The sequence below is a fragment of the Dendropsophus ebraccatus genome, chromosome 4 (genome assembly GCF_027789765.1).
Source record: "Dendropsophus ebraccatus isolate aDenEbr1 chromosome 4, aDenEbr1.pat, whole genome shotgun sequence".
In the NCBI taxonomy this organism is placed as follows: domain Eukaryota; kingdom Metazoa; phylum Chordata; class Amphibia; order Anura; family Hylidae; genus Dendropsophus; species Dendropsophus ebraccatus.
In genome coordinates this window covers 106,613,689-106,757,867 of record NC_091457.1, presented here as the reverse complement: position 1 = coordinate 106,757,867, position 144,179 = coordinate 106,613,689, and the positions used below count along the sequence as shown (strand labels likewise).

The following is a 144,179-nucleotide window of genomic DNA, read 5'->3' as shown; positions in this document are numbered from 1 at the left end:
CTCCCGGAAAACTGAGCTCCAATACCTAAACAGATGTTATTCACTTTACCTTGTTGGCTTTGCCATCTTAAACCACAGCACATCTGTTCACCGCACAAAGCGGCATCCTCAAGCTATATTCCTAACTATATTCCCATGATGTTTCCTGATTTACATTCTGACTGTTATCCTGGTGACAACCTCTGGCTATGTTCCCTATATGCTTAGTGCTACAGTTACCAATATGTGACTATTCTGAGCAAAAGGATAAAAGGATCCTCCTGCAAAAAAGTCCAAACCTATTTGTTAGAGGTTAGGTGTAAAATTGGGGGCCACTAGATTATGCACCCCCGTCTAGCCATTGGCAAATACAATACAACATTCTAGGATTTCCATATCTAATAACAACAATTATATTATGAAACTGATATATAGCAAGAATATAAACATAACAAAAATTTAAAGTGTATGTTAATAGTCTGCAACTGGGTCCTCATTGTGACTCGTTATAAACATCAGCCATACACATTATAGCTTTGTGCCAAACATTATCTCAAAGTGACAAAGCCTTTGGCCACAAGCTGTAACCTATATACCATAGGGTATCTGTTACCTAGTAGGCATTGTACTATCTGAAGGTGCACGTACAGAGGGCTGGCTCCATGTTTTTGTGGGCCCTCGGGTGACAGAGCCTCAGCAAGCCCCTCATCCATCGACTATGCACCTATCATCCACACACTATGCACAATAACTTGAGGCACCTCTAATATACACAAACACACATTATTGGCACAGACACTGACTGACTGACACTGACTGACTGACACTGGCAGACTACTGTAACCCTGACTGACTGACACACTCAGACACTGACACACAACACTTACAGCTCAGTCTTCTCCCTCTCCCTCTCTGTGGGGCTGCTCTACATGCTGTAAAATTGAGGACCTTTGGGTCATGTGATCAGGTCCTTCACCCTTCTCTCTCTCTCTCTTTTTTCTAAGTTCAATCCCATGTAATTATCAGAAACTTCCAAATCCTTCTTCAAGTGGTAATGTCCCAGGAGCCACAGAAGAAGTGGCATCATCTGCTGAGGGAAGTCAATCTATGATGTATATGGCATATTAATGATTTTGTACTCTATATTGTTACTAAATTATGTGTGTAAATCAGAATGTGACCCATGGTTCAATTCTTAATTAATGATCCACTCCCTTTTAATTACTCCGCTGAGGTCTCACAGTGAAGATTGTTTTTGCTGAAATATAATGATCCAGACAAAAGGATAGAATGCAAAATGCAAAAAAGATAATAAGGTCCAACTGGGTTTTATTTTCCTTGTTTATACATACACTATGTGGTGTGAGGTATAACATATACCATGGTGGATATCTTCCTTATACTGCTATTAATGAATCCTTCATGGATTGGAATACCATTTGGACAATTATTAAGGCATATAGAGAGAACAGTTGGGACATCCTTCATTAGCCAAAGCAAAGCAATTCTTCATTTTGTCACCAGGATGTGCTAACTTACTAAGATGTTGCCTTGGTGAAAATTTTCTGTGGGTTCCAAGAGTATACCCCATTATCAGTGAGCTTGTTGTGGCCCTGGGCGCTGGTGTTAAACCAGCCGGGGGACTCTGGTGTTTTGAGACAACTTGTCATGGTGGCCAGAAGTGGTAATACCCACCCCCGGAGACACACGGGCACTGGACCTTTGGTAGAACTAGTGTGAGGTACAGGGTGTGGCAACAGAGATGACAGAGTCCCACTTAAACAATGCTTAAGTGCAATAAATATAAGTAATGACAACAGTAGCTTGAGGTGAAGTTGAGTAGAAAAATCTTTAGCAATAGATAGGGGCCAGATAGGAGCACTTGCCAAACTAGTCTTGTACTCTGCTGGGATGTGTGTGACTTGAAAACTCCTCATACTCACGTTTGGATAAATCTTTCTTATCTGACCACCTTCTGCCTCTGTGTCGGTGACTGCCCTGTAAAGTAGTATGAGTGCCAGGTCTCTGTCTCTGGGTGAAGCTATCTAGTAGAAGCTTTCCTACGTAGTCAAGGATAGTCAGTAGAGAGTGGCTTACTTGTATCTGTGCTCTACTGTGAGTGAGTCCCACCACTTTTCTCCCTCTAGGGGTGACTGTCCTGAAGTGAAGATCCACAGCACCTAGGAAAGGGGTTACTCCTGTAACTCCGGTTAACCCAGGGTTAGGTATAGCAGTGCATGACTGCTTGTCTCTAGCTAAACCACTACCTTGACTGGCCTAGAGCTAGGCTTCCACAAACTAATTATCCAGGAAGTGGTGTGCGAGAGAGAGTGTGAAAAAGAATAAACCTTCCTTTCTAAACTGCAGCTGTGCAAGGGGGAGTGAGACATCTAGTGGCTGGAATAGAGCACAGCAGTTAACTGCACTAACTGTGACACCTGGGAGAACTAGTTTTACATGGGTGTGTAAACATAGAAGAACCACCCGTAGTGGGACACTACAAGCTGATTCATTAGCCCTTTACAAAGCTATAGAGATGCATAATAGAATTTTAGCTGCCAGCAGTCACCACAAAGGGGAACACAAAGCATACAAACTTTTCATGGGATTCACAAACAAATTCTTTTTTTCTGTCCGATCCTAAGCTACCCAGAATGGCAGCACTTTACATGAGACAAAACCATTTGACACTAGGAAATGGGGAGTTAAAGCAAATCTGTACCTACTGCAACCAACATGGCAGCCGGAGATAAGATCACCTTGCACAAGAGCACTTTTATTAGTTCATCATGGAAATTTAAAGTGAATCTGTACTGGACATCAGCCACCCCAAACTGCTGGTACCTTTTTTTAGTCTTCCCCATGCCATGTCTGGTCCTGGAGTCAGCCTTCCTCCTGGGGCCTGTATTATGGTTAGGGTAGTGCTGCAGGCATATGGCACAGATGCTCTAGGCCACAAATCATTGACTCCCTGCCTCGCCAGAATGAAACGTTTGTTTTTTTTTTAACCATAATACATGCCCCAGAAAAGAGGCAAACCCGGTGTAGCAGGCAAGATTAACCCCCGTCCAGATTATACCCGGGTATAGTTTGGCCTAGGCCAGAGTATACCCTGGGGTATAAAATAGCCTAGGCCAAACTATACCCCTCCAGGCCAGACTATACCCTGGGTTATAAAATGGCTTAGGCCAGAGTATACCCCAGGGGATATATTTTCGTCAAAATTGGTCAGCTCTTCTAGAACACCGTTCACACTAGGCAGGAGCACGTTGCTATGGCTGAAATTGCAAACACACAAAAACACAGAAAAATGCAACAGCTCACCGCAACAGCAAGATACAGACCCACCATAGACATGAAAATAGTTAAAAGCAGCCCCCCCCCCCCCAACTGCCAAAAAAAACTCCCACAAAAATAATGAGTCTCTTGGTTACTATTTGCAAACAGTGTAAACTGCCCCACCATGTTACGGTGGCCTCATGCTCGGGACAGTCCTACGCTGTACTATGGCCTCTCCATGGCATGAAATACGCCTATGCTCTGGGCATGCAAGATCCGTCTAATACCAGCAAGAGTAATTACACCACCTGGGTGAGACAGGTGGAGTGCACGACCAAGTAGAGGCAGCCACTCTTCCAACTGGAACACAGAAAAAAAAAAGACAAAATTGGTCAGCTCTCCTAGAACACTGTTCACACTGGGCAGGAGCACGTTGCCATGTCTGAAATTGCAAACACACAAAAACACAGAAAAATGCAACAGCTCACTGCAACAGCAAGATACAGACCCACCACAGACATGAAAATAGTTAAAAGCAGCCCCCCCAACTGCCAAAAAAACTCCCACAAAAATAATGAGTCTCTTGGTTACTATTTGCAAACAGTGTAAACTGCCTCACCACGGTAAGGTGGACTCATATCGAGGCAGACCCTACACTGTACTATGGCCTCTCCATGTGTTTTTGTGTGTTTGCAATTTCAGCCATAGCAACGTGCTCCTGCCTAGTGTGAACGGTGTTCTAGGAGAGTTGACCAATTTTGACTTTTTTTTCTGTGTTCCAGTTGGGGGAATGGCTGCCTCTACTTGGTCGTGCACACCACCTGTCCCTGTCCCTGCAGGTATTAGACGGATCTTGCATGCCCAGAGCATAGGCATATTACACGCCATGGAGAGGCCATAGTCCGGCGAAAATAATTTTTTTATATGTTATTACTGATGGAAAGTTATACAATTTTCTAATGTACATTAATTATGGGAAATGCTCCTATACTGCTATTTCCCTTAATTTAGTGTACCAGGAAGTGTTAGAATTCTCTCAGAAGCAGTGACGTCACGACGAAAGGTGTAATTCCTATGGAGTGTCCAGCAGGGGGCGCACTATATATAGAAGTCAATGGTACTCATTGACTTCTATATATAGTGCGCCCCTGCTGGACACTCCATTGGAATTACAATGGATGTGTATGTAATGTAATATACAGTGTTTTTGATTGAATACATTTATGAAATACTTTGGGGAGCAACGTATATTTGTTAACAATGGTTTGAATTTTTTACAGGCCATCCGATACAATATAAGTTATACATGTTATATATCATAGTAATCGTAACGACTTGAGGAACATGCATTACAAGTCAGTTTTACCATAGGACGGACGGCGTAAATGCAAAACTCCCCGAAATCAAAATAAATTCGGGTTTTTTTCAATTTGACAGCTCAAATGATTTTTTTCCGGTTTCGCAGCATATGTTATGGAAAAATAATGCCTGTCATTGCAAAGTACAATTGGTTTCGCAAAAAATAAGCGCTCATATACGTCTCTAGGTGAAAAAATGCAAGCGCTATGGACTTTTAAACTTAAAATGGAATAAGCAAAAGCGCAAAAACTAAAATAGGCTTTGACCTTAAGGGGTTAATAGAACAACCTGTGTCCTTCCTGTGGAAACTGATGTAAAATAGCGCAAAATCCTTAATAAATCCTGCACAGATATTTATGAAGTGCACAAAAGTGTATTCAGAGGTCAGAGAGGTCAGTGCTGACTGTCAGAGGAGATAGCCAGTGATGTATTTGTAAATTAACTCTTCGTTGTCCTGTTTTGGTGTTTAATTTCCCTCTCTCCATAGGAGAACAATGAAGACACGGGGAGAGCTTCAAACTGCTTTTTCATGATAAAAATTCATTTTTCGGCTAATAAACCCAATTAAAACGTTTCTTACAATCGCCTGGACTATTGATTTCTGCAAAAAAAAATTCATGACAGTGACTCTTTAAGTATTTCTTGTGTCTATCACTCACTGCTGCTGATTTCATGGGGGTATAAAATGGCTTAAGGGAGTATAAATTGGCCTAAGCCAAAATATACCCTGGGGTATAATCTAGCCTAGGCCAAAATATACCCGGGGTATAAACTAGCTTAGGCCATTTTTGAAGTGGATGGTGTCTGGTACAAAATGACTTTAAATTTCCATGATAAACTAAGAAAGGCACTCTTGTGCAAGGCAATCTTATCTGCCATGTTATGTTTGTCCGTTAATGATAGTTGGCACCAGTGCTCACTGCAGCCATTAGCGCTTGCTATTAACCTTTAATTGTGGATTCCACCTGGACTTGCCACTGCTTAAAGCAAACAAACCACTAGTACATAGTTTTTTTGTTTTTTACATGAATAGATCAGTGCCAGAGCAGGGATATCTGTGCCACATTGCTTTTTCTTGAACCATTACCCAGTTCCAGTGCACGGTGGCAGTTTATTATCGAGCATCGGCTGGGCATAAAGCACTGGAGACAGGCCCGCCGCCCCCCTGGGTGACTATCTCCCCTCCCCTCTGTGAGGCAGCTCCACATGTCACGCGGGAAGGGGGGGCAGACCGTCACACTGGGGTCTGGCCAGTGCGCCTCCAGTGCTTCATGCCTAGCCGGTGCTCGGTAATACACCGGCACCGTGTACAGGAACCAGGCGACAGTTCAAAAAAGAAACCTGGTGGTCCTCTCCTCTACTGGAATGAAAGAGGAGATGTTATCTTTATACCGTGGGTCCAGCATTGTGAAAACCCAGTATTTTTTGCTCCCCATTATGTAGACAACGTGTTTGTTACTCGCAAAGCAGTCCAACATAAATTCAGCCATGTGTGCCAGGCTGTGAATTGGCATCACTTTGCTGCCCCCACCAGAAGGATCGCTCAATATTTCCTCCTCCTCTTCCTCCTCTGCCTCCTTTTCGCCCCATCCTCGCTGGACCAATGGGAAGCACACAACTGCACTGCTAACCTCGCTGACAGTGTGGCCAACAGCCTCCTCCTCCTCCTCCTCTTCTTCCTCCAGGAATCGACACTGAGAAGCTGACAGGAGTGTACTGTGACTGTTTAGTTTCGTCACGTCTCCTCCTATCCCGGCCTCTCCCTGGCGTTCTCCCTGATGGCAATGAAGAATTCTTTAACAACACAAGGGGTGGGGTGGTTACACTCACTATGGCATTGTCGCAGCTGACCCTCTTGATGGAGTCTTCGAATATCCAGGCGCCGCACTTTCACCAGTAGCTCTGGCAGGTAAGGGTAGGTCTTTAAAAAGCGCTGCACCACCAAATTAAACCACCAAATTAAATATTTAAAGTTTATCATACTAATTATATCACCTTTTTTTTCTTCAACAGAAATACCCACCGACTTTGATATGGAGGCAGCATGCTGGCGCATGCTTAGAGGCCTGCAACTTGAGCTTGCAGAAATGCAGGCAATGCTGGCAAGGCGACGCCAAAGGCAGAGTTTTTTTTTCTTTCTTTTCTTAAAAATTCTTATTTTGTTGTTCATAAAAATGTTATTATAGTGCTTGAAAAAGCACTATATTGTAATCCGTATTCTTCTGCCATTCTTCAGCGATTAATACAGCCCGAACCGCTTTGCACACAGACTTCGTTCAAACTGTGTTTCAAATCCCTCGGCAGTGACAGGTTTGCTATCTTTTTTTTTGTTTCGATTTCGGATTTGTCGTTTTTAAGAAATTTATGTTTGAAGACCCCTAATTTCCTATAGAAAATAATGGCCCATTGGAAATAATGGCCACACTGTAAACGCTAACAGCCAATCACAGCACATATGCAAATAGCTAAAATATAGCAGCCAATAGAAATTCTAAGGTCTTGTCAGTCAATGCCTCACAACATCCACACAGTCATATGTCCATTATTGGCCAATAGAAGATGTAGAAGATGGAAGGTCCTTAACGATTTTGTCTCACTGACATGAGTAAGATTGTCATTGTAACCAAGCAATGATCTTTACCATTATAAGTAGCAGAGTTCAGTCAGTAAAGTAGCAGAGCTGAGGGGATGATACCCAAGTCGCTCTTAAAGGGGCATTACATATGTCGCTCTTAAAGGGACAGTAACCAAGTCGATCATAAAGGGGCATTACATAAGTCGCTCTTAAAGGGACGGTACCCAAGCTGCTCTTAAAGGGGAACTCCGGATAAGGAAAACTTGTTTTCTATTAAAAGTACATTAAAAGTTTTATAGATATGTCTATATAATGTATTACCATATCTGTATGGTTCTGCCACACTGGTAGCTGTTTGAAATTCAGGAAGTGAAGAAAAATGGCCTCTGTGCCAATCCACATTGTCTCCTGCTCCTTCTGCTATCCCCCCTTAGGAGACAAATATTCCATGCCTCTGTCTCACATTGTGTGTGTCTGCATCATCAGGCTGATGATGCAGACAGGGGGCAGAGCGTGATGTCACAGGAGGCTTAGCTGGCTGAGTGATTCACCATCTCTGACCCCCCAGAAGCAGGTGTTGCACTGATTTTGCTGATTGTGCAGAAGTGTGCAATGAAATTAGGGCTGTGTTTACACATGTTGGAGTGTCATTGCAGTACTGCAGCGAATTCACAAAAATGATGCAGTAACACAAGTAAATGATGCTAAACGGCAGGGAGGATCAGAGTCAGCACTGCCAATCCCACCTGGAGAAAAAACAAGGCATAAACAGTATATCCCATGTAAGATAAAATGGGATAAAGTCCCTATTGTGGGGCTCAACTTCAAAGATAAAAGATGCTTGATCATAATATGTGCGTAGAAATGAAAAGAAAAAAAAAATCTAAAAGTTCTTTACTTTATTCCAATATCAGCATTACAGGTAGAGAATACAGTGTGTTGTGTGGGTGGGTGGGACAACAATGAAATGATAAAGTACTGCAAATAATTCAGTAACACAATGAAACTGCAATGTGTGAACACAGCCTACATGTTCTGCAACAGATATGGGTAGGGTGGGAGACTGTGATGAACAGCTGAGGGAAAGCATTGCATTATGGAACCTATAGTACTGCGTACAACTGCTCAACCAGGAAGTGCAGAAACACAAAATAGAACCCCAACCCCCCCCCCCCCCCAAAAAAAAAAATATGTATATTTTTGGTAGTTTATAAAACTGGAATAAATAGGTAAGTAATGCTTTATGCTTCTGCAGAAGTTTCATTTTTTTTAACCTCTACCTGGAGTTCCCCTTTAATGAGACGGTACCCCAAGTTGCTCTTAAAGGGACGGTATCCAAACCGATCTTAAAGGGATGGTACCCAAGTCTCTCTTAAAGGGACGGTACTCAAGCAGCTCCTAAAGGGACGGTACCCAAGTCTCTGTAAAAGGAACGGCACCCAAGTCACTCCTGAAGGGACGGTACCCAAGCCGCTCCTAAAGGGACGGTACCCAAGCCGCTCTTAAAGGGACGGTACCCAAGTCGCTCTTAAAGGGTCAGTATTTAAGCTGGTCTTAAAGGGACAGTATATAGATCACTCAAGACGTCACCAAAGTCGCTCCTTAAGAGACTCTACCAAAGTTGCTCTTAAAGGGACTGTACTAAAGTTGCTCTTAAAGGCACTGTTCCAAAGTTGCTCTTAAAGGAAGGGTATCAAGGGTTAACGTTTCTCTCAAAGGGAGGTCACTGTTAAAGGGGCACTCTTTTCAAGTACTATGTATTTCCCTGGAAATGCAAATCTAGTTTGTGTATGCAGTGTTTGTCTTTATTTTTTGCATTCCTATTTATCATCCACCTTGCTGCATGTTTTTCTCTATGGGACTCCCCAGTATATTACACACCCCAGTATTAGGCTCCCAGCATATTACTCACCCTGGCGTATGTCTAAATGGATCTGTCTCAGCCGCTCTGGGCTTTTGTATTTCAGGTCCGACCATTTTCTTGTGAGAACGTAATCCAATCTGTCCATGATTTAGACCAGGTATTTGGCTTCAGCAAAACCGAATTGGGGGGGTGGGAATCTTTGGGCCAGGTTTTCTTTTCAGCTCTGCAAATACGTGGGGGCCTGGCATTCCTCGTGCATATTGCGTCATATGGACGCACAAGCGCGTAATATATACGCACCACCTAATACGTACGCAAGTACCGCTACACTTCTACTTTACATTCATGCTTCCCCTGCTGTCCCATATGCATTCCACAATTGTTGACATTATTTTCTGAGGTGTCATTGAGCACTTAGCAACCTCCTAGTGGTGGAATATTGATTTCCAGGATTTTTCTCCCATAGACTATAATGGGATTCGATATTTGTTCGAATATCGGGAGCTATTCGAATTATCGAATATTTCACTATTCGCTCATCTCTACATGGAACGATGATTGTTACTTATGATCGTTCTTGCTGTCGTCACTACTGCATTCGTCGCTAATGCAAACAACTAAACCACGTCTTATTACCTGTGAACGATTTGCAAACGATCAAAGACAAAAATTTTGTCAAACGACCAGTCTGCTATTACACTAAATGATTACTGTTCAAATCCGAACAATCTAACGATTTTTCGAACGTAAATAATCCCATGTAATGGGGCCATAACTGTATTTTTATCTCTTTATGCCAACCAATCTCTGAGCTGGATCTCTCACACCACCTTACCAATCACTGGCCAGCATTAAAGCCTTCCAGTAATTTTCTGCCCAATTAGGGAGTAGTTTATTCCCTGAGGGAGATTGGGTCAGTGAATTCCAGTCAGGATTTCTCTGAGGGAGGACCACACCAGAGAGAGCTCCTGCTGAAGTTTTCTTTCTGGGTCTGGCTAAAGCCAGGTCCCCTGTGCTGGACTATGCGAAAAGGAGAAAAGGATTCTTGCATTTTATATTTTCTGCCACAGCTTCAGATCACCCATGTCTGGCCAAAAGTACACAGAAGAGGCTGAAGCGAACCGGACTAAAGGGACAACCCTACCAACGCTGGGCAGCTACTCTCTCTCTCCTGATAACTAAGACAGGATTTCAAGTCAGTGACTAGGTAAATTCTGAAAGCTGAAATACTCCACTGCGACTGCTAGCTTTCCTTAGGGGTCCCCCCGACCATGGCTGCTTCTGCCATGAGGCGGAATGAGTATTTTGCCTCAGGTGGCAGATTCTGCGGTCCTGGAGAGGGCGGTATAATCTTCCCCACCACTGGCTGTGCGTTAACAAGATAGGTTACACTTGATAGTTCCCTTGATAAAGCACTTGATAAGACACTTGAGTTGGAGTTGAGGTTGTCTCTGACTTGTCCTCTCCTGAAAGGGGTTTAACACGGCATAGTGTTGTCTAGCGTTACTGAGAAGAAAACTGTGTCCTGTCTTGCATCCTACCCATATGGGATTCTGACTAAGACTGAACCGAGTAGGGAACCTGGCAGAGGGCCAGGGCCCAGAGAAGACCACTGTAGAGAGCTGTCTAGCTTGCGTCCTTCCTCTACAATGTCCAACACGAAAGACCTAAGCACCTCCTCTACCAATGTGACTTCCTTCTCTCATCGTGTCTAAAGTGCGCTGTGAGTGGGTGAAGAGTGCAAATAGAAGAAGTAAAGAGAGAGATGATAGGAGAGAAGAAGAACACATCCCCATAGGTTTACAGATCCATGTGACATTCAAACAAACAATAACCCTTTATATACTTCAGCCGTGCGGCATCTGAATACACACATCTGCAACAGCGACATCTAGTGGCGAAACTTTATCAATAACTTCATCGCCACCCTACACAGTAAGTACAGGCTTTTTTTAAGGGTGTAACCAATAGCAACACCTGTGGTGGGACACCACACTTACACTTCTGTTCTATGTCACTCTGTGCCCATAGACAGCGAAAGGTGGAAGTTCATACCTATGGTCGTAGGTACATTTTCTCAAAGCCCCCACAGCTGAGTACATTAGGGTCTAGGTAGGCCCTACAATAATCCTGTAGTAGCGCTCAGTCCACTCCTCTCTTCCTAAAGGCCAGTCTAAGCTAAGCTATAGTACTCAAGGACTTTTCAAGTAAATAGACTATTACTCTTTCAGTGAGACCCTGTGATTTAAAGTAGTATTTCTCCAGCAAGAAGCTGTATTCAAGTCTAAAGGGCTCAAGGGATTGAATTTTATGTATTGCACATCTATTGAAAAGAGAGAACTGTTGACTTTGTTTTGCGTTTAAGGATCTGTGGTGTCCCACCATGGGTGAGGCTACTTTGAGCCTGGTAGCTCAAAAGTAAAGTGGTAATAAAGTCATGTAAATTTTGCCAATAGATGTCAGTAGTATGTATATTCATGTATAGATGTTACACAGCTGTAGTAATGTAAGGATTATTGTTTTATCTGTGATCTGCACACCAATGAGAGTTACTCTTCCCTTGTACCTATCTCTATCCTCTTTTCTTCTTGCACTTTCTTCTCCACCACTCAAAGGAGCTGTTGCATACACCCTGTAGGAAGTTGTCACATGGGGAGAGGAAGTGTAGACCCACACCTAGTTCTCTTTTGTTTCTCAGTGGAGCAAGGCACACAGATAAGGCATCCCTGCTGAATTAGCCAGGCACCTGGCTCTGCCAGGTTCCCCATCTGGGACAGACTAGCTGTAGTGTACAGACACACATGGAGAACACAGAGACGTCAACATCTCTATAAGTGCAGGACAGTATCCTAAAGCAGAGAAACTGATCCGGATAGAGCAAAGCAGCCAAGAGCCTACATACTCTATCTCGAACCGGGACACCTTCAGACACTTCGCTCAACTCAGGTAACTAGGACTGGGGCTTGTGTCACCCTGATATGATGGGTAACTTGAAACTGCAGGGCAAAAGGTGGTATAGCGACAAAGGTTGAAACACGGGCACAAGTATTCTTCTTCTTTCAAGTATTCTCAAGTATTTATTCTTCTAAAGTTCCGGCAGAGTACATTACTAAATTGGGTCGGGACTCTCACGACCTACACCACTCCACTACTCTGAACTCTCTCTACTCTTCTCTGCAACCAAGTCAGCACTGCTACGTTACTCTACTCTACCTCAACAGATCTCAGTACAGATCTAGTGAAGTCAAGTCTGTATCAGTCAAGTATTATTCACCTGTATCACAGAAGATTTCTAAGTAAAAAGGAAGTTTATTTATTCTATTGGGACTCAGTGATCATTGCACCAGCACCTACACACAAGCTACACCATCCTTGGGTCAGTTCCCTCTTCTGTGGGTGGCAGTACTGACAGTCCGGGTGGGTCATAACTCCACTCCGGACCACAGTGATAAGTGATAAGGGACCCCTTACAACCCGGGTGGTCACCGACCATCAATATAGCCAGCCACACATTGAAAGCAGATATACCACCGCACCTGTTTGCTGAGTTAGCACTGGCATCACAACAACCTACCACCTGGCTGAACTATACTCCACCGACCAACCACCACAGTATTGTGAGAGTCACACAGTACCATCTAGCAAGTGACCAGTTGCAGCTGCCACAAGCGGCCCACCACAGATGTACAGTAAATTGTTTCCTGTTGAACCAAGACTTTTTTCACACTACACCTATACTAAAAAGTATGTGTTGATATATCCAGGGGTGGGCACATGCCACTGCTCGCCACCGTGATAAGTGCTTCAGGGGTACACTACCATCTAGCCCAGCTTAATAACACCACATGGCAACTCCTGGTCACCACATAAAAGTGCTTAAAACTATGATCAGCTAGTAACCTAGTCCAAGTGTCAAGCTTTTTAAGGCTTTTGGTTGCACAATAGATGAGGTGTCAAAGGGTTTAGGTAAGGGCCCTGAGAGTCAATAAGAGTCAATAGGATTTAGTTGCTTGCTTTCATTCTGCACATTGTTTGGTGATGTTGATTATTGTTCTATTTTAATTAAAAATACAAGGTCACTCAAGTCTTTGGTTTACGTAACTCTCTCTGAACCATTCACTGCACCTTTTTTGATAAAACTTCACAGCAGTTAATGATTTTATCAGCCTGACATTGACAAGACAAAAGACTCACAAAAATATAGTTTAGCTTGAAGGACTAAGCACATTGTGCAGCTGGCGTCAGACCTTCACCCTAAAAGCCACTGACACTTTACAGCCTTAAGCCCCTAACAGTCACGTTAAACTGGAAAATGACTCTGGAAATGCATCTTAAAGAAGCACTCCAGGTTTTTTTGCCCATATCATGCATATGTTCCATCACTAAACCTACACTGCCATCTGTTTAATTCCAGAGCAGGTACATTCATGCAATTCATTACTTTAATTACTGAGTCATGTGACCAACAGCCTGACTGACAGAAAGGTACTGAGTTTAAAGAGGTACTCAAAGACTTAAAAACTTTTAATATTGTGCTGCCCACATACAAAACATATTACACATCTTATTTTTACAGTTCCGTGTTCCCTGGGTGTCCTCCTGCAGCATCTGCAGGTCCCCCGCTTCCCCTGCCAGTGACAGCCCACCAAGCAAATGACTGACTGAGACAGAACAGCGCTGCGACGGGACAGCACTGGCTGAGCGAGCTGTTACTGCCGTGATGGTGGGACCTGTTCAGAATCTACACCTGTTCCGGAGCAGGTGTAGATTTCTGGCAGCTTTATGCCTGTTTCCATGCCTATTCCTTGCTTTGTCATGCCTGCCCATCAGATGAGTAGGGCTTACACAAGTGCCACAGAAAAGGCTAAAATCTATCTTTTCTGTGGCATATGCCACGTCTGCTTTATAATGATCACCGCGGCTCAAGATGACTGGGCAGATATCTGGGCAGAGTGGGTAGTTAGGTTGGTGTTGCATCAGCTCAGCCAGTGATAGTGGTTGTCGTAATGCCAGTGCTAGTCCAGCACACAGGTATGATGTTGGTACCTGTTTTTGTAGTATGGCTGGCTGCATTCCTCAAATGGTCGGTAACCTGCCGGGTTGTTATGGGTCCCTTGGGCTCTTGTCACGGCAGTCCTGAGTGGCAACTAACCCACCCAGACTGTCGGTACCGCCATCCACAGAAGGGGGAAACATGACCCAAGGTGTGCGGTGATGTGTGTGTTTAGGTGCCGGTGCTGACAAAGTCCCGTTAGTATAAAAATAAAACAGCTTTACTGTATGGCTTCTCAGTATAACAGTACACGTTTTCACAACATAAATAAATCTTAACACACCTGAGTGCTTGACCTTAGTGCTTGGAGGGGGTGCTATGGGAGAAGTAAGAGAGGTAGCTGCAGTAGTGCTTGAAGAGTAGAAGGTAGAGGAGAGAAGTTTGCCAAAGGAGCCCCAACCTAGCGTAGCTGTGTACTTTGCCAGAACCTAGAGATATCTTCAATAGTGAAGTGGTACTTGTACTCGTTACTGGCATCGTAGAACCCGTCCCAGTAGGGTGGTTAACTGGGTGTAGCTAGGTGTCCGAGGTGTCCCAGGTACCTGCACTGGGCGAAAGGATACATAGGCCTTCTGTACTGGTTGCTTTGTCCTATCGAGGCTAGTTCCTCTCTTGTTCAGGATACTACCCTTTTCTTTTTAGACGTGTTCCTGGCATAGGTCAGGTGTTCCTTGGTTTCTATTCTCCCTTGGGTGTGCTTAGCACTGCATAGTAATTATAGTAGTAGTGGTAAAAGAACTGTTGGTCTCTAACTGCATCTGCTCACTTCAGTGACTAGATTCAACTGAACTGACTCACTTCCACACAGAGCTAACTAATTCCTCCTACAAGGGGTGTGGGTAGAGAGCAGGGATAGGTTGAGGGAGAGGAAGCACCTCCTATTGGTCAGAAATAAACACATGGTATAAAACAGTATTAACCCATGACCTTCCTCAGCTGGTCATATAAGAACATACAAATATATAAAACACTGACACCTAATGGTGAAACCTTAGAATACCTCATTCACAACTTAACCTGAAGTGCAAAGAATACTAATAGTGGGACACCATATTGGCAATACTTAATCTAGAACAGGGGTGTCAAACTTAGGCCCTCCCCAGCTTTAGAAATACAATTCCCATCATGCCTGGACAGTCAAAGCTAAAGCTTGGGCTGTCCAGGCATGATGGCAATTGTAGTTTTGTAACAGCTGGAGGGCCTAAGTTTGACACGTCTGATCTAGAACATAGTGGTTTTGCATAATACCAGCAGAGGCTGCACTCATAAACCTGGGGCTGATAGGACTAACTTCTACATAAAAGAACAACAGAAATTTGTGGTTGCCAAGACTTATAATGGGAGAATTACTTAATACATATCAGTCTAACTAAATAAGCTAGTTCTTCACTGTACAGTGTATATGTAGCCTATTGTTACAGCCACAGCAGCGTCCCGTGCTTCCGGCTGCTACACCGATTTCCCCTGCTCTCCGCTCAGAGGTGGCACCAGAGCCCATGTGCAGGGGTCTGGTGCCACTGTCCTTTCAGCCCCTCCAGATGCCTAACCCCGCCATGCTCCAGTATCTTCCTGCTCTGCCCGGCGTGCATGCCGGCTCTCTGTGATTTAAAGGGACAGTGTGTCCCTGATTGGTTGTGCACCTAATCTTCTCCCTATTAAAGCTGCACCTGTCCTGACATTCCCTGTTGGAGCCTCTGCATGCTAACCTTAGTGTGTGGTCCCAGCTCTCCGTTGTTCCTGCCAGTGGTTCCTAATCCTGCTTTCTTACTGCTGTCTGCGGTTCTAACCGTGAGTCCTGCTGTCTGCAGTTCCAGCCATGAGTCCTGCTGTGTTCCTGTCAATCCTCGTGTCTCCAGCTGCACTTCACCCGCCACCGTTAGTAACCCTTACACAAAGAAGGAAAGGCAAGACACAAAATAGAGTGCACTCCACAAAATTGTAATCCAATCACAAAAACATAATTTTATTGTACCAAAAAGAACAACTGAAAAACATGATTAAAAACACTTAAAAAAATTCCCATAAGGGAAAGAATATCTAAGGTTAACCCAAAGAAAAATAACTGGGTTTATAACTTACCGTTAGTTATTCTAGCCAGGGATAGCGACCAGGGGGTCACCTGCCACAGCAAGTCAATCCTGCCTTGTGGCCCCTAAGACTCCGCTCCCTGGTGCGGCTTGCTCCCTGGTTCGAATCCACGACTCCAATCTTTACTCCGATAGGGGTAGGGAACTACAACTCCCATCATGCCGGGGCAGCCAAAGCTTTAGCTTAATGCTCATTATTATGAAAGATTCTAGTTCTCCCTTTTCTAAATCCCATATAGGATTCAGGGGGAACAAAGAAATGCTTAAAGAACCATCCGCAGCTTCTTCCCATTTGTTACAGAGAAGCAGTGAAGTGATGAATCATTTTTTGAGGATTCATTTCAGATAAATAATTGGTCTGTTACTTTGTTTCGCAGCAAGTTGCATAAAATGTTAATGGTCTGTTAAGAGCAACATTTGTTTTACTTGATGGTGTTTTAGGAACTCTGTCACACCATGAATTACTGGTGCTCAGCCTCATAATTGGATTATTAAAATATTGTACCCAGGCCATTATTAATCACACTCTGTACATTTTGTATTAAATTGCCTGATATTAGACATGGCCATTATAGATGGTTCATCATCATCCTCCAGGTAAATGCTGTGCAGACGGCTATAAAAATCGCATTCTGGGAACAGCTGTAATTTAGGTTTCACCAGCAGATAAAGTTTTTCATTTCAATTTATATTCAGAAAATCTCTACAAAGAGCAATTCTCACCTAAGAGATTTTTTTTTTTTTTTTTACTTATAACTGATAACCTATGCGGCCACCATTAAATAAACACTTATCTATTGAAATCCTGAATGGGAAATCCAACTTATTTAGTCATACATTCCCTACTTCTATGCCAAGTTAAATTTGTTTTCTAGATAACAAAATTTTTAAAGTGCTGCAGGGGACGCTCTGAAAAAAGAAATAACATACTTACCAACCTCGCCCCCACTATGCCTTACAGTCCCCTGCTGAATGCTCTGGCTGCTACTTACCAAATGGACTCGCCTCGACAGTGAGGGCACTGGTTGTTACTGCCGAGATTAGCCCTACCCAGAAGTAGCAGCCAGTGTTCAGTGGTGGATCATAAGACAGGGCAGGGGGTGCCTCAAGATTTTAATAAACCTTGCTATGAGTTTCTCCATATTAAATCTCTGATATGTAATTTTATGGTTTTGTTTGGATAACCGGGGCCCATTTATACCTATTTTTATGGTATTGTGACCTTGGGGCCCAGGAGTTGGACAGTGGTTGACTTGATCTTTAAACCTTGTTCTGCCAGAAAGGTTCAGCACGGCTAAGGACCCTGTTACACCAAACGATTATAGGCGTATTTGGTGTGGTGTAATAGGTCATGTTAAAAGGCACCGATCAGCCGACATATACAATGTCAGCTGATTTTTGTCTTTAGAGTGACTCTGTACCCACAATCTGCCCACCCCAAACACTTGGACCTTCAGATAGCTGCTTTTAATCCAATATCTGTCCTGGGGTCCGTTCGGCAGGTGATGCAGTTATTGTCCTAAAACACAACTTTTAAACTTGAAGCCCTGCGTCCCTCGTCCCCACCCTCTTCATCATTAGGAATGTCACTAGAACATTTTCTCCTGTCTGAACATTGCACCGGTACCTTAACAATCCAGCCCATGTTCAGTATTCACACAGGTGGGGAATAGGAGGCAATCTGCCTGGAGCATTCCTAATAATGATGAGAAGGGCGGGGAGGAGGGACAGAGAGGGTGTGCCAGCCTAGTGCATGCACAATATAGGACACGGCCGTTGGGCTCAGGGCTGACAGTTTAAAAGTTGTTTTTTAGGACAATAACTGCATCACCTGCCGAACTGACCCCAGGTCGGATCTTAGATTAAAAGCAGCTATCTGAAGGTACAAGCGGTTTGGGGGAGTCAGATTGTTGGTACAGAGTCACTTTAAAGATGACGTTTCAAAACTATCATGATAGTGACGGTCTGCTGCCTGTCGCTTCGCGTAACAGGATTGGTGGCAGAAGACTGCTGTTCTCTTGAATTGGCCCCTCCTGCAGCTTCCCACAGCCCCTCTTCCCCCTGCTCCTTCCACTTGATGTCTGTGCAGTCAGCAAGCGGGGAACAAGGAAGAAGTGAGCACTGAACTGACAAGTCAGTGTTCACTTCCTCCTCAATAATAGGCCATGTAATACGGCCCTAAGATCTCAATTATACGGCCACATGTTTAAATATCTAAACAGCTGAACAGACAAAAGAGAGAGTGTGAAAGGTATAACAGGGTGGAGGAAGTAGGAGCTGACTTTCTTGGCATCTTCTTCTCTACAGATTTGTCTCTTATGTAATTCATCTTTTTATTATTCATTCAGTTAAACAGAAAAGAGGATGTGAGAGAGGAGACAAAAGTAGATCACTTCTGTCAGCTTCCAGTCAGTCGAGGATATTAACCCTCTCTCTTCCATGCATGACATAAAGTTCTAATTTATGATGCAAGTTATTCAGCCTACACCTATGTAGAAAACTACCAAGTATCTGTGTGAAAGATAACAAGCCAATCAATGGAGATCCATCTGTTGAGGCCCCAACCAATCCTCATAACTGAGGAAAACTGTCCCCCAAATGAATGCAGCTTGGGGTATTTGTATGGCCAGCACGTTAATACGTTGCCAAGTGCTGAGGTGTTGGCTGTGCAAGTGCACTCTATTTCTCCTTGGGACAATATACCTCTGTTCTTGACATCACTGAGGGTCCCAGAAGTCAGACACCCAAACCCCAACCCCCCCCCACACACACACACACACACACACGCACACATACATTTATCAGCTAGTTACTGGATAGGGGAAAACCTTTGATGTGATGAATACCTCTTTAATCACCAGTGCCTTAGACCCTTCTAAAGGGTTAATATGGAAACAGCCTGTTGAGAAATCACATGAGCTCAAATTTTATATCCTGACTTCAAGTTCAGTTAAGGATAAACTATCAAGAACCCACACTCAGCACTTTTTGGACCCCAACCAGGGTCACTTGGCACTGTCCATAATTCATTAATTAAAGATGGTCCATGATGAGACGTGGGACCATTCATTGGGCTTCAGAAAAAGCCAGAAACAAGATTGGCTTTGGTGCCACTGGACTACTCCAACATCTTCAACAGCCCCCATCCCCTAATGCTCCTGCTACACCATATAATTCCCCCAGGGAAAATGCTCTGTCTCTCTGAATTATTCAGGGTATGGATAGTATAAGAGCTTCTTATTCCTCCCAAGTAACAAATGTAAAAACAATGCTTTAAATATTCATGTGCAACACATTGTGGTGAAGCCCTTGGCAGGATATGAACACCCTAGGAGGATGCATTAGTAAAAGTGCGAGGGAGAGGCAGGTTTGCTTAACATTCTTTGGACAGAGACAGTACAATCATTCCAGGTGCCAAAACAGAACAGAACTCATCTATGGGATCAGGCTAAGGGAAAATAAACCACTTACATCAGGGCCTTGTGATGTACAGGTGATGAGGACTTGATGTTGGTTTTGGGAAAGCTGAGTAACAACCAATATAGTCGCCTTTACAGATTTCCTACAAGGCATTAACCAACCCTGAACTGTAAATCTACCTAGTCATATAATGATATACTCACTGCTCCTCCTGACTGCATAAATAGATGGACGTGATCTTGTTTCATCTTGACAAAGGTTGGCTTTGTATAAAGTAGTGTTCCTTAAACACTGATTGTACATTCGCTTTAAGTAGTGCATATCAATAGAACAGCGCCAGCGCGGGGAAGTCGGTGCCCAGTAATAGACCCGTACCGTGCGCAGGAACCGGACCGCGGTTCAAAAAAAGGACCGTGGCACCGGCTTCCCAGTGACAGTGCAGTTCTATTAATATGCAACAATTAAAGCGAATGTACCTTAGGGTACATCCGCTTTAAGGATACAAAAAAATTACATTTGTCATTTGCAACTCAAGGGAGGAAAAGTAAACACTAACAATTTAGCAAAAATCACACATGTTGCTCGAGCATTGACCTGCTTAAATGGAAAAAAAAGCAGAATAAGGCAATAAGGTCCATCTAGTGTACTTTTTTTTTTATATATTTCAGATGTAACATACCCCAGAGATTACAACCTTTACACTTCCAGTAGTCATTGATACACTTCCCTATCTCATTACATAGATTACTCACCCTGAATAGAAAATCTTTTTCTTTATTTTTCTTTATTTTGTACATGAGAGGCAGAAAAAAAACCTAAAATTTTAGGCCTAATAAAAAGAACATTTCTCTGTCCTAATTAAAGACTCTCTAATAGAATCCAGTGGAGTTTTCATCAAAGACACTTTTAAGAACATTTTGTGATTCCCTGGCTTTTATAGAACAATCATCTCTTAGCAGTTTATTCTCCCGATACTTCAGATGTTTCTCCCGATTCTCCTTTTAAAAAGGCTAAGACTTTAATAATGCGACTCTGAGATGATTATATAAATAGATAAATCCTCTTCTGTAGTCTGTAATATTTTATCCAGCAGTAATGATGGCGTTTTTTTCTAGATTTTCTGTGGTTATAACATTCATTATGGGATTGTCTGGTTATGGGATTAGTAACAGCTAAGAAAAAATTATAACATTTATTCGACAAAGGGAACAACCTCCTTTTCACCTGGCAAATACTCAAGTTTAAAGCTGATCACAGAGAGGTGCAGTCAATGGGATGCTCAATAGTCAGCTGTTCTTGTCTGATGAACTGGCTTTAGAGTACCCATTATGTATTATCAAGTGGCTGGAGGAGGGCAGTCAGCATTTAGTGTTGTCCAGGGGTCAGTGGTCTAGTCTTTGGTGGTTACAAGAGTTTCATCAGTTATTGGAAAAGTGTTGGTTCATAGTACAGTCATAATCATAAAGATGGTTAATTGTACAGTCATAATCTAATATTTATAGGTCCATTCAGGTAAAACATGTTTGCTTCTTTTGGATTGAAGAAATATTTTTAGTGTCCGGTCCAAGTATGTAGTAGCACATTTAGCCACTGCTTCCTTGCGTTCACTTTTTGGCCCATTGATATAATTAAGAAATATTAAAGAAGCAGTTCACAAGAAGCAGTTCACAATTTTTTACTGCCCTCCCCCCGCTATGCGCTGGCGCGTATACTCACCGCAGGTGATCAGTGTCATTTAAATCCGGTGCACGCTCATGCCAGCGCCTAGCGGGGGGCCAATAAAAAAATTTTGTGAGCTGCTTCTTTAAGCTCCCAGTTGCTTCCCAATTATTAAGGGCTGCTCTACAGCTGGAAACGCATCATCGTCGCTGGTCGTCCTGATGTCTGTGTGTCAATATTACTAGGGATGCTAGAAACTACATTTGTAGGCTCCCAATTGCTGCTGGTACAATGGTTGAGATGATCACTAGTCGGCAGCTGTCCTGATGAATTATGAATGTCTCTGGCATATTTTAGTTCAGGTACAAAGTCATTGGTTCAGCTATCATTATTAGGTAACTTGTGATGTATTGAGCATTCATTGTTCACGTTCAGAAACTTGATGACTAGTGGGCTAGTAAAATATGGTTTTCTGGTGGTCCAGGCTGTCGTGATGCCCTTATCTTATTGCTATAAGGACTTAATTATGCTTTCTTTGGTCTAATAAATCACTGTTATAACAATATAATATACATCTTCATTGCAAATCAGTTTGCACAAGGGTTCTTAGTGTGGCAATACTCTCTCTTTCTCCCTCTTTGGCATCAACAATGCAAAAAAGTGTCTCAATTATGTAAGACAAAAGTAAAACCAATTCATGCAAATCAAGACAAAATTTAAGTCATTTCTCAAGTTGCCTATAGTAACTGAGATCCATTGAGACTGCGGTTATAAAAAATGCATGTAGTGGGACATCCACACATGTCAGTCTATGGAGCTTTGTAATGCAGCTTTTATCTCGAAACACAAATTGCAACAAATTATTCCGGTGTGATGAGTCTCCGTGCCATGCTGTCACATCAGGCCCCGGACAATGCTCGGTCAACATCCGTGAATTTTTCATTTAACCTCTTTTATATATGACGGAAATCTGCCAGAGCTGAGTGTCCGCCTGGTGAGTTATTGTCTTCTGTGGAACAGCAGCTGGAATGACTGGAACAAAAACTCAGCATGTTAAATCCTCACGTACATGTTACTTAGTTAATGATGTTCAGAAATACCTTAACCTGTCATTTAGCTTTAAAATAATGACTCCCTCCTTACAATAATTAGCTAAACACTTCATTAAAAATTAAAATGACATGTGCCTGCTGTGACAGGGAGGGAGGCGCCAGCAAAAGAGGTTCTGCTTAACCCCAAAGTGCCAGGTACTAAGGTAATATTCTCATGAATGTTAGGGGGTCTGCTCTAATTGACAAGCCACTGACTAAAACACCCAGCCAATGCTTCATTCAACTCTGGTTGACAAAATCTAAGGCTACCCTTAAAGGGCTTGCCACTTTATAGTAAAATAATTCAGTGCACAGTATTAGTAAGTGTACTCACTGTATATGCTGACAGCAGCTCCCTGTGTACCTCATATAGCTAAACTTCTCAAACTTCTCCCTCCAGGCTGTGCTGCCCTGCTCTGTGGTGAGTCTGTCCATAAGATGGCCGAAATGGAGGAGCATGTGACCATGCCATACCCCCCAGTGTCCACCACTGAGCCTATATATGCCCATGGAGGACACATGGAGGGCACTGGAGGCTTCTCCATGTCAGCCATCTTATTGACAGAATCACCACAGAGCAGTACAGTACAGCCTGGAGAAGGGGAGTCTGATTTTAGCTTTATGGAGTACACAGGAAACTGCTGTCAGTAACTAAGGTGAATACACTTACTTATTCTACACACAAGACAATTTTACTATAAAGTGGCCAAGCCCTATAAGACTTAAACCTAGCCATTCACAAAATTAGACTGACTTTGCAGAGTGCTCAGATTAAGTAAATGCATGGGTAAGGAGGCTATACACTCCCACAGGGTCCCCAGGAGGATATAGCATAGTTGTCTAGTTGGGTCAATACCAGGAGATTAAAGCCATGATTATAACAGCAGACAGAAGCAGAAACAGTCCAGACGGCAGAGGGTCATTAATATACAGAATGAGTAGCTAGAACTATAATGTGGAAGATGTATAGAAATAACAGTCATCTATCCAGGGCAAATGTCTGTTTTTAAAAGTCCACCCAGCACTAGAACTGGATAAAGAGCCAGAGCCCTGATTGGTTCAGGGTCCAGACACACTGGCCGACCAACCCTCCTTACAGTGAGTCTCATGGCCATGGAACCCTACACTGCATAATCCTGACACTATGCTGGAAAAAACTGCGAGAACTAGATTTGTGGGAGACAGGACTGTTAAGTGCAATGTCATGTGTGTGAATAATATCCCACTAGGCACCTTAAGTTATAATTCACTTGTATATATTACCATTTTACTTTAAGAGAAACAGATCGCTGATCTCAAGGAGACCAGCCAAACGATAACATTGCCAGCTGCTGGTTAATGCGCTCAGTGCAGTGAAATTCTAGGTGTATTGCTCACTGGGAAACATAAATATGCAAAAGAAGAGCCCGTGGAGACTCATTAAGAGTCTCGAAACACAGGACTAGCCAGATATACCTCTGGGATATCTGGCTCCAGCCAGAATCCTGCTCCACAATGATGAGGGGCAACACCTCGAAACAGCTGTCTGTGGATGGATATCTGGTTTTTCCCTTGTAATTGCATTGACTTAATATGGTGGTTTTGGTGGTTTCCTGACAGGAGCCACCCCTTGGCTGGGTCCTTCCCGGAGGGATATCTGGCTAGTCCTGTATTTCAAGACTCTTAAATGAGGCTTCACATGCTCTTGTTTGGCCATTTTACTTGTCACACTGCTAAATTTTACTAAAACAGCATAAACTGAGATATAGTGGAAGTGCAAGGGTTATGTCAGTGTAAAAATTAAGGGTAACAAACTAGTGACAGAGAAGCTGAACAGAATAGTGTATCACTTACAAAGTTCTGTGCAGCTGATCCAAAGATATCCTTCGGAATAACATGGACAATAAGTAGTCCTCTCCATTATGTGCATGAGCCCAAAAGTCCTCATTATTCATGAGAAGCAGAAAACTCCGCCCACCAGCTGCTGATTGGCAGTTATCTATCTTTGCTGTGTATAGGCAGTCAACTGTCAATCAGTAGTTGGAGGGCAGAGGGAGGGGTGTGGCAAGAATCCTATTCTCCTGCATATTAGGAGAACAGCTGAACAGGATTATGTAAGTAATACACCAATCTGTTCAGCATTTCAGTCACTAGTTTATGCTGCCTTAAATCTAAGCATAAATCTAGTGACAGATTGCCTTTAAACAAGTCATTTTCTGATGACACATTCCCTTTAAATTGCCAACTCAGCACCACATTAAAGTGTTTCTCCCAGACTGTCAATCAAATCTGAATCTTTTGCTTTATTATAGTCCATGAAGCAAAAGAATTTTCACTACTGCACTCTCTCTCCATCTGGTCTCAGCAGTGAGACCCTCTGCGATCAATAACTTTTGACATGTCTGATGACACTTCAAAAGTTATTAAAAATGTCAATAGCGCTTTGATGTTTCTTTGGAACTAAGAAACCTAGGCTCCTAACAGCAACCCCATAGCACTATCTCCTCCTCCACCAAAGTTTACTGCTGGCACAATGCAACCAAGCAGGTAATGTTCTTTTGACATTCACCAAACTCAGACATGTTCATCAGACTGCAAGATAGAGGAGCATCTTTGTCACTTCAGTGGAGGTATGCTTTACACCACTTCATTTGATGTAAGATGATGTTAGGCAGTGGCGTAGCTACAGTGAAGGCAGGGAAGGCGACTGCTATGGGGCCCCTGCAGAAAGGGGGCCTGAGGAAGCCTGCCCTGCCTTCATGGTAGGTACCCCGCTCCCCCAGGGTCCAGAGAGGAAGAGGGACCCCCACTGCACTGTTCAGCCCCCTCACTGTAGTGCCGGGTGAGTGGGCTGAACAGAGGCGCAGGACCTGCCAGACGGCACAGGAGAGGGATTAAGGACCTTTGGGTCACATGACCCAAAGGTCCTCAATACCTATGTGAAGATCAGCCCGGACTACAGAAGGAGGAGGGGGGAAGCCTGGGAGCTGTAAGTGCTGTGTATGTGTGTCAGTGAGTGTATATATGTATCTGTGGGTATATGTATATGTCAGTGTGTGTGTATATATGTATCTGTGTATATATTTATATGTCAGTATGTGTATGTATCTGTGGCTATATGTGTGTGTGTCAGCAATGTCTGTAGCACTGGTGTATATACAGTATGTGTGTGTGTATGTCAGCAATGTCTGTAGCACTGGTGTATATGTGTGTGTTTGTGTATGTCAGCAATGTCTGTAGCACTGGTGTATATGTGTGTGTTTGTGTATGTCAGCAATGTCTGTAGCACTGGTGTATATGTGTGTGTTTGCTCCCAAAGATGTTCTGCAGCAGCTTCTATTAATGCTGGGCTCTAATAAAAGAACCCACCACTAATATCTGCTGCATTTTCTTTTAGTTCTGGTTGAGTATTTCTTATTACACTGAGATGATTTTCCTGTGTACAGTATACTCATGGTGTATACATCAGCACTAGTGTAATCACATTACAGCGTATATATGTGTGTATGTCAGTGGTGTATCTGTATATATGTTATTGGTGCCTCTGTGTGTGTATATGTGCGTCAATGTCTGTGTTTGGCGGGGGGGGGGGGGGGACATACAGGATTTATGGGGCCCCATACAGTTTTTTGCTATGGGGCCCCATGAATCCTAGCTACCCCCTGATGTTAGGCTTGCATGCAGCTGCTCGGCAGTGGAAACTGTGGTTTGAAACTGTGCAGTTATTGAGTCAGCATAGCATTAGTAATTGTGCGCCTCAGCATTCAGCAGCCCAGCCCTTGATCATGGAATATCTAAGAGGGAAGAAGTTTCATTAACACTTGTACCTTATTGAGCTGAATGGAGTCCACTCCAACATGCTCCATCCTTCTGGCCTCCACCCTTAGGCTTTATTCCCACGTTCTGTGTTCCTCACTGAACACGGATGAGGAATGCCTGTAATGGAGTCTCCCCCGCCCGGGCAGCATCTGTGATAAGATGCTGGGAGCGGGGGAACTGTACAGATATGCGCCGTGCTGTAATGACAGCACCGTGCGCCGCTGATTCATTACAGTGCAGCACATATGAGTACACTTCCCCCACCCTCAGCATCTTATCACAGATGCTGTCCAGGCAGGGGACACTCTGTTACAGGCATTCCTCGTCCATGTTCCGTGAGAAACACGGAAAGTGGGAATACAGCCTTAGAGTTGGGATCATGGGTCCTCCTTCTCTTCAATGGGCTGGGTTAGTGATTGTAAGGGTTAGTGGACAGGGTGCCCACAAAGTGACAGAGGGGACGTGTGCCTCCAGTAAGTGTACACTGTGTGTCTCTCTGGCTGGTCCCAGCAGTCAGAAATCTCTGAAGGTAGGGGGGAGGAGGGGAAGACAGAGAAAAGCTCACACAGTTTTTTGTGTCTTCAGCAAAAAACACCAGCTCAGAACTGGGAGAAGGAGTATGGAAGGAATTGTTAGTCTCACCATGGACAGCAACATATGAAAAGTTATGTTAGACCGCAATACCCATTTAAAATCTATTTCAGTATAGTGTATCTTGTGCTAAAACATAGCATTCTGGCCTATTTTTGTTGCCGGCAGAGAATGGTATTGTCTATCAAAATGTGCATCCTATGATATTGATTGGTAATGTCTGCTCTGTAAAGTAAAGTCCATAGACAGTCAACATGACTAATCAATTCTTAAGACAGTGCTTGTAATAGACTATAGTTCTCTACTGTTATAGTCCCCAAAATCAGCTTTCCAGGACTGAATTTCAACAGACAATATATAATAGCTTGAAGCATTAGACATGCTTGGATCTTTCATCTCCATTTATATAATCATGGAGAACCCCCCTTAAGCACAGAGCCACAATGTCATGGAAAATTGACTGAAATTACAAGATTGGATAGATTAGTCTCATTGTCCTGTTACTACTATAACATTCCATTAATTTCACATCTAATGGTGCTGCAAGTGACAAAAATTGCAATGTTAGAAATGACTTGTTAGTCCCGCGCTGGGTGTCAGTGGCAGGGCTATGAAATGTGTAGGGTGTATCACTATACTGACTGTGGATATCAGACTTATATGATTAGTGCAGCTCTCTTAGTTATATATTGATCTTGATCAGTCAGCATGTCCAATTATTGGAATTGTATTACATATCTTCCATCTTTCCTTCTGTATATTTCAGATTTGCTCTGAAAATTCGCTGGTGGAAATGTGCAGCTATCGTTAGAAACCTTTATAAACTGGGATTACCTTCTCTTGCTTGTTCCATGTAAGTGTTAATTCCTCTTTACTGGATAAATCCCATATAAGCCAGAAATACAGTTTTAATATAGTCTAAAGAAGCTAAACGAGATATTAGGTTACTGCACAGAGGTAGGAGGGGGAATTACACTGCGGCTTCCTCCGGCTGGCTCTACTTTATATGAATAAAATCAGCCAGGAACACTACTTAATATTTTACCTATGTAAAATGCTCTGTTTTAAAGATTTATTTTTGTCCCCTTACTGTTTATTTCTCCGAATTCACTCCGAATTGTAATCATAAAGTAAGATGATATCAGTATAAATGTAAAATGTTGTATCTAAAACAATAGTGATGGATGCACTTTCATGTTTCTTTTATTGTTCTTTTATTGTTATTTAAAGATAAAAAGCAAATAGGGTCCTTCGTACCTTGGTCCCTCATAACCAGCCAGGTAAACAATTAAACAGCAGCAGCCTATGATATCAGGATGGCAAGGTCCATTCATTTTGACCCTTTCCAGCCTAATAATACTAGTCTGCTAATTTTTTGACACTCCAGAACTGATGTGACCTGGCTCCTTCCAGTACAGTTTCCACTACTAAGCCTGTAAAGTGAGAAAAAAAAATACACCAGTGAAAAATGTTAGCATTTTATATATAATAAAAACAAAATGCCGGTCATCAATATAATCTACTGAAGTCAATGTAGTCCTCAGAATACCAGTACCTAAAACACAAAAAAAGAGAAAAAAAAAGGTTAGTAAATGGAAAGCAGCTGTGGATAATGCAGTATACTGTAGACAGCACCTGGACCCACAAGTTAAGATACTCCTGCAGATCACAAGGGAATACTCTTAGGGCCCTAATCCACGGGACGGTTATCATTCAGATTATCGTTAAATCGTTGGAATCTAAACAATAATCGTTCGTTTGAATAGCAGTTACCGATTAACGACCGAACGAGAAATCGTTGATCATTTAATAAGACCTGGACCTATTTTTATTGTTGCTCGTTGGCAAATCGTTTGCACTGAATAAGATGTGGTTCAGTCCTTTGCAGTAGTGACGAATGCAATAGCGATGACAAGACGACCGCAAGAACGATCATCTTTTCATGTTAATGGGGAATGATTTCAGGTCTTACGCAATAGCGGTCGATTGGATCGTTTATCGTAAACGATTATGCGAACGATAATCGCCCCGTGGAATAGGGCCCTAACTGTGGCAGATAGCATAGCATGGAAGAACACTTACAAAGTGCTTAAAGGTTGTGTTCTCACACCAAATTTATATCAAACTCAATGTGGGAACACAGCCTGACACTCTTCCTTTCCTTCTGTCTGTATGGCCTGACATCTTCTTCTGCACTGAAGCCTCAAGTGATCACATGATAGTCACTAGAGGCTGCAGCACAGCTGAAGATACTTCCAAGAGTGGCAAGAGGTAAGTGCCATGTCCCCAACTAAGAAGCAGAACACCCGTCATTTTAATAGCACCTCTAGAGTAAGCAGCAATCTGCATAGATCACTGCTTACTGTCTAGCCTCCAGGCAGTTAAGTAGCGATGCTGTGCTACCCAACTCAACGCCTACCTTAGTGGGTTTGGTGCAGTGTGCTCACCACAGCAAATAAAGTAAGCAGTAAACTATAAAGTTTGGATCTGTTCAAATTCACGAGCACCGACACTTCACAAAGTGCTGAAAGATTGTTTAGAGTCTAAGGGGGGCATTTATTAAGTCCGGCGTTTTTACGCCGGACTTAAAAATGCCCCCGCAGCTACGGCGCTACAGAGATTTATGTAGAGGCGGACTGCCTCTACATAAATCCCGTGCGCACAGCCGAAAACCTACGCCAGCTGAGGACTGGAGTAGGTTTTCGGCGTATATTTGGGCAGAACGGATGGTAAATCGCGCGGACTCTGAGTCCGCGCCCACCGTTCCACCCACTACACGCCCCCTTTCCGCCCCCCTGGCGTACTCGGCGGAAAGTGCCGATTTGCGAATATTTTATTCGCAAATCGGCCATTTGCGTATAAAAAAATACGCAAATCGGCACTTTCCGCCGAAAATCATCCGTTCGCAGGATGATACATGTGGCCCTTAGACTTTTAGGTGTTGATACTGGGCATAGAAGAGGTACCATTTATGAATGATAAAGCACATCTAGGTCCTGTTTACAGCTGAAAAGTAGTGCAGAAGTGCAATAGAGATGTGCAGCCCTGCCACCACCACCCAAATACCATAATTTAGTCTCCAAATAATGGGAACCCTGAAAAAAAATTATATTTTTTTCACATATTGTCCTCTTTGCTGATATTTTTCCGTTTTCTGAAGGACTGGGCTTCTGCTGTTTACGTCACATTTCTGGGAACTTTGCGCAAGTCACATACTCATAGCAGTAAAGTGACAATTTTTATAAATGCCTCATTATGTAGCATCTCTGCACCATTTTGTCCAGTTTGGTACTCATTTGGTAAATATTCCACTATTTTCTTGGTAAGAAAACTGCCTCTTTCTACAATTGTGTCTCATCTAGGAGCTTTGTCCTTTTAACAGAGAAATCATGAATCAGTAATGGACACTGCAGAAACTTTCTAAGGCCAAAGAAATAATTACAGAGCACATTCAACAAACATCTGATTAACCTGACGCCTAGCGCCAGCATCCAGAGCTTCAGGAAAACCCTCACTAGATAATCTGTGGACACATAATAATTACATGTCAATGTGCAGAGGGCTGAGTGATTACAGAGCAGGGGACATGCATGGTCAACAAGGAAGTTTGGGGAGAGCAGACAGAGGACAAAGGGTCAGACTTGTATAAATGGTATCAATTAAAGGGGCTGCATAAGAGTATTAATATATGACATAAGATGTCAAACGTGGCTACAGGGCAGCTGATACATAGTTAATTAGAAAATTCTTCAGACCCTTTCACACTTTATTTTGTGTCCTGCTAAACTAAGAACAAAAATCAAGTTTTCCATCATTATGCTCTCAATACTTTCCTAAATTATTGAAAATAAAGACTAAAAGATTGCATTGACATACATATTTAGTACTTACCTGAAGCATCTTTGGCAGTGATTATAGCCTCTTCTTGGGTATGATGCCACCAGGTTTGCACACCTGGGTTTGGGGATTATCTGCCATTCTTCTCTGCAGATCCTCTTAAGCTCTTTTAGGCTGGGTTCACACTATGTATATTTGAGGCTGTATTTGGTCCTCATGTCAGGTCCTCATAGCAACCAAAACCAGGAGTGGATTGAAAACACAGAAAGGATCTGTTCACACAATGTTGAAATTGAGTGGATGGCCGCCATATAACAGTAAATAACGGCCATTATTTCAATACCACAGCCGTTGTTTTAAAATAACAGCAAATATTTGCCATTAAATGATGGCCATCCACTCAATTACAACATTATGTGAACAGAGCCTTTCTGTGTTTTCAATCCACTCCTGGTTTTGGTTGCTATACAGCCTCACAAATACAGCCTCAAATATACATAGTGTGAACCCAGCCTTAAATTGTATGGGGACTGTCAGTGGAGACCATTTTCAGGTCTCTCAAGAGATGTTCAATTGAGTTCAAGTTGGGGCTCTGGGTTGGCTATTCAAGGGTATTCATATAGTTCTCCATATGCTCTTCCTCTGTTGTCTTGGCTGTGTGCTTAAAGAAGCAGTTCAGTTTAGTTTTTTTTTTCGGCCCCCCGGGTAGCCGCTGTCATGTATACTTACAGAAGATGATCAGTGTCCCGTTCCCATCGGTCAGTTCCCGTTCTGTGGTGCCATTCAAATCGGGCGCGCTCACGTCCGCCGGCAATGTGACTCCTCTTCTCTCCCTTGTAATTTGAACGCCGGAAGTCACGCGCTTCCATAGAGAATGCATGGAAGCGAGTGACTTCCGCCGTATAATCACTGGTCAGAGAAGAGGACTCGCAGCAGCTGGCGGACGTGAGCGCGCCCTATTTGAACGGCACCGCGGGACGGGAACTGACCGACTGGAACGGGACACCGATCATCTTCTGTAGGTATACATGACAGCGGCTACACGGGGGGCCGAAAAAAAAAAAAACTGAACTGCTTCTTTAAGATCATTGTCCTGTTGGTACTGTAGGTGAACCTTTGGCCTAGCTTGAGGTCCAGAGTAATCTGCGTATTTTTGTATTTTGCTTATTCAGCATTCTGTCAACCCTCACCTGTCTCCCTGTCCCAACCACTTAGAAATACCCCCACAGAATGATGCTGCCACCACCATGTTTCACTGTAGGGGTGGTGTTTGGCAGGTGATAAGCTTAAAAATGACACTTAGAAATGAGGCCAAACAAATTCACTCTGAAGCTATGTTCCCACACAGTATTTTTGCTCAGTATTTCGGTTGGTATTTTGCAACCAAAACTAGGAGTGGATTGTAAACACAGGAAGGCTATGTTCACACACTGTTGAAATTGAGTGCATGTTCGCCTTTTAATGGCAAATAATTGCTGTTATTTTAAAATAGCAGCAATTATTTGTCATTAAATGGCAGCCTGTATCATTGGGAATGAACAATCACCTAAGCTACTATGTGGGCACAGAGTGACACACAATGAGGGATTACAGACCCACTTAGTGGGTAGAGCTAGCTGTCAGGGTGCCCCTTTAGGAATCATAGCAGCACGCAGTAGTGACTTGGCCTTTGCACTGTGCTTAATTACTGACTTATTCAGTACCTCAATTACTTGTGTGTTCCATTCAGAGGTAGAAGAAGATGACAGCCCACAATGGATATGATTTACTTCCGGAGTTTCCCACCCCCTTACACCGGACATGGCTAGGGTATCAGGGTATGGACGAAAGATAATAGCTCCGCACATGGACCCTGGCCACCTGGTCAGGCCTGGGAATAAACCTTCAGCAGGCTCTCTGAAGTAGCATTGCTTCTCATACACAGACTACACATTCTCACTAACCCGACTCAAGTCAACTCAGTCCCAACCCCACAATATAACTTAGGCCTTCATGAGGAGATGTGATCGGCCAAGAGACACAATAACCTTCTGTGATAGGGCAGTGGGCCCTGAGGTAGCAGGCTAAGGGATTGGCTAAACAGAAATCAGGAGACAGTGGTTTGAAATACACATAATCAATAGAGCAATCAGTTAACCCTTAAATACATTTGACCTTACAAAGAATACAGGGAACTCTGGTGGGGAAGGAACCATTCTACAGGCTTCAGCCCCAGAGTCTATAACACACAGTACTGGCCTATACATGCTGCCTCAACAGCAGAAGACACCGGTTCTGGGACACAGCACCCACATGACCAGACAGCAGATTGCAAAGAAGTGAGACACCTAGTGGCCAAGATTGTAAGGGGGGGGGGGAAGAAGTCATTTTTAATGAAGTGATTTACAAATATGTTAGGAATCACATAAGCTATCATATAGATGAGAAGTGTTTAAAACCACAGTGACCATTAAAGCCTTAGGGTATAAACCCACACACCGTATATGCAGCGTATTTACTGCTGCGATACGCAGCAAACTCGCAGCAAACTCGCAGCAAAATCGCAGCAGATTAGATCTAAATAACTGAACACAGCATCAAATCTGTACCAACAAATCTGCTGCGTATTTGTTGCATATCTGCTGCATATACAGTGTGTGGGTTTATACCCTTAAAGTGACTCTGTACCCACAATCTGACTCCCCCAAACCACTTGTACTTTCGGATAGCTGCTTTTAATCCAAGATGTGTCCTGGAGTCCGTTCGGCAGGTGATGCAGTTATTGCCCTAAAAAACAACTTTCAAACTTGCAGCCTCGTGCCCTACGGGAGTATCTGTGCCCTAACTTTGCACCACCCCTCCGTCCCTCCTACCCACCCTCTTCATCATTAGGAATGCCACTGGAACATTTTCTCCATGCTGAACATTTGCACAGGTGCCTTAATGATCCAGCCCATGTTTAGTATTCACACAGCTGACGAATCTGCCTGGAGCATTCCTAATGATGAACAGGGTAGGGAGGAGAGACGGAGGGGTGGTGCAAAGTTAGGGCACAGATACTCCCGTTTGGCACGGGCTGCAAGTTTGAAAGTTGTTTTTTAGGACAATAACTGCATCACCTGCCGAACGAACCCCAGGACAGATCTTGGATTAAAAGCAGCTATCCGAAGGTACAAGTGGTTTGGGGGGGTCAGATTGTGGGTACAGATTCGCTTTAACTGGTCTAATTTGGGGCCTTGGAACGCTCTTCCCACAATTGAATGATCTAGGGCATCATTAGTGGTGTGCTGGAGGCTGCACGTACTTCTGCTTACTATGTTACCCATCTAGTTTCAGGTATAGTACCCAACCAGGTCCTTTGTCTTCCTTTGCAGTATGTTTTATTTCTTGCATCTTAAATGCTGGAGATTCTGCTCTATTGCAGTCATTATTCAATGAGAACAAATCATGACCCGTACTTAACCCTGATGAAGAAATGGCGCAGCTCATTACAGATACTTCCCTTCCAATCTCAGCTGCTCTTTCTTATGTTAATGGACCATCAATTTTAATTGTTTCCTGATTTTAATTGTTTCCTGGGCCAGCAACTTCTGTGGTTATCTATATGGGAAAATGTGTAAATAATGTATCTGTGCCATCTTACCTGCCCATACACCTTTAATAGCTGTCGGCTGAACTTATTTTTGGCCAACGGCAATCTGTCCCAATCCCTCTATACACAAATCCCTCTGTTCTACATGAAGGCCCAATAGTACCAAGTGGGGATTAGCAGAGACAAACACAGTCACCCAAAAGGGTTGCACTTCTCCATACTTGCTGGCTTGGCGGGGCAGAACACTGATTGGCTGACCGCCGGGAGATGCTGGAAGGCCCCGAAGCAAGCATGAGCGTGAAGAAGGTAATGTATGCGAGAAATCCGCTGCGGATATGTTGTGTGTGAAGGCACCCTTAAGGAGGATGTTTGCCCTTAGTTTATGACCTAAAGCTCAGGTGCAGTTAGGTTATGATGAAGCACCTAAGCGATTCTACATCTGAATGTCTCAAAACAAATGAAATTTAAGGGTTTGGTGTAGCCAAGTCAAAGTCTCAACCTGGGTCCTATTGAGATGCTGGTGCATGGCTGCTCAGCTGACAGGGAGGCCTCGCTCACTGCCTCCAGCCGCCCGCTCAGCCCGATCTCTGGGCGGCCGCTCGCAAAGAACACTGTATCTGCGTCCTCTTCTGGACACAGATACAGATAGAATGGCGGTACTGGCACTGCTTGTACCAGCCCTGCCATTCCTTCTTATAGACTGCAGAAACCTTTGTCAGAAGACTGAATGTGAGGGTGGCGTGACATTCCACTTCCCAATCCCTCTTGTGACCTCAAGCAGTATTCTGCTTGTGGTCACAAGAGGCAATCCGGCCTCCATCTGCTGCTCCTCTTCCTGGGGGTGTCCCTGCCAGCGCACACATCAGGAAGCTCAATGTGCGTCAGCCGGGACCTCCGGCACAGGGAGCACGTTAGAGACGCTCCCTATACCGGAAGTACCGGCCCCAGTGCACACTGAGCTTCCTGATGTGTGCGCCACCCTGGAATCCCTGGGACACCCCCAAGGAGCGGAGCAGCAGCCGAGGGAGAGGAGGAGAAGAGAGCAGCAACGGGGGAACGATTTGTTAGGTGAGTTACTGAATTATGTATTTTTTTCAGTATTTTGTCAAACTTTATTTGGTAGGTGTGCCCCGAGGTGTGCTATACAAAGGGGCCCGCTGAGGCTCTCTCGTCCAAGGGCCCACAAAAACGTGGAGCCGGCCCTGTTACCGCCATACTGTTACTGTATACTAAGACCAATATTGCCAATAATATGAGTATACAAGGGGCAAATATTACCCCCACACCACACCCACTACCACCATATTGTTACTGACCAAATCCAGTATACTAAGACCAATAAAACACAGTACCGGATAACACGTAACAAACATTACCACCGCATACTGACTAACACCACCACTGATACTGACTAACACCACCGCTGCTACTGAATAAGATCCACTGTACACAGATCACTATCACCTCATCCAGTCATATAGAGGCTGACGCAGCTCCACACAGGTTGTATACACCATATAAATTACAGTGCAGTTATATCAGGTGACTCACAGGGGACATCTTCTCTGATCAGAGTTCTTCCCTTTTCATTTTCTCCTTCTCCATCTGCCCTGGGCCGTTATGAGAACTTCTCCGAGCCACGAATCCACAGAATCTGCCAGATAGACATATTAGGCTCCTCACTCTAGCACCATCCTCATCTCTTTACACACTGCACATCTGTATTGGCCCCTTTACACCCTCATTTAGTGGGTAGCCCTGACACTATGTGATCCCCCTTATAGTATATATAGATGGCCCCCACTGCATGTTGCCCCCCTTATAGATGGCCCCTCTCCCCCCCTTAAAGATGGCCCCCACTGCATATTGCCCCCCTTATAGATGGCCCCCTCTCCCCCTTCCCCTTATAGATGACCCCTCTCTCCCCCCCCTTGAAGATGGCACCCTCTTCTCCCCCCTTATAGATACCCCCCCTCTCTCCCCTTATAGATGCCCCCCTCTCCCCCATTATAGATGACCCCCTCTCTCCCCCCCCATTATAGATGCCCACCTCTCCCCCCTCTTAAAAGTGGCCCCCTCTCCCCCCTCCCCTTATAGAGGGCCCCCTCCCCTTATAGAGGGCCCCCTCTCCCCATTATAGATGCCCCCTCTCCCCCCCTTGAAGATGGCACCCTCTTCTCCCCCCTTATAGATTCCCCCCTTGCCCCCCCTTATAGATGCCCCCTCTCCCCCATTATAGATGGCCCCCTCTTCTCCCCCCTTATAGATGCCCCCCTCATTAAAGATGGTCCCCTCTTCTCCCCCCCCCCCCCCCTTCCTCTTTGCTAAGCAGAATAAAAAAAAACAAACACACAAACTCACCTAACAACCCGCTCCCCCAGCGATCCTCTCCTTCTCCCTGTACGCCGGGGCTGGGACTTCCGGGACAGGAAGCGTCTCTGACATACGCCTCCTGTGCCGGAAGTCAGGGCCCCAAGCGGCACAGGGAGCTCACTGATGCACGGCGCTGCTGGGGATAGGACGGGACACCCCCAGCAGCCACGCATCAGCCGGGGGCCCGGATGAGCCTGCTCTTGTGACAGCAAGCAAAACAATGCTTGTGGTCACAAGAGAATTTAAGGGGGAGCAATGCAGTGGCAAGGGGGGGGGGCCCTCGCGGGCCCCCCCTCGAGGCGGGCCGGGTCGCAGCAGCGCCCGCTGCGACCCTGGTGGCTACGCCACTGGGGGGCATGCATAAAGGGGATATTAGGGGGACCATCTTTAATGGGGATATTAGGGGGGCATTCTATAAGAGTGGTATTAGGGGGGAATAAGAGGGATAACAGGGGGGGCATCTATAAAGAGGATAACACAGGGGGGGAATATAAGGGGGGCCAAAACAAGGGGCATCTACAAAGGGGACAACACAGGGAGCGGGCATCTATACATGGGACAACATAAGGGGGCATTTATAAGGGGGACAATACAGGAGCCATCTATAAGGGGAACAACACAGGGGCTATCTGTAAGGGGACAACACATGGACCATCTATAAGGGGGACAACATAAAGGGACATCTATAAGGGGGAATACACAGGGGGCCATCTATAAGGGGGACAATACAGGGGGGCGTCTATAAGGGGGACAATACAGCACGGCATCTATAAGGGGGACAATACAGGACGGCATCTATAAGGGGATAATACAGGAGCCATCTATAAGAGGGAATACACAGAGGGGGCATCTATAAGAGGGAATACACAGAGGGACCATCTATAAGGAGGCTACATAGAGGGGGGCATATACTATAAGGGGGTCACATAGAGTCAGCCTACCCACTAAATAAGGGCATAAACGAGCCAATACAGATGTGCAGTTTGAGATGAGGATGGTGCCAGAATGAGGAGCCTAATATGTCTGTCTGGCGGATTCTGTGGATTCGTGGCTCGAAGAAGTTCTCATAATGGCTTAGGGCAGATGGAGAAGAAGATGAAAAGGGAAGAACTCTGATCAGAGAAGACATCTCCTGTGAGTCATTTGATATAATTGCACTGTTATGTATATGGTGTATAGAGCCTATGGTACTGATGTTCCTGTGTCAAGTTTTTGATTTGCCCACCTTTGCCTGACCATTGCTCAGCTCTCTTGCCATTCCGCTCAGCTGTGGCTTAGGCTTAGAGGGAACATTGGCTGTGAAAAGACTTTATACTGGTAGTACATGCTCGAATATACTCCAATGTTACCAAATTAAAACAATTCTGCAAATAAGATTAGGCCAAAATTCCTCAAATGCAATGTATTTAATCACAGTGATACAACCAGTTAGTAAGGTTTTGGGTGGGGGGTTGAAGGGGGAATCCTCTCCATTGCTACCCCATGACTGTGATGATTATTATGAGTTACTACTAAGTCCCTTGTGTATTCCTTGGAAGGGAGAAGATTCTTTCCTGAGCTGCTTAGAAAGATATAAATTGGGGAAGAGCAGCAGGGTGCTATGGTAACACAGCCAACACATACAGGTATTTATGGACAAGCTAACAACAGCAAGAGGAAGGGCTGATGCTCATATAGCCACTGAACAGGTATTATGCAATCCCACTGGAGAAACAAACACAAAGCAGTTGGCCACTGGTTCAGTGATTATATTGTAGAAAAGTCCAGAGCTGTACAGGTTATTCTGCTGGCTGCACTACATTGAATATCTAATAGTGATGCGGAATAAGGCCTCATTCACACATCTGCAAGTTTTGTCCATAATTGCAGATCCGCACTTGCAGACAAATTTAGATCCCCTTGTTTTATTTGTGCCTATTAACATGTACGCAAAAAAAAACATGTCCCAGTGTGGACCATAATTTTGGCACAGACACACCAATAGAATTCTATGGGATCCGCATTTTTTTGCAGATGTTACGGACATTACCTTAGTAACATCTGCAAAAAATGTGGATCCGCCAAATATACTGAGGTGAATGAAGCCTTACAACTTGTGTTATACTCCACAGCAGTATACGCTATTCTGATGGTGGTGTAAATGTGTACATACATCTCATTACTAATCCTGTAATGATCCTGACTTACATTTTCTATTACACCTCTAGAGCTGTGTTTGTCTTTACATGGTAAATAGGTAGTTAACACTCTCACTTCAAGATGGTGGCACACAGGAGTAAATCAGCACTAGAGACAAGCAAATTTAGAGTAATAATGAAGTGAAGCGTTCGTTCTCTCTCTGCAATCCGCTCTTCAGCCTGCTGCCCTTTAACTCAGAGCCGCTCCTCACCGGGTGCATTTTTCCCAGCACCCAGGGAGGAGTGGCATGGAGTGGCAGTGGGTTAGAAGACAACAGGCTAAAGAGCGGATTGCAGAGAAAACAAGGAGCTTTTCTTCATTTGCTCAGTTTGCTCATCTCTAATCAGCACCATACCACATACTGACCTTTAGGTATGGTGTGGAAGGCACTGTGACCCTGAAAGCACTGTTGCTTTTCTTATTGCATTAAATGTATTAAAAATCATTAAATAAGGCTGGGTTCACACAGCGTTTTTGCAATCCGCTCAACATATCCGTTTTTATTTGGTTACTTTTAACGGACAGAAAAAACGTTGTCAACACTACTTTTGTGTCCGTTAATAAAAACGCATCCGTTTCGATCCATTTTTTTTTTTTTTTTTTTTTAATAATCGAAGTCAATGGGAAAACGGATCCAAATGGATGACACACAATTGCATCCGTTTTTTCCATAAAATGTATATGCTAAACGGATTGCAGCCTAATATGCTTGGTGCACTGAGGGCTGTGCCAAGCACCATTATTGCACCCCGCTGTGTCTGCCTCCTCATAAGTATTCATTACAGCCTCTGCTGCTGATGTAGGTTGCAAAATCCAATGGTTGTACTCAGTGCCTTAAAGTGTCTGAACCACCAGGCCCAGGCTGAAGCACCCTTAGTGGGAAGAAACCCCAGCCCCTCTATGATAGTGTTTCATTGATTCTAATGGAGTCACGTCATGGAGGGGCTGGAGTTTCTTTCCACTGTGGGTGGGTCGGCCCGCCTGCAGTGCTTCTGCCTGGGCCTGGTGGTACAGTCACTTTAAGGCACTGAGTACAACCATTGGATTTTGCAACCTACATCAGCAGCAGAGGCTGTAATGAATACTTATAAGGAGGCAGACACAGCGGGGTGCAATAAGGCCTCCAGTGCTTCTCTCTGGGCCTGGTGGTACAGTCACTTTAAGAGTACTATTACTGCACAACTGCAGGATATGGCAAGGTCAGGAGGTACATCAGCAAAGATTCATAAGGAAGGCAGGCATAGTGACCGTCAGTAACAGTACTTGGGATCATCCTTGGTGCACCAAACAAATTTACATATAATGGGGAGCGGATCAGAACAATAAAAGCAATAATGTTTTCATGGTCACAGCCACAGTCCATTGAAGTGAATAGAGCTTAATTGCAAACCATACCTGACCTGAAGACAAGAGTCTTGCTGTCTTTGGAAGAAAGTAGCCATGTTTTTCTAACGCTGGATAACCCCTTTAAGTGTATGATAAACCCATCCTCAGCCACTGCATTGCCTAAATACAAAATGTTAATGACATGGGCACAATTTACTATAGCCAATGCAACTGTAAACTCCCAGAACTGAACCTAAATGTTGGCACAATGCGACTGTGCCACAATTTGCACTGGAATTGAACTTCATTAGATAACCCAGCAGTTTGCATCGAAAAGCCAAAAAAGGTGCTCAACATAGTTATTTTTTTTCTAACTGAAAAACAGTTGGTTTCACCATGAGATTTTTCACAAAGGGAATATTGGTGGAAATATTAACATTTATATCATTCTATGAATTATGGGAATGTCCTTAAAATGTTGTTCTTATAATTTTTAGTATTAAAGTTCTTCTCTCTATAGTCTTTTATATTCATGCAATTTAGCAGGAGACCTCTTGATTTTCTTTTTAATTATGTTAATATATGATAGTAAGTAACCAATTTTTTATTTGCTCTTGAAATGGTGGCATTATAGTGTTTTGAGTTATTCATGTTATTCAGGTTATTCATAGATTCTGATTATTCATTAAATTCTCATTGCACCAAAATTACCTGTGTGCCAGAAGTGTTCTGCTATGCATTCTTTGGTTGTCAGGATTGTCACGCATCCCTGTGATAGAAAGGTTTAGGAACACTGGGGCGCTGGATCAATCAGAGCCAATGTCTCATGCTTCCTAGCAGTAGTGACCCATGTGATTATTCCTTTTACTCTGTACTCATTTTTCCCAAATCAAGCTTGTGTTTGAACCTGCTTTTGCTGGATAATTTGGAGCTTACATGACCTCCTGGTATTGATCTAGCCTGCCTCCCTTCTTTTTTCTGTCTGACTTTCTGGTTTTGACCCTCTGGCATGTTATCTTGTTTTCATTCTGACTTCGCTTTTTTTGCTCATATGTAACTATTTAGTATTGACCCGGCCTGTCTGACCTCTCCTGTAGACTTATCCCACTGTAGGGACCATCATCCAGCTGAAGGCTACTATTTAGGGCAGATCATCCAAGTAGGATATCGGAGAGGGTAAGAACAGCACTGATTCCTACAAAACAGTGTAAAAAGCTTAAAAACCTTTCACAGTATAAGCCCGGGTTTACACCGCGTAAGACACCGGCCATTCTGTGACCCGGCCAGGTCACAGAATGTCCGGTGTCAGTGAGGATCATCCCGGACGATACTGCAGTACCTGCCAGATAAACTTCATTTATGCTGAATTGTCATGCGGGCGCACCCATGTGCGCCCAAACCCCAATTTACAGTTGCACACAATGGAGAGTACAGCCAGAGCCACACTTTCCATTGTGTGAACTGACAGTTCTGTGAAGCCGCTATTTAATGAATAGTGGCCGCACAAAACTGACATGTCAGTTTTTTGTGCGGCAGCTAGGAATCCCGGCCAGAGTGTATACTATGTGTATATACTCCGACCGGGATTCCCTCTGACATCAATGCAATGTATGTTTTTTATTAATCACAGCTGTTATTGCACTTTGCAACAACAGCTGTGATTAATAGAAAAGAGACATTGTGTGAACTTAACTTAAACAATATCATATTTTAAGGTATATGCTATTTTGAACCATTGCTATTTGTAGTGGCCCTGTGGGACACTGAACATACATTACTAATCTTGTACTGAATTACATACTGTAATATACTCCAGAGCTGTACTCACTATTCTGCTGGTAACATCACTGTGCACATACAATTACATTATTAATCAGACGTGAAGCGTGGTACGTTTATTGGGTCAATGCCATTGTTGAAAAGTTTCATCTGCACATTTTTTGTCCTTCTATGAACCTCACATACTTTGCTGCTCTGTATACATAAATACATACTGAGCGAATAATGCTACCGCATGAGATTACACTGATTCAGAACGCTTAGTTTCTCCTTGAAAAAATAATTCGCACTTTGAGGCTTTGGTGGTAATGGCTGCCATATGAAGTATTTGCATTACGGTGTAAGTTTCTCTCAGACTCCCTCCTGGCACTTAGCTATACAACACGTAACCCACTGTGTCCGCTGAATGGACACTCACACTAATGTTCCTTTCCAGTCCTGTATTTAGCAGCCGCTGTTGGCGTGTAATGAGCCGCTCCTGACAGCAATGAGGGATATATAGGAATGTTACCTGCCTGCACTCAGCCTACTGACTGGAGGAATGAAGCTTCGAGCTGCCTCTGTACAGCCTCCACCATTCTCCAGATGAGGCAGGTGACTTCCTGACATCTCCGCACCTGACAAATGCACACGTGTTTCTGGCTAATGTTTGCTGACATCGAACCAAGCCGCAGAGCGAGGGAAATGAATTGTAAACAAGTATCGATTGGCTTTTTCCAATGCACATGAGCTACAATTAAACACATGGATCTGCCGCTCTCGCAGCCTCGACTCCTTCCAGCTGTCAGCTACGTATCCTATGAAATTAGCAGCCCGTCCTAACGACTTTAACTCGTAATGACGGGATTGATCGGCACACCTCGCGTCGGGTGGGATTGCAATAGTGATGGTGGTTGTAAGGGCACTTTCCTTTCAAGTGCTTCTGTAATGTGTTTTTATTAAAGGCCTACTCAACCTGAAGTGGACAGCTCAGAAAATCGTTCTTTGTACTGCAGATAGGTGATGTCTATTTGCTGTATACATCAGGTAATCTGATCAATAGAATAATTGATAGAAAAGGTAACCCCATTTCCCTACTGTTTTTTTTGTTGTGGGGAATAGCACAGACTTCTTTACAGTATACAGCATTGGAGTCAATGTATGAAATTGAAGTCTAAACACGACATAGATATAATTCAGGAAATACATTAGGAAATTACTACTCATACTACTCATAGACACTGTAAGATGTAGCATAAACAAGTAGGGGGCAATGGATTGCATTCACCCTTCCTACAGTCTCAACAAACCAGTCAGGACACTATGACCGCATCATTTGAGCAGAGAGCAGAGGAAATCAGAGGCACGCTGACACTCCCATAAAGATTTGGTCTGACAGCGAAGCAGGCGGAGTTCCACTGTGGAATTCTGCTCCATTTGCTCAGTGTTAACATACCCGTACAGTCAATAAAGTAGGGCCTTTATTAGTGTGATGAACAGCCTTCTCCTCACTTGTGTTCTGTATAGGATGAGCATGGTAAGCGTCTACAAAACTCCCCTGGTGACGACTTATTGTGGTGGATGAGGTGTTTTACAGTTTCCCCACTAGGTGTTAGTAGTACTTATGTACTTATATGTATTGCACAGCTGAAGTCAGTAATGGGTTAAGGATTTTGTACCAGGTGTTACGTGCTGACCACTAGGAGGTGCTCTGTTCTTCTCTACCTATCCCCTTCTGCCTTTCTTCTGCACACACTTATCCTCACCACTCACAGGCAAGCACACAAAAGGCCCCTGTAGAAGGAGTTACATGGTGGAGGAAGTGCAGGGAGTTCTATCAAGATTCTCAGTGAGAGAGGATGCACAAAACAGAGTTACTTCAGAAGTAAAGCCAGGACCTGGCTGATGCCAGGACCCTTTTCAGGGGCACACAAGTCAGTTGAGTCTAACCACCAAAGTAAGCAGATGCAGTTAGAGACCAATGCTTATTCTAAAAACACTTTCACTTCAAGTATGCGGTGCTAAGCAACAACAATGGAGAGTACCCACCAAGGAACACCTTGACCCACACCAGGAACATGTTAGAAAAGGGCAGTAACCTGAAAAGATAGGAACTAGCCTCAGTAGGACAAAGCAACCATAAAGTAAAGGTCTATCTATCCTACTGCACAGTGCAGGTAACTGGGAAGACTAAAACTACAAAAAGAAAAAGGGGTATGTCATATAGATGTAAAGCATACAAAGATACAAATAAAATCAGCATACAAAGATACAAAAAACATCTACACACAAATTATCTGAGTGCCCAAAGTTTTTGATAACTTGTGTGTAAATGTTTTGGTATCATGCATTGTACGAATAAAGAAATACATATTTTTTTGTGTGTGTGTTAATCTTTGTGATGTGCTTTACGTCTACATGACATACCCCTTTCTCTTTTTGTAGGTTTTGTGTCGTGATTTTTTTGGTATGTTGTAGAGCACCCCTTTATCTAAGCTGGGCAGAATCCATTTCTTTTGGCATATGGTAACTGGGAACACTCGGACATCCAGCTACACCCAGATAACCACAGCTGGGGCTCGTAGTACCCTACTGGGACGGGTTCTACGCTACCAGAAGGCAGAAGGCAGTCAAACACGGTCTAAACGTAAGTACGAGTAACACTTCAGAATATCACACACTTAAGATATCTCTCAAGGTTCTGGCAGAGTACAAAGCTACACTTGGTTGGCTTCTCTGGAAAACTTCTCTACTCTACTCTACAAGCACTACTACAACTACCTCTTTTACTTCTCTTAAGCACCTCCCTCGAGCACTAAGGTCAAGCACTGAAGTGTGTATGAAGATTTAATACAGTACTTTTATATTTTTATACTAAAGCTGCTCATCTCTATTCACACCCGCACCTATACACACAACCGCACACCTTGGGTTATTTCTTCCCCTTCTGTGGGTGGTGGTACTGACAGTCCAGGTGGGTCAGTTGCCTCTCAGGACTGCCGAGACAAGAGCCCAAGGGACCAGCAACCGACCATTTGCGGAACACAGCCAGCCATACTAGAAAAGCAGGTGACAACATCACACCTGTGTGTTGGACCAGCACTGGCGTCATGACAGCTAACACCTCTGGCTGAGCTCACAACCATGCTAACCACCACCATTTTCAACCTGGTCGTAACAAAGCCTTTACCACATTATCACCCCAAAGAAAAGGATCAGATATGTTAAAATCCAACAACCAGATCATTTTCTCCCCTTCCCATGACAATGTCCATGTAATGTTGGAATATCAGAACATTCCTGTACACATGAGATGGTTAACTAGGCTTACATGAATCAGCAGGCTTGACTAGTATGAGGCTATGTTCACACTCCATAAACCACACAGAACCTTCTGGATCGAAAAATCAAGTTCAATTTGGCTGAAATAAGTACTTTGTACGGGACTGCATGGAAATCCACGGCCGTGAGTTTCAACATTTCCGTCCTCAAACAATGGTCTTGTTCATTTTTCACGACGCCGTATACGATCCGGCTGTAAGCTCATACGTAGTGTGCACTGTGCGGGTGTATATCGTATACTTTCAAGCGAACGCATCAACCTCAAAACTACGTGCGTATATTCGCGGTTCGCACTACGGACGGATTCATACGCAGTGTGAACATAGCCTAAGGCTATGTTCACACTACGTAAGTCTCCGGACGTAGCGCGTTCCGTGAATAAGCGGCCGGAGACTTACGTAGTTTGCATACATTGGAAAGTATACGATGTACGGCTGCACAGTTTACACTACGTACGAACTTACGCCTGGATCGTACGCGGCGCCGTAAAAAATGAACTAGACCATTGTTTGAGGATGAAAATGCCGTAACTTACGCCCGTAGCGTAACATGCGGTCCCGTACGTAGTGGTGATTTCTTCATTTTGCCAGCTTTTTGTGCCGATCCAAAAGGTTCTGTGGGGTGTCCGGGGCTAGGCGAAGATTTCCAAGTAAAAGACCGCTGTCAGATCGCTACGTAGGGCGCTCGGGAAGCGTAAGTAGACTACGGGCGTAAGTTCGCGGTCCGTACGTAGCCGGCCGCAACTTGCGTAAATTCCCGGCCGGAGTTTAACACGTATATGTCCGGCCGCGAAAATATGCGGCCGGACATATACGCAGGGCCGTATTTACCACTAGGCACCCGTGGTCCGGTGCCTAGGGCAGCACCTTGCAGCGGGGCAGCACCAGTGAGCAGGGGGAAGGAAACACCTTTTTTATTTATTTTTATTTTTTTAGTCTCCAACCTCCCATTCAGACTTGCCAGTAAATCTGGTGTCTTTTCAAGGGGGGGGGGGGGGATAGGTTTATGGTTGTATTGGTCAGGTCTGGTATGGCTGTGTTAAATGTAATGCCTGAAGCTATTACCTACCAATCCAGTGGTGAGAATTCCATCAGACAATATGCAAATGAAATTCATTTATGTTTAAAGCCGTTAAAAAAAAATGAAAAATGTGATTTAGACAATGTTTCCACATGTAGAGAGATGCGTGTGGCCGAAACCACTCTCCCCCACGCTCCCCAAGATGGGGCGTCTTCAGGTTTAGTGCCTAGGGCAGCAGCAGCTGTTAATACTGCCCTGCATATACGTAGTGTGAACATAGCCTAAATGTGTATGTCTACCTCTATTTCTCTTGCATTGTAAATTGCCCCAAAGGTCCCTGTGTCACATATGAGAAGACCTGTACTGTAAATGAGGTGGGTCAGCATTGCTCTCCACTACATACTAAAGGGGTAGTGCGACGTTAGAAAATAATTTACTAAATAACACACATTACAAAGTTATACAACTTTGTAATGTATGTTATGTTAGTGAATGGCCCCCTTCCCCGTGTCCCCACCACCACCGGAAGTGTAGTGCACTAAACATACCTGATTCGTGTCGAACCCGGCCGCCATCTTGGGGACAATGACGTCGTCTTCGGGAGGCCGGCCGGACCGCACCAGCCCTCCTTCGTACCGGCCCCCCTCTGCCATGTCATCAGCTGCTCAGCCGCGATTGGCTGAGCATAACTAAGCAGCTGATGACACGGCAGAGGGGGGCCGGCAAGAGGGACGGCTGCAGCGGTTCGCCGGCCTCCCGAAGACGAAGTCATTGACACAAGATGGCGGACGGGGGTCGACATGAATCAGGTGAGTATAATGCACCACACTTCCGGGTTTAGCGTGGGTGGGGGGGAACACGGGGAAGGGGGCCATTCACATACATAACTTACATTACAAAGTTGTATAACTTTGTAATGTGTGTTATTTTGTGAATAATTGCTTAGCGCCGCACTACCCCTTTAATGGCCAACAGTAAACAAAATTAATGAGAGAGCTTCATAGACTGGGATGTTGTTCTTCCTTCCCTCACAAAGACAGGAATCTGAATGAGAAGAAACAACCAGAAATTGTGGCACCTGCCCATCCAACATCTACGCTTTGAATTTCCTGTAACACATTAATGCTGGGTTTATACATGGATGTTAAATGTACAACGGAATTGACCAGGAGCAGAGATTTCCTGCATGCAGGGTTAATCCGAGCCCCCAGCCCCACTCATTAGCTCTGCACACACTGTAGTTGCTGCATATTCGCCTCAAAGATGAATTAAGAGCCGGACGTTGTTCTTGCTGCAGGCTCCGCATTATGCACTGTGTCAGATTGGCGCCCACAGTGTCACACTGCCACCAAGTGGCAGCATGGGGTCAGTGCACCTTAGGGCATTAGTAGTCAGCTCTGGCAATGCTAGGAATGAGGATGCTTCATAATGAATCACTTGTGGCTGTGATTCTGTGCTACCTCCACAGAGCAGCGAATAAAAACCTTAGTTATCGGGTTTCGGCTAATGAAAATAATCAATAACCTCGTCAATAAGCAGGAAGCTAGAAGATTCAGACGTTGAGGCTTCATAAATAACTGGGGCCATTATCACCAGGTTTTTAGACATAGGCGTTTTATGAGTGGGCAATCTTCCAGCAGGGTATGGATTGGGTGTACATAGTTCCCAGGAGATGGCACGACTTTATGGAGTCCCAACAGAGCAATCCAGAGTACTTCCATTATCAGTGCAAGAGATAGCTTTGCTATTTGTAAGGCAACTCCGACAAAGAGAAATCCACACCAACTTGTGGGAATTGTGTTGTGGATAGGTCTAAAGATTTCCATTTTGTGAATTAAACAGTCAATCTGATCATGTAAAAGTCTACTCTTGCTCATCTTATGCTGATACTTTCCTGCCACCATCCAGTCTCTGTTGACCCAGCTTAGGGATGCCGTGTTGTCCCAGGACTGCCTGTTATTGCCTGCAGTGGTCACCAAGCCAAGTCATTGCTGGAGCCATTGTTGGCAATCAGCCATAAATCACTGGCTAGTCTAAAATATAAGACTTTTTTTTTCCACTACTACCCATAAAAATTGGCAACTGTCTGTGATTTTTGTCTGCAAAACTGTCCCAAAAAAAGGCAAAGAAAGCATGTTGGCATCCTTGAATGTAGCTTGGTAAACAAGGACTGGCAGAGGACCAGAGAACATCTGCCTAGAAGCTGCAGGTGGGTGGTAAGGCGAGTATAGCACTGAGTTTTTTGCACCTATGGATTTTGATGTAGACCTGCAGGTAATCAGTAAACTCTGTACAATAACAGTACATTTATGGAGGATTTTTTGTGTCTCCCAGTGCCTCCAAAACAGTGCTGGCTATAGTGGTTCCATGAAAAACTCAGTAGATGGTGGCTTAGTGCTTTATTGTCTTGCAGAGCTGTGGTCCTGTTTTTGATTCCAAGCAAGGGCAACATCTGTGCAATGCGTTTCCTACAGGTATTCCTGTTTCTTTGCACACTCCAAAAATGTACTGATAAGAGAATTCAGATTGTGACAATGGGGAAATGGGTTGGCACAATATAATTAACCAGGGAAATACTGACCACTTGGGCATTACGGCAGTGCCCATTGCTTTGACCAGAGTACTACTTAACGTTTGAAAGACCTGTTTAAAAAAAAACTTACACCAACTGGATTACGGTTTTCCTCTCGTAAAGCAGCAGAAAAAAATGTCCCTCAGGAGAGGTCAAATCTGGTACACAGGGTTACTCTAAACGCTGTCTAATACAAAGTTTACCACGCTTAGACTTCTTTAGCAATGCATCATGCATGAAGAAGGGAGGATTACTCCTGAAACGTCCATCCGGCTGCGTGGTTGCATGCTTACCTGTCTCCGGTGATGCAAATGGTGGATCAAGTGCTCAGAGAGGAGTGAAATAGAATCCAGTTACCAGATGCTGTCCGCGTCATGAGCACTTTGGGTGATGTGTATGTTTTCTACAACACTGTTAAGTTGTTTTGCAAAAGAAAAGAAAGGATACTTTCAGTAAAGCATTGCTAAAGAAGTCTAAGGGCCCTATTCCACAGTAACGATAATCGGCCCCATTTGGCCCGATTCGGCCGATTATCGTTCAGTGAAATAGAGAGAACGATCAGCCGTTCCCCCACCGCGCATCGCTACGGTTGAATAGCGGTGCGCGGCGGGCGACCGACGATTTGAGAAGCAGCAGTATCATACATTACCTGTCCAGGCTTCTTCTCCACGCTGTCTTCATCCCCGGGTCCCACGCGCTCTATCTTCAGAATGGCCGGTCAGCTGACGGAGCGCTCAGCCAATCACAGGCCGGGACCGCCGCGGCCTGTGATTGGCTGAGTGTGGCCCGGCTGAGTGATTGACGTGCGGGACCCGGGGATAAAGACAGCGCGGGGAAGAAGCCTGGACAGGTAAAGTATGATGCTGCAAGGGCTGCAGGGACATCGGTAACCATGTCCTTGCAGCCCTCATTCAACGATCATCGGGCCGCGGAATAGGCCCAGTAAACGAGCGGCGATCTAGCAGATCGCCGCTCGTTTACATCGTTGATCGGGCCCTCTTCGGCCCGTGGAATAGGACCTTAAACGTGGTGAACTTTGTATTAGACTGTGATTGTGGAGATTGGGAGCCTCCAACTTACACCCGCTATACACCCAGGTGCCCTCAGCTAATTTTACTCTAAACGCCCCCTATGGAAACTGGACTTGGTCCCATGCAACCCAGAGTAGGTTTTGACAACTAAATCTCCAAGGCTTCCTGGTAGAAGAAGTTGTCTGGAGTCTGGAACCAACTAATTTGGACTGCTAAGAAGTCCTCAACAACTGTTATCCTTTCAGTGAAACTGGTCTTCCTCTCGAAGACCGCAGAAGAAAAAATGTCCCTCAGGACAGGGCCAATCTGGTACACCGGGTAAGGGCCCTATTCCACCGGACGATTATCGTTTGCATAATCGTTAACGATTAACGATCTCAAACCACCGCTATTGCGAAAGACCTGAAAACGTCCACTCATTTCCATGAAACGATAATCGTTACTTATGATCGTAATTGCGATAGTTTTTTCTTCGCTATTTATTCGCTATTGCGCTCGTATCTATTGCGAACGACCGAACGATGTCTTATTCAATGCGAATGATTTGCAAACGTTTTGCGAACAAGCAACGATAAAAATAGGTCCAGGTCGTTAATCGTTAACTGCATTTCAACCGAACGATTATCGTTTAGATTGGAACGATTTAACGATAATCTGAACGATAATCGTCCGGTGGAATAGGGCCCTAACTCTGAACACCCGCTGCAGAAACTCTATATACCCTGGACTGTGCTCAAGACTGAAAAGTGTATGATCTCCATAGACACGTGCCCAGTTATTCTCCTGGCTTCCCCATACACACAAACATTTGGCACAATCAAATACAGGACAGTAGGGTTGGGCAATGAAAGTCCATCACACCCGACACTTCTCTACACCAATAGATTATGTCACACTTGAATATGTGCATGAGCCAGATAGAAAGTGCTGCAGGTTCCATCAAAATATAAATGATTAGATGAGTTTTCTCTTCAATACCCAGCTGTAACTGTGTTGCAACTGCAATCTATGTAGTCATACTGAATGGTTCTTTAAGTTTCCTTCCCTGAATTCTGAGAAAGTTTCCTCTAGTCCTGTGTTGTTTTTGCTATTACATTTCCTTTCAGTTTAGAGGTGTATGGATTATGGAGCAGCATGTTCTGGTCATCATTTTATAGATTTTACAGCCACTCACTGAGCTGAAGACGTTTCTTGATACTTGTATTACCATTCCACCGCCTCTTGGACACTGCTGCCTGGTGACTATGTATCAGCCAAGCAGAAATATAGAATTGGATGGTAGAAAACAACAAAATTATATAATGGAGCTTCTCAATGTCTCCAACATGGAGAAGTGTCGCTTCAGACAAAGGTTATATAACCAAATACATTGTAATGTGGCCCAAACATCTTGTTACCTGTGTCCTAGATATTTGGTGTTAGTGTATACCAAAGAATATGAAATGGCAACAAAGTAGGGATATATTCACATGGCGTAGCCATACAAAATCAAGACAAGTAAATAACAATGAGCCCAACAAAATTATGTAATGTAATGAAAACTTCTAGTATGGGATCATCTACATAGTAGGAAGTATTATAGCATTATTAACAGTATTTGGTGTTGTAGAAGTTATATTCTCGTACATAGGAGCAGTATTACAGTAGTTATATTCTTGTACATATGAGGCAGTATTATAGTAGTTAAATGCTTGTACATAGGAGCAGTATTATAATAGTTAAAATAAGACATTGAGAGAAAGGAGCTGCTGCAACTCACACCTATGGCTGACACTAATGCCTCTCGGCTACATTTAGAAACCAACGCCAGCATGTTGGTATATAATTTGATCAAACCATATTGCCTCATGTACCACATGCAGGTCCCCTGGATCACATGAGTCCTTACACTAACTCAAAACTGTGTCGGTCAGCAACCGCAAACCCCGCAAAGTGAGTGCAAGCAGGGAAGGGAGGCCATAGAATGGCCCTGCAACCCCCATGTCACAGGACCAAATCTCAAGTGCCCCCCCCCCCAAAACCCAGCAGGCGCCGTCGGCGGATAAAGCTACCACCCAGCAACACAAGTTTGAACATGGTCTTGCTACTTACCATTGTTCCTGCAGGTAGATTGGGAAGAATAGGAGGTACTTGCCATGTGTGTACAGTTGCTTCCAGCTGATTGGGGTCACATAGGTCTTACCAGGAAGAGTGCTAACACTCAGAAAAGAGAGAAATGTAAAATACGACATGGAGAGAAAGGAGCTACTCCACCTCACACCTATGGCTGACACTAATGCCTCTCGGCTAATTTTAAAAGACAACGCCAGGATGTTGGTATATAATTTGATCAAACCATATTGCCTCATGTACCACGTGCAGGTCCCCTGGTTCACATGAGTCCCTATGCCAACTCAACACTGTGTCGGTCAGCGACCGCAAACCACGCAAAGCGAGCTCAAGCAGGGAAGGGAGGCCATAGAATGGCCCTACGACATTTAGAGAAAGGAGCTGCTGCACCTCACAACTATGGCTGACACTAATGCCTCTTGGCTACATTTAAAAACCAACCCCAGGATGTTGGGATGTTGGGGGCCCTTGGGGTTTGGTCCTGTGACAATGGGGTTACAGGGCAATTTTATGGCCTCTCTTCCCTGTTTGCGCTCGATTTGCGGGGTCAGCGGTTGCTGACTGACACAGTGTTGAGTTAGAGTAGGGACTCATGTGAACCAGGGGACCTGCACGTGGTACATGAGGTAATATGGTTTGATCAAATTATGTACCAACATCCTGGCGTTGGTTTTTAAATGAAGCCGAGAGGCATTAATGTCAGCCATAGGTGTGAGGTGCAGCTGCTCCTTTCTCTCCATGTCTGTATTTTACATTTCTCTCTTTTCTGAGTGCTAGCACTCCTCCAGGTAAGACCCATGTGACTCCAAATTAGCAGGAAGCACCTGTGTACATATGGCACGTACCTCCCATTTTTTCCATTCTACCTGCAGGAGCAATGGGGAGTAGTGAGACCATGTTCACACTTGTGTTGCTTGGTGGTCTCTTTATCCGCCAGCAGTGCCTGCTGGGTTTGGGGGGACCCTTGGTGTTTGGTCCTGTGACAATGGGGTTGCAGGGCCATTTTATGGCCTCCCTTCCCTGTTTGCGCTTGCTTTGTGCGGTCAGCAGTCGCTGACTGACACAGTGTTGTAGGGACTCATGTGAACCAGGGGACCTGCACGTGGTACATGAGGCAATATGGTTTGATCAAATTATATACACCTGGCGTTGGTTTCCTAAATGTAGCCTAGAGGCATTAGTGTCAGCCATAGGTGTGAGGTGCAGCCGCTCCTTTCTCCCCATGTCCGTATCATAGTAGTTAAATTCTTGTACATAGGGAGCAGTATTATAGTAATTAAATTCTTGTACATAGGGGGCGGTGTACTAGTTATTTTACAATTACACACATTTAGTTGGTTATTACTGCAGAATCTTGAGAACATGAAAGATTTGCAGCCATCTTCTTTCAGTCAGTAAAAAACAAACATGTTTATGGACTGTTTCTGCTCCTTGTGGTTTTATAGCAAAGTATAAACCTCCCCGGGATGCTCCCTACAAACGAGGGAAAAGCATCTTTTATTTCCACCATTACTTGTCATTAGCACTGAGGAGGTGAAGGAGCAGCATTTCTGGCTATGCGTGAATAATTTATAGAACATACACAGTGACAGTTTGGAAGTATCTGCGAACAGCGCACAATCCTCCCTGGGGACATGGCTGCTTCTAAAGATACAGAATTTATATACTATTCTCTAATAATAAAAATATTGAACCAACACACAAAGCTCACCGTCCAGATATTGGTTGAGAAAATCCTAAGCATTAACTAGAATGAAATGCTTAACTGAGGCAGGGATGGGGAGCCTTTGGCCCCACAGCTTTTGCAAAACTACAATTCCCATTATGGCTGGACAGCCAAAGGTTCCCCATATGTGCACTGGGGCATCCAGTCAGGCAACAATCGATGGTCCAACAACAAAAGAAGCTACAGATTCCCCCTTTGCCCCATATAGTAGATAGGCCATTCAGTAACCCCATGACTTCTTCAGTAAGGGTTAAACACTAGGAGACCCTTCCAGCACAATACCTTTTACCTTTACTCTTATGCAATAAAGAGATAACTTGTAGCAGGGAGTTTAATGGTTTGTGACTTCAATTCCCCGCCAGGGAATAAATCTTTCTCCCTGTTTATCCACTGTCAGATCCATCCTGCTCGCTCAGGCAGAAGGGGAGAGTGTGACCTGTCCTCTCCCTATCAACAGGGGGGGGGGCACAACCTAGTCGAGCATCTTCACATGTGCACAGGGTCTTAAACTGAAGCTTCTCTTAGGAGATGCATTGCAGAAAATTGGCAGACAATCGCTTATATAACAACTACAAAACATAATATTATCTGAATCGCTCTGGTACGTGATTTGATTCAGCGCCAGCACGCTTGCACGACCGATTCATATAATTACATTATATTAGGTAATTAGCAATTGTCTACCCGTCTACAGGAGATGCACAGGCTAAATCCAGAGCCTGGCTCATCAATGAGCCCCGAAGTTCTAGCATCTTATAAGACAGCAGTACCAACAATGACACAAGGGAATGTGGGATCCTGGTATAGGTTTGACTGTAACAAAAACAGATATCGAGGGAATACAGAAAAAAAACATTTGTTTTCTGATTCTAAATTAATGCAAATTCCTCATAGTAGCTCATAAGAAACCAATGTCCCTCTGAGGCATGAGGCCCATAATACTTCTTGGGTTCCTCACTGTCTCCACTAAACACATTGTTACATATTCAGCAGGTGAATCTGAATACAATGTAACAGTTGTACCCAGCAAATGTGACATGATTGGGACTGATGCGTTTCGAGGATTTCAGGGACAGTGTCACATGTGACTTATTTGGATGCCTCAGCTCAGCTGCAAAGTGTCCCCGTAAACTATATTAAAGTGTTGGCAACTAAGAATTTGACATATGTGATAACCATCATCACAAGGACTGCCACAAATCATATAAACAAGGATGGTGCCCCTTCTCCATCCAACCCCAAACCACTGGAGTAATGTAAAAGAATAAGACAAATGTAGATATATGACCTTGAGTCACTGGAAACCTGAGTGACAGCCATTGAAGATGCTAATACACCTCCACTGTGGGGGGCTATCCTGAAACATGAGAAGCAAATATGCCCTGTAATCTGGTGTTATTTCTCCTAAGAAAAAGACTACCACTTAGGGCCGTATTATACAGCCTGACGAGCAGCATAAGCGAACGCCAATCTCCTACGGTGTGATGGTGCAAGACACAAATACAAGGTCTCTGCAGAATGATTAATTTTACTTAACAGTCTCTTAAAGTTACAGTACACATAATAACCAGTCCTTGTTCACAAGAGGTGGTTTTGAGCTTAGGAATCAGTTTGCATGCACGTTCTGTTAAAGGTTCTTGAGTAGACTGCAGTGGAATACTTGAAGTTTGGAAAGTCTTTTCAGAGTTACTTTAGGTAGACTTAGATTTGTAGCAGGGGCATTACCTAGAGAGGACCTACCCAATATGCACAGCACTTTGCTGTAGGGGATTCTGACAACCTTGGCTGGGTGGTGTCCTGGTTGGTCATTGTCACTTGTGGCACTAGATGGTATTTGCCTGACAGCTCAGCCAGAGATGGTAGAGTCGTGACGCCAGTGCTAGTCCAGCACACAGGTGTGATGTTGGTACCTGCTTTGTGTTTGTGGCTGGCTGTAATCCCCAAATGGTCTGTGACCTGCCGGGTTGTAGTGGGGTCTTTGAATCCTGTCAAGGTAGTCCTGAGTGGCAACTGACCCACCCGGACTATTGGTATCGCCACACACAGAAAGGGGAAAAATAACCCAAGGTGTGCAGCTAGTGTATATGGATGCTGGGGCATATAAAGGATGACAGAGTCCCAGTGATGTAAAAATAGAACAGCTTTACTGCGCAGTCTTTAAGCATTACATTATACTTTGGCAGAATAGATAAATCTTTATACAGACTTTTGTGCTTAACTCGTTTGTGCTTAAGGAGGTACTTGATGAAGTAGAGAAGAAGAGAGGTAGTTGTAGCGGTGCTTAAAGTGCTGAGAGTAGAGCAGAGGAGAATAGTTGGTCGAAGTAGCCCTGACCCAATGTAGCAATGTACTCTGCCAGAACTTTTGAGAAGACTTTGTAGTAAGATGTTTACTTCTACCCATGTATAGACTATGTCTGACCACCTTCTGCCCTACAGTGTTGAGTTAACCATCCTAATAGGGTGATACAAGTCACAGTCTTGGTTATCTGGGTGAAGCTAAGTTCCCAGCGGTGTCCCAGTTACCTGCACTTCGAGATAGGATACGTAGACCTTCCTTGGTAGCTTTGTCCTATCCAGGCTAGTTCCTCTTGTTCTTATGTTACTGCCCTACACCTTTTAGACTGGCGCTCGGCGTGGGTTAGAGTGTTCCAGGACTCTATTCCCTTTTTAGTGTTTAGCACTGCCTAGTAGGTATAGTAGAAGTAAGTAAGGAACTGGTTGTCTCTAGCTGCATCTGAACACACTCATGCCTTAGACTAGACTCCACTGGACTTTGGTCCCGTACAAGAGTCCTGGCATAAGCCAGGCCCTGACTTGGCTACAGCAGGGACACATGCTCTGTGTGTCTTTCTCCCACGAGAATCTGGATAAGACTGACTTAACTTCCTCCACCAAGTAACTAACTTCCTACAGGGGCTAAGTAATCTACCTTTGAGTGGTAGGGATGAGTGTGTACATAAGAAAGAAGAAAAGAGATAGGTTAGAAGTAGAAAGCATCTCCCATAGGTCAATAAGAGTGCATGGTACACAGAAAAGATTAACCCATGAACCTTCTTAGCTGTGCAATACATAGGAATACAAAATACTGACATTCAGTGGTGAAACTGAAGTGTCCCAAAAGAGGCCCTTTGGTCTGCTGTTCTATCCTCACACTTTAATTATGACCAGTCCTGTTCTGGAAAGCTATGGTTCACTGCAAACTGTGTGTATTGTGTCACCCCTCTCAGTGTTCAGGTCTGCTATTCCATGCATTTCTTGTATGCATATTCAGGTATCAGTGCCTAAGGGTATTATGTCGCCCCCCCCCCCCAGTGTTCAAGTATGGTACTTCTCATATATATTTCACTGTATATGCCTAGTGGTGTGATGATGCAATGGCTGGATGTCACGTGACTGCCCCTGCTTCCATGGTAACTCCAATGGTCATCGAGCTTTGGCTGGGGAATACCATGTGACTTCCTGTTCTACCGGAGTCTATTCCCTACCACAGAGGGGATTGGGTGTGTGTTCTCTCTCCCCTGTCAGGAGAGACATACGTGTGCTCTGCTGCTCCAGTTCCACCAGAAGTGTTCCTGGCTGTGTGCTATTCTCAAGTCCTCAAGATTCTCATCTATTCTCAAGATCTGGGTGCCATTCTTCAGTCATTCCTCTCATCATCTTCTCTAATCATCAACAGCAAGTATTCATCTCAGTTTCATTCCGCCCAGCATCTCAACTTCAGTCTCACTACTACTCCCATCATTCAGCACGCTATCAGCACAGCCTATTGCAGCATCACCCATTACTCTGCCTTATTCAAGTTTGCCTTATTCCGGTTGCATCCGGAGAGACTGTTGCTACTAGTTACCACCGTTACAATAAATATACAACTACCATTGTTTCTGAACCTTGGCATTGGTGTGATAATTGGTGCCCTGACTAAGGACAACGAAGAATCGCATGCCCAGCCTCTGCATGGTCAGGAGCCCGGTTCTCAGCTGTGTTACCCTCGTGCCAAAACCGTCCTGTCCTGTCACTGAGTACCTTAAACGCTGCGATCGATATAGATCGCAGAGTTTAAGGGGTTAATTGCAAGCATCTGCGGGATTGCAGCTGCCTGTCATTACCCTCGGCTCCCGGGACACTGATGTGTGCAGGGCCGCTCTCACTGCAGCGGTCCTGCACAAATCAAACCCCTCTGACAAACAGGAACGTACAGTATATATACATTCCTACTGCACAGGGTATTGCAATAGGAACATATATGTACGTATTACTGACGTGAAGGGGTTAAATCAAGTTTTTATGTTAAACATATTTTTAAAGAATGTTTGGTGAAGTTTATTCAAATCTTTTCATTTTTCTATGTTATAAAATAATCCTAAGATCTTACAGTTTTCATTCTCACCACTGAGGCTAAAACTAAGCTGGGACTTCCTGTTCTGTCTGTGGTGATAAGAGGAGGCTGCTGTGATCTGTACAACACTGTATATGGCACCAGTAGATAGAGGAGACAATAGAAGCTCCCTGTGAACTGACCTCTTCACAGAGTCAGTAGTGTTTTACAATTATCTATCTAGCAAGATGGCAGCCTCCATAACAATGTACAAAAAGTGAAATAAAAAAATGATTTAAAAAAAATATAAGCAGATTAGAAAAAAAGAACATGTTTTAGTCCTAGGCAACACATGCCCTTTAAGCCAAGGAAGCTGAGCAAAAGACATTGGGGCGGTCGGGATATAGCAAGCTTCTCCAACCGCTTTGATAAATCCCACTGTAGACTGAAGAATAATAATCCCCTCAGTATGGACAGACCTAAGTCCCTCTTTTGCTGTAGTCCCCCCTTACAGCTTTAGCAGGTCACAGCCTGGCTTTCAGGAACACTGAGAAAACTGGAACACAGCATACACTTCCTCACTGCTTCAGGCACAGGCTGGATGGCCGGGCCTCGGAAAGAACACTTTCTAGGCCTGAGTAGCTGGATATTTAGCAATAAACAGACTTGACTAGAAACTGGAAATAATCTGAGCACATGGCTCTCTCCACTTCTACTTATAGACTTCTAGGTAGCATCCTATTGGTGGAAAAGAGCCTGAGGTAACTCGACACAGGATTGGACTAGAGAATGAGGAGACTTTCACCCCTGTCACCCACTTTTTGCATTCTGACTTCTCTACACATGTGTAATGGGTAAATTATTTTACATCATACGTCATGGTGCTTGTTCAAGTAAAAAGTGATCTTTTATCAACTGCAGATTGTACTAAATGGGCGGGGCTTCATGGAAATAGTGCAACTCAGCCCCGCCCACTGCTCATAATTGGCCCCACCCCTCTATGACATCATCAATACATAGGCCCACCCCCTTGGCGCCCATTGGTATGGGCCGACCTAGAGGGGGTAGGGCCTAGACCTTTAGGCCAGCCTGTTCCAATGGTCGATGAGGGGGTGGGGCCTATGTGCATATGACTTCAAAGAGGGGTGGGGGCAATGGTGGTGATGTGGGTAGGGCTAAGTGGCGCTATTGCCGTAAAGCCCCGCCCACTTAGCACAATCTGCAGTTGATAAAAGATCACTTTTTACTTGAATAAGCAGCATGATGTATGATATAAAATAGGGTATGATAACTGCTAAATTTACCCATTCACCTATGTAGAGAAGTCAGAATGCAAAAAGGGGGTGAGAGTGTCACTTTAAGGCAGGGCTGTGATAGACCCAGAGGTAGGGAGGTGGCTGGCATACTGTTTCTCTAGCATGTACAATCTGTCACATATACAGTTGCTGAAATGCTTGAAGAGCAGGGGGCCCAGGATCCAGCAGAGGGTGTCTGGGGCCAGGGCAGTTTCTAGGCCATTTTGGCAACAGGGCGACTCTGAAAAAAGCACGCCCCCCCCCCCAGACTGCAGAGTGCCCCTATATGGAACATGTGTCCTGGAGGGATGCTGCTGGGGGACACCTACAGAAGGAACCAGTGAGAAGAGACACCATAGCTTCATTGAATAACAACTACAACTCTCAGAATGCCTTACACTTTGCGATGTTTTCCAAATTTTCCGAAAAAATGTGCGGAAAAATGAATGCTCATGTGTATTCGTTCTGATGCGTTTTTCCATTGACTTCTGTTTTTTTAACATACACAAAAACACAGTAGACTGAATTTTTGTGTACGTTAAAAAAAGGATGCGTTCTGAGATGACTGACATGAATAGAGGCTTCTAACTGACCTCTTTTCCTGTCAGTCATCCTGCAGAGCTCGCTGACAGGCAGAGAGCCATGACTAGTCACAGCCCAGATTACTCGTTCCCGGCTCTCTGCTTGTATGATGCCCCAAAATAATAGACTGTTTCAGCAGCTAGACTTCTACAGAAGACATAGAACACAGGGTAAGGAAGCATTTTGGCATCTTCTGGGTGCCGCTAGTAGCGTTAGGGTGGTATTACACGGGCTGATGGGGGCCCGATAATACCTGTAAACGAGCGCCAATCTGCTAGATCAGCTGACAGGCCGCTTTGAAGCTAGAGTGCGCAGGACCCGGGGAGAAGTGGACCGCAGCAGCAGCCCTGGAGCCTGGATAGGTAATGTATATTGTCAGTCGCTGTCCGTGCACCGCTATTACACGTTGCGCGGTCGGCGCCTGACAAATATAGGTCAGAACCTATATCAATGATCAGCCGATGATTGTTGTCATCGGCTGATCGTTGTATTTTTTACATGGATCGATAATCGGCCGAATCGGGCCGATTATTGTTTCGTGTTAATAGTACCTTTACCGGGAAAATCTAAGTTAATGGTTTGCTTTCTCTTTTACAAGTCTATGGCACTATACATTCTTCCAGAGGAATGAAAATCCGCCTCAAGAATGGAGCGCCATAAACTGGAATAGAAATCAGTACCACAGCAGATTTCACTGTGATACTCCCGGCATGAAATCTACTGCAGATATGGTGTGTGTGGATGTACCCTTATAAACCTATGGTAAGTTTGAACCTGAACCAGAATCGGATGGTGTAGCTGTATCTTTTTATTTTTCCAGGCTGCGTTATCAACAGCTGCACCATGCGGGTCTGGTTCTGGTACTTACTGTAAGGGTAGCTTCACACTTACCGGATTGGCAGCAGATTTCATGCTGCAAGTTGTGGGTATGTAACTCCATTGCAAATCACACTACCAAACTCTGTGTATATACAGAAAGATAGATATGTACTTACATACATTTATATTTACAATATATATATATATATATATACGCACATATACATATACATACACACTATACTTGTATACTACACAGTATGGACATCACACATACATAGAACACAAACAGCACACTATACATAACATAGGATATCACAAACAGCACACTATACATAACATAGGATATCACACACAGCACACTATACATAACATAGGATATCACAAACAGCACACTATACATAACATAGTACAACACACATATCTTTGCACTCTTTACACACAAATATAGTGCAGTAACTTTAGGGTTAAATCACCAGGCAGAGGTCCTATGCTAATAACCCTCCCCCACCCCCTCCTCCCGACTGAAGCTGCAGAATATTGTGAGCTATGGGGAAAGAATGAAAGTTAGAAGGAAGATAGAGAAAGCTGCCCCCACCCCACAATTACATACACCCCAACACTACACTGCTGACCCCCCCCCCCCCCCCCCTCCAGACAGCAGCAGCACTTACACAGACGCTCTCCTCAGCTGTGTGCAGGCGGGTCGGGGGAGGAGACGTTCTCACACTGGAGCTGCTGCCTGTGTTCTGAATGATCAGCAGAGCAGCAGGGGGAAATGTTGGGGAGTCCCTGCTGCCTCCTCTATCACACAAAGGAGCCCCCAGGAGCCAGGAACTGTGTGTGGGGGGGACTTTGAAGTCCAAGCCTCCTGCTCTGTGCAGAACGTCACTGATGCTGTGTGGTGAGGGAGGGCGCCCCCTAGCTGTCAGCGCCCCGTGCAGTGGCCCGACCTGCACGGTGCTAGAAACGGCCCTGTCTGGGGCTCCTGGAAAGTTAAAAGTGTATTTAACCCCTTAGTGACCGCCATGCTGCCTTTTCACGGCGGCCACTAATGGTCTTTATTCCGATGCGTACCCCTTTTAACGGCGGGCGCATCGGAATAAATTACCGCCCGGCGGCAGCTGCAGGACGGGTGATCAGCGGTCATTGTGACCGCTGACACCCTCCTGTAACTGCCCGGAACGGAGGATTCTCCGCTCCGGGCAGTTTAACCCGTTAAATGCCGCTGTCAAACCATGACAGCGGCATCTAACGGGTCTCGGTGGATCCCGGACGGCGCCGCAGGTCCACTTACATGATCGCGATGTCCCGCGGCGCCGTCCGGTCCTCCGATGTCTCCATGGTGATCCCGAGGTCCTAATGAAGGTCCCCGGGGTCACCATGGAGATGCCTCATGCTGACAGGGGTGGCTGTGGCTATTGCCTGTCAGCATGATACAATACATTGCAGTACATCAGGTACTGCAATGTATTGTATCAGTGATCTAAGTATTTTACACTAGTGTACAGTAATGTACACTAGTGTAAAAGTAAAAAAAAGTGAAAAAAAATGTGCACCAAACACAACACAGCCCCCCCCAGCCCCCCCCCCAATAATAAAGATGCATTACATTCCCCAAACACTATAAAACATTACATAAAAGTGATCAAAAACACAAATTATATACATATTTGGTATCGTTACGTCCGTAATGACCCAATCTATAAAACTATATCAATAATTATATCGCACGACACACGCTGTAAAAAAATAAATAAAAAAAAAACAGTAAAAAGTACCAGAATAGCTGTATTTTATCAATCCACTTTAGAAAATACGTCATAAAAGAGATCAAAAAGTCATATACATATAAAACTTGGTATCAATAGAAACTACAGATCTTCCCGCAAAAAAATAAGCCCAAAACCAGCTCTGTTGCGCAAAAGATGAGAACGCTATGGATCTTGCAATGCGGCGACAGTTTTTGTGGGTTTTTGCTAGGAAGATGGTTTCTATTGCGCCAAAGCGGTAATAGTTAAAAAAAAACTATACAAATGTGGTATCGCCGTATTCGCAGTGACCCAGAGAATAGATGTATTATGTTATTAGTGACCACCGATACGGATTTTTACGGCGATCACTAATGGGCTCTATTCTGCTGCCATCAGCTCTTTATGGCGCCGGTAATGCCCGCAGCCCCCTCCTCTCAGCTATCGGAGGTCGCTGAGGGGTTGGGGCAGAGTGTGGGGTCAGTCCCGGCCAGTCCCCTCACCGGCGATCGCCGTTATTATCAGTATAACGGCGGCCACCGGTAACAGACATTGCCAGCGCAGCTGAAAGCTTTCATCTCTTCTCACCGTGAATCCACAGTGAGAGGAGATGAGAACATGTCCCCCCCCTGTCCCCAGAATTAACCCTAGTGACCTGGCCACTGACCCTCCCCTCCCTGGGCGGCCATCTGATCCAAGATGGCCGCCGCCATCACTGTGAACAGACTCTGTTCACAGTGATGGATTCCTAAAAATGATCAAAGCTTCATTCTCTCCACCACCGGAGGTGGCGGAGAGCATGGGGCAATGATCTGTGACCACCCGGTGTGGTCCCAGTACAAGTGATCAGCGGTATATACTATATACCGCTGATCACTTGTTCCAAATGGTGCCAGCACTTTTTTATGCCTGTCACCAAAGTCAAGTGCCCTGGATTACCCGTAACCACCCTGGATTACTTGTAACCACCCCAGATTACCTGTAACCACCCCAGATTACCTGTAACCACCCCAGATTACCCGTAACCACCCCAGATTACCCGTAACCACCCCAGATTGCTAACCACCCCAGATTGCCTGTAACCACCCTAGATTGCCTGTAATCTCCCCAGATTGTCCGTATCCACCCCAGATTGCCCGTATCCACCCCAGATAGCCCATAACCATCCCAGACAGCCCATAACCATCCCAGACAGCCCATAACCACCCCAGATTGCCCGTCACCACCCCAGATTGCCTGTCACTACCCCAGATCGCTCGTAATCTCCCCAGATTGCCCGTATCCCTCCCTGATAGCCCATAACCATTCCAGACAGCCCGTAACCACCCCAGATTGCCACAGACTGCCTGTAACTACCCCAAATTGCCTGTAACCACCACAGATTGCTCGCAATCACCCCAGATTGCTTGCAACCACCCCAGATTTCCCGTCACCACCCCAGATTTCCCATCACCACCCAAGATTTCCCGTTACCACCCCAGATTGCCCGTCACCACCCCAGATAGCCAGTGAACACCCCCAGATTGCCCATCACCACCCCAGATAGCCAGTAACCACCCCTAGATAGTCAGTAAACACCCCAAGATTGCTCATAACCACCCCATACAGCCAGTAAACACCCCCAGATTGCCCGTAACCACCCCAGATTGCCCGTGACCACCCCAGATTGACCGTAACCACCCCAGATTGGCACAGACTGCTCGTAACCACCCCAGATTGCCCATAACCCCACCAGATTGCCTGTTGCCACCTCAGATAGCCAGTAAACACCCCGAGATTGTCTATTACCACCCCAGATAACCAGTAAACACCCACATATTGCCTGTAACTAAAATGACACTTCTTCTCTTCTGAGCCCTGCTGTGTGCCCATACAGTGGTTTATGCCCACATATGGGGTACCATTGTACTCAGGAGGACCTCTGTTACAAATTTTGGGGTGCTTTTTCTCCCCTGTTCCTAGTGAAATTGAGAAATTTCAAACTAAACAAACATGTTATTGGAAAAATTAAATTTTTTTCATTTTTACGGTCTAGTTTTGAATACTTTCCTCCAATACCTGTGGGGTCAAAATGCTCACCACACACCAAGATGAATTCCTTGAGGGGTGTACTTTCCAAAATGGGGTGACTTTTGGGGGGGTTCTATTCTGTAGACATTACAGGGGCACTGCAAACGCACCTGGCGCTTAGAAACTTCTTCAGAAAAATCATGCACTGAAAATACTAATTGGCGCTCCCTTCCTTCTGAGGCCCGCTGTGTGCCCACACAGTGGTTTATGCCCACATATGGGGTACCATTCTACTCAGGAGAACCTGCGTTACATGTATTGGGGTGAGTTTTCTCCCCTGTTCCTCGTGAAATTGAGAAATTTCAAACTAAACAAACATGTTATTGGAAAAATTTAATTTTTTTCATTTTTACTGTCTTCTTTTGAATACCTTCCTCTAATACCTGTGGGGTCAAAATGGTCACCAAACCCCAAGATGAATTCTTTGAGGGGTGCACTTTCCAAAATGGGGTGACTTTTGGGGGGTTCTATTCTGCTGACACTACAGGGGCTCTGCAAACGCACCTGGCGCTCAGAAACTTCTTCAGAAAAATCTGAACTGGAAATGCCAATTTGGTGCTTCTTCCATTCTGAGCCCCGTTGTGTGCCCACACAGTGGTTTATGCCCACATATGGGGTACCATTCTACTCAGGAGAACCTGCGTTACATATATTGGGGTGAGTTTTCTCCCCTGTTCCTCGTGAAATTGAGAAATTTCAAACTAAACAAACATATTTGAAAAATTCTATTTTTTCATTTTTACTGTCTTCTTTTGAATACTTTCCTCTAATACCTGTGGGGTCAAAATGGTCACCACACTCCAAGATGTATTCTTTGATGGGTGTACTTTTCCAAAATGGGGTGACTTTTGGGGGGGTTCTATTCTGCTGACACTACAGGGGCTCTGCAAACGCACCTGGCGCTCAGAAACTTCTTCAGCAAAATCTGAACTGGAAATGCTAATAGGCGCTCCCTTCCTTCTGAGGCCTGCTGTGTGCCCATACAGTGGTTTACGCCCACATATGGGGTACCATTGTACTCGGGTGCACTTTCTCTCATGTTTATTATGAAAATGAGATACTTTAATCTTAACAAATATATTATTGGAAAATTTCTATTTTCCATTTTTTCCGGCCTAATTGTGAATACTTTCCTCCAGCCCCTGTAGGGTTAAAATGCCCATTATACCCCTAGATTAATTCTTTAAGGTGTCTAGTTTCCAAAATGGGGTCAGTTATGGGGGTTTCCAGTATACAAGCCTCCTAAATCAACTTAAAAAAAGAACTGGTCTCTAAAAAAATCAAGTTTTGGAAATTTCATGAAAATTTTATAATTTGCTGATACATTTCTAAGCCCCGTAACACCCTAAAAAAGTGAAATATGTTTACAAAATGAAACCAGAATAAAGAGGACATATTGATAATGTGACTTACTAACTAATTTTTGTCATTCATATGCCTTTTTTTTTTTAGAAGCAAAGAATTTCAAAGTTTGTAAAGTGCAAAATTTTCAAATGTTTAATTATATTTTGATGTTTTTCACAAAAAACACACAAGACAGTGACCAAATTTTGCCACTAACATAAAGTACCATATGTTACGAAAAAACAATCTCAGAACCACTAGCATACGTTAAAGCATCACTGAGCTATAAGCGCATAAAGTCAGACAGGTCAGATTTTGAAAAATTAGCCTGGTCATTAAGGCCCAAACAGGCTTGGTCCCTAAGGGGTTAAAGAGAACCAATCACGGGCGAAAATGATTTTTTTTTTTATTCCCTAATTAGATGTAAATCCTGATTTTAACAATATTTGTAAATATAATTAATTAATTTTAAAGCTGCGTTTTTTAAATATTCCTGTATTACTTTCCTGCCTCGCGCCGGCTCTTTTGAAAAGAGCCGTCGCGAGACAGTAAACTTCCGTCATGCAGAGCGGCAGCAAGGCCGGGGGGGCCCGCCATCTTGATGACGTAACTTGCGTTCCACCGCTGGAACGCAAGTTACGTCTTCAAATGGCGCCCCCCCCCCCCCCCGACCTAGCTTCACCAAACAAGCGGATTAGGTAAAGTATAAGACTGTAAAGGCAGTCTGTATCTTCATGAAGTCTATTTATGAAGATACAGACTGCCTTTGCAGTCTGTATCTTATGCCTTACCTACTACTCTGTGCCGCTGCAGCAGGGCAGGCGCCGCCATCTTGATTACGTCTTTGCGTTCCACCGCTGGAACGCAAGTTATGTCATCAAGATGGCGGCGCCGGCCTTGCTGCACAGAACAGAGGATTAGGTAAAGTAGAAGATACAGACTGTAAAGACAGTCTGTAGCTTCATAAATAGACTTCATGAAGATACAATTATACTTATAATCCCACCTGGACATACAATGATAACTCAATATATATCCCCAAAAGGTATTAGTCCAGATAAACCTCAAAACATCAACACCTCTACATAAATTTGTATACTGAAAAAACACTGAGGCTAGTTCCCATAAAAACCATGTACTTTATTGGTAAAATAATACAAAAACACTAAAAAACAACAAAGAAACAGACCAGGATGAAAAGTGGCAGTGTGCAAAAAATGGCATGTATTACAAAAGATGACATGTACAAAAGAGTAATTCATGGGGAGATAAATTCATAAAGTCTCATAATATTGTGTATGGTTAACTATCTATCTCACTGCGCCCCTACAAGGAGTCTTAGTACCGGTCTCCCAATACACATAACTGATGTCTCGGCCTGCTATTTATACGGTGCCCATGGATGACGTCGGCGCCGGTCACTGGGTCATGTGGGTATCGCGTCACTTCCGCTTCCGGCTACTCAACGCTGGAACGCATATCCGCCGCCTGACACGGACATGCGCACAGCGTACCTGAGGCCGGAAGTGACGCGATACCCACATGACCCAGTGACCGGCGCCGACGTCATCCATGGGCACCGTATAAATAGCAGGCCGAGACATCAGTTAAGTCACGCTCTCCTGAGGAAGCGATAGACGCGAAAACGTGCGTTAGGGGGATCTGGTGGCGGTGGCATAAGTTTACATCACAATGGGTGAGTTCTGTTAATGTTTTTTTGAGATCATATATGTGTATTGGGAGACCGGTACTAAGACTCCTTGTAGGGGCGCAGTGAGATAGTTAGTTAACCATACACAATATTATGAGACTTTATGAATTTATCTCCCCATGAATTACTCTTTTTTACATGTCATCTTTTGTAATACATGCCATTTTTTGCACACTGCCACTTTTCATCCTGGTCTGTTTCTTTGTTGTTTTTTAGTGTTTTTGTATTATTTTACCAATAAAGTACATGGTTTTTATGGGAACTAGCCTCAGTGTTTTTTCATGAAGATACAGACTGCCTTTACAGTCTGTATCTTCTACTTTACTTATTCTGTTCTGTGCAGCAAGGCCGGTGCCGCCATCTTGATGACGTAACTTGCGTTCCAGCGGTGGAACGCAAGGACGTAATCAGGATGGTGGCGCCGGCCCTGCTCCACCGGCACAGAGTAGTAGGTAAGGCATAAGATACAGACTGCAAAGGCAGTCTGTATCTTCATAAATAGACTTCATGAAGATACAGACTGCCTTTACAGTCTGTATCTTCTACTTTACCTAATCCTCTGTTTCTGTGCAAGCAAGGCCGGGCGCCGCCATCTTGATGATGCAACTTGCGTTCCAACGGTGGAACGCAAATGACGTCATCAAGATGGCGGCGCCCGGCCTTGCTTACACAGAAACGAAAGAGTAGGTAAGGTAGTCTGTATCTTCATAGATAGACTTAGGGAAAGATATACTTTAATATTAGGGACAGTGAAATTTAGATGATAGGTTCTCTTTAAACTGGATAACTGGGCTGGGTGGGCTTAAAGGGAACCTGTCACCCCCCGTGCCGGGGTGACAGGCTCCCGACCCCCCGTTAGAGCCCCATATACTTACCTAATCCCGCCGGGTCCCGCTTCTGGAGGTGGTCGGGTGACGGAGATCTCAGCCGCTGCAGCCCGGCGCGCGCGCTGAGAGATGAGTCCAACACCCATAGAGAATGACAGGAGAGTCCAGCGCTCCGTCATTCTCTATGAGCGTTGGACTCATCTCTCAGCGCGCGCGCCGGGCTGCAGCGGCTGGGATCTCCGTCACCCGACCACCTCCAGAAGCGGGACCCGGCGGGATTAGGTAAGTATATGGGGCTCTAACGGGGGGTCGGGAGCCTGTAACCCCGCGACGGGGGGTGACAGGTTCCCTTTAAAAGGGTTTCCCAGGCAAAATATACTGATGATCTATCCACAGGGAGACCCACACTGCCTTATTCTAGGCCCACCATGAAAAGGCCGCAGACTAGAATAAGTACCCTTAAAGGGGAACTATCTGCAGGTTAGACAAGTCTAACCTGCTGATATAGCCCTACTGCACAGGAGGCGCTGAGGAAGGAGGTATGTGTCTTACCTTCATCCTCTGTGCCATTCCAGTTAGTCGTGTGCTCCATGGTCCGGTAAGACCATTAGGAGCACTGGGGCACCCGTTAGGAGCACTCACTGCCTACCCTCATAGCACTGATTCGCCCCCAGTCAGCCCACCCCATTCTAATGATAATGAATGGGCCGGATCGGGACTATGAGGCAGTACTCCTAACGGGTGCACCAGTAAGAAACATGCCTTCCTTCTTGGCGTCTCCTGTGCAATAGGGATATATCAGCAGGTCAGGTTTGTCTAACCTGCTGATAGTTCCCCTTTAATGACTGCTATAAAAAGGCATATTATCGGTCATTTAAAGGGTATTCTCATCATCTAAACTCATCACTTAAAAGAATGCAAAAATAAGCAATTTTGCAAATGCTTTGAATTTGATCCCTTTCTCTCCATATAGTAAAAAGCTTGTTGCCTAGGTTCCCGACCACCACTCTCCCTCTGTGAGGTTGGGCTGGGCCATGATGTCACTTGGTTGTCGGTAACTCGGGGAGCGGTTTATTTATATATCTTTATTGGAACACTTAGGTGAGGTGTGTTTATAGCATGCTGCCTTGTAATGAATGATACTACAGAAAGAGCAGACAAGAAGTATGTTCAGCAGGTGCTGCAACCTCACTGTGCAATAATCTGCAGTGAACTAAGATATTGGAGTGAAATACCCCTTTGATATTAGAGTACTTCAGCTTCCATCACGCCTGCCACTATGTCAGGATGTGCCCCTGTAAAATCTACCTAACATCATTAGTTGTCACCCCCCAAACCCCCAGCTTACCAGAACAGCCTGTAAAGAACACTGACCTGACCATAACCAGCAGTGGCACCTCAAGGTCCAGCTAGCCTAAAGGCACTGTCCCCAGCAAGGCAGAAAGGAGGTTGTGGTATCTCATGCATGACATGCAATGCAGGCTGTCTGTCAGCAGTAATAGATGTAACAGCTTTTCCTATAGTATAAGTTGTGTGGATATCACGTCTGATTACTGTGTAATTTTATTACTACTATAGTATACTACACTACAGCCTTATAAAAAAACACAAGGGATAATTTAATAAAATATTTGGGGAATTCCACCTCTTAGGTAGAGTTACCCTTTAAATATTGATAACATATACAGCTATATAACTATAGATGGGCGTGTTGTATATAGGAGGATGGGGTGCGCTCTCTGCAGAGTATTGCAGCTGGGTATGCTTAAGTAGACAGATGCTTAAGGAGATGAGGGGGGGCAGTAAGACACAGCAGAGAGATGCACATGGTTGATGGTATTAATACGTGAGCAGCTGCAGAGACTGTTATTGCTTCTAATCCATCTACTGCAGTGGCTACAATATTACTCGTATACAGCAACATGCACTTATACACAATCAGAAAAGCAACACATACACAGACCATACATATGGTTCACACAACACATACCTATATAACATACATATTGTCTACACATTTAATCACACATACACTGATCAACTACACATCTTCATTACATGTTTTGCTGCATATTATGTGCATTTGCTTTGCAGGATTTACACTTTACCTTACCGATCTGGCAGCGTTTCCTTCCAGCGCACTAGAAAAGCGCTGGAGGGAAACGCATCTTTGAACTGATCCTATTGTTTTCAATGGGACAGTTCGAAGCATCCGGCATGTTAATAGTGCTGCCAGCTCACCGGACAGGCCATACGTCAGAACTTATCCTGCAGCATTCTGACATACAGCCTGTCCGGTGATCTGCCGCTACATCCATTAAAGTCTATGGAGTGTCTGAGGCAGCTCAGCACTATCTGTGGTGAACCCCCAGTGTGATGTTATATCGGAGGAGCGGCCGGTCACTTGCTAGGTGTTGTAGTGTGACACCACTTCTATGATGGATGGCCGAGATACAGCCGGACGTCGAAATGTTGTCATGTGGCGCCAGTGCCTGGAGGGCACACAGGTGTGATGGCACACCTGCTTTTATTTTATCCGGTCGGCTGTACCCTTATCCCCTGTGGTCAGTGTCCTGCCGGAATGCTACCGGGTCCCTTGGGATGATGTAGTCATGGATTGCCAGAGTGGTATAATGACCCTCCCGGATAGTAGGATCCGCCACCCACAGAAAGGGGAGAATGTCCCAAGGTTGCGGTGTGTGAATTGTGTTGGTGGCAGTGAATAATCACAGACTCTTAAAATAAAGTTGAGTTGGTTTACTACTTGTAAATGTGCAGCAGGTAATTCAGAAATGACAGTATAAAGTTAATTGAGTTGAAGTCTCTGAAACACACCTGACAAAGTTCCAATAAACACTTGATAAGAGAATGACCAGATCTGTAGTAAAAGTGCAGTGTACAATATAGTCGTGTTGGTTGAGTTGTGCTGAGTAATACGATAGGTAGAGTAGCAGACAGGAGGATGCCGTGAGAGTCTCAACCCATGTAGTAATGTGCTCTGCCGGGAGGTTGGAGGACGAGGTAGAATACTTGTAAGAAGAATGAGAAGAATAGAAAGAACACCTGTGCCCATGTATTGACCTTTGACTTCAGTCTTCACACCACCTTATGCCCACTAGCTTTGGCCAAACAGTACTAATGGGTGACACAGGCCCCAGACCTTGTTACCTGGGATGAGAGGAATGCTGAGGGTTCCCTGCTGACACCCGCGCTGCTAGATGGAGTTCATAGGCTACTGCAACTTTACTCTTTCCAGATCAGTTCCTGACTCTGTGGCTCTGGTATAGATACTGTCCTGCACTGTGACTTCTTGTCCTCGGCGGGGGTTGAGGGGATCTCTGGCTAGTCCTCTCTTAAGGATTGCTTTGGATAGTCACTAGTAAAGAAGGGCGTAACAGTGAGCTGACTTGCGTCCTTCCCATGCGGGGTACTGACTAAGAATGACTTCAGGATCAGGGACCTGGCAGAGGGCCAGGGCCCAAATAGGACCACTGTGGAGAGCTATCTAGCGAGTGTCCTTCCTCCACAACGTCCAGAATGAAAAACTCTTGCTCCTCCTCCACCTATGAAACTAACTTTCTCTCCAGCATGTTAAGTGGGCTGTGAGTGGGTGAAAGAGTGCAACAGTAGAAGGAAGGAGGGAGATAATAGGAGAGAAGAAAGCAGAAATCCTACTGGTCTACAGATTCTGGTAACACACAATAACCCTTTGCGATCCTTCAGCTGTGCAGCTTCCACATATACATACACAATACAGCGACAGCTAGTAGCTAACTTTTAGTACTATTTTTACCTCAATAATAATACAAAAAGTACTGACTTTTGCAAAGTGTTTATATAACTGCAACACCCTTAGTGGGACACCACACTATCCACCTACAGTAGAGGGCTCCCTGTGGTTCCCCTATAGTAGATGACACCCTCTGGTGCTGCCTCCTATAGTAGTTGACACTATAGTAGCTGGCCCCCTGTAGTAGATTGTCCGCTGTGCTGCTGACCCCTATAATAGATGGTCCCCTGTAATGCTGCCCCTGTGTGTTGTCTCTTTAGTAGTGCATTTTTTGCATTGCTTTATGTATAGAAGATTATTAAAATTAATATAAAATAGAGGGAAAAAATGATGGAATAAATAGGAAACTATGGAATAAATATGGCAACTGCTATTTTTCATCGAGTAGAATTGATGCAAGTGGTCGACTATGGACTTTGCCGGATGACTAGTTGAACTTCTCTTTCCCAAGTTTCTGTTTCTAGTCCTAAAATTGGGACATGTTTCTTGTTATGTTATACCTAAAATGATTTCAGGAATACATGGTATACCTCATAACATGAATATTTTATCACGTTTCTAAGTTTGTAATAGCTTTATATTACTTAAAAACTTCAATAAAAATTATTGAACAGGAAAAAAAAGAATAGAAAAACTGATGGCAACTGATGCCTTTTTGTAGTCAGTTTCTGACCAAATAAAACACTTTAAACAGATTGAACTGATAAATGTAAACCCATGTAAACCCAGGTTAATTGAGTGTTGTTATCCTGTTGCAAGTAAAGTTACACCCCTTGCATTCAGGCTTAATTCAGGGTCTGAATACTGTCTACAATTTTTGACATTATTGGACCCATTTAAGTCTATGGACCAATGCACATGACCCTTGATGCTTTGGTCTGTGCATTTTTTTTAACGTCGGGTCATATTTAGAGCTGCTTACAACACAAAACACGTCCTCTAACAAAAAGGCATGGCACTTAATTTTACAGTTATAAAAAGATAGAACTCTACAGTTTAAAATACTGTACATGTCATTTTAGGGTTAAAAAAAATAAAAAAAATAAAATATATATATATTGAATGGTAACAAGGAGGAACAAGGCCATCAGTGTATATTACAAAGTGATGATCTCCTTATCACTATGAATAAACAGCTTTATTTATATAAAGTATTACTTCCCCCCCCCAATAATAATTTAGATTCTATGTCATGTGGCTAATTAGGGTTCCTTCATCTCACATTACATTATGATTTATGATGTAAAGGTGTTCTAGGTGACAAGTCTGCAACAATGTGGGACATTGTTGGGGCACTAATATATTTTCAAATGACAGTATGAAAAAAAATAAGGTTGAGTCATATAAATGAGGTACTGAAAATATTTTCACCTCAAATACTGTATGCGGATGATAATGGTGCATTGATTTATTTATGCAGGTTGATGAGTGACCCACTCTCAGTCTCCATATTAACTGAAGACAACTTTCAAGAAAACCAGCATCAGATTGGAAGAATCTAACCTAATGTTATGCGCTTATAGGGCAGGGGACTTGGGTACTGTTTTAGTTTTATTCTCCTCCACTGCACTGTTTCTTGGTAACATTACTTTTTATCCATATATTTTATCCCTATGCTAATGACTGTATTCAATGGACCAAGGGTGGTACTTCACCTCTTGGTGCGCTGATCTGCCCGCCCGCTGCTTCCTCATGAATATTCATGCGGCGCACTGCAGTGATGAGTGGCCTTCAGTTATGGCACAGCAGAATATTCATGAGAATGCAGCGGGCAGGTTGGTGCACCAAGAGGTAAATGAGCAGCCCAGAGCAGCGGAGGAGGATAATGGTGGTACATTGGTACTCAACGTCCCCCCTTAAGCCCATAACAACAGGTTAGATTCTTCTAACCTGATGTTAGTTTCCCTTTAAGACGCAGCACTGGAGGCAAATTTGCTTCTGTTCTAATATAGAAAACACAATTTCCCAATTGGTTCCGCGTTTTGCACAGAAGCCATTCACTCCGACTGTCTGCAGCGACCTGAAATTTGTCACATTCACACTCACAGAAAAATAATTTCCTTGCAACAGAACTTGTAATAAAATTGTAATTTCTATTTGAAAGCTTTCACTGGCATCTATCACCGCCTGCGCTGTGGCGTGACAGGGAGTGGGAGGAGCTATGTGATTGACACAATAATTAGAGGGATTTATAGATTGGACTTGGCCTCTGTGACATTTCTCAGGTGCACAAGGGGCTGGTGACAATTTGCTGAGCAAAGAGAAGCCACCTGACATGAATATGAATGTGCCTCCCTAACACCTGCATCCAATCTCTATGTTATGCTGAGCAGAGTTTCCACCATAAAATCTGAAATATCAAACCTGGAAGCATCGACTTTTATTAAGTTGTAAGAAATTTTGTTCAGAAGTTGTACCTGTTTGTGAGAAAACTATGTGACAACCACTTTGGCCGCCATTATTATAGCATAGTATAGCATATCATTTTGACTGCTTACACCATCCCCCCACCCCACACACATACAGACATCTGAATTGGCACATACATAGACACATGTCACATTCAGGAGTTTGGGGAAGCTGTAATGCAATTAAGTTAATAAAAAAGCTAGATTTCCTGTCGAGTAGATAATTTACTTAGTTGTCATCTAGCCTTTCCCATCTCTGGAATGGCAAATGCAATTATGTTCCATTGCAATTTGCTATCAGAACTAGATTGAAGTGATATTTTCACCCCCTTACTCTATGTGCGGTTCTCTGCACCATCCACAAGCTTACATATTGCACATTTGATATATACTCTATATGTATAACACTTGTCTGTGTCTTCTTTCTGCTCTAAAATCAAAGCCTCGCCTGGATAATACTGTCAATATAGGAGAGGGGGCCTAACTCCCATGAAGCCCCGCCTAGATGACACTGTCCATATAGCAGAGGGGGCCCAACTGCCATATAGCCCCGCCTAGATGACACTGTCCATATAGCAGAGTGGGCCCAACTGCCATGAAGCCCCGCCTAGATGACACTGTCAATATAGGAGAGGGGGCCTAACTCCCATGAAGCCCCGCCTAGATGACACTGTCCATATAGCATAGGGGGCCCAACTGCCATGAAGACCCGCCTAGATGACACTGTCCATATAGGAGAGGGGGCCTAACTCCCATGAAGCCCCGCCTAGATGACACTGTCCATATAGCAGAGGGGGCCCAACTGCCATGAAGACCCGCCTAGATGACACTGTCCATATAGGAGAGGGGGCCTAACTCCCATGAAGCCCCGCCTAGATGACACTGTCCATATAGCAGAGGGGGCCCAACTCCCATGAAGCCCCGCCTAGATGACACTGTCCATATAGCAGAGGGGGCCCAACTGCCATGAAGCCCCGCCTAGATGACACTGTCCATATAGCAGAGGGGGCCCAACTGCCATGAAGACCCGCCTAGATGACACTGTCCATATAGGAGAGGGGGCCTAACTCCCATGAAGCCCCGCCTAGATGACACTGTCCCTATAGCAGAGGGGGCCCAACTGCCATGAAGCCCTGCCTAGGTGACACTGTCCATATAGGAGTGGGGGCCCAACTGCTGAGAAGCCCCGCCTAGGTGACACTGTCCATATAGGAGAAGGAGCCTAACTGCAATGAAGCCCCGCCTAGGTGACACTGTCCACCGATAAAATGAAGCAATTTTAGAGCAGAAAGAAGACACACACAAGTGTTATACAGGTATATATCGAATATGCAGTATCAAAGGTTGTAGATGGTGCAGAGAACAGCACATAGAGAAAGGGGGTGACATTATCTCTTTAATTCTATGTGACAACCCCTAATGCTGATCATATTGGTTGTTACTCAGCTTTCCAGAAAGAGATATAACTAAGAAACAGCTGAAGGGTCTTCTTACACACGCCATTTGCCTTTGATCGCCGTGTCGCTTCCTGACGGTCCACCCTGGGTGTCTGGAAAAGCTGGATCTAGTCCTGGGAAACTTCTCCCAGTTTCCCTGGACTGGATAAAGCTTTTCCAGGAACCCAGGGAGGAGCGGCTTGGAGATCAAAGGCAGCTGGCATATGGGCCGACGGCCAAGCTTTGCTTTGTTTGTAATATTAATTTGCTCATCTCTAAAAAAGACTTGTTTATAATGGATAGGCTTTGTTTTACTGCAGCAGCAACTTACGATCTATGAAGGGTTTGTCAGATCTACATAGTGACAGGAGTAATGGTTACATGGTAGGATATAGGATCTTATTTGTCACCCCTGTACTGAGTATGAGCATATTTAAGGAGGGAATACAATTATGCGGACTCAAGAAAGAAAAAGAATTTTTCCATTAATGAGAATCACAAATCCAGGAGACCTGCAGCTTTTATTGCTGCTGCATCAACTTAATTGCAGAACGTTTATGAGCTTTATATATTCTTACGTCTAGAATGTCTGTGCTTCATTATTCAGATCCCCTGAGCTGCATTCTGTGGTTTTCCTTCCCAAACTCTGTAGCACCCAGTCTGATCAGACCTGTTGGAGTTAAAAGAGACATCATTTTAATCTGGGAAGGATGTTTTTCTGGAAAGGACAGCATTGTGTGAACACCTCCTCTAACCTGTTCTTTCACATTGGTTTGCCTGAAAAGGAAGCTCTATCTATTAAATGGTCACTGCCTTTTCAAACATCTTCCTTTTATGTATTAGCTTATATGATTCCTTGTTTTCAGATCAATTCATTTAGCTCTAAAGTCTTGGTCAGTAGGTGTCTCACTTCCCTGTAATCTAATACTCCACCTGTTGTTAGAGGAATTCTGTCTTTAGTAACAACTATATCAGGATAGAACACAGGAAGTAACTGTAAAGCCTAGATAGCGCTATGTGCAGAGAAGAGGGTCTGAGAATTCTATGATGTGTACATGCAAGCTGAGCCAATCTGCCTTCTGAAGATGAAGTGCTGCAGTTCTACAGAGCTGCAGTGTAATCTCTCTCTAATTTGTCATCATCATCAGCAGCAGCAGCAGCAACTGTTCACTCCTTAAGGTAACCCCTTCCTTGCTCTGCTGCTGTTTCTTTCATTTCTGCTTACATAGCATCTTGCAAATCCAGTGCATCAGTAACCTCTTGTCCTTCCCACATGCTGTCTATAGTACTGTACTGTAAATCCCAACCCCAGCAGAGTGCCAGCCTGTCCTAGTCATGGCACAGCAAAGAGGAATATGTCAAGTGCAGTGATTGGCTGTCATGGCCGTGCGTGCGGTCCGTGCTTCTGCCCGCTCGCTCCCCGGCTGTGTCGCTCTGCCTGTGCTCTGGCTCCTGTCTCTTTTTCTGCTTGAGGTGCCTGGTCCCTGCCTCCTAGGACGCGCACACGCTGTCTCTGTTATGTCTTAAAGGGTCAGTGCCCTGATTATTGATTGTCACTTTCCCTGCCTCCCAATAAAGTCTGCCCCCTCCTGCTCCATGTTGCCGGATTTTGAGTGCTCTTAGCCTAACAGAGAATGCGCTCCTTGTCCCAAGTCTTATTACAGTGTACCAGTTCTCCTTGTTTACGCCCTTCAATCTGTTCCTGTCTGCACCTGCTCTGACCTGTCTGCCTGTCCCCAACCAAGTTGTTGCCTCATGTTCCTGTACCTCATCTCACTTCACCACCTAGACAAGCAAGTTGCACCAGGAGTAGTGACCTGGGGGCTCACCTACTGCAGAAAATCCATCCTACCTTGCGGCAGCCTCTGGAACAGCAGCCCTTTAGACTCTGCTCCCTGGTGCGGCTTACCACCATCAATACTGGAGGTTCAGCGGATCCACTGTGCTCCAGCCATTACATTGGCCAGACAGTAACTACTGGTCATGCCCCTTGAATTGTAAAAAATTATAACTAGCTGTGCACCATGTAGGGGCTCAATAAACAACAGTAACATAAAAAAAATCCCCTTCATCGGCACTTACTTAAAATTTCTATCCACAACCTTTGTAGCAGACATAATGGAGCAGAGAAAAGAAGTGAATGGCAGAGGATACATAGGAGTCAGTTCTGCTTCACTCGCTTACATAGCTGTGCTGTTATTAATAATGTGCCAGCGATGAATTGATTGCTTGGATTACTCCATGATACATATACGGCACTCATGACTATTACGGTGTCTCTTGGTGATATATGGCTGTGCGTCTCAGCTGTGATTAGCTCATCATCTGGCCGTATACACCTCTAGATATTAATACTCAAGCTGTTTGGTATTCATGTACATAAAACATAACAATTTTCAGAGCTGTATAAATTATATTAGCCTGCTGCATGTGACTAGAATACACAGGGCTGCCGTAATTATATCTGTGGCTGAATATTACGTATATCAAAGACGACAGCCCGTACGCAAGCAAGGGCCCTGCAGACTATCGCTGAGGTACAAGGCACTGAATGCCTCCTACCTCAATGATATCCCCTACTCTTACTAGTGTTTTACATTGCAACATAGCTGGCACAGCAATCCTATTACTTCTTATTCGATTTATCTCTTTTATCACAGAAATTAACCTGTATGTGCACCCCCGGACCGGAACCTATTGCATCTTGGTGAGCGGCCTCCCCTTGGCCCAGAACTGACCTGTGCCCCTTGTAGTCTCACTACAGTTCTAATCCATTTACTGTGTAAATATATTAATATTCTGCAAGTGATCCAACAATTTTCTCTTTATATAAGTGATATTTACAGTAAATGTGCACACATAAAGCCTGTGTCAGTGTTATTATACATCTAAGGACAGTGGCTGTAGGTGGAAATACAAGATACCATCCACTTACCCCCAAATTGTTCCTGTAGACATCTACCTGGCATTCACTTTGCAATCTTCCAGCGCCCTCTAGTGTTATTAATGTAAATGGCACAAGAAGAGGGATTAGTAATTTCCTCTAAATAAAAAATAAAAATCCCCAGTAAATATAAATCATTATGTCCATCTCCCAAGTCAAAATGCTTATATATCAATTTTAGGCTGGGTTCACACTACATTTTTGCAGTCCGTTTATTTCATCCGTTTTTCCATTGACTTCCATTATTTAAAAAAAAAAAAAAAAAGGATTAAAACGCATCAGCTACGTTTTTGTGTGCTTTAAAAAAACGGATACGTTTTGATCCATTTTTTTCTTTAGAATGGAAGTCAATGGAAAAACAGATCAAGACGCATGCACAAAAATGCACACAAAAACGTAGTGTGAATCCAGCCTTTACCTAATTCTGGGAAAGCTGGGTGAAAATAGCTGCCAATGGGCTTTAACCCATTGTCTGTTTTTGTTATACAGTATTATAGAAGCAAGGAAATGATGTATCACTTCATAAGTGAATAGGCCCGCCATTCAATAACCTAGAAATAGTGGCCATGTTGCCTGTTATTCAGCTTTCCTGGAAATTAATACCAACAAAATTTCCTTTCAGTCTTTTTGCCCCCAGACGCCCCTGAATGACCCCCAGTTCATTTACTGCCAGCTTGCAGGAATTTAATAACCTTTGCAAGAGTGCATTGCTAAATTATTCACACCCCTTCAACAACTTCACCTAATAAATAATGGATTTTCCTGGATTCCTTCAGCACTGCATGGAATTATCCAGAGTGTCTGGAAAAGAGGTAACAGAATCGAAAAGATCAGAAAAGGGCGTCCTTACCTTATTGCTGTCATACAAGGCAATGTACCACATGTGCGGCACAATTGGAATGATATAAGAGACAGTATAGACCAGTTCCCAGCAACCTGTGACTATACAGCTGCTCAGTAATACAATATTCATACCTTAATAAATGGAAGGTTTGCATGCAGCGCCCCTGGTGGTTGTCTCTAGATATATACCTCTCTGGACTTAGTCCTGCATCATCTTTATTAGGACAAGGCACCATTACTTTTTCCATTGAAAACCCATTGTTTGGATTCCCCCACTTCCCTCAGTGAAATCCATAGAAAATGAATAATTTAGGAATCAGTCACTGTCTTCCCACCGCTGTAAACACAACATTGCTGGAGGCCTAAATCAATTCCATTATCTGAGGAGTAAAACCAGCAGAGCCGTGTCACTAAACTACACAAACACCTACAGGGGGTGAGATCAATGACATTTCCCTCATGTCCCTGAGGCGGGGGGGGGGGGGGGGGGTCGCAATATCTTATAGATATTTACCAATATTTGCCAGTTTTATATGTCAATGGCTGAATGTATAGTGACAACCAGTATTGTGATGGGGAGAAATGTGCGCAGAAGAATGAACTTCCCTTCTTCTCCTCTTGGCAACTACTAAACTTTAAATTACGCAATAGGGGGCAGCATTGAGCATGGGAGTGAAGACGAATATGAAATTTGAGCTCCATATGCTCCATCATGAGGTATGATAGTAAAATCTATTTAGTAATGTTAGTAAAAGGGGCTGTGACAAGTGGGTTGTTGTAATCCTTCTGCTCCTCTGCTTTCTGTAAACAATTGTACTTGTATTTTTTGAGTTTTCAGAAAGTATCAATGCAGATAATCCTCTGTGAGACTGGTTCCACACAGGCTTCTCCATCTTGCTGGATCACTACTGGTTGTAGATTTTTTTTACAAAAGGAATAAAAACTGCCACTAAAACGTGTGTGAACCTCCCACCCCCCCATCTCCAACCTCCATGTTCAGCCGTTAGTGGGGTAAATGTTAAAACTCTGCAAATGATGTTCTTCTTTGGTCCCCTGGAGCTGTGAGACAGGGCTGGACATAGAGTCATCATTCTTCATACCAGCTAATTAATGGGACTCATTATTCCTACTATGCTACCTGCCTCATGGTTATCCCATGGTAATGTAAAGCTTCATTAAGTGCTAAGAAATATGACGAAACCGATAACAGTAGTAATGTAGACTAGTAGAATATATTATACTACGGATCTGCACATGGCGCCATTATGGTCTGTGAATATCCAATTGAGCCATAGTGGAGAATTTACTAAGGAAAACAATGGTAAAGTATGGTGCTCAAATACTAGGACACCATATAGAACACTGTCAAGTGAGCAATCCCACCAAGGGACATAGGGTCCCCTTTCCACAGTAAAGAGCAGAGAACAAAGGATTACACAGCAGGGAGCCGCTGAAAGCTGCTATTCAGAGGTCAGAGAGGTCAGTGCTGACTGTCAGAGGGGAGAGCCTGGTGATGTAGTTGTAAATTAACTCTTTGTTGTCCTGTTTTGGTGCCTCTTCTCTCCCCTCTCCATAGAGAACAATGAAGACAGGGGGGGGAGAGCTTTAAACTGCTTTTTCATTATAAAAATGCATTTTTCAGCTAATAACCCCAATTACAAAGTTTCTTAAAATTGCCTGTACTATTGATTTCTGGAGAAAAAAAAAATTTATGACAGTGACACTAAGGGTGGGTAGGGAAAAGCCACACTGCGATTATCTCCAAACTATCACTTAGAATGACCCACAATTTCTAAGTATAGTGTCCACCCAATATCAGCCACATCATACCACTCTAACACCTGCTAAACTGTCCTCATGTTGGTAGCCCAAATTGCCCCTATTTTGCAAGACACAATATCCCTTAAGTGCATACCACATTGCCCACATATTGCCAGTCACAATGCGCCCCAGTGTCTCCCATAGTGCCTACCATGTAGCCCCCATATTGTTAGCCATAATATCTCCACAATGTTTGCAACATTTACCCTATATTATCAGCCAGCATGTCAGCAATGCCCCTTATGGAAAGTAAAAAAAAAATTCCAGTGCAGCGTGCTGCTGGATCTGCTACAGATAAACATATCATGTAAGGGTGCCCCCTGATCAGTGAAAAGGGCTTTTATGTATAACACAGCTATGTGGGATGTGATGGCCTCTACCCACTCACTAATAACTGAGGTGCAGGGAGAAAGATCTTTATGTTTACCAGTCCCTGCAGCATGTAGCAGAGCCGCAGCGTCTGACCACTTAGTCAACCAGACCAGAGCTTTTAAGCCATGTTGTTTTATGGACTGTGTTAAAGGATGAGAAAATGAGTGTAACCTGCTTGCCTTTCTGCTTTAAACAAACCATTACAGTTTTATGTGTAAAAATTAACTCTTTGTAGACCAAGGGGGAATTTCTTAGACAACAGAGATGAGTGCACCTTAAGCATACCTGGGTTCAACTGAACCAGAGCGTGCAGCATTCGATTGCCGGTGGCTGAAGCAGTTGGATGCAAGGCCGGATTAAGGTTGGTGGAGGCCCTGGGCAACAATTTTGTTGGGCGCGTGATCTATACAGGTGGCTGATTACTGTGGGGGACTTAGCACCTACCCCTCCTCACTCCTGCCTGTATGGCTCAGCATCCTCCTCTGTTCTGCATATGATGGTCCCTAGAGGCTGCAGTCCAGAGGAAGATGCCAGGCCCTAGAAACAGGATGGGGGAGGGGTGAGCATCGCGGTGTGTTCCCACCTAATTCAATGCGAGAACACAGCACTTTAGCACTTTCTGTGCTCTCTTGCCCACTGTGTTAGCCCCCACAGCAGCATGTGCAGTTGTGAATCGCAGGCAGACCTGGACTTGCAAGTTAAGGTCCCATCTTCAGTTCATAACCATATAAATTACCTGAAGCAGTAAAGAGCAGAAAGTACTTAATGGCTGTGTATAATCTATAGCGGATATGCTACATGTGAATATACCATACCCTAAGGATCATGGCATATATAGCTGCACACAGGCTACATGTCATATACTACACACAGGCTATATATACCATATGCTGCACACAGGCTATATATACACCATATGCTGCACACAGGCTATATATCATACACTGCACACAGGCTATATACCATACACTGCACACAAGCTATATATCATACACTGCACACAGGCTATATACCATACACTGCACACAAGCTATATATCATACACTGCACACAGGCTATATTTACCATATGCTGCACACAGGCTATATATACACCATATGCTGCACACAGGCTATATATACACCATATGCTGCACACAGGCTATATATCATACACTGCACACAGGTTATATATCATACAAAGCACACAGGCTATATACCATACACTGCACACAGGCTATATATCATACACTGCACACAGGCTATATGTCATATGCTGCACACAGGCTATATATCATACACTGCACACAGGCTATATGTCATATGCTGCACACAGGCTATACACCATACACTGCACACAGGCAATACATTATAGACTGCACACAGGCTATATATCATACACTGCACACAGGTTACATGTCATATGCTGCACACAGGCTATATACCATACACTGCACACAGGCTATATACCATAAACTGCACACAGGCTATATATCATACACTGCACACAGGCTATATGTCATATGCTGCACACAGGGTATATATCATAGGCTGCACACAGGCTATATACCATACACTGCACACAGGCTATATATTATAGGCTGCACACAGGCTATATATCATACACTGCACACAGGCTACATGTCATATGCTGCACACAGGATATATATATATATATGTCCCTATAGTATATATCCCTGCTCTGATATATGCCCCCATAGTATATGCCCTCGGCTCTGATATATGCCCCCATAGTATATGCCCCCTGCTCTGATATATGCCCCTATAGTATATACCCCTGCTCTGATATATGCCCCTATAGTATATATCCCTGCTCTGATATATGCCTCTATAGTATATACCCCTGCTCTGATGTGCCAATACAAAACAAAACCTCATACTCACCTGATCTGGGCAGATGACAGGTCTTCTCTCTTCTGGCTCTTCTCTGTTCCTTCAGCCTGTCAGCCACTGTGACAGATCCTCCAGCATGCTCCATGATGTCACATCCCTGCTGGAGAGATCAGGTTTCCTTGCTAAGGTCCCACGCAGTCCTCTCCTCAGTGAGGGGGAGGGGCAAGGGGGAGTGAGGACCTCGGCAGGAGACAGGCACCCAGAAGCTTGACAGGAAGAATCCATTCAAAGACCCACCAGGGGGGAGTCTGAGCCTGCCGGGAGGGAGATGCTTACACAGGATTAACCCTACACCTCCCTCCCTCCCTGGACAGCATGCAGTGTGGCCAGTGCTGTGTCCAGGTAGGGTTTCCACATGATTTTTGCGCGTGGGACTGGCTCCCAGGCACCACTTCCGGGTTTGGGCTGGTGGAGGCTTCCTAGTGGTGGAGGCCCCTAGGCACGTGCCCCTTGTGCCCTCCCTTTAATCCGGCCCTGGTTGGATGCAAGCCTAAGAGTACTATTAGACGGGCTGATGGGGGCCCGATAATGGGGGCTAGATCTGCGCTCGTTCACTGGGCCTATTACACGGCCTGATAATCGTTTAACAAGGGCTGCAGGGACATCGTTACTGATGTCCTTGCAGCCCTTGTTTAAACTGTATACATACCTATCCAGGCTGCAGGGCTCCTCTTCCTCTGTGCTTCTCCCCGTGTCCCGCGCCCTCCAGCTTCACAGCGGCTTGTCTCAGCTGACAGGCCGCTCAGCCAATCACTGGCCGCAGCGGTCCCAGCCCGTGATTGGCCAAGCGGCCTGTCAGCTGAGACAGGCCGCTGTGAAGCTGCAGCGTGCGTACCCGGCAAGAAGCACAGAGGAAGAGGAGCCCTGTAGCCTGGCTAGGTATGTATTCCTCTTTGCATATAGTCAGCGTCGGCCACGCACCGGTATTACATGTAATTAACATGATTATTATAATGTATTGCCTCAGTGTTTTTACTGATTACAGACAGATACCGAAACATTTCATTTTTCTAATCTGTTTCTATTATTTGATATGTTTTACAGGAAGCCCCATGGGCATAGGCAACAATGGACAGTATCTTTCCCATTAATATGAATGAGAAAAGTAACTGGGCATACTCTTTAACCTTTGAAAAGCTGATTCCACAGGTAGGGGGAGGTTAGGCAATAAGCTTACAGAGGTTGTCCATGCAAAAATGGTATAGTATATAGTATACGCCCCGGCTGGGATTCCATCTGGCCGCATGAAAAACTGACATGTCAGTTTTCTGGGGCCGCTATTTTTTGAATAGCGGCTGAACAGAACTTGTCAGTTCACACAAGGGAGTGTGCGGCTCTGGCCGCACGCTCCATTGTGTGCAGCGATGAATTGGGATGCGAGGCACATAAAACTGTTATGTCAGTTTTCTGGGGCTGCTATTCTTTGAATAGCGGCCACAGAGAACATGTCAGTTCACACAAGGGAGTGTGCGGCTCCGGCCACACGCTCCGTTGTATGCAGCAGTGAATTAGCATGCGGGTGCACACAGGTGCGCCCGCATCCGAATTCACCAGAAATTAAGATCATCCGGCCAGTACTGCAGTACTAGCCAGGATGATCTTCAGTAACACCGGCCGTTCTGTGATCACTTTCCAGCAGCAGCAGCAAATCTCCCCCTAAGTGTTTCATTGTTGCATGTGATTTTTGTTTAACCAACTAGCATAGAGGAGTATATCTTTAACCTGAAGCTACCAGAAACCATGCATATGTGTAGTCACAAAATTAAAACATACCATGATAACCTCCAGGAGTGTATACAGGATACAACATAAATCATTAATCCAATCTTTATTCCTCAAGGATAGTGAATGCACAAATGATCAATAATGTTGTTTGTCATGGATCAAATCTAATTATGCTAACATAATACCCATCGTCATTGTGACGTTTATTGACAAAACACATTTGCCACTCCAATTTTAATTGCATTAGACGTATGATGATTGTACTAATGGAAATGACCCTCCTTTGCTGACAATGATTTTTCCTGGTGATTTTTAGGTTGTTTGAAAAATTGTTATGTGTAAGCATGTAAGGTGTAGGAAAGGTGTGAGACTGGAGGCAGGGCAGAAACCACATGAAACACCAGCTGGTTTTAGGAGGCACCACGCTGAACATAGAGAAACTTTTTGCTGGTTTTAAAACTTATTTTATATAATTGCTGAAAAAGCCTAAATTAGCAATATACCAAATCCCTGTTGGGGAGGTACACACTTGAAACAGTTACTGAAATTCTGCTGCTGTCACTCACTTAACTCACTAACTTAACTAGTACAGCTACCTTAACTAACTTAACTTAACAAGTACAGCGCAGAAGGAGACAGTCTTGTCTGCAGCAGGGATGGAGTAACTCAATCCTTATCTACAAACATTTTGGGTAAGACTTCTATGTGCCTCTTTTCTCATGGCTCATACTTAGTACCAGAGCGTTACTGAGTCTCTCACCCAGGGAACTCCAAGCACCAACCAGTGGTACAGCTACTTGTAAGCACACTCATAACGTAGGGGCTTTCCTTTGCAAAAATCACAAAATCAGCACCATCCAAGTCATTTGATTGCTGCGAAGTCTTGGTAGCTTCATGACCCAGGCTTAAACTCTGGTGGGATGGCCACCATAACTAGAGCGTAGAGTTGAGATCTGACTGGCAGTGGCTGCTAAAGCTTGATGCATCCCTAGGGAGTCATAGAAGATATTGATACAGTCATATTGTCCAACAGAAAACATTAAAAGGTCAATGAGTTTTCATAAAAAAATGTAAGTACAGTCTTGGGCATCACTATACGTCAGATGCTGGTTGAGCCATTCTTTGTAGCTGTATTTATATTTCCTGTACTTTTCCCCTTTTTTCTGCTGCTCAGCTCTTTGCATTTACTGGGACAACAGAGGTTACTGACATACATCAAATAGTTAGTAAATACTTGTCGCTGACAAGCCACTAACATATGTACTTTAGCTCTGGATCCTTTCATTACTTGTTTTAGCAACACCTGTGTGTTAAGCAACATATATCCTAGAGATAATTTTACCATGATCCACAGTGATGCTAAATAAATAAGTCTTATAAGAAGTGCCGAAAAGCCTGCAGGATCAATCCAGTACAACAAAATAGGCAGACATTATTATAATTGATTACCAAGGACTAACAGACAAGAATAAAAAGTAAAACGGGTAACTTCACATTAAGCAGAGCAGCAATATTATGGCTGGTAGCAGAGGCAGTAGTCTATTTAAGGGGTACTCAACAACTTTTAGTGAAGGTCCACTTACTAGGGTTTATTGTCAGGCGAAGTTCCAAGCTGAACATTAGTAGTAAACGTTTTGTTTTGTTATCTTTTCACAAACGTTGTTGAACTATTTACATACAGAATTGATGCTTATTAGTGGGAAAACTGGTATTTTTTCTCTCTCACCTGTTACAGCCGTGTCCGCGGCATTTACCTCTTCCCGCAGCCAGGCTCGTTCCCCTAGCTGCACATGGTCCTGTACATCTCCAGTCTTCTCCTCCTCCCGCATGGTCCAGCGTGTGCATCCCCATCTCCTAGAGAGCGTGCGCGCCAGCTCTGCTTAAACTTAAAAGAACAATGCATCCCTAATTGGCTGTGCACGTAATCACCTCCCTATAAAGCTGCATTCACACTACGTATAATATAGTCAGTATATTTCAGTCAGTATTGCAACCAAAACCAGGAGTGGATTAAAAACACAGAAAGGATCTGTTCACACAATGGTGAAATTGAGTGGATGGCCGCCATATAACAGTAAATAACTGCCATTATTTCAATATAACAGCCGTTGTTTTAAAATAACAGCAAATATTTGCCATTAAATGGCGGCCATTCACTCAATTTCAACATTGTGTGATAAGAGCCTTTCTGTGTTTTTAATCCACTCCTGGTTTTGGTTGCAATACTGACTGAAATATCCATATACTGACTGAAATATACGTAGTGTGAACGCAGCCTAAAGCTGCACCTGTCCTCACATTCCCTGTTGGAGCCTCTGCATGCTTTCCATAGTGGGTGGTCCCAGCTCACCGTGTTTCCTGCTTGTGTTGCCCTTTGGTTCCAGTCATTCCTGTTTCCAGCTACCTGTCTGCTGTTCTGGTTCCTGCTGAGACCCAGCCTGCCTGTCTCCTGCTGCATCTTGCTCGCCGCCACTAGCAGCCAAGCCAGGGGTAGCTGCGGCAGGTGACCCCCAGGTTGCAAGTCCATCCCCCCTTGCGGCGGGTCCTAGTGATGTTCAGCGGCCCCTTAGACTCCGCTCCCTGGTGCGGCTTACGTCATCGCTAGTGGTGGTACAGCAGATCCACGACTCCAGTCGTTACATCACCAGCCCTTATATAGTCCCCCTGTGTGCTCCCCAGTAGTATATAGCCCCCCTGTGTTCTCCCCCAGTAGTATATAGCCCCTCTGCGCACTCCCCCAGTAATATATAGCCCCCTGTTTTCTCCCCCAGTAATATATAGCCTCCTGTGCGCTCCCCCAGTAGTATATAGTCCCCCTGTGCGCTCCCCCAGTAGTATATAGCCCCCTGTGTACTCCCCATTAGTATATAGCCCCCTGTGCACTGACCAAGTAGTATATAGCCCCCCCTGTGTGCTCCCCCAGTAGTATATAGACCCCCGCTTTGTGCCCCCTAGTAGTATATAGACCCCCTGTGTGCTCACCCTCCCATATAGCCCCCCTGTGCGCTCCCCCAGTAGTATATAGACCCCTTTGTGCTCCCCCAGTAGTATATAACCCCCCTGTGCACTGCCCAGTAGTATATAGCCCCCATGCACTCCCCCAGTAGTATATAGACCCCCACTTTGTGCTCCTCAGTAGTATATAGCCCCACTGTGCTCCCCCTCCCATATAGCATATATCATTAAAAAAAAAAACTTATACTCACTTGGGTACAGGCGTCTCCTCTTCTCTTCCCCTCTTGTGGCCACACTGCAACGGTCACAAGAGGCTGCTCTCCCCGTGTTCTAGCGCCGGTGCGCCTTTTGTTACCGCTGCGGCCTCAAGAGTGACTGACACGGAGGAAGCCAATGGCCAATAGTTACTGTGCAGAGCGCAGCAGGGGTCCGGACAGCTGTCCTCCGTGGTGCGTGTTCATACCGCGGTCCGCCAGTTGAGGACCCCTGGTCTAGTAGCTGAGTAAATGGTCCTACTAGCAGGAACTGATCCAGCAGACATTTGCACTGGACAAAAGCCAGGCTTAGATTGGTTTAGATCCACCCCTTTGTAGGTTAGAAGCAGCTGAACTAGGGACTAACTGTTTAAGAGGTGTCAAGTGACCAAAGGTTCTTACTTCCATACATGAATTGAAAAGACAAAAGAGACAGGGGGTGCTTCCTAAAGTAGAACCATCACCAAGTTAAGAATACAAAAAAAAAAAACTTTGTAGGTTTGTGCTAACCTTATGTCATTGTGCAAGGACAGGCAGAATTCTGACTTACCTTGATGTACACCTGCTCACAGGTGTTAATTTAAGGAAGAAATCTACACCTGCTGAAGAGCAGGTGTAGATTTCTATGCCTGTTGTATGGCAGGCCGGATTTACTAAGAGGCGTGTGCCTATTTGTGCACCTGGCGGGGCAATTAAGGGCTTTATTTAAGACTGGTGTATGAGTGTGGCAATCTTCACAAATGTCCCCCTTCATGTTTAATATGAAGATTATGCCGTTAGTGTTGCACAAATGTGGCTTTAAATTAGAAAGTGGTCCATTTAATGCCCCGTCATAAAAAATAAAGTAAGGGAACTTCTCAGAACCTGCTTCCAGTAAATTTACTAAGTGAATGTTCTATTCTCCAGGCAGTTTGATGGACGCAGTCGAATTATGTCACGGCAAGCCAAGTAACAGGATTTACCAAACAGCATTAGGCAACTTGATAAAGAACTAAGATAAAAAGAAACAATGGACATTGGGGAACATTTAGTGCAATGTCACTAATAAGACAACAATCTGGTCCCTTGCGTACTTATTACTTCACAGGATAATGTACATGCATATGTATGTAATAAAAGATAAGGAATAATCACTATTCCTATGACTACCTAATAACATAAAAAAAAGTTTAATGTAAAAGTCTCCAAATAAGAATATAAAAAAGAAATATAAAAAAAATGAAATATCTTCAATTTACGTTCATTATTTATTTATTTATTTTAGTTATCATTGAAAACACTGCACTTCCTGTTTTTTTCCCTCAAAAAACAGGAAACAGTCAGAAAACAGGAAGTCCTGTGTACTGTTGATTCAGATTTTGAAAGTTATAACGACAGTGACACTTTAAATAAAAATGCCAACACATATAAGGTATCTCTAATAAAGTTATAATACCCATTAAATTTACCAGTGAGCTTCTGGAAAAGAAAAAAAAACTGAAAAAAATTATTACATGAACTTATTGCTAGAGATGAGCACAACTCGAGTAAAGTCCGATCCTATGGCATTTGATTACCGGTGGCTGAAGAAGTTGGATGCAGCCCTAGGGAGTCATGAAAAACATTGATACAGCCTATGGCCTAATCCAAGTCAGTCTAAGAGCTGCATCCAACTTCTTCAGCCACCGGTAATCAAATGGCGAACGATCAGACTTGGGCATGCTTGAGTTGTGCTCATCTGTACTTATTATCATCTGAGCTCATAGCAGCCTTTTTCTCCTCAGAATCTACAGTAGAACCAGCAGCAATCTATTCATCCCTTATATCCAGTCCTACAGTAGCATCACCGTTATGTTCATAATTGTCATCTAGCACTGTAGGTTTATATCTAGACTACCCATTGGTTTCCATGTTTCTTGCTGTTATCTCCCAGCTCATAGTTAGCAGATAGAAACCATACTTGTTACATATACAGGACAGCATTTTCCTATGTACATTCCTATGGATGCTCAGTGTCTCTAAACGTTGTGGCTCAATGTGACTTATATCTTGAGCACATTTGTATATGCACATCTTTGTACAGTAACTTATCATAATGCATTGCAATATGCTAATAGTTGCATGTTGTATAGTATAATAGTTTACATATTGGGAGTTATTTATTATCAAAGGCTGTGCAAACATTTTGTGACTTGGATGGGAAGGGGCATGGCATTCTTTAAGGTGGGGAAATCACAATTTGTAAATTGTAGCTCCTTAGTGCCATAGATTTCTCAGCTGGCCATAGACGGCCTTATAAAGATGTGATGCGCCTCTCAATAAATCCAGCGGAGCAGACACAGGCAGAAGAGCGGCATATGAAACGCTTGGTATATTTCCCAATTATCTGTTGTTCTGATTTACCCCATTCTCACAATAAAAGAAAGTTGTAGTTGGACATTTCCAGTTCATTGCTTGGAGGAAGTTTAACTTCTTGTCACTTTATGCCCCTCTCACACAAGGAGGAAGGAAACCTTTTCACAAGCATCTATGGTGTTTTTTCACTTGGTCCAACTTTCTAATGTACTTTGCTTCGATTCCTTACCATTCTTGTGTCAGTGAATGACAACATTGTTCCCATTTACTGGCCACAATCACATGCATAACTAACAGTTAGTCCTACTCCATGCTGATATACGGATACAGGTGTATACAGTCTAAGCTCTGTAAGCCTATCACTTGAGCACTGCATTTAAGTAATGCCCTGTGATTCAGCATTCAGGTAAAAAAAAAAAAAAAAACAACTTTCTTTATTCGGGGCTTAAAATGTCTGTGCCTGCCCCACTCTCCAGCCACTACTGTGTCTTCAGGCCGCTGCTCCATCTGATTGACAGCCGGCTCATCTTTAGCTGTGAGGGATTTCAACATGAGACCCATGGAGAGTGGGGCTGGCACAGACAATGTCACAGACCCCCCCCCCCCCCCCATTATAGGAAAGTCAAGTTCACTCAAAAAACAAAACAAAAAAAAAACAGGAAAGTGCAACAGCAGCCGGCAAGTGCTAGGATTTACCACATACTCCTTCCAGCGTACACATGATAAAAACCTGTTGTAAAGATTTTTAAAAATTAGATTCTTAGCAAACTATTTGATCAAACAGAATATGCCATATCACCAGGCCAAGGTGCCTTCAGAGAGATGGTCCTACTCTAGCAATGGCCTCTCTCTTCGGTTCACACCCCCCCCCCCCCCCCCCAACCACTTGTACCTTCGGATAGCTGCTTTTAATCCAAGATCTGTCCTGTGGTCCGTTCGGCAGGTGATGCAGTTATTGTCCTAAAAAAATACTTTTAAACTTGTAGCCCATGCCAAATGGGAGTATTTGTGCCCTAACTTTGCACCACCCCTCTGTCCCTCCTCCCCACCCTCTTCAGCATTAGGAATGCCACTGAAACATTTTCTCCATGCTTAACATTGCACAGGGCCTTACCGATCTAGCCCATGTGCCGGGCTGACAGAGGTGGGGAATAGGAGGCAATCTGCCTGGAGCATTCCTAATGATGAGGAGGGTGGGGAGGAGGGACAGAAAGGTTGTGCAATGTTAAGGCACAGATACTCCCGTTTGGCATGGGGCTTCAAGTTTAAAAGTGCTTCAGTCTGGGTCTGATGGTACATTCACTTTAATATGAGTCCAAGAGAGACCATTGCTAGAGTAGGACCATCTTTCTGAGGGCACCTTGGCATGGTGAGATAGCACATTGTATGATTACAAATAATTTGCTAAGAACCTCTTTTTTTTTTTTTTAGAACAGGTTTTTATTGTGTGTACGCTGGGGGGAGTATGGGCGGTAAGTCCTTGCAGTTGCAGGTTGCTGTTGCACTTTCCTGTTTTAGGCTATGTTCCCACAAAGTATTTTTGCTAAGTATTTTGCAATCAAAACCAGGAATGGATTGAAAACACAGAAAGGCGATGTTCACACACTGTTGCAATTGGGTGGATGGCCGCCATATAATGGCAAATAATTGCTGTTATTTTAAAACTGCGGAGGTCCCCTCCTTTAAAATTAAACTTGACCTTTTGTGTCTAATTTAAAACTTTTAAGTCTGTTGTGAATCCATGTACTATTATGAACTGGTCCTCCCAGTAACTCACCTGGTCATTCAGGACAAGTCTTGGCAAACTTCAGCTGTTCTTGTGTGTCATTATATATGTGCATATATATGAAGAACGTGAACTCTGCATTCTATGCCTGATCAATAGGATCTAATGATAAATGCAATTAAAAGCTAACAATAGCTGATATTGGCAGGTGTAATGCCCAGCTGCTGGCATATACTTTGTTTCAGTGGAATGACATACAATGACTATTGATTATGTATTGGTTGTGGCGTCACTAGACACAAAGTAAATGATCCTCTGCAGTAACAACGGCATCCAGTGGCAGGAATAGACTACTGCAGGTAACTTCTATAAAGTGCATGGCTGGTGTTACACACAGCATTTTCTTCTCTGCCAGATGTTACGTTAAACTCTTGGACCAAACAGTTTTCTGAATGAATTTTTGCATTGATATTTTCATGGTTTTAGTTTTTGTTTTTTAAATAATATAGCACATTGTAGTTATGGCCTCTATACAGTCCTCTATAGGAAAGGGGTGAGGGAAAAATTAAAAAAAAAAACACCAAATATTCAGGTGCAGCCTGGGCAACCCTCCCATCACAGACTGACAGCTCTAGTCAGCTATGTTCATACATAACTTTTTGGAATGTTTTGTGAGGCCATGAAACTGCCTCAAAATGTCAATTTTGCATCTCAAAAAACAGCTTTCATCCCCAGAGTTAGGCTCCGTTCACACATAGCAAAACTGGCGGAATTCCGCCAGCCTTCATGTCATAATCACAGTCTATGGGAGACTCGCGCGCCTCCTCTCAAGATAGGGATAAAACGGATGACAGATTGCCATTAAATATTTACATCTATATGCACGACTAAAGTTGATGGTTAAAGTGACTCTATACCCACAATCTGCCTACCCCAAACCACTTGTACTGTGGGATAGCTGCTTTTAATCCAAGATCTGTCCTGGGGTCCGTTCGGCAGGTGATGCAGTTATTGTCCTAAAAAACAACTTTAAAACTTGCAGCCCTGTGCCAAACTGGCGTGGCCTAGAGTGTATGTGCATTAGGCTGGTAGTCCCTCTCTGTCCCTCCTCCCTGCTTTCTTAAACATTAGGAATGCTCCAGTCAGGTGTTTTCCTGTTCATCAGCTGTGCAAGGACGGCACATGGGCTGGATTGTTAAGGCACCTGTGCAGTGTTCACGGCAGAGGAATAGGAAAAATCCTGCCCGTGGCATTCCTGATGATAAAGAGGGTGGGGAGGACAGACGGAAGGGTGGTGCAAGGTTAGGGCACAGATACTCTAGGCAATGGCAGTTTGACACAGGGCTGCAAGTTTAAAAGTTGTTTTTTAGGACAATAACTGCATCACCTGCCGAACTGACCCCAGGACAGATCTTGGATTAAAAGCAGCTATTCGAAGGTACAAGTGGTTTTGGGGGGGACAGATTGTGGGTACAGAGTCGCTTTAAGGAGATGCTGCAGGCACCCTTCATCAGCCATAAACCAAACTTCAAGGAAGACACAAGTTAATTGGTGCTAAAGGAAGAAAGAATGCCAAACTATGTTTATTGAGACTTCTAGTATGACCATGAATGAACTTTGACCTCAATGATAACTTAGTTCAGCAACCTACACACATGTTTTCTTCGTGAGTGGCAGCTACACAGGAGCTCTATAAATAAGCTTCATGCAACCAATTCCTATCGCCATCCTTTGTAACATGAGCCAACACTGTATTTCATATGCCTGATGAATTCTAAAACATCACCTTCAGTATTTTAGTCAGAGTTTCTGTGTGTAAGGCTACGTTAACACGTAACAAAAGTGGCAGAATTCCACTATGCCGCCAGCCTCCCTGTCATAATGAATAATAAAGTGTCACACCTAGCTTTGTCTTACAAATACTAATGTAAACTACTATAAATATGCTTTATCCTCCATAATTATCAACACTATTCTCTAGTGAAGGGATAGGTGACACGCTTATGGTGCGTTTACACACACAGATTTATCTGACAGATCTCAAAACCGGGAACAGACTATAAACAGGGAACAGGTCATAAAGGGAAAAAAATGGGATCCATCCTCTTTTCAAATCCATTCCTGGATTTGGCTTCCAAAATCTGTCACATAAATCTTTCTGTGTAAACACACCCTAAGTGATGTCACTGCTGATCTCTAGAGAAATAATACGCCTCATTCTTAGTGATGTCACCACTGATGTCCAGTGAATGGATAGGCTGTATTCTCAGAGATGTCACTTCTGATCTCTGTTGTATGAATAGGCTGTATTCTCAGTGATGTCCCTGCTGATCTCTAATGAATGGATAGGCTGTATTCCCAGAGATGTCCCTGCTGATCTCTGGTGTATGAATAGGCTGTATACTCAGTGATGTCCCTGCTGATCTCTAATGAATGGATAGGCTGTATTCCCAGAGATGTCCCTGCTGATCTCTGGTGTATGAACAGGCTGTATACTCAGTGATGTCCCTGTTGATCTCTGGTGTATGAATAGGCTGTATTCTCAGTGATGTCCCTGCTGATCTCTAATGAATGGATAGGCTGTATTCCCAGAGATGTCCCTGCTGATCTCTGGTGTATGAATAGGCTGTATACTCAGTGATGTCCCTGTTGATCTCTGGTGTATGAATAGGCTGTATTCTCAGTGATGTCCCTGCTGATCTCTAATGAATGGATAGGCTGTATTCCCAGAGATGTCCCTGCTGATCTCTGGTGTATGAATAGGCTGTATACTCAGTGATGTCCCTGTTGATCTCTGGTGTATGAATAGGCTGTATTCTCAGTGATGTCCCTGCTGATCTCTAATGAATGGATAGGCTGTATTCCCAGAGATGTCCCTGCTGATCTCTGGTGTATGAATAGGCTGTATACTCAGTGATGTCCCTGCTGATCTCTAATGAATGGATAGGCTGCATTCTCGGTGATGTGACTTCTAATCACTAGTGAATGGATATGCAGAATTCTCTGTGATGCCACAACTAGTTCATAGCGAATGGAAATGTGGTGACAGCATTCTTTACAATTACCACCATTCCTGTTGGAATACCCTTTAAAAAATGTCTGTAGATAAAAGCACACATTCAACCACATGTTAACAAAATGCATATAGTTTTAATATAAGACTCTGTTTTACATTAAAAAAGGCAAACATTTAAAAAATAGACCGGACTATCCCTGAATACTTATTTCTTAAAGTGAATGTCTATTATGTATTTTTTGTGAGTTGAATTCAAAATTCTGTTCTGATTTCTTAGTAAATCTCTATAGTGGTTGGTGTCGGATTTTCAGATACAACATCCCTATCAGCTGCATAGACATTGCATTTAAGGGGTTTCTAGGTTTTTAGGATAGGTTATTAAAAGGAGTTATCCTGGATTAGCAAAACAGAAACATCACCACTCTTGTCCTCAGTTTCAGTGTGCAGCTCAGTTCTATTGAAGTAAATAGAACTGAGCTTAAATACCAAACTCAACCTGTGAACAAGAATGGTGCTGTTTCTGAAGAAAGTAGCTTTGTTTTTCTAATCCTGCATAATCCCTTTAATACCATATTGTTGAGGGTCAGACTCCTGGCACCACTGCTGATCAGCTGAATCAGGCTGGGTTCACACTACGTATATTTCAGTCAGTATTGTGGTCCTCATATTGCAACCAAAACCAGGAGTGGATTAAAAACGCAGAAAGGATCTGTTCACACAATGTTGAAATTGAGTGAATGGCCGCCATATAACAGTAAATAACTGCCATTATTTCAATATAACAGCCGTTGTTTTAAAATAACAGCAAATATTTGCCATTAAATGGCGGCCATACACTCAATTTCAACATTGTGTGGACAGATCCTTTCTGTGTATTCAATCCACTCCTGGTTTTGGTTGCAATATGAGGACCACAATACTGACTGAAATATACGTAGTGTGAACCCAGCCCCAAGGTGCGTTGGCCTCTTTACTTACCTGGCCAGCCTTCATTCATCTAGTAGTGACTACACCTGGTATTGCAGTTCAACGCATGGAATTTAATTGGAAAAACTGTAGTACCAGATACAGATGCTACAGAATATATGGCACTGTGTCTGGTAAAGGATGAAGAGGCCCCTTCAATCAGATGAATGGGGTTGGGGGTGCACTATGCTATGGATACGCAATCAATACAAAAGTCCCAGAAAACCCCTCTAAACATAACATGCTAGCATTCTGTTGCCTCCAAAAGAGGGAGCTTAGAGGCTACTGCATACTGTCTGATTACTGGGTTTGATGTATAACCTGTATGCAGTCATCTCTTCTTGGTATAGTTACATATATTTCTATGCAGATTTGGGGGATTGCATCAGAAAAACTGAGATCTAACTTCTATAAAGTAATACAGATATTAAATCACTACAGAAATTTGGTCCTAAACATGATATTATTACAAAAGGTGAACGTTGGCATTAATGACTGGAAGGACTGACAGCATTGAGCTAAGGACACTGCTCAGGCACTCAAGCGACCACATACATTCATCTAAACCGATGCCTAGGGTCTCCGACCAGCAGATGACTTCACATTCAAGGTTCCTATTGAAAAATCGTTCATATTTTCTTAATGATAAAATTTGCCAGGATTTGTAATTTTTACATAAATAAATATAAAAAAATAGGAGGCACAAACTGGAAATCCTTGTGTGTTTTGCCAAAACAGCTAAAGAGTCCACCAAAGGCCAAGTTATGGGAAGATCTCTAATGGCGGAAGGAGGCGGACGCTGCCACATCACATAATACACAGATCGACTACAGAGAGTCACTTTGGCAACTTGTTTGAAAGTAAACAATAACAATTTCTAGAGAAATGTCAGCGACAGGACAAAGCCCAAGTCTAGTCTTCTGTAAAGAAAGCATGAGCAGTGTATAATAAAGTTCTACAACTTTCTAATCAGTTTCTTGTACTTGCTGTCAGAAGATAGGAAAATTCTTGTGTATAGTTTGACCTAATTCTTCTCTCTGATGACTACTTGTTACAGCTCTATCCAGTCTAGGCAATCCTTTGTGACCTTCACAGCCTGGACTCCAGACTGATAACATTTTACCTACGCTGACACACTGTAGCAAACTATGTGATATACACTCTGTCCCGAGGAATGTTTAGACTGAAAACCTCAGCTGTAATGAATGATTCCCCCTATTCTTGACAGCCAGCAAAGATCTTGTAAATGACAAACAATTCACACAAAGTATATCAGAAGTTTGCAGAGCTGCTTATACACTGATTAAGCTTCAATGACATGAAACCAGAGTTTGTGAATGTTGCTACACATAACAGGGAATTCCATCTAAAAGGCATCTTGCAATTTTAGGCTGCATTCCCACGTTCCGTTATCCTGACGGATCACGGACGTGGAATGCATGTACCGGAGCCCCCCCGCGCCCGGACAGCATCTGTAATTAGATGCTGGGAGCGGGGGAAACTGTATTTATAGGTGCCGCGCGGCTGATTCATTACAGCGCGGCGCTTATGAATACAGTCTCCCCCGCTTCCAGCATCTAATTACAGATGCTGTCCGGGCGCGGGGAGAGTCCAGTACATGCATTCCACGTCCGTGATCCGTCAGGATCACGGAACGTGGGAATGCAGCCTAACAGATTTGGATCTTCCTCCGATTCACAACATGCTTTGTAAAGAGCCTAAACCCCTTTGGTGCTGCACAGAGGTTTGACAAACTGTTAGGGTGCTATTACACGGACCAATGACGGCACAATCAATACTGTAAAAGAGTGCCGATCTGCTAGAGTGCCTATTACATGGCCCAATAATCGTTTGGCAAGGGTTGCACGGACACTGTTAGCTATGTCCGTGCAGCCTTTGCCTAAACAGTTTTTACATTTCCGGTCTCCTCCTGCGCTCTGCTTCCTCCCTGGTCCCACGTGCTGCAGCTTCAGAGAGGCCAGTCAGAGTTGATAGAGCACTCAGCCAATCACTGGCCAGGACCACCGCGGCCAGTGATTGGCTGAGCGGCCTGTCAGTTGAGACAGACCACTCTGAAGCTGCAGCATGCTGGACCAGGGAGGACGCAGAGTGCCGGAGGAAACCAGGAACATGAATAGGTAACGTAAAAACTGTCTGTTGAATCAGCAGCCGCGCATCGCTATTACATGCAGCATAAAGAAATGATCAGCCGACAATCATTTCATCAGCTGATCGTTGTTTTTATTACACGGAGTGATAATCGGCCAAATCAGGCCGATTATCACTCCATGTAATAGACACAACGATCAGCCAATGAAACGATAATCGGCCTATTATCGCTCCGTGTAATAGGGTTCTTAGACAACAATGTTAGCTAGACCCTGCCTAAGACACATGGGTATAGACTGCCTTTGAAACAGCATCAATACAAGAAAATGCAAACAAAAATGGAAAGTTCCAGAGATTTCAGCAGCTTTGGAAGACAAAATGTTAAGTTCTCACAATCCCTGAGGTTTACATAGTCCCAAACAGGTTGGAGCTCTGGCACAGATGAGCTCTCCAACTGATGTGGTTTGTTGCATGCCCAGTATCTGTCAATGGTTTCCCCCTACAACTGTTGGAAGCCCTAGATGCATCCCAAGTAAGAGGACTCTCAGGTGGATGAGTGAACACTAAAGAAGCCCAACCATCTGATCTATCTGACGCATGTAGACGCTCTTCAGTGGCAAGGAGTATCTCCGCTCTTCAGGAACTCTGTAACACTGGATAGCAGAAAAAAACATGAGCACAAAAGACAATGCTGTTAGTGCCAAAACTTTATAGTAGGATTACAATTATAGCCCAAGAAAATATGTAAGTCATGCTGCCATATGTGATGTTGTAGCCTAGTTGTACTGTTTATTGAAGTCTTAGCTTACCCAAAATCTACCTATTGTTAGACTCAGGCTGCAACAGTGTCCCTCACTACATTAGGACACATCTTCTCCAGTCTATTTGTACTGTAAATAGATTATCAAACTGGGGCCACACAATTTGCAACCTTATATAGGCTTCCCACAATAAGTTGCTGGAATTGCTGGCCCACTCCTCCTCAGAGAGCTGCGGAAACTAAGGGCCCTATTCCACGGGCCAAGCAACGATGTAAATGAGCGCTGATCTGTTAGATCGGCGCTCGTTTACTGGGCCTATTTCCACAGCCCTGATGATTGTTAAGCGAGGGCTGCAGGGACATCATTACCTATGTCCTTGCAGCAATACATTACCTGTCCGGGCTTCTCCTCCGCTCAGTCTTTCTCCCCAGGTCCCGCTCGCAGCATCAGCGGCGGTCCTGGCCTGTGATTGGCTGAGCGGTCTGACAGTTCAGTTAGGCCGCTCCGGAGCTGATGCTGCACGCGGGACCCAGGAAGGAAGACTGAGCGGAGGAGAAGCCCTGCAGGTAATGTATGCTGCTCTGCTTGAATCGTCGGTCGCCCCCGCGCACCGTTATTCCACCGTAGAGATGAGCGGGTGGCGAACGATGGTTTTAGGTTTGAACCTAAATGAACGATCAGCCGATGACACGATCATCGGCTGATCGTTCTCTCTATTCCACCGAGCGATAATCGGCCGAATGGGGCAGATTCGGCCGATCATCGCTCCCGTGGAATAGGCCTCTAAGACTTGTAGGCCTCCTTTTTCTGCTCGCCAATACATTCTACATGGGACTGAGGTCAGGCCTTTGTGTCCTCTTTGTTGTCCTTTTGCAAGTATGCTTGAAGTTCTTGTCCATTGGAATTCCCTTTTGTGTCAAAGTTTTAACTTATTGGCTAATGTTCCCTCCTCATAATGCCATCTACATTCATCTCCATATAAAGGTCTGTAACCTGGCTTACTAATGCTTTTGATCAAATGAAGGTGAAAATTTGGAAATGCTCCCAAGGATGTACCAGACTGATGGAAACCAGATCAGTTAAAATAAATAACATACACAAAGACGTAGTTGACCACGTTTTTCTGTAGGTTAAAATTAAACAAATGAAAAAAGATACAGTGAAACAGATTTAAAAATGCAGTGTAACCTTAGCCTAAGAAAAGATTTTTTGAGGGAACTTCAGTGTATAGATTAAAGGAAGAGATCAGAGACAGAGCATAGATTCATATGAAATAAATCTATGCTCTGTAAATATTAGCATGCCAACACTGTTAGAATCTTACATCTTGTGTTGATGAAAGGTTGGGTAAGGGTAGAAGGATAGCTATGCTTCTCCACCTCTAAGCCTGCAGTCTGGCACTTACATTGGTGCTTGAATTGGCAGCTCGCAGCTTTGTTTGGGACAGCTTCTCAGGGTTGGCTTGTGCTTTTTGTTCAGGGTGAAAGATATCTTTCCAAGCTTTGTTCCTAAAACGAGGGTCAAGTGGAATCAAATGACCCTCTGTTGTAAAGATATATTTGTTGCCCGTTGTGTGCACTGGGTTTTCTTCATCAAATAGCTGACAACACAGTAAATACAAGATAGAGTTAAGTCACTTGTGGCACTAAACAGACAAGATACTAGGCAGCTAAGGGATTAGCCTTAACCCCCTAGTGACCAGGACAATTTTCATTTCTGCACTTTTGTTTTTTTCCTCCTTGTGTTAAAAAGGCCATACTGCTTTCATTTTTTTCATCTATAGATCCATATGAGTCCCCCCCCCCCCCAATTGTACTTGCTAATTTAATGCTTAGTTTTTCAGCTGAAGGCAGTCTGCAATACTCAAGGCCTAGCAGAGGCCCATGACCCTCGGCTGTTAATAGAGGACAGGAGCTGCTGGGTATAGAGAGATTCTGCAGCGCAAGTCCTCCCTATACCCCTTTTACAACACTATGACGGATACATCCTTCATCAGTCATTAAGGGGTTAAATGTCTCACTGTGGTCACCAGCTCTGCCCTACTGCAAAAGGGCTACATTCAAATGCAACCTGGTTAAACAGGGTCTGCTCTTACCAAGAATAAATATTTGCATGTTTCACTTAAGAAGAAACTTTCCATGCGATCCTCCTGAGACTTGTCCACCACATGATGCAGCGTTGCATAACCGCACCTGCAAAAAGTTCATGTTGAATTACAAACACAAAATGGGGGGTGGGACCCTGCTTTATAGGTAATGTGTCATCAGAAAATGGCCTATTGTTTAGAACAATGTTAAACATATTTAAGATTTTTTTAGATTTTATTTGATTTACATTTTAAAATAATCAGTCTGGCCAATGAGACTAGTAATAAGCTGACAAGCTTTCTGTACAGAAAACATTTCAGGTGTCACCACAGGTGTTCTTTGTATAGGATGTTCTTGAATGTGCTGCTGGGGGAACTTGAGGACTGACGTTGAAAAAAACACTGCTGTAAAACATATCTAAATGCTGTTAAACAGGAAAAGCTCAGACAATATGCTGCCCTCAAAATAATGTACAAAAGATGAAATTAGAAAATGGAAACTGATTTAAAAAAATAAATAAAAAAAAATGTCAGAAAAAAATGTAGGTAACAATTTATTTAAAACCCCTTTAAGAAAAGTGTGGGGTTATCTTCCATACACTTACTCAGCCTTGGCATGCTTCTCGAGACTCAGCAGTATATCCATTCCTACATGCAGATAAAAAGGATTCTTGGTGGCCTATGGAAACAGTAGGTTATTAGAGGTAAGAGCCAATATCTTGTGGAAAGCCAGAATATAGGTACATGTTTATGGTCCCCCAACACAGAATTAAGTCAAATAAGACACGAGTCAGTTCCGCTGACAGCCATTTTATGCCTATGGCCAGCTGCCACTAGAAAAAGTGTACCACTTTCAGACTAAGAGGTTATTCACACAATCTCCACAATCCGTCCGTAGCGCGGCTGTGTCAGTACACTAGTGTGAACTTTCAAATGATATTGGAGCTCCAGACATCATAATTAATCTTGATGCAGGAAACTCCGAGGTGCACTCCACAGGACACAGTCCGTGCTACGGACAGATAGTGGAGATTGTATGAATGCCCCCTTATTATGGAGTTTAACGGGATCTGTGACTTGCAAACAACCACAAATTAATAATTTACAAATTTACAAAGATTAAAACTCACCACCTATCCACATCTGATAGCCGATAAGTATGTGATCAGAAGGTGGCTCACTACTGGGACTCCCACAAAACATGAGAACAGGGGGGCTGTGTTCTCCATGTGAATGGAGTAGAGGTTAAATATTCAAGCTCCTGCTCTAGTTCCTCTCTATGGAACAAACAGAAATAGACGAGGACACTGTTCCGGAATTCTGTTGAGGTCCCAGTGGTCGGCTGCCCATCGATCAAATACTTATCACCTATGCTAGTGATAAGGATAACCTCTTAAACTATATATGTAAGAAGGGAAAGCAGAAATAGGATCTCTAGGCCCATTCTTAGATCTGAATGGTAGGGCCTCCTAACTTTGGGGAAAGACTACATAATTTCCAGCAGGATACGGCAGAATGAGACTGGATTTTACAACGGAACGAAAAAAAAGAAAGGGCCAAATTAGTATGGCAAGAGAAGGTGTTGCATATAAAATTGTATCACCACTGTTCAAACACTCCAGCACCTCCAGTAGGATAAAGAGTTATTTTTGATTTTTGTCCGAGAATTTACAGAGCTAAAATAAACACATGGGTTTACGCGTTTCGGCTCTCAGCCTTGTTCAAAACACAGTGATTGTGAACAAGGCGGATAGCCGAAACGTGTAAACCCATGTGCTTATTTTAGCTCTGTATATTCTCAGACGTAAATAAAAAATAACATTTTATCCTACTGGAGGTGCTGGAGTATTTCTATTTGAACATTGTTTAAGCTTCAATCTGGGCTTTCTGTGCACCACAGAAGAGATGTTGAGGCGGAGAGCTGAACTGGCTGTTTGTTTTGGATTGTATTGCCACTAGTAAAAAGCTTGGATGAACTGTACATGAAGCCTCACCTGGTACAAAAGGTAGGTAGACTCCACCAGTTCTGGTCTGAGCGGGTAGAAGGAAACATCAGGTGCCTGTAGCTGCCAGTTATACCTCTCGGGTAGAGCTCCATAGCGCTTCCAGATTGCATAGTAAAAGGCGTGAAGGCAAATAGCATCCTCTATGTCCCCTTTCAGGACCTGCATGAGAATAAAACAGAGCCAGAGTGAACAACTGTTCTGAGGAGTTTGCACACTAAAACATAAGGAGCAGTGCTACCTGCAGGCCTGGGAAGAAAGCCTGGAGAGAGTCTATCCACGTGTTCATTATCTGCCCATTAAACATGTTCACATTGACATATAGAGGAGGGTCCCCCTCACCTTCATTGCACGATTCCCTCCTGAGGAGAACAGACAGAAATTATGCCATAAGCCAAACAAACTGCAGTGGCACCTAAACATACTGTAAGGGTGCGTTCACACCTACAGCATCTGCAGCAGATTTTGCTGTGTAAATGAAATCTGCTGCAGAAAATCTGCTGCAGATCCTGTAGGTGTGAACGCACCATTAATTGTACGGATTAAATCTTATCCTCTATTATCCTCTATTCCTATCCAGAGCTGCACTGAGAATCATACCAATTCCCTGGTTAACTTCAGGCCACACCTCACAGTTCTCTGCTTCTCCTACTAAATTAAATGGCCATTGTAACTTGAAAAGAACTTTTGACATCTCAGAAGACATATCAAAAGTTTTGCTCGGTCAGGGTCTGGTTTTCCCCACCACTGACTGCGTTAGGAAAAGTGCTCAGCTAAGCTGCAGGAGATAGGGGTTGCAAATAGTCATATGGGCAGGGAGCGGCCCGTGACTAGTTATGGCTCTCTGTCAGCATGCTCTGAGGGGATGATTGACAGGCAGAGAGGCCACTAACGGGTCTCTGCCTGTCAATCATCCCAACACTGCGCTAATAGGCTGAGACTACCTACGGACAGCTCCCCGCCCAGATGACTAGTTGCCACCCCTTTCTCTGCCTCACGCACCAGAATAAAACTTCTTTTTCCCCCCATGTAAAGCTAGAGCTATACTGTGCAGCGAGGAACCATATCAGCATAATCGTGCTGATTGGTTCCATTTAAGTGTATTGTATATGGAAATTGGGAGATTAAGGGAGATGTGCGAGCATTTCACAAAATAGAATAACCCGACAAATAAAACACTACTTCTCTGCCAATGCATGGCATCACGGTAAACAATGGATTATCAATTCCCACAGTTACTCTTTTCACCCTCTATACATACCCTCTCCGTAGATGGTTCTGGATGCTTCTATAAGCCTCATTAAACATGTGTAAATCTTCATCTTCCCCAAACAGGATGTATGACTTCAGCAGATACTCAAAGAAAGAGTCCAGGCCAGCACCCAGGCCGCTCTGCTTCCCAACCCACTGACCAGTCTGTATATCAACCACATTGCCTGCAAGCAAACAACAAGGTGAGCACATGGTGAAAAATAAGAGAAGAAAAATGGTGACAAATAAGACCAGAGGTAGCCACCCCAAGAATCTACTTTACCCAGAAGTCCTGTGTTATTGTTCCGGAGGCTCCACAGAGCTTGTACAGCACGACGGGCCACCCACTCGAATGTGGAATCCCCAAGAAGGCGACTAAGGATTCCAAACTCCACTAGAAGAGACCCAGCCCCTGCAGTACAGGTCTCATTCAGGCTGCCAGGAGGGACCCCCTTCTGCAGGTTGACCTGGACACAAAAGAAAGGAAGACAGACGTGAGCTCCACGGATGAGAGATAGAGCTTATGAAAATGAATAATATGCTAAATAAACAACTGGTGCCAGCTAACAGCAGTATTTTACAATATATATCTGGAAACTAAGGGGGAGATTTATCAAACATAGTGTAAAGTAAAACTAGCTCAGTTGCCCCTAGCAATCAATCAGATCCCACTTTTCATTCCAAATGTGGAATATGATTGGTTGCTAGGGGCAACTGAGCCATTTCTACTTTACACCAATTTGATAAATCTCCCCAAAAATGTCCAATTATAACATCACACTTTTGTGGCTGAGTTAGTATCTGCATGGGGCAGCTGTGGTGCACCATTGAAGACAATGAGATGGTGATCTTTGCTGGAAACAAGGATGATGGGAGTGACTATTTTATAGAATCATTAGTTGTTCAATAAGTTTAACCTAAAGTACTCTTCTCTCTCCCCCCCATTAGTGCCAGTCATGTTTCAGCTCCTTCCACATACTCTTGGAAAAGGCATTCCCGTCCTGGTGTTTTCAAAGGCTGGAAGGAGTCGGACGGCGAGGTCATGTGCCATGTGCAAAAGTTCATTGTCATAGCCAATTATTGTCATATTGCCGAAGGGCTGTTTATTGTCAGTCAGGATGATATGTGCGGACAGGAGGCTCCCCAAGATCCTGTAGAGATGAAGTGAGACAGCTTAGGTGAAAATAAAGATACAAAAAAAAAAAAAAAAAAAAAAGTCAGCACAAATCTGTCAAACACAGTCTTAGGGTTCTAACAGACAAAGTAATTTTTCCTTTTCCCCGATTAACGATAAACGATTGCAAACAAGCACTTTTGAAAATTACCTGAAATCATTTTTCAGAATACAGGGAACGATCGTTTGTACACTGTAGTATACAAAGGATCCTGACAAGTGAACGATGAGAACATACACTGAAAGATTTGCAATCGATTAACAATGATTTTATGGTCGCCTCAAAAGATGGTATCATTGACATATGAACAAATTTTCGGTAGTTGTTTGATCATTGCCTGTATACACACAAAAAGATTATTGCCTAAATTCAAACGATTTAATGATTTTTCACATGATAATCTTTCCTTGTAGTAGGGCCCTTATAGCTTACTTGAAAGTTACGCATACCTAAACCTCAAACATATCCCCAGTCACATTTTGACTATTGCTAGTTTGTGCAAGTTAGTATAAATTAGGGAGACAAAGTACACAAAAAATACAACACAGCAAAGTGGTAAACGTAGCTATAGTGTGGCTGAAGATTAAAGGGGTATTCTGGGGAAAATGAACTTTTCCGATATCCACAGGGGAGATCACGGGGGGTCTGACCCCTGAACCCCCCGGCCATCTCTGTATCGGACCCTGGCCAACTCTGTTACGAATAGAGCCCTGGGTCAGCACGTGACCTGCGGCTCTTTTTTTATTCCTATGGAGCGACGGAAAGAGCCGAGCACAGTGCTCTTCCGGCGTAATCGGCTCTTTCCGACACTCCATATAAAAAAATGAATAGAGCCGCGGGTCACGTGCCAACCCAAGAGGGCTGTGGAGTCGGAGTTGGAGTTAGTTTTGACTGGAGTCGGAGTTGGAGTCAGAAAAAAATGTACCGACTCCGACTCTTGTAGAAATGTAAATGTAGAATTAAATTTTGATATGAATTTTACAAGTTTTGCTCATGAATATATATTATGAGCAACATTCTAATAGGAAACTGGCCCTATTACATAAGGGGGGTCATGGAAAAGTTGTCGGTCACTATTTGGCAGTTTGTTTCTGAGCTGCAAGAGTCCATTGTGTGGGGGGAGATCTGTGCTGTTCTCTTCCTAGATGCTGGATGACTGTATATGAGCAGCAGTGTAATATGAAGATATCCTGTGTAATATAGAGGAGGAGGAGAAGACATAAGTAGTGCAGCTGTAACCTCTGTCCTCAGTGTGGTGTTCTCTCTCTGGGAGAAGATTGTGTGTTTTTTCTTCAGTGTTCCATGGCTGCAGCTGTGTGTGTGTGTGTGTGTGTGTGTGTGTGTGTGCGTGCGTGCTATGGCTGCAGTAGGCTGTGTGTGTGCTATGACTACAGCAGGCTGTGTGTGTATGCTATGGCTGCAGCAGGCTGTGTGTGTGTGCTATGGCTGCAGCAGGCTGTGTGTGTGTGCGTGCACACTATGGCTGCAGCAGGCTGTGTGTATGTGTGCTATGGCTGCAGCAGGGTGTGTGTGTGTGGTGTGCGCTATGGCTGCAGCAAGCTGTGTGTGTGTGCGTGCGCGTGTGCTATAGCTGCAGCAAGCTGTGTGTGTGTGCGCGTGTGCTATAGCTGCAGCAGGCTGTGTGTGTGTGTGTGTGTGGTGTGCGCTATGGCTGCAGCAAGCTGTGTGTGTGTGCGCTATAGCTGCAGCAGGTTGTGTGTGTGCGCTATGGCTGCAGCAAGCTGTGTGTGTGTGTGTGTGTGTGTGTGTGTGTGTGTGTGTGTGTGCGCGCGCGCTATAGCTGCAGCAGGCTGTGTGGGTGGGTGTATGCTATGGCTGCAGCAGGGTGTGTGTGTGTGTGTGTGTGTGTGTGTGTGTGTGTGTGTGTGTGTGTGTGTGTGTGTGTGTGTGTTATTGCGTGCCCCCACAGTGACCTTCTATATCAGTGTGTGTGACCCCCTGTATATCACTATGGCTGACCTCTATATCACAGGGATCTGGCATTGTTGGCAGAGTTTCTTTAAGTATGGTGAATATTTAGTTAGAAACATAGAAGAATGTCAGCAGGAAAAGACCACCTGCTCCATCTAGTCTAGTTCTGAGTTTTTCAGGACATGGAGGCTGGAGTCTGGCTGCATCCACTGCACACACAGGAGAAGCTGGTTTATATATTTCAGAAGTCGCCCCAGGATCATGTAGGACACTAGGGAGGAGCCGTTGAGCCAGTGTGATAAATAACTCCCCTGGTATATGACTGGCCATTTATGAAGGAGCAGGAGTCGGTGCTGATAAAATTCTATTCCTAACAGAGTCGGCTAGGGTCTGATCCAGAGATCGCTGGGGGCTTTCAGGGGGTCACACACAAACACCCCCCCCCCCACCACCACCACCACCACCGTGATCCCCTACTTTCCCCCTATCCTGTGGATAGGGGAAAGTTCATTTTCCCCGGAATACCCCTATAGGCTAGGTTCACACTATGTAACTGTGCGGCTGTATTTTTTATGCGGCTGTAAATGTGCGGATGAAACTCCGGCCGTGGGAAAAAATAGACAAGCGGCTCAAAACATACGGTCATTTACTTTGAAATCTGGTTCAACTAAAAATAACAAATAAAATCTTAAGAAAGTGATGCAAACACCTTTGGATGCATCTGGGAAAGCAGGGAACACAGTTTACATGAATTGCTATTACCGGGGTTTGCGATCCTCTGCACTAATGCCGATGTCTCTCATGGTTAATCTATTAAAATAATAAAACACATTTTCGTTGTAATAAAGTCCCTTTCGTTGTTCAATAATTAAATTTAAACTAATCCATCATTTTGCAATTAAATATACTGTTAAAATAAATAGATATATAAATAAATGTATATTTATATATATATTTATTTTTTGACAGTATATTTAATTGCACAATGATGGATTCGTTAGAATTAAATTATTGACCAACGAAACTGAATTTATTTCAACGAAATTGTGTTTTATTAATTAAATATTAATTGGTACAGGAAGCTCCATAAGCCGTTAATTCATATTGCCGGCAATAGAGCTTTCTGTACTAATCATCACTTTACTTTAATGAAAACATCAAATATTTCTTCTAATTATGTTATCACAATAGCATTATTAGAAGAAACATTTAGAATTATATGTGCGCTCAGCTGATTGGCTGATCGGCTCAGCGCACATATAATGAGCCGGTCCGCAGTACAGTGACTTCATTGTGCTGCGGACCAGCGAAGAGGACACATCGGGGTGAGTATAGAGCTCTCCCCACCCCCTCCCCAGCACTGCACCCCTCCCAGCAAGGAAGGGGGGGGTCAGTTAACCCCTTCCTTGCTGGGATGGGTGCAGTCTGACATCAGTCTGGCCCCCAAGGGGTTAAGGGGGATGCAATACATCCTCCCTTAACCCCTTGGGGGCCAGACTGTAAGCAGCGATCTGTAAAGATGCTGCATACTGTAAGGAGCACAACACCGCTCACAATGATGGGTGTTGTGCTCCTGCTTGTGTGTTTCTCCCTTTTTGTTTTTCAGATATCGGTATCCTGTGGATTACGTCGGATTACGTGGACTACGTCGATGACCAGCGTTTTTTTAATGTTTTTTTTTTATAAAATGGTCAATGAGGGGTGTGGGGGTGTTTTTATTTGAATAAAAAAAAAATTTAACTTGTGTCTTGTCTTTATTTCTTTACTTTATAGATTTAGTAGTGGAAGCCGTCTAATAGACGGAATCCATTACTAAGTTGGGGCCTAGTGTTAGCCGGTATAAAATGGCTAACACTAACCCCCTATTATTACCCCAGTACCCAATGCCACCAGGGGTACTGGGAAGAGCCGGGTGCCAGTGGTCCCGGAGCGTCAAAATTGGCGCTCCTGGACCGGGCGGCAGCAGGCTGGTAAGATTTAGGCTGGGGAGGGCCTAAACCAATGGCTCTTCCCACCCTGGTGTTACCAGGCTGCTGTCGTTTGGTTTTTAACCCGGCTGGTTATAAAAATAGGGGGGGGGGACCCTATGCGTTTTTTTTAAATTAATTATTTATTTATTTAAAAAAAAAAAACCCGCATAGGGTCCCCCCCTATTTTTATAACCAGCCGGGTTAAAAACCAAACGACAGCAGCCTGGTAACACCAGGGTGGGAAGAGCCATTGGTTTAGGCCCTCCCCAGCCTAAATCTTACCAGCCTGCTGCCACCCGGTCCGGGAGCGCCAATTTTGACGCTCCGGGACCACTGGCACCCGGCTCTTCCCAGTACCCCTGGTGGCATTGGGTACTGGGGTAATAATAGTGGGTTAGTGTTAGCCATTTTATACCGGCTAACACTAGGCCCAAACTTAGTAATGGATTCCGTCTATTAGACGGCTTCCACTACTAAGTCTATAAAGTAAAGAAATAAAGACAAGACACAAGTTAAAAAAAATTTTTATTCAAATAAAAACACCCCCACACCCCTCATTGAACATTTTATTAAAAAAAAAAACATTAAAAAAACGCTGGTCATCGACGTAGTCCACGGAATCCGACGTAATCCACAGGATACCGATATCTGAAAAACAAAAAGGGAGAAACACACAAAAAACACACAAACAGGAGCACAACACCCATCATTGTGAGCGGTGTTGTGCTCCTTACAGTATGCAGCATCTTTACAGATCGCTGCTTACAGTCTGGCCCCCAAGGGGTTAAGGGAGGATGTATTGCATCCCCCTTAACCCCTTGGGGGCCAGACTGATGTGAGACTGCACCCATCCCAGCAAGGAAGGGGTTAAGTGACCCCCCTTCCTTGCTGGGAGGGGTGCAGTGCTGGGGAGGGGGTGAGGAGAGCTCTATACTCACCCGATGTGTCCTCTTCGCTGGTCCGCAGCACAATGAAGTCACTGTGCTGCGGACCGGCTCATTATATGTGCGCTGAGCCAATCAGCCAATCAGCTGAGCACACATATAATTCTAAATGTTTCTTCTAATAATGCTATTGTCATAACATAATTAGAAGAAACATTTGATGTTTTCATTAAAGTAAAGTGATGATTAGTACAGAATGCTCTATTGCCGGCATATGAATTAACGGCTTATGGAGCTTCCTGTACCAATTAATATTTAATTAATAAAACACATTTTCGTTGAAATAAAATCAGTTTCGTTGTTCAATAATTTAATTCTAACGAATCCATCATTTTGCAATTAAATATACTGTTAAAATAAATAGATATATAAATAAATGTATATTTATATATCTATTTATTTTTTGACAGTATATTTAATTGCACAATGATGGATTCGTTAGAATTAAATTATTGAACAACGAAACTGATTTTAACGAATCCATCATTGTGCAATTAAATATACTGTCAAAAAATAAATATATATATAAATATACATTTATTTATATATCTATTTATTTTAACAGTATATTTAATTGCAAAATGATGGATTCGTTAGAATTAAATTATTGACCAACGAAAGGGACTTTATTACAAAGAAAATGTGTTTTATTAATTTAATATATTAACTATTAGAGGCATCGGCATTCGGCATCATTGCCGGCTATTTTTGAAGTACTCCTTACGGACCGCCTGTCAATCCTCGGCCGCATGTCCAGCCGCAAACAATGGTCTTGTTCATTTTTTACGGGTCCGTTTACGATCGGGCCGTAGATTCATACATAGTGTGCACTGTGCAGCCGTATATCCTATACTTTCCAGCGTACGCATGAACCAACAAAAATACCGCCGCACAATTACAGCCGCAAATACAGCCGCACAGTTACATAGTCTGAACCTGGCCTTAAGCTGTTCCAACTGAAGGCCATTACAATTTAACAAAAATGACCTAAAAACTGCTAACAGTTCTGACTGCAGCTCTGTCACTGTCTAGAGCAGTGATTTTCAACCTTTTTTGAGCCGTGGCACACTTTTTATACTTAAAAAATCCCGGGGCACACCACCAACCAAAATGCCACAAAATGACACTAAAACAGTACATATTATACATATATATATATATATATATATATATATATATATATATATATATATATATATATATATATATATATTATATAATATATAATAATATAGATTCTAAATGTATTTATACTCACTCAGTGTGAAATCTGGGCCTGTTTTCTTCTCCCCCCTGTGCTTCTCTCCACCATACTTCTCCCCCCTACTTCTCTCCTGTGCTTCTCTCCGCCATACTTCTCTCCTGTGCTTCTCTCCACCATACTTATCCCCCCTGCTTTTCTCCTGTGCTTCTCTCCACCATACTTCTCCCCCCTGCTTCTCTCCTGTGCTTCTCTCCACCATACTTCTCCCCCCTGCTTCTCTCCTGTGCTTCTCTCCACCATACTTCTCCCCCCTGCTTCTCTCCTGTGCTTCTCTCCACCATACTTCTCCCCCCTACTTCTCTCCTGTGCTTCTCTCCACCATACTTCTCTCCACCATACTTCTCCCCCCTGCTTCTCTCCTGTGCTTCTCTCCACCATACTTCTCCCCCCTGCTTCTCTCCTGTGCTTCTCTCCACCATACTTCTCCCCCCTGCTTCTCTCCTGTGCTTCTCTCCACCATACTTCTCCCCCCTGCTTCTCTCCTGTGCTTCTCTCCACCATACTTCTCCCCCCTGCTTCTCTCCTGTGCTTCTCTCCACCATACTTCTCCCCCCTGCTTCTCTCCTGTGCTTCTCTCCACCATACTTCTCCCCCCTGCTTCTCTCCACCATACTTCTCCCCCCTGCTTCTCTCCACCATACTTCTCCCCCCTGCTTCTCTCCACCATACTTCTCCCCCCTGCTTCTCTCCTGTGCTTCTCTCCATCATACTTCTCCCCCTTGCTTCTCTCCTGTGCTTCTCTCCACCATACTTCTCCCCCCTGCTTCTCTCCAGTGCTTCTCTCCACCATACTTCTCCCCCCTGCTTCTCTCCTGTGCTTCTCTCCCCCCTGCTTCTCTCCTGTGCTTCTCTCCACCATACTTCTCCCCCCTGCTTCTCTCCTGTGCTTCTCTCCCCCCTGCTTCTCTCCCCTGTTTCTCCCCCATCCCCAGGTTTCTCTCCCCCATTGTTTTCTCCTGTATCACAGGAGCACCATAGTTTGGGGAACTTTCCCCGCGGCACACCCGACCATGTGTCGCGGCACACTAGTGTGCCACGGCACACTGGTTGAAGATCACTGGTCTAGAGGAGACAAGATGTAACTCAAGAGCAATACAAGACAGATGCCGTCACCTATAACAAGATCGCACCCCGGTCTAGGCATCCACTTACCTTATATTTGCCTCAAACACCTGCACAGTGGAATCCTTATCAAAAGTCACAGTGTCAATCACCAGGCGCACGGCTCTCTGAAACTCGGTGACATTGCCCATGACCTAAAAAGATACAACACTTAATGTATAGTGGACTTATGATGGTTCGCTCTGGTTACAATGTCCTGACCGCTAGCTACTGTGCCGTCTAAAGCTGATAAAGCTTCAGTGCTCACTGCCAGCAGAGGAAGAGGAGTGATTTCTGTAGTGGTGAGAGAAGCAGCAATAACAACTGATTTGGCCACTCTGACACCAGGTCCACTGTATGTGAAAGACACATTTAGGCTGCGTTCACACTAAGTATATTTCAGTCAGTATATTTCAGTCAGTATTGCAACCAAAACCAGGAGTGGATTAAAAACACAGAAAGGCTCTGTTCACACAATGTTGAAATTGAGTGTATGGCCGCCATATAACAGTAAATAACTGCCATTATTTCAATATAACGGCCGTGTTCTAAAATAACAGCAAATATTTGCCATTATATGGCGGCCATCCACTCAACTTCAACATTGTGTGAACAGATCCTCTGTGTTTTTAATCCACTCCTGGTTTTGGTTGCAATACTGACTGAAATATACATATACTGACTGAAATATACGTAGTGTGAACGCAGCCTTAAGAGAACCCACCATCTGCAGAGCTGGGCGATGCCCGACACCACACTGACGACTTGTCAACATTTTAGGCTTGTGTCAGTTTTTACTGTCAGGAAGGTTTACTGATAAGGAGGCTTCAGGAAGACATCAGTATTTACTGACATTAATCAGTGTTTATGTTATGGGTCCCTGACTGGATGTTACCTGCAGCTCCATCATCAGACACAGCCCTGCAGGCTCTGTGCTCATAGTGCGGCTCCATCATCAGACACAGCCCTGCAGGCTCTGTGCTCATAGTGCAGCTCCATCATCAATAGTGCAGCTCCATCATCAGACACAGCATTGCAGGCTCTGTGCTCATAGTGCAGCTCCATCATCAGACACAGCATTGCAGGCTCTGTGCTCATAGTGCGGCTCCATCATCAGACACAGCCCTGCAGGCTCTGTGCTCATAGTGCAGCTCCATCATCAGACACAGCGCTGCAGGCTCTGTGCTCAGTGCGGCTCCATCATCAGACACAACCATGCAGGCTCTGTGCTCATAGTGCGGCTCCATCATCAGACACAACCATGCAGGCTCTGTGCTCATAGTGCGGCTCCATCATCAGACACAACCATGCAGGCTCTGTGCTCATAGTGCGGCTCCATCATCAGACACAGTGCTGCAGGCTCTGTGCTCATAGTGCAGCTCCATCATCAGACACAGCCCTGCAGGCTCTGTGCTCATAGTGCAGCTCCATCATCAGACAACCCTGCAGGCTCTGTGCTCATAGTGCGGCTCCATCATCAGACACAGCCCTGCAGGCTCTGTGCTCATAGTGCGGCTCCATCATCAGACACAGCCCTGCAGGCTCTGTGCTCATAGTGCGGCTCCATCATCAGACACAGCATTGCAGGCTCTGTGCTCATAGTGCGGCTCCATCATCAGACACAGCGCTGCAGGCTCTGTGCTCATAGTGCGGCTCCATCATCAGACACAGCCCTGCAGGCTCTGTGCTCATAGTGCAGCTCCATCATCAGACACAGCATTGCAGGCTCTGTGCTCATAGTGCAGCTCCATCATCAGACACAGCCCTGCAGGCTCTGTGCTCATAGTGCGGCTCCATCATCAGACACAACCATGCAGGCTCTGTGCTCATAGTGCAGCTCCATCATCAGACACAGCATTGCAGGCTCTGTGCTCATAGTGCGGCTCCATCATCAGACACAGCATTGCAGGCTCTGTGCTCATAGTGCAGCGCCATCATCAGACACAGCCCTGCAGGCTCTGTGCTCATAGTGCGGCTCCATCATCAGACACAACCATGCAGGCTCTGTGCTCATAGTGCAGCTCCATCATCAGACACAGCATTGCAGGCTCTGTGCTCATAGTGCGGCTCCATCATCAGACACAGCATTGCAGGCTCTGTGCTCATAGTGCAGCGCCATCATCAGACACAACCATGCAGGCTCTGTGCTCATAGTGCGGCTCCATCATCAGACACAACCATGCAGGCTCTGTGCTCATAGTGCGGCTCCATCATCAGACACAACCATGCAGGCTCTGTGCTCATAGTGCGGCTCCATCATCAGACACAGCGCTGCAGGCTCTGTGCTCATAGTGCGGCTCCATCATCAGACACAACCATGCAGGCTCTGTGCTCATAGTGTGGCTCCATCATCAGACACAGCCCTGCAGGCTCTGTGCTCATAGTGTGGCTCCATCATCAGACACAAGCGTGCAGGTTCTGTGCTCATTGCGGCTCCATCATCACACACAACCGTGCAGGCTCTGTGCTCATAGTGTGGCTCCATCATCAGACACAAGCGTGCAGGTTCTGTGCTCATTGCGGCTCCATCATCACACACAACCGTGCAGGCTCTGTGCTCATCCACACACAACCACGTTTTGAGAACTCTGCACTTTTGCTTTACATTGCATTCTGAACCCTTTCAAATTTTCACATTTTGTTGAAAAGAAAAATACAAAATCACATTTTCCCCTAATCAATCTTTACTGTAAAAGAAAAACTAAAATATTGCACTGACATCAGGACTGGATCAGGTTTTCATTAGGAATCTCTCTATATTTTATTCCATTCACCTTCCCCTCCAACCCTGACCAGTCTTCCCTGTCCCAGTCAGCGTGAAACACCCCCACAGCATGATGTGCCACCACCATGCTTCACTGTATGAATGGCACTGGGCAGGAGACAAGCAGTGCCTGGTTTCCATTCTAGACATGATGCTTAGAACTGAGGTGAAAAGGTTTAATTTAATTTAATTTAGGTTTAATCTCAGTCTCATCAGACCAGAAAATCTTGTTTCTCAGTCTGAGTGTCCTTAGGTGTTTTCTTTTATTTTCGCACACTTCAAGTGTGCTTTCATGTCTTTCACAGATTCACAAGCTCCATAGATACGGTTGTGTCAGTACAGCAGTGTGGACATTTAAAGGGGTATTCCACCCATATTTTTCCTATTTGTAAATAACCCACCCATAGGTCGACATATTTTTAGGATGGAGTGATTATAACCCTGCCCAGTGAAGAGAGAGAGGGCATGTTATCCACTGACAACAGCTTCAGTGGGCCGTGCCTCCAGTAACAGTGTGTGTCCTCTGCCTGCACACACACAGGAGCAGGACCCCTTTCTTATGTCCCAGTCATTGTGTGCTGCTCACTGTTCTGTAACACAGCCTACTGCAGAGACTGAGAAACACCATGACTGTGAATTCACAGTCTTGTAGCTCGCATTCCCCCCACCCTTGGCCACTGGCCTCCTGCAGCAATCCCTAGCCCGACCTCCCCCCAGCTCCGACCTCAGCCATTGGCCGCCCGCAGCAGTGCCCCCCCACCCCAGACCTCAGCCACCTGCAGCAATATCCCCCGACCTCTCCCACGTCCCCCTTCATCCTGCTACAGTCACGTACATGAGATCTATATAGCCGCTCAACTCCTATTCAGTTTAAAAATGTAAAGGAATCACATGGTTACCCCTCCCTAAATGAAAATCTGTCACTTAAAAGCTCCTCTTTGGCTACCGTCACAGCAATCCCCCCTTCTTTGTGGACTGACCGGATCTACAGAATGTGTGAACCTGGCTTTATACTGTGGAAAGACTGGTTTCTGGCCACTTTGCCCTAAGGCCCAGACTGGAGTGCTGCAGTGTTGACCTCCTAGACGTTTCTCCCATCTGCGCACAGGATTGTTGGAGTTTAACCAGACTGACCACTGGGTTCTTGGTCACCTGTCTTACAAGGCTTTCTCCCCCAATTATTTAGTTTGCTAGGGTAGTCCTGGCTGTTCCAACCTTTGTTTCTGCACACAATCCTATCTCTAAGCTCTACAGGCCGCTCTTCCCTCCTCCTGCTTAGTGTTTGCTCTGATGTACACTGTCAATTGTGAGACCTTATAAACACAGGGATATGTCCATCCAGATCATATCCAGTCAACTGAATTTACCACTAATGACTCCATTCAAGGTGTACAAACATCTCAGACATGTTCAAGAGAATCAGGAAGGCCCCAGAGCTAAAAAGCTCAATGTGTCATAGCAAAGGGTCTACTTATAGCCGTGCAGAATTTTAGTTTTTCCATTTCAATAAATTTGTAAAAATTTCTAAAATTATGTTTTCACTGACTGCAAATTAATGGAGGAACACTTTTTCACAACAAAAATGTGAAAAATGTTAAAGGGTCTGACCTTCCTAATACATTGTGTGTCTTCAACTGTGTTTCCCATTAAGGGTGTGTTCACACGTACAGCATCAAATCTGCGCAATCAAATCTACTGTGACTCTGTTACGTGTGAACTAAAAGGGTTTTCTGAGCAAACATGATTTAAGTGAAGAGCTGAGCTGCAGTAACCAGGCACGGCCACTACACAGTTAATGGAGCCAACTGCTTCCAGCCCCATCCACTGTGTAGTGTGAGCGCCATGGTTGTGCTGAGCAGCTGATCAATGGGGGTGGCCAGGTGCTGGGGTGTACTCTAGGAGATGTAGTCTTTCCATATTTTTATTACAGTCCATTCTAGTCTATAGCCCAGAGGAAGGCGACTACTAGCAGTAGCTTTGGATACATAAAGCCACTGAATTACCAAGTTACTTCCTATATGTAGCCAGTTATTAAGAACTGTGAATGTGACTGGGGTAGAAGATGTGACGTGAAGTTTAGCAGAGCGCTTATACTTTGGGATATTAGTAGCTTGTAACCAGACACTGTAGAGACCTGGGATTACGGGAAGGAAGACAGATCGGTCAGTCACTCACCGCCAGGGTGTCCAGGGCATCAATCAGGGTAAGAGAATAGTTTCCAAGGACATCATTGATGTTAAGATTTGAACTGAAACAACATAGTCAAAGGAATTACTAGTACCTGGAGGCAGAGAGACCCCCACACCAAGGACGGGGACACAACCCTTCATGGGCACACAGCAAGTAATAACCACTCTGTCACTTTAAGGATTTTACAACCATTATAAAGTTAACCTACCAGTAACATATATGACTTGTAGTGGTTTTCTAATACACTTAAAGAGAATCTTTAAAATGATGACAAAAATACATGGAGGTCTGTTTAAAGGGGTTGTCCAGGCAAAATAAAAAACTGAAGGACAGCAAGGGACGGTATAAACATAACAAACAAGTTATAAACTCCTCTCCTTGTAAACTATGTATGTGGCGATACTACCTGGGGACGCCTACCTAATGGGGGAAATGACCTCCTGGGTGCACCTGTCTATCTACTAGAACAACCTACTTAATTGAAAGGGCTCACACCACTCCGCCCAGGCTAAGGGGGGCACTTAACACTTTATATATGCCCAGGTATTGTTTATTTGCATTACTGTAAACTTTATACTTCTTCTGGCTATAGACACTCAGAAATTCTCTGAGAAGTATTTTGCCTGGACAGCCCCTTACTCATTACAGGTAGCGGGCTCAGTGCATGGGATTGCCTGTATTGAGTCTCCCCTGGCCTTGCCTCTCAATTATGAAGCTCTGACATGCAGACATGAGACCGCTAGAGCTAGAAATCAGAGCTGAGAAAAGAGGTCAGGAAGCCTATAGCGCAGAGATCAGGGCACCTAACAAGAAGAGCCCGCCTCCTGGGCACATACTATGGCAGCGGGTGGAAGGTTAAACAGTTTCCTCAAAGTCACACAAATGAAAAGTCAGGGATCATTGCACCCCCTTCCCGACCTCTCTATAAGGCTGTCAGCAGGTCAGCCTCATTCACTTCAGGTGAACTGACCTACAATGACCCTCAGGCTATGCTCACACAATGTATATATATTTTTTGTAAAACTATGGCCGTTGTTGCCGATTGCAACAACGGCCGTGAGTAATACGAAAATATATGTTACGCTGCTGTCTATGGAATCCCGGACGGAGTGTATACACATAGTATACACTCCGCCCGGGATCCCTAGCAGCGCTACGAGAAACGGACAGTACACACAGTGGAGCAAGCGGCTCCAGCCGGACGCTCCATTGTGTGCTGTGGGGAGTTCTGATGCGGGTGTGCACGGATGCGCCCGCATCAGAACTCAGCGGCGCTAAAGATCATCCAGCCGGGATGATCTCTTCTGAGACCGGCCGTTCTGTGACCCGGCCGGTCTCATACAATGTGTGAACATAGCCTCAATATGTTAGCAGAGTGGTGCTCTATCTGGAAGAAAGCAGTGTTTCCTTGCAAACAGAAAACTTTGCTAACTACCTCCCCTGCATTAAAACAATAAGTGAGCACATACTTACCTCCCTCACTGCTTCAGCGGTCAGATTTTTCGGTCCCGACTACACTTAAATTCTTCTGATGATGTCTGGGCGCGCTCAGACAATCATGGAACTGACAGAACAGGAGCAATGCCGGGAATGGAAGAGACAGAGCAGAAGCAGTGAGGGAGGTGGATAGGAGCTTTTTTATAGTTAAATGCAGGAGAAGGCAGTCAACAAGGTATTCTATGTGCAGGGAAAATCCCTTTAACCCTGGACAACCCCTTTAGTAAGGCTGCAGAGCAGGGAACGTCATTACTAGAGATGAGCGAACCTCGAGCATGCTCGAGTCCATCTGAACCCGAACTTTCGGCATTTGATTAGCGGTGGCTGCTGAAGTTGGATAAAGCCCTAAGGCTATGTAGAAAACATGGATATAGTCATTGGCTGAATCCATGTTTTCCAGACAACCTTAGAGCTTTATCCAAGTTCAGCAGCCACCGCTAATCAAATGCCGAACGTTCGGGTTCGGATCGACTCGAACCCGAACCCGGTTCTCTCATCTCTAGCATTACAGATCTCCCTTTTTCTCTGTACTAGGGGTGAGGTGGTAAACCGTAGTCTATGGCTCCTTCTCAACTATACAGGGTGGACATAGGAGACAATTCTATTCAGAGGAATGGATGTAAGTAATCTATATGCAAGAACAGCACAGCATATGTCTATAAGTGTGTGGCCAAGACAAGGTGGGACTGTGTAGATGACAGGACTGTTAATCAATATATTCCATTTTGGTATCAGGGACTGCCCCCAGCGTGCCAAAAGACTTAATTTACATGTATGGAATTGGATATGGTAAAGGGCATGACTGACTAGAAAAAGACAGATATGTATGTAATCAGAACACCTCCAGGTACATACATCTGTTAGTTTCCCTTTAAATTATGGCAGCTGCGTACTGACTACTACTTAACATCCTAACACGAGTGTATATGTGATGTTTATGTCGCTCCCTGCTGCTCCACCCCAGGTGCCTGGAAAACTGGATCCAGTCCTAGGAAGCTTCTCCCAGGATTGGATCCCACTTTTCCAGGCATCTAGGAAGGAGCAGCACGGACTTCAAGGGCAGCTGGCTGATAAGCAGATTGCCGAGCTAACAAAGCTATTTGCTTTGTTTGTACTGTAGATTTGCTTATCAAAGCTCATTGCTTTGGTTTAAAAGCTCCCTGTACTGGGTGAGAGGCGGAGCGGGGGAGGGGCATTGCTTGAACAGGGTGGTCTTCAGCACTGTACTATGACCCAGAAAATCTCCCTCACCTTCCAAATCATAGCAGATCCACTTCAGGCTGGGGCTTACATCAGGGGACAGGACTGTGGGGGTAATCTCTTCATAGCTGTAACCCCTCTCTCCCCGGACAGAGAGTGCTGCTATACCCACATCTGTCCTGCTCATTCCTTCATGCTCCCTGCAGCCTCTGTCAGACCTTGTGTTCCCCATCCTCTCCATTCCTGCTATACTGTGCCTGGCTTTACACACTGCTGCTATACTGTGCCTGCACTCACACTCAGCCATATACACTGCTGCTATACTGTGCCTGCACTCACACTCAGCCATATACACTGCTGCTATACTGTGCCTGCACTCACACTCAGCCATATACACTGCTGCTATACTGTGCCTGCACTCACACTCAGCCATATACACTGCTGCTATACTGTGCCTGCACTCACACTCAGCCATTCACACTGCTGCTATACTGTGCCTGCACTCACACTCAGCCATTCACACTGCTGCTATACTGTGCCTGCACTCACACTCAGCCATTCACACTGCTGCTATACTGTGCCTGCACTCACACTCAGCCATTCACACTGCTGCTATACTGTGCCTGCACTCACACTCAGCCATTCACACTGCTGCTATACTGTGCCTGCACTCACACTCAGCCATTCACACTGCTGCTATACTGTGCCTGCACTCACACTCAGCCATTCACACTGCTGCTATACTGTGCCTGCACTCACACTCAGCCATTCACACTGCTGCTATACTGTGCCTGCACTTGCACTCAGCCATTATGGGGACCTGCACCTCCATCCTGTATCTACAAACTACTGCTGTTTTTTCAGGGTTATGCACTTACTTTACATTATATACCACATGCTGATTGCTATACTGTACAGTAACTTATAATATCACAAATTTAGCTGCTTATAAATGTTTGTTTCATCTGCTATACATGTTATTCAGAATAAAAAAAAAAATCATTATTTTTGGGGTGTGGAACCAACTGTCTGCATTTCAGTGATTTCTTATGGAAAATTTGCTTTGGTTAAGAGTGGATTTGGATTACAAGCACGGTCCCGGAACGAATTCTGCTCGTAATCCAAGGCACCAGTGTATGGGTCATGTATATAAGGACAGTATATGGGATGTATAGGTAACATATACAGTGGTGCCTGTAATCCAAATCCGCTCTTAAACCAAAGCAAAACTTCCCATAAGAAATCACTGATATGCAGAACATTGGTTCCTCGCCCCAAAAATAATGATTTTGTATTCTGAATAACATGTAACACGAATGAAACAAAGATTTAGAAAACGCTGGATATGTGATATTATAAGTTACTGTACAGTACAGCAACCAGCATGTGGAGTATAATGTATAGTAAGGGCATAACCCTGATAACACAGCAGCAGTGTAGGTACAGGATGGAGCTGAATATCCCCATAATGGCTGAGTGTGAGTGCAGACACAGTATAGCAGCAGTGTGTATAGCTGAGTGTGAGTGCAGGCACATTATAGGAGGAATGGAGAGGATTGGAAAGTATGAAGTATGGGAGTATGAAGAAATAAGCAGGACAGATGTGGGCACATACATGCAGCACTCTATGTCTGGGGAGAAAGGGGTTACAGCTATGAAGAGATTACCTCCACAGTCCTGTCCCCTGATGTAAGCCCCAGCCTGAAGTGGATCTGTCATGATTTGGAAGGTGAGGGAGACTTCCTGGGTCAGAGTACAGTGCTGTAGACCCCGCTATGCAGACCATACCCCTCCTCCACTCGCCCTCCCACCCAGTACAGGGAGCTCTTAAACCAAAGCAAAGCTCTTAAACCAAGTCACAATTTTGAAAAACTGTGAGCTCTTAAACCAAAACTCTCTTAAACCAAGGTACCACTGTATAGGCCATGTATATAAGGACAGTATATGGTGTGTGTGTATATATATATATATATATATATATATATATATATGCCATGTATATAAGCACAGTATATGGGACATATATGGACCATGTATATAAGGGGGAGCCGGGTCCTCGCTGCTGTCACCGGAGCGGTCCGCTGTGGAGAGACTTACGGGTTCCCGGTGTCTGGCCCTCGGCCCCGGCACAGGATGGGGTTGAGCTCGTCCTCCGGGAAGGCGTATCTCATGTAGTTGTCGTAGCCGAAGGAGAACATGCCCCGGGCCATTTCCCGCATCTCCCGGCGCAGTCCGGTCGGGAAGGAGCTGTACATGCGCCCATACTCATCCCCGAGGTGGAAGCGTCCATATGAGGTGCGGCACACCGCCGCCCGGGCCGACCTCGCTGCCCGCACCACCCCCGGAGAGATGAAGCCCCTCAAAGCATGGAGCCCGAGCCGGAGCAGGAGCAGCCCCAGCAGCACCGACCACCAGCGCATCCCGGTCCCGACACTTCCGGGACACGCCCCGCCGCCTGATAGGACCCATTGCGACTCCTGACACGCCCATCTCGGCACTCGCAGTTGATTGAGCAGACCAGCTCTCAGGGCCGCTCCTGTGACCAATCAGGAAGCAGCACGTCAGACGGACGGACTGAACGGCGTCACGTGTCCATAGAGACGCGTCTGGGAGAAGAAGCGTCCCCGCCCCAAAGTCTTGTTTACATCTGTGCCTGCCACATGATTGGCCCAGCTGTTACTTCCGGGATATCGTCACGTGACTTAAGCAACTCCTCCCAACTTAAAGGAATCTGTCAAAAGATTCACCTATAAGTGACTAGCAAGGGCTCCTGACAATCAGGATGACACAGGTCATCTCACTGTATCCAGGGTTTTAAGGTTACCACAGAGCAACAGCTTGTGTGTAGAGATGAGTGAACCTGTTCGGGTTGGAGTTGATCCGAACCCGATCGTTCGGCATTTGATTAGCGGTGGCTGCTGAACTTGGATAAAGCTCTAAGGTTGTCTGGAAAACATGGATACAGACAATGACTATATCCATGTTTTCCACATAGCCTTAGGGCTTTATCCAACTTCAGCAGCCACCGCTAATCAAATGCCGAAAGTTCGGGTTCAGATGGACTCAAGCATGCTTGAGGTTCTCTCATCTCTACTTGTGTGCTCTAATGGTGCATTTACACAGAGAGATTTATCTGACAGATCCTTGAAGCCAAAGCCAGATACAGAATATAAACAGAGAGCAGGCCATAAAGGAAAGACTGAGATTTCTCCTCTTTTCAAATCCACTCCTGGCTTTGGCTTCATGAATCTGTCAGATAAATCTCTCTGTGTAAATGCACCCTAAGGGTGGGTTTAGACTAAGGAATTCTTGTGGAAAATGTCCGTGAAATCCCGTCAGCTGTCTGCCCGCACGGGCACGCGCTTTTCCGTCGGCTCCATAGACACCATTCTATGGGCCGGCGTATTCCGCGATCCGCTGAAAGAAGTGTCATGTCACTTCTTTCAGCGTATAGCGGAATGAATTGGCCCACAGAATGGTGTCTATGGAGCCAACGGAAAGGCGCCCAGATGTGCGGGCAGACAGCTGACGGGATTCCGCTGACATTTTCCGCGAGAATTCCTCAGTCTGAACCCACCCTTAGGGCGGGTTCACACTACGGAATTCTCGCGGACAATGTCCGCGGAATTCCGTCAGCTGTCCGCCCGCACGGGCACGCGCTTTTCCGCTGGCTCCATAGACACCATTCTATGGGCCGGCGTATTCCGCGATCCGCTGAAAGAAGTGACATGACACTTCTTTCAGCGTATAGCGGAATACGCCGGCCCATAGAATGGTGTCTATGGGGCCGGCGGAAAGGTGCCCAAATGTGCGGGCGTGTAACGCCTGGAGTAGTGGATCCACTGGACCGTCACCAGCGATGGCACTGACCTCACCAGGGAGCGGAGTCTAAGGGGCCGCTGGTTTTCACCAGAGCCCGCCGCAAGGCGGGATGGACTTGCTGCGGCAGGCGACCCCCAGGTCGCTACCCCTGGCTTGGTTGCTAGTGACGGCAGGCGAGGCGTGGCAGGAGCAGTAGGCAGGAGATGGTGCTGGCAGAGGTCTGTAGGAGTAACCGCAGGTGACAGGCTGAACACAGGAGCAATGAAGTGACAGGGGAGCAGGAACCAGGAACAAGGACTAGGGACCAGGTAGCGGATGGTAATCAGGAACAAGGACTTGGGACCAGGTAGCGGATAGGAAACAGGAACAACAGGGGGCTGGGCCAAACGCTATGGGAAGCATGTAGAGGCTCCAACACAAGGGACAGGGCATGCTGGGATTTATAGGGAGTGATTGGTGCAACTAACCAATTAAGGGCGGACTGGCCCTTTAAATCCGAGACAGCCGGCGCGCGCGCGCCCTAGGAGGCGGGGACGCGCGCGCCGGCCGGCACAGACGGAGACAGGAGCGGAGGAGAGGTGAGGCGCTCCCTGGGGCCGAACTAGCAGCAGCGCCGGGTCCCTGCACAAGGACCCCGGCGGCTGCATGGGGCAGAAGGAGGTCGCGGCAGCGGCCCGGAACACGGGACGCCGCGGCGGCCGTGACAGGGCGGACAGCTGACGGAATTCCGCGGACATTGTCCGCGCGAATTCCGTAGTGTGAACCCACCCTTAGGGTGGGTTCATACTGAGGAATTCTTGCGGATTATGTCCACAGAATTCCGCTGTCTGTCCGCGCGCCTTTTTGCCGGCTCCATAGACACCATTCTATGGGCCGGCGTATTCCGCTATCCGCCGAAAGAGGTGACGTCACTTCTTTCGGCGGGTAGCGGAACACGCCGGCCCATAGAATGGTGTCTATGGAGCCAGAGGAAAGGCAAGCGGCCGTGCTGACGGAATTCCGCTGAGTTTATCCGCAAGAATTCCTCAGTATGAACCCACCCTTACTGTCATAAAACAAACATATCAACTGGTGTTGAAGGTGCATGAGTGTGGGGCACCATATACTAATGCACCTTCAACACCAGTTGATATGTTTGTTGTGTGACAGTAAGAGCATTTGCATTTGCCAGAGAACACCAGGATTGGCAAATTCACTACTGGCGCCCTGTGCTCTTCATCAAGCAAGCTAACACTGAGCACATGTGACAGGGTCTGGAGATGCCATGGAGATTGATCTGCTGCCTGTAGCCAGGGCCGCCATCAGGAATTTCGGGGCCCCATACAACCAAAGTGTCTGGGCCCCCCACATTAATAAAAAAAAATAAAAAAATAGTGTGTTTGACCCACGCCTTGCTGGGAGGTATAATTTGGTTCAGATCAATTCTAGAGAACTGGCTCATATACCCCATTTTTCCCAGTGGCTTAAAATGTAACCTCTGTTATACAGTTATAAAATTGTAGAAACTAAATGTGAACAAGGTGCAATTTAAATGTCACCATACAGACACTTACTTGTATAGCTGCCTCTTGTGCTCTGTATGCAGTGCATTATATTCACCCTTGCAACGTACAATTTATAGCGTGTCTACAAGCCCAGCGGGGCTCATTATGATGGAGACTAAAACTTATACAGGAGTGGGGTAGGGGTTCCCCTGTATTCAGAATGCTGTTGAGTACTAGGCAATGCCCCGTTTGGGGTTATTGAATTTCGAGGGTCTGGGGGGCTGTTTGATTTGTATATGTTCACCAATATCCACCCCCCCCCACCCCCCCGGTATGCTCACTAACATAGAATATGTTGATAAGGCTAATATAATGAGGCTGTTCCATGTTAGTGAGCATATACAAATCACCCCCCCAGGCAGACTAGTTTAGCTCACCCAAGACAGTGATAGCGAATACATGGCAGTGAGAACGCTTTCTTGGAGATCCTGTTTGTGCAGCAGAGGTGTCTTTATCCTGCTCTGCATAGACCCTCGAAATTCAATAATCCCAGACGGGGCATTGCCTAGCACTCAACAGCATTCTGAATACAGGGGAACCCCTACCCCACTCTTGTATAAATTTTAGTCTCCATCATAATGAGCCCCGCTGGGCTTGTAGACACGCTATAAATTGTACGTTGCAAGGGTGAATATAATGCACTGCATACAGAGCACAAGAGACAGCTATACAAGTAAGTGTCTATTTGAATTGCACCTTGTTCACATTTAGGTTCTACAATTTTATAACTGTATAACAGAGGTTACATTTTAAGCCACTGGGGAAAATGGGATATATGAGCCAGTTCTCTAGAATTCATCTCACACACAGACACCAGCACACATGTATACAGACACCAGCACACATGTATACAGACACCAGCACACATGTATACAGACACCAGCACACCAGGGCACGATGAAGTTTGAACTTCTGCAACCTGGAGAAATCACCTGATATCACCTGCAGTCCTATGTAACACCACATAACACAGTGGTATCTCTGAGTACAGATAATGTAGTAGATTTCACCTGCAGTCCTATGTAACAGCACAGATAACACAGTAATATCCCTCTGAGTACAGATAATGTAGTAGTCACGTGCAGTCCTATGTAACAGCACAGATAACACAGTGATATCCCTCTGAGTACAGATAATGTAGATGTCACCTGCAGTCCTATGTAACACCACAGATAACACAGTGATATCTCTGAGTACAGATAATATAGATGTCACCTGCAGTCCTATGTAACACCACAGATAACACAGTGATATCTCTGAGTACAGATAATGTAGTAGCTGTCACCTCGGGGCGCCCCTACTAAATGATGTTCTACAAAATAAGAAAAGTGTCATACAGGGACTCACAGGTGACGTCTTCTTTGATCTGAGGCGTCACTTTCCCTTTTCCTCTACATCCGGCCCAGACCTCCTTGATGATTTCTTCCAGATATGTTTCATCTTTTCAGAACCTGCGAGACAAACAATTTAGGCTCCGCACATTTCTAGCAACTTCCTTTCCTTTCTCCCCCCTGTCGGCTCCCATAGTAACTGCGCTGTTTGGTGTTATGTGCAGTAAAGCAAGTGGAATTTGGGATGCCCCCTGTATGTAGGGTCCCCTGCTGTGCCCCCTGTATGTAGGATCCCCTGCTGTGCCCCCTGTATGTAGGATTCCCTGCTGTGCCCCCATGAGCTAATAATGCCCCTAGAGGTGGCCCCCATGAACTAATAATGCCCCCAGAGGTACCCCCATGAGCTAATAATGCCCCTAGAGGTGGCCCCCATGAACTAATAATGCCCCCAGAGGTACCCCCATGAGCTAATAATGCCCCCAGAGGTGCCCCCATGAACTTATAATGCCCCCAGAGGTGGCCCCCATGAACTAATAATGCCCCTAGAGGTACCCCCATACACTAATAATGCCCCCAGAGACATGAGTTAATAATGCCCCAGAGGTTCCCCCATGAACTAATAATGCCCCCAGAGGTGCCCCCATATACTAATAATGCCCCTAGAGATATGTTTAATCTTTTCAGAACCTGCGAGACAAACAATTCAGGCTCCGCACATTTCTAGCAACTTCCTTTCCTTTCTCCCCCCTGTCGGCTCCCATAGTAACTGCGCTGTTTGGTGTTATGTGCAGTAAAGCGAGTAGGAATGTGGGATGCCCCCTGTATGTAGGATCCCCTGCTGTGCCCCCTGTATGTAGGATCCCCTGCTGTGCCCCCTGTATGTAGGATTCCCTGCTGTGCCCCCATGAGCTAATAATGCCCCTAGAAGTGGCCCCCATGAACTAATAATGCCCCCAGAGGTACCCCCATGAGCTAATAATGCCCCTAGAGGTGGCCCCCATGAACTAATAATGCCCCCAGAGGTACCCCCATGAGCTAATAATACCCCCAGAGGTGCCCCCATGAACTTATAATGCCCCCAGAGGTGGCCCCCATGAACTAATAATGCCCCTAGGGGTACCCCCATACACTAATAATGCCCCCAGAGATGCCCCCATGAGTTAATAATGCCCCCAGAGGTTCCCCCATGAACTAATAATGTCCCCAGAGGTGCCCCCATATACTAATAATGCCCCCAGAGGTGCCCCCATGAGCTAATAATGCCCCCAGAGGTGCCCCATATACTAATAATGCCCCCAGAGGTGCCCCCATGAACTAATAATGCCCCCAGAGGTACCCCCATATACTAATAATGCCCCCAGAGGTGCCCCCATGAGCTAATAATGCCCCCAGAGGTGCCCCCATGAACTAATAATGCCCCCAGAGGTGCCCCCATGAACTAATAATGCCCCCAGAGGTGCCCCCATATACTAATAATGCCCCCAGAGGTGCCCCCATGAACTAATAATGCCCCCAGAGGTGCCCCCATATACTAATATTGCCCCCAGAGGTGCCCCCATACACTAATAATGCCCCCAGAGGTGCCCCCATACACTAATAATGCCCCCAGAGGTGCCCCCATACACTAATAATGCCCCCAGAGGTGCCCCCATACACTAATAATGCCCCCAGAGGTGCCCCCCATGAACTAATAATGCCCCCAGAGGTGCCCCTAAAATAACAAACATCCTACTCACCTAATCCGCGCTGTGCAGGCAGCAGCTCTTCCTCCTCTTCGGGCTCCATCTTGCGAGCCGCAGGGATCGGACTTCCGGCAGGCGTGATGACGTCACATCATCATCACGCCTGCCGGAGAGGTCACGTCCCAGCCTCCCATAGGCTGCTGGTATGAAGTGCCGGCAGCCTATGGGAGAGAATACAGGAGGAGGACGCTGACAGGTCCTGCTCCTGTATTCTGATCGCTTTAATGTTCCGCCCGCTCAATGTGCGGGCGGAACATCAAAGCGTTCAGTGCATCCCGAGAAGCTGCGCGGCCGCAGCTTCTCGGGATGCTCAAAAACAGGTGGCAAGGGGGGCCGTGCGGGCCCCCCTAGCGTAGCGGATCGGTGGCCCTGCCTGTAGCATCCTTCAGCATGACCAGTTTGGCAGTGGGTCAGTAGTGGTATGGGGTGGCATTTCTTTGAAGAGCCACACAGCCCTCCATGGGCTCGCCAGAGGTAGCCTGACTGCCATTAGATACGGAGATGAGATCCTCAGACCCCTTGTGACACCATATGCAGGTGCAGTTGGCCCTGGGTTCCTCCTAATGCAGGACAATGTTAGACCTCATGTGGCTGGAGTGTATCAGCAGTTCCTGAAAGATGAAGGCATTGAAGCTATGGACTGGCCCGCTCGTTCCCCAGACCTGAATCCGATTGAGCACATCTGGGACATCATGTTTTGCTCCATTCACCAAGGTCACATTGCAGCACAGACTGTGCAGGAGTTGGCGGATGCTTTAGTCCAAGTCTGGGTGGAGATCCCTCTCACCATCCGCAACCTCATCAGGAGCATGCCCAGACGTTGTAGGGAGGTCACACAGGCACGTGAGTGCCACACACAATACTGAGCCTCATTGTCACTTGTTTTAAGGACAAAGTTAGATCAGCCTGCAGTGTGTGTGTGTGTGTGTGTGTGTCTCCAAATCCAGGCCTCCACTGGTTAATAAATTTTATTTCCATTGACGATTTTTGTGTGATTTTCTTGCCAGCACATTCAACTTTATACAGAACAAAGTATTCAAATGAGAATAGTTCACTCATTCAGATCTAGGATGTGTTATTTGCGTGTTTCCTTTATTTATTTATTTTTTGAGCAGTGTATAATGACCCAGTGTATAATGTGCCTGCATCAGAATTCCCCACTGTACACAATGGAACGTGCGACCGGAGCTGTGTGCTCCATAGTACGCACTGACAGGGTATTCTGCAGCCACTATTCACTGAATAGCAGCCACAGAAAACTGACATGTCAGTTTCTTGCGGCGCCGCTAGGGATCTTGGCCACAGTGTATGCACTCCAGACAGGATTCCCACAGCCTGCAGCACGACATAAGTACCGTAGAAATCTTTGGTACTTACGCAGTGTGAACATAGCCTAAAAATGTATTTACCTATGGCACGTGATATGTCTGGCCTGAAACAGTGTCTGTAAACTGAATTGATGGGTGTATAGTGGTCAACTGCTTTCTAAAGGGAATCTAGAAGAAGGTAAGACATTCTTAAAGTGTACCTGTCGTTATAACTTTCAAAATCTAAACCAAAAGGAGATGTGATATAAAGCAAGTTTGCAATTTATATAACTAAAAAAAATAATTATCATGGAAAACACGGCACTTCCTGTTTTCTGACTCTTATTTTTCTCAGAGTCATACAACAGGAAGTTCCCTGTTTCCAAGGTCATCTTGAGCGCTCATAGAGAAGGCAGTCATGTGACTGATGGACACATTGAGCTGTGACTCTCTGTACTGGCCGGAATTCCTGTGTTTAGTCTGTTTTTTTCATCCAGCACAAGTCAGAAAATCTGCCTCCAGGAGACTGGACCTGGATTTCTAGTAAGTTCAGCTTTGTTTTACAGTATGATAACAACAACAATAACGAATGTATATGGAAAACTTGCTTTATATCACATCTACTGTTCATTTATATTTTGAAAGTTTTAAGGATAATAAGGACAGTGACACTTACCTGCTGATAGCTTAGTGCAGGGTATTGGGGGGGGGGGGTGTACCTTTAGGCTGGGTTCACACTACGTATATTTCAGTCAGTATTGTGGTCCTTATATTGCAACCAAAACCAGGAGTGGATTAAAGGGAACCAATCACACACAAATTGGCCATAAAGATAAGGAAACGTGCTGGTACATCAGCCAGCACGCTTCCTAACCATCCCCCTGTCCCCTCCGTCCCATGAACATTCAGCCCGCAAAGTTAGTTTAATAGTGTCCCGCGCTGTATGCAAATTACCATGTAAGTAGTCAAGGTGGGCGGGCGGCTGGTCAAGTAGTCCCGGTGGGCGGGGGCTTCGTCATGTAGTCACAGGCTCCTGGGCCGCCTCCGGTGCTGTAATCACGCCCCTCCGGGCGTGTTGTAAAGCGGCTCCTGGTGACGTCACTCGGGGGGGGCCGGCATTGCACGTCGGCCACGCCGACGTCTTTACTAAGCTGCGCGTGCGCAGTACAGTGGGTGAAGCCGCTGCTGTACTACGCCGCGCAAGCGCAGTACAGCAGCGTCTTCTCAGGCTGCACTGCGCATGCGCAGCTTAGTAAAGACGTCGGCGTGGCCGACGTGCAATGCCGGCCCCCCCGAGTGACGTCACCAGGAGTCGCTTTACAACACGCCCGGAGGGGCGTGATTACAGCACCGGAGGCGGCCCAGGAGCCTGTGACTACATGACGAAGCCCCCGCCCACCGGGACTACTTGACCAGCCGCCCGCCCACCTTGACTACTTACATGGTAATTTGCATACAGCGCGGGACACTATTAAACTAACTTTGCGGGCTGAATGTTCATGGGACGGAGGGGACAGGGGGATGGTTAGGAAGCGTGCTGGCTGATGTACCAGCACGTTTCCTTATCTTTATGGCCAATTTGTGTGTGATTGGTTCCCTTTAAAAACACAGAAAGGATCTGTGCACACAATGTTGAAATTGAGTGGATGGCTGCCATTTAATGGCAAATATTTGCTGTTATTTTAAAACAACGGCTGTTATATTGAAATAATGGCCGTTATTTACTGTTATATGACGGCCATCCACTCAATTTCACCATTGTGTGAACAGAGCCTTTCTGTGTTTTAATCCACTCCTGGTTTTGGTTGCAATATGAGGACCACAATACTGAAATATACGTAGTGTGAACCCAGCCTAATTATGTGAGTGCGCTGCGGCATTGTTGAGTAAATATAACTCTTGGTATTATGTAAATGATGGTCATTGGTGCATGGGGGAGGTCCTTTAACCCTTTAAGGTTCTATGTGGATTTAGATGCAGGCTTATTTACAAAGGAAAAAATCTGCAGTGATTCAATGCACATAGAGTAAGTGACATGGTCCATGAGGCATTTCAGCTGTCTTTGGACAATTAAAGTAATTTTCCATTTAAAGTGGTACAGTATTCCCAACTAAAATGAAAAAATAGAAAAAAACAAGGGCACGGGCGCCTCGTGTCTTATTGTGGCAGAATGCGTGAAGCAGAAGAGTGAATGATTACACTCACCTATGAGCCCCTTGGGCTGTATGCATATAACCCCACCGGGGTAACTGGAAATCCGTCGGGTTGGAGTGGTGATGGAAAGAAGGGACTGCAGCCAGGTGTATCAAAAACGGGATACTCCCACAGAGGGGGCCCGTAATATGGTAGATAAAAAGAAGGAAAAAATAATGATACTTGCAGATGGCGCTGTCCCAAAATAATCCAAGATTACACCAGGGTAGTGAAAATGAGATCCATATTTATTGTTCAAGCACAATGTTTACGCGTTTCAGGAGTTAAGTAATCTCCCTTCCTCAGAACAGTGCATAAAGTACAGTCCAGTAACATAGTCATTTAAATAGGAGAAACACCCGCCAAAACCACCCATTTCCCGAGGGGAGGGGGAGGGAAAGGAGGGGCATACAAGAACATAATAAAACTAACATAATTATAAAACAGCAATACTCATAGAACAATCCCTATGGTCTAGATTGTAGTCCGATAAAACTTACAAAGTATAAAATACACACTGGGAGAAGCTCAAGTCCGGCGCGGCTCTAGCGCTGTCAGGGATCATAAAAAATGATCACCTACGTAACCTTCGTACGCTAAATGCGTATCTCGCAGGAGCTTACGCTAGTAAAGTACGTCAAGGCAGTCTCGCAGGCGGAATCCCCATAGCGCCATCGCGATGTACAAAAGGGGAGGAGCCTAATTCTAAACGCTAGGATCACATACGTAAGTTGCGTACGCTAGTTGCGCAACTCACTGGAGCGTTCCGCCAGTGGCGTACATCAAGGCCGTCTTTCACAGGGGAATCCCCATAGCGCCAACGCGCTGTACAAAAGAGGCGGAGTCTAAGTGTCAGTCACTGAAAGGAGCCTACTCCTAATTGCCACATAAAGTAAGTCTATATGGATTAGTTAATTCAAAACAAAAATTATAATGAAATAGTATGAATAAAAACCGGATTAGGCAAAAAAGGATTCACAGGATTGTAGGGAGCCCACATCCTCCCAGGCGCCATAAAAAACGCAAGGTCCGAACCCGGCCATAGATCTCAAAAAAGAATACATACTACACTACCTAGTAACATGATTAAATAATCTAAAATATCATGATTAGGAATGTAGCAGTCAGCTAAAAATAGTCAGGATATTTTGGATAAATCCTGTAACGATTTTTGTAGCAGTTAGATAAATAAGCGTCACAAAAAACGCGATGTCCGACCCCGGCCATAGATATCAAGAAAGAATACATACTACACTACCTAGTGACATGATTAAATGATCTAAAATATCATGATTAGGAAAGTAGCAAAAAGGAATACATACTACACTACCTAGTGACATGATTAAATAATCTAAAATATCATGATTAGGAAAGTAGCAACAAAATAGTCAGGATATAATGAATAAATCTTGTAACGATTAAATAAATAAATAGCAATTATAAATACATAAATATACAAAAATATAATAGTAGAATAAATAAAAAAAATAAAAAAAATAAAAACACGTGAAAATTACTATATGGGACCTATTGACATACATTTTCTATATATTCATTTAGACCTTCAGGTACCAGTGTTTTAAGTTTATAGATCCAGTAATTTTCACGTCTCTTGAGATTTTGATACCTTTGGCCTCCCACCGGTATTTGTTCAATGGGTAGCACAGTAAAGGAAGAAAAATTGGAATTGTTACAGTCAACAGCATGTCTGGAGACACTATGCAGCTGGAAGCCACGTTCAACATTGGACCTGTGTTTATTAATTCTCATACGTAAGGTTTGGGTGGTACGGCCCACATACTGGATCCCACAGGAACAAGTAATCATATAGATCACAAATGAAGAGTTGCAGGACATGAAAGATTTGATGCTAAAAACTTCTCCAGAGACCTTTGAACTAAAATTAGTAATTCTGTTTGCAATATTGTTGCAGCATTTGCACTTGTTGACCCCACATCTAAAACTCCCCTTAGTTTTCGTTAGAAAACCACCATCAGCATCCCCTTTCTTCTTGACTGATTTTAGTCTACTTGGGGCCAGTATGTTCTTTAGGCTTGCTGCTCTCCTAAATGTAACCCCAGGATGAACAGGCAGGATATCCCTAAGAAAGGGATCCCGCTGTAGTACGTGCCAATGTTTCTTAAGAATGGCTCTAATATTGGCATTATCCGATGTGTAGGTCGTAATGAAATTTAAATTAAAGTCCTTGTATGTCGGATCATTCTTCTTACCTGGTAGGAGACATTGATTTTGGCTAAGGCTAGCTGCTTTGGTCCTGGAGTTGGTGATCAACGACCGTGGATACCTTTTGGCTAAAAATCTTTTGGTGAGTACTTTACTTTGATCCCTATAGTCTGTTAGTTTGGTACAGTTCCTTCTGATACGACGAAATTGTCCAAAAGGGATATTAACCAGCCATTTCTTATAGTGGGCACTATCAAAATGTAAATAGCTGTTCCCATCCACTGTTTTAAAAAACGTTTTAGTTAAAATCTGCTGTTGTTCATGAAAAACTAAAATATCCAAAAACTCTGCGTTGTTAGTAAAAACATTATGTGTGAATTCCAGACCCCATTTGTTCTGATTGATATCTGTAACAAAACGTGATAGTTCTTCCTCTGAGCCGTTCCAAATTATAAAAATATCATCTATATACCTACCATATAATTGGCATCTAGAAAAAAGAGGATGTTGGTAAATGATATTTTGCTCAAAGCTCCCCACAAATAAATTCGCAAAACTCGGTGCGAAAGTGCTCCCCATCGCAGTCCCTGTCTCCTGCTTGTACAATTGGTTATTAAATTGAAAAATGTTGTGTTTGAGTATGAATTGAATGCTGTCCAAAATAAACTGTGTTTGCTGTGATGGCATACTCAGATCGCTGGTAAGAAAATGAGAAATGGCCTTGATTCCTAAGTCATGGTCAATGACCGTATAGAGAGATGAGATATCCATAGTAAGAAAAAGAAAATTATCCTCCCAGGGAATCGCTGTGACCTTTTGAATAAAGTGCGAAGAGTCTCTTATGTAAGAAGGTAGAGCTTTCACATGTTGTTGTAGAAAAGAGTCAACATATCTGGACATATTAGAAGTTAATGAATTAATCCCTGAGATTATCGGTCTCCCCGGTGGTTTAGTGGCATTTTTGTGTACTTTTGGTAGGTAATAAAATAAAGCTAACGTCGGTAACTGGCAAAGTTATCTCCAACCAATCAATACAGGTTAACAAGACGACCGGTATGGGCCTGACTTCTGGGACCCCTACCAATCATGAGAAAAGAGGAACACGGTCTGTTGAATACACAGTGTATGGCCAGCATGGCTCTATTCATCAACTTCCACAGGAAGAACAAGGCGCACGCTAGGTGTCGTCTACCAGTTTATTTATATCTACGACTCACCAGTGTGCAGACTCCCAGCTGAAAAATGGATTTTATATCATCATCTTAGCCATAAATAAAACACACAAAGCTTTTCCATTTAAAAATAAAAGTGCTGTACAGTTAAAATAGCTTAGAAAACCCCCTCAGTGTTAGCAGTCATGGGAAGTGCGGGGAGGGGCGGCATTCACTAAAAATCAATTTCCATGTATTTACAAGATTGGCATAAAAAGATAGTACATGCAGGAGATGATATCCACAGAACCAAGACGGCCATATGTGACTGAAGATAGAAGGGTTCAGGGCCCAGATTCAAGCTTAAAGGGAAACTCTTAGCAGGTTAGATGCTGGCCCAACCCTTCTAATGAATATTGGGGTGATGCTCTGCAGCGACCTCACTCCAGCTTTCATCGCTGCAGAACACTGCCCCAATATTCATTAGAAAAGCAGGATGGCTGGTGGCGGATCGGTGCACTAAGAGTGGTATGCCCGCCTTCAGTGCACCAAACAGCCCCATTTACATATCGAATAAGCTACAAAGTTCCCCAAAACGACGCTTAGGATCAAGGTAAGAATCATCCTCAGCTCCCTGTACATTATAGGGACATATCAGCTGGTTAGATACTTCTAACCTGCTGAAAATTTACCTTTAAGCATTGTATGAAAATAAAAGATCCTCACAATTTGCCAGTGGTATACACTGGATACAGCTGTAACAAACCCTCAGCTGTGAGCATTAGATCAGGTTTTCTGCCTTTGGTTGTAAGGGAGAATGTTGCCATTCGGTGATGGCAGGCAGAAAACACTGAGTACTACTGAACTTTTTACTGTACAATGGTTTATCATGTGATCATTCTGCTGATAACCGTCCTTGTATCCCAGATATTATATGTAACGGACAACTCCCCATGGCTTGCAGAACTGTTAATTTCATAGACACTGGGCCTAGCCAGTTTTAAGGGACAAAGAACAGTGTGTAAGAAGGTTCAATCGCTATAACTGATCGGGGACTTTAGAATTGTTGGCAAATGAGACTCAAGAGGCAGAAAATAAGGCACCAGATGGAAGTGATTCCATATGAAGGGGATGCTGAGGTTATACAGAGGTAGCAGGGCCCAGACTTCCTACAGAGGGGAGATGTAATAATGCCCCTCTATATCTTACTGCAATAGCCATCCCCTGCATTTGTCAAAGAAGATAACTAGTAAGTTAGATGTCCGGGCGGTGTCAGCTTTTTTTTTTTTTCATCAAAGAGAAACTATAGTATTTAAAGCATACCTATCATTTAAACAAACTTCTGACATGTCATAGCGACAGGTCAGGGGTTTGTATCTGAACAACCGCTGCGTGTATGTAATTCTGCAGGCGCCCTCTTGGTCAGTCTGGTGAGGCCCAGGCATTGCCTTGGTCTGTTGGGTGAGGCTCCAGTTGAAAAAGTTTGAGAAGCGCTGACTTAAAAGACCTGACCTGCTTGCACCCTCCTGATGCTTTGGGCCTTATTACAATTATCATGCAAAAAATCATTATATCATTTAAATCTAAATGATAATCGCTTTGCGTGAATGCAGCTTCAGACACCAGGCAAAGCCTTGTGTCGCATTCCAGAATTTTGCTAGTAACTGGTGAAGCAAGAATGTTGGCTAAGAAAACAAAGAGGGAAGTCAATGTATTTAGTAATAGTCACAGGAGAGAACATTTTGTAATTACTTAAAAATTTGGTCAGGTCATAGAGAAATTTTTTGAAATGTTTTGATCAGTCAAGGTCTGGGTGATCTGCTAAACCATGTCTCTACTCCTATCACATAGAGAGCTACAATCACAAGTCTGCTGACTACCCTTTAAATCGAGGGTTCCAGTATTTCCTGGATGTACTGCATTGTAAAATGCGTAGGATATCATCTAAACTCCAATGGAATAAGGAGGGTAATAGCTATTGCACAATTTTTTTATACCTGTTTCCTACAGAATTTTACTGCACACCAATGTACAGTAAAAAAAAACAAAAAAAAAACATATTTATCTATCCTCCTCTCCATTAACTGTAAAGATGCTGAAGTTCTGAAGTTACTGTAGGCTGTCACGCTGTGTAAAGATGCCCGTACACATTATACTAATACATAAATAAACAATAAATAAACAAATGATGTTGGTGGAGAGAAGGGTTGGGCGTGCTGATTTTCTGCAGCCTAGCCCTATTGTTCTGGGAAGTATAAGTTGATGCCAAAGCAGTCTGGCTGTTGCTTAGCATTCTGGCTGTGTCAAAAATTCATGTAAATGGGGAGGCCAGGAAAGATAACTTTCAGAAGAACAACCGTTTGGCTGACAGTTATTGAATGTGTATGGGCACCTTAAGAGCTAACCGGAAGATACCTGAACGCAGCCCCAGCTGAGAGTAGTACAGAAATGATGTAACTGAAGATCATTACAGGAAAGCATTTGCAGACTTAGCCAGACTTGAAAATTGTTCAATCTGTACCTATAGCTGTGGATTAAAAGCCCCGTTACCAGTGACAGTATTTGATGGCGTGCAATTACTAACTTGACTTTAGAAACTCTGAAAGTTACAACATCCTGGTTCTGTGGAGATCTTACTCAGGCACAAGAAAAAGGCCAAAAGAAAAGATGAATAGCAGCAAAAGTAGAGGAAACTAAAGCAAATGCTCCATCTGTGTATGCAGCAGCTACAGTATCGCAATGTTGGGGGGAGGGAAACGTACCGCAGGCTTGCACAGGGTGGGAAAATAGCTATTGGGATGGGAATGGAAGATCAGGGCTCCGGTTGAGGAGATGCAGCCCCTCTTCAGTACCGAGTGGAAAGACATCAAGAAGAATTTTCTATAGTTCAAAGCTTCTATCTCCCGATCCTAAATGGTCTGTAGACTAAGGGGTATGTAATGCTCTGGGCGGAACACGCTGCTCTGCAACCAGTCTGAAGGTGGATGGCCGGAACAGAAGGTGACTGACTGTGCTGCTGATTCTTACACTGGCTCCTGGCACAGAAAAGATTGACAACCGTTCACATTATCTTTAGTGATATTAATCCTCACGCTCCACAAAGTCTTTCATATCATGTCATGGACAATTTGATTGTTGTAAGAACTTGAGGCTCCTGGTTCCAGGCGTCCACCCTGCTCCCCATTCTGCTTTGGCATCTTTACATCAAATAGACATCTTCAACTTTGGATGAAACCATGAGAATCCAGACACTTATGGATGGTTCCTACTTCTTAGGTCAGCTCTGGAAGTAGTAGTCCAAGGATTGAGGGTTAATGATGGAGATGGAAGCAGCAACAAGACATCTTTGAAGAAAGAGTATGGTGTAAAGAACTGACATGAAGGCACATTTGTGTGTGGAGGGGGCAAGGCAACCCTTGGTTCTGATAGGAGGAGAGGGCAGAAATCGTGAACAATGAGCCTTAGGGAAGCCTGAAGCCCCTGACAAGACCTCCTAAGAAATACTATTCTTGGAGTCAGCTGTAGGTGGGCTTTCTTTGCGAGAAAAGAGATATGAAGGTAGGGGCTGGCTCCATAGTAGATAGATGCATCAATATCATGGAAAGAAGAATATATTCATCAGGACGGATAGAATGTGAGGTGGGTAAAGTCTGTATGCCAAGGTTGAACAGGAATAAAAGACACAACTCTGGGTGAAGAGCAGCAGTACGTCCCCAAGTAGATAGGCATTACAGTGTGCCCTCTGCTTCCACATAGTGTAAAGAACATATGTCCCCAGGCACAGGGCAGGGAGATAGAGAGCATGTCCTCGGAGCAGGGCAGGAAGGGCACGTTCCATAATATAGAGCAGCAGTTAATATGACAAAAGTTCTCTTAGCTACGGCGTGACTTGGAGTGCTGGATCAGCCACTGTAGGGTGATATCTGAGAGGAAAGACAGTCAAGAGGTCAGAGTCTATAGCACTAATATTCAGTACTGCAGAGTGTGTGGCAAACTCAGCCCCCCTCCCAATCTTACCTATATTATCTTTCTCTTTGCAAGAGATAGAATAGCAGCAGATTTCCCTGTCTTGGATCATCGCCAAGTGCCTGTGTAGAAAAGGCAATGGTCAGTGACCTCAAAGTAAAATGTCGTCAACTTTTGGTATAAACAAAAAGGTAAAATATCAGGCTGGATTTACACACAGGATTTTGGTAAGCATATGGTCAGTAATTTTGTGTGCCAATACAGGTTGCCAATGAAGCCTGATTGGCTGGGGACAGGGGAGAGACTGTAGCTCCGCCCCAATGTCAGGAGCTAAGAACTGAGGATTAAAGATAATTTTTTTTTTTTTTACTGCTGCCCTGTCAGAGACGACCTGGCAGAGTGTCTGCTGCAAAATCTGCAACTGATCACAAATGTCTAAATAAAAATGACTATACAGTACATACCTAACCAATACCCTGACACACTTGCCCTGAGTCCCCCCAACCAGTTTCTACTGCAGCAATGATAAGTCAGAGATGTCATTGCTGCAGCTTGAAGAACAGAGACTGTTGGCAGCTGTGGGACCCTCGGCATAAAAGCATTGGGGTGGCATAGGCAAGTATTTAACATATGTAACATAATCCTTAAAAAGGCTCTAGCCATGTAGTCTAGGTATTCTCAATTTGCTGTGCAAGTAAAAATCTACTGTTTCCTATTATCATCCATATCAAGCTAGGTAGACTAGCAGACTATAAGATAGATGCATACATCTATCTAGCAAAAAGGTCAACATATTAAGACATATCAAGTAGTGAAGGTGATGACTGTAGTGTCGGCATTCTCTCTGCCCTCCCTACAGTGGATAATATGTGCAGGATCCATTAGCAGAATGCAAGTCGTGTTATGAGAGCCTGGTAGGTGATAGTCAGATCCCAGTGATCCTGGTAATAGGAAGACATTGGGGAATATCTTAGCACTCAGTTGTCTACCATATTGTCTGCGCTATGAAGTTTTATGATTACATTTTCTCGATCAGCTGCCGCTCATCCAGTGCACTTGGGAGGTCTCGTTTATTGCCCAAAACCAGAACCTGCAAACAGATATAAAAAAAAATGAGATTGTTAGTTACATTACAGAAGATCTAATGCCGTGCTGCACATATCTCTATATCAGGGGTCAACAACCTGCAGCCCTCCAACTAGTGGCAAACTAGTCCAATCTTGCCTGGATAGTCAAAGTGTGTTCAGGCATGAAAGGAATTGTAGTTTTACAACAGCTGGAGGGTCGCAAGTTATGTACCCCTGTCCTACATTATTCTGAAGCTATTGCATGACTAAATATTCTGACTTTGTGGGGGAGGGAGTAAAAGTACTAAAAAATAGACAAGCCCACCATCCAATGGGGCGACTTTATAAAAAAGGGTTGTTAGTCGTACAAATGAGTAGAACACCAATAGCCAATACGGTTATTGAGACATTAGCCCAACTATGGCCATCAGTAAAAGGTTAATCAACGTATAAAATTCTGCATTTTTTTAATACTTTTAACACCCAGAGACAGAACCTTTACAGACCAAATGTTTCTCACAAATGAGAAGTTGTTACAATTGTTCCTAGTCTATATAATTCTGTGAGCTAAACCACCTGCACTGATACAATGAAACCAATTATCTGCTCATGACAGATGTCTGTTGCCTATGTGTTTATATCACATGGGATTGTATAGCAAAAACTGGAACAAACCTTTAGCAGTGACAAGTATAGGGTCCGTATTAGCAGAGCTACCTCACCAATTTTGTGGATTGCAGTCCGACTAAGGACAACAGATCCATGGTTTTGCAGTCTGCAAGCACAATGCGGTATTGTGCAGGGAGCCTTTGGACGTTAAAAAGCATAATACGTTTCACTGAGGTGCTGAAATTTTTAATTATAGAAGGCCTGTCACGAGTGGCTGGTGAGGAAACCATGTGGTCAGGTATGGATCGGGCTGTTGGACACACACCGGTATACCCTGTAACTGTGGTTTATCCAGCAGGTTGTGCAGTTCATTACGAGACGCTTCTATTTTCTCGTTGTCGGCTGCATCCACCATGTAACTGTAGAGAAAGAAGGTGACAGGGGTTAGTTTGGTAAGGCTCTGTACACACTGCAATTTCTAATCCGTAATAACCCTTTGTACACAGGAGCTTCCTTATATAAACATTAAATGTAACAAACACTCTTCACTCAGGGTCCTTTTACATGGCACATTATGTGGCTGTGTACGCCAGGAAACAAGCGCCTATCAGCAAAATGAATGTATGTTACAGCTGATGGCACCACTCCTGAGTCTGCGCCATCACTGTGTCATACACTTAAAGTACTTGGAACCACTTGTATTGCACAGTGCTAGGAGGTGTTAAGAGATCCCACATTTAAAACTGCGGAGTGCCTAGCACAGTCTAATACGTGCCCCATCCTGATTCTGTCTCCTATTACAGGCAGTGCAGGAAAGATTCTTTAAAGAGAACCAATCAGCACATCAGCTGAATGGCCTCCTTGCCTGTTAATCACCCTTCGGAGGGCGCTGACAGGACAGAGCGCGGTAACTAGTCACAGCCCAGATGACTAATTCACGGCTCTCCCCTGCCTCACGCACAGGATTAAAATGCATTTTACCGCACATGAAGCCTACAGGGCCTGGATCCCCCGACACCACAGGAGAGCTGGCTGCGAGGTGCGGGCAGCCATTCTGGGAACCCAATCAGCACAAGTGTGCTGATTGATTACCTTTAACTTAAATACAGATGATAACTTACACTATGGCATTGACACCGCGACAGTACCGCTCCCACATGCTGCGAAACCGAGGCTGTCCCCCAATATCCCAAATCTGAAAAGATAAGGATAAAGTCTATGACCACAAGAGGGAAGATAGATGCAAGTACACAGAAAGCAACACAGACAAGTCCACAGTGTAGTGGTGTTCTGTTTCAGTACATAATGGGGAATACTGTATCCTGTTATTAAACTACATCCTGGTGCCAGGGTAGTCTAACCACCTTAATATACTATAATGCCTGGGGAGGTTGCACAGGCTCAGAAGCTTTGATGTAGGGCCTTCATTGAGGGCAGCTTGGTGGTCACTGACGGCCTGGCTCCGACTAGATCAGCTAGAACTGGAGATAAATCCATTCCAGATGTTTAACACCTTAGATACTGCAGCACAGCATAGCATGGGGGGGGTCATAAAGAAGGGTTGGTGCTCTATGTTACATAAAGACAGAAAACTGATGGCCCCATCTACCACTTCTGTGTGTTCTCACCTTAATGGTGACATTTCCTTTTGTCACTTTCCTCATATTGAATCCGACGGTCGGTATCATGTCCTCACTGAACTGACCTGACTGGGAGACACAAGACGCAATACTGTAAAAATGATGCAAGGTACAGACTGCTGCCCGCATGTGTAGTATCAATTGGTATAATGGGTCTAAACAATTAGCGTAGGATCAGTCTTAGACCCACTGCGGGCTGGGATCTGTGGCGAGCTGCGGGCTGGGATCTGTGGCGAGCTGCGGGCTGGGATCTGTGGAAGGGATCTGTGGCGAGCCGCGGGCCGGGATCTGTGGCGAGCCGCGGGCCGGGATCTGTGGCGAGCCGCGGGCCGGGATCTGTGGCGAGCCGCGGGCCGGGATCTGTGGCGAGCCGCGGGCCGGGATCTGTGGCGAGCCGCGGGCCGGGATCTGTGGCGAGCCGCGGGCCGGGATCTGTGGCGAGCCGCGGGCCGGGATCTGTGGCGAGCCGAGGGCCGGGATCTGTGGCGAGCCGAGGGCCGGGATCTGTGGCGAGCCGAGGGCCGGGATCTGTGGCGAGCCGAGGGCCGGGATCTGTGGCGAGCCGAGGGCCGGGATCTGT

At 44.7% G+C, this 144,179-nt stretch overlaps 2 protein-coding genes and 1 long non-coding RNA gene across 4 annotated transcripts in view; 1 reads left to right on the top strand and 2 right to left on the bottom strand.

Moving 5' to 3' along the window:
- Positions 1–25,274: 25,274 nt before the first annotated feature.
- Positions 25,275–105,562, top strand: LOC138788603 (uncharacterized). 2 transcript variants are annotated; one of them, XR_011362620.1, is made up of 6 exons: positions 25,275–25,334; positions 27,522–27,608; positions 78,609–78,655; positions 82,164–82,289; positions 84,865–84,969; positions 105,091–105,562. It is a non-coding gene; the product is annotated as an uncharacterized lncRNA (long non-coding RNA). The 2 variants fall into 2 exon arrangements; XR_011362621.1 differs by lacking the exons at positions 78,609–78,655; positions 82,164–82,289.
- Positions 98,395–123,501, bottom strand: EDEM1 (ER degradation enhancing alpha-mannosidase like protein 1). Its single transcript, XM_069966642.1, has 12 exons — positions 123,141–123,501; positions 118,332–118,404; positions 113,444–113,547; positions 105,986–106,157; positions 105,290–105,473; positions 105,017–105,191; positions 103,997–104,117; positions 103,747–103,917; positions 102,358–102,431; positions 101,762–101,858; positions 101,072–101,266; positions 98,395–99,558 (listed from the first exon to the last, which is right to left on the bottom strand). The coding sequence occupies exons 1-12, from the start codon at positions 123,461–123,463 to the stop codon at positions 99,469–99,471; spliced, it is 1,779 nt and encodes a 592-aa protein (XP_069822743.1). The 5' UTR covers positions 123,464–123,501; the 3' UTR covers positions 98,395–99,468.
- A 13,213-nt stretch (positions 123,502–136,714) lies between these two features.
- The window catches only part of ARL8B (ARF like GTPase 8B), a 10,671-nt gene continuing 3,206 nt past the window's right edge, over positions 136,715–144,179 (bottom strand). Inside the window, exons 2-7 of the mRNA XM_069966640.1 lie at positions 143,588–143,668; positions 143,081–143,154; positions 142,285–142,378; positions 141,306–141,373; positions 140,335–140,405; positions 136,715–140,240 (exon numbers count right to left, since the gene is read on the bottom strand). Of these exons, the coding sequence (XP_069822741.1) occupies positions 140,191–140,240; positions 140,335–140,405; positions 141,306–141,373; positions 142,285–142,378; positions 143,081–143,154; positions 143,588–143,668 (438 nt within the window). The 3' untranslated portion in view covers positions 136,715–140,190. The remainder of the gene's footprint in view (positions 140,241–140,334; positions 140,406–141,305; positions 141,374–142,284; positions 142,379–143,080; positions 143,155–143,587; positions 143,669–144,179) is intronic.

Coding starts and splice junctions, on each gene's coding strand:
- EDEM1 (XM_069966642.1), bottom strand. CDS start 123,463: ATGCGCTGGTGGTCGGTGCTGCTGGGGCTGCTCCTGCTCCGGCTCGGG. Junction 113,548..118,331: donor ATGCCCTGGACACCCTGGCG/GTGAGTGACTGA, acceptor GTATCTTTTTAG/GTCATGGGCAATGTCACCGA. Junction 106,158..113,443: donor GTGTTTGAGGCAAATATAAG/GTAAGTGGATGC, acceptor TCATCTCTACAG/GATCTTGGGGAGCCTCCTGT.